At 31.9% G+C, this 112561-nt stretch overlaps 2 protein-coding genes across 2 annotated transcripts; both read right to left on the minus strand.

The window, feature by feature from the left end:
* Positions 1-13621: 13621 nt before the first annotated feature.
* Positions 13622-16653, minus strand: LOC132262735 (odorant receptor 45a-like). Its single transcript, XM_059762124.1, has 3 exons — positions 16158-16653; positions 14367-14950; positions 13622-13675 (listed from the first exon to the last, which is right to left on the minus strand). The coding sequence occupies exons 1-3, from the start codon at positions 16651-16653 to the stop codon at positions 13622-13624; spliced, it is 1134 nt and encodes a 377-aa protein (XP_059618107.1).
* A 28210-nt stretch (positions 16654-44863) lies between these two features.
* LOC132262734 (serine/threonine-protein phosphatase rdgC) lies at positions 44864-109868 on the minus strand. The gene is made up of 9 exons (XM_059762108.1): positions 109664-109868; positions 88224-88351; positions 81290-81706; positions 64266-64432; positions 62923-63190; positions 58219-58404; positions 55687-55939; positions 49582-49745; positions 44864-46047 (listed from the first exon to the last, which is right to left on the minus strand). Exons 1-9 carry the CDS (start codon positions 109866-109868, stop codon positions 45517-45519), a joined length of 2319 nt encoding a protein of 772 aa, XP_059618091.1. The 3' UTR covers positions 44864-45516.
* Positions 109869-112561: the final 2693 nt, after the last annotated feature.

Raw genomic sequence — 112561 nt, forward strand, 5'->3', positions numbered from 1 at the left:
GCATTAAATAAATAAAAAAAAATGAATACTTTCCCAAGTAAAATTAGAAAATAATCAAAAAATAAAAATCTAAATTTAATAATTGAAAAAAAGATTTTTTCCTGAAAAAAAAATCAAAAAATAATCAAAATTTTGTATGAAATAAACAATTTTTAATCAAATATTCAGAAAAAATCATAAAAGAATCAGAATTTGAGTAATAATCACTGATAATCATAGAAAAATGATTGAATAAGCTCAAATCTCGACTGAATTTCCCCCTTGGAAGGCATATTATCTCCTCCTCCTCCTCCTTGGAAAGACTGATTCGATGCACGTGATTATGAAATGCGCATCACACACTGGCAATTTTTCCACTCTTATCCATCGATTTTTCCTCCATCCGTCACACCACTGAAAATTCCCTGACAATTCCTCTTCTAACAGCGCCCAAAGACAGCTGCAGGTTTTGGTGTGTTGGAGAGCAAAAAAAGAAGAAGAAAAAAGGGGTTAATAATGCATGAATGAGGCTTGTCTCTTGCCAGTGTTCCATTTAGTCACAACACACCCGTTGATAATGCCGCAAGATTACACATCAAATTTGATGGAAATTAGTTCACAAAGTGTTTAATTAATTTTTCATTTGATGCCCCACAAGAATGGTGCTTTGAGCAATATCTCTGCATTATTCACCTCACTTTTCTCCACATGTAATGTGTGTGTGTGTGTTTTGGACTCTTGGAAAGGTGGTCAGACAGTGAAATATTCAACACAACAAATAACCGCGGCAATGTGGAAGAATTGCCCATGGAATTGGTGATTTTGCGGAACTTTTATGCATTTCAACATTGATTTTTAAACAACCCCAGACGATCAAGGGGGAGATAATATGTCTCAAAATCTGTACAACACTTCCACACACTTCTGAACGTCTTTAAAGGCATTTCTTACACTTTTTCAACTGTTTCCTCCGCGAATTTCTGACTTATCACAAATCTAATCCAGGTTTTTCGGTCTCAAGAAGTTTAAAATTCTCAAATACTTAGATTTTGGATTGTAAAAATTGATTTTACCCAGTAAAAACAGCCACGATGGAAAACCGCGGGATTCCCACCGGTCGCGGTCACTTGTTCCTCAGTGGATTTTTGACGGAAACTTCCCTCGGGATTCCCGCAGATTTTTCCATACACAAATTTGTATGGAATCTGTCCGCGGATATCCACTGGTTTTTCAATGGGGACTCCTGCAGGGAAGTCAATGGTTATTCCACACCTCTTAAGCCCGTCAAAGAAACCTCTTAGGCCTCTTTTCAATGGTTTTTCAGTGGACTTTCCTGCGGGATTCCTGCAGGAAAGTCAATTGAAAATCCTCCAAGGATTAAATTGGACCCAAAACGATGGATTTTCAGTAGATTTTTTTCAGGATTCCTGCAGGAAAGTCAATTAAAAATCCTCCAAGGATTAAAAGAACCCAAAACGATGGATTTTCAGTAGATTTTTTTCAGGATTCCTGCAGGAAAGTCAATTAAAAATCCTCCAAGGATTAAAAGAACCCAAAACGATGGATTTTCAGTAGATATTTGCGAGGAATCCCGCTGTAAAGTCAATTGAAAATCCTCCAAGGATTAAATTGGACCCAAAACGATGGATTTTCAGTAGATTTTTTTCAGAATTCCCGCAGAAAAGTCAATTAAAAATCCTCCAAGGATTAAAAGAACCCAAAACGATGGATTTTCAGTGGATATTTGCGAGGAATTCCGCAGGAAAGTCAATTGAAAATCCTTCAGGGATGAACAGGACCCAAAACGATGGATTTTCAATGGACTTTCCTCCGGGATTCCTGCAGGAAAGTCCATTGAAAATCCTTCAAAAAGTGAACCTGTAGTTTGAATATGGCGCGCTTCGGACCAATTTTTCGAGGTGGCGCTGTGTCCAGTGGATATCCACTGGATTTTTGATGGGTAAATCCACTGTTTGGCCGGTCTTAAGGATGAAGGATTAGGGATTCCCGCGGGAATCCTGTGGTACATCCGTTATACTCCATGGCAGCAGTATGGAAAAACGATGGATAATCGATGGACAGCGGATTGTGTTTTTACTGGGTGTAAATGTAAGAAATAAATATTATTTAAATCTAAAAATGCCTTCAGCGCAACAATTCTTCTGCTCACCGCTGTATTTTGTCCATATCGTCCCGTCAAATGCTCATCTTTCGATCATCTCGAGTGGAAAACGGTGGTTTTCGGTGTAAAATCCCATGCAGAGCGCGAAATGGGTTGTTGGGATGTCTTGTGATGCTGCATTAGTTGTGTAATATTGCACGGTCAAGTGGCGAAATTCCTAAAGGTGACTCCAAAGATCACATCATCGCCCTTGTCGCGCTCATGGTAAAATGAGTCCGCGCGATCGACAGGCTTTCGGGCGAAGGTGTTGAGAGAAATAATTCCATCAGCAAAAACGGGATGACAAGGGGAAAATCACTCTTGCAAATTAAGACCATTAATTTTGTTGTGATTTTTCAATCTTTTTTCCGATTATTTCGTGATTTTTATTCAAATTTTGGATTTTTTTATGAATATTTGATTATTTTTTTTTAATATTTCTTGATTATTAATTTGAAATTGAATTTTTTAATACAAAATTCTTATTGTTTTTGATTATTTTATAAAAATTTGATTATTTTTCAATTTTATTTAGGAAAATATTAATTTTTTAAAATTATTTTATTCTTAATTTAATTATTTTGATTATTTTTCAATTTAAAATTGAGAAAATAAACATTTTTTGAAACTATTTTATTCAGAATTTGATTTTCTTTGATTATTTTTTCAATTTTACTTGAAAAATATTCATTTTTAAAATTATTTTTCAATTTTATTTGTGAAAATATTAATTTCTAAAATTATTTTACTCAAAATTTGATTATTTTTTATTTTTAAACCGGGAAAATAATCATTTTTTGAGTTATTTTCCTCAAATAATTGTATTATTTAGACTAGAAAAGTCGCCTTGTAATTTGCCCCTTGGGATGCTGATGGTGCTGAGAGAGAGAGAGAGAGATAAGGAGAGTCAAATCAATTGACACCATTTAACGAGGCATGAAGAACATCGTGAAACACCGGAAACAAATGATGAGCCATAAATCAAAAGTTCTCTTCTTGGGATGAAATTTTTCTTGTGCCGCGCCGAAAAAGCCAAGGGTGTGTGATTTATGTGAAGGCGAGAAGATGCCACTTAATGATCATTGTATGGAGTTTGGATTTCACATCGACAAACGTCTCAATTAATTACGCCATCGTCACAGAGCCAAGGGGGAGATATTGTGGTTGGAAGTGCTGAAATATTTCCAATTTCAGATATTTTTTCTTAAAAATCTCTTAAAATCATCTAATTTGTGTTTAAGCTAAGAATATTTCTCTGTTTCTCTCTTATTCAATTATATTAAAAAATTTGATAAAATATATATAAATATTTTTTATTTTATAATAATGAAAAAAAAATCAGAATTTTCTTGAAATAATTTTAAATCAAATATTCAGAAAACAAATCAAAAAATCATCAGAATTCTGTATAAAATAATCAAAAAGAAAAGATTCAGAAATAATCAAAATATTGTATAAAAATTCAATTTCACATTAAATAATCAGAAAATATTCAAGAAATATTTTTTAAAAAAATCAAATTTTAATCAAATATCCGAAAATAATAAAAAAAATCTAATTTAGTATAAAAAATTCAATATGATGTTTTTTCGATCCGAAATGCTGAAACCTACAGAGAAAAAGAGAAATATTTGCAGTTTAAACAGAAATTTGATGATTTTGAGGGTTATTTTATAACATAACCTAAAAATAAAGCGATCAAATTGATTTTTTAAGGAAAAGTTATTATTTTTAATGTCTTAATTTGTTGAAAAAGAAGCTTTTGCATTGCAAATATTCTTGTACAGTAAAAATCACGAAAATAACCAAAGCAAAGAGACATTTTTCTGCATTTAAGATGATATTTTTGAGGTTATGTTTGACTTTTAAGCTGTTTTCTAACCTAATCTTAAGTTTTTTTCGAACAAAAATGCTTAATTTTGCCAAGAAATGAGAAAAATTCTCAGTTTAAACACAAATTTGATTATTTTGAAGGTTAGTTTGTCACATAACCTATAAAAAAACAATCAAAATTAAATTTTCTAGGCTAAGTAATATCAAAAAAAATTCTTTAATTTGTTGAAATTGAAGCTTTTGCATTGCAAATATTCTTGTACAATAAAAAGAGACATTTTTTGTGCATTTTAGTGATATTTTTGAGGTTATGTTTGATTTTTAGGCTTTTGCTCAATCAATATGACGTTTTTTCTGCACAAAAATGCTTAAATCTGCCAAGAAACAGAGAAATTTGATAATTTAATATATTTTTAATTAACATAACCTTAAAAAAGGCGATAAAATTGATTCAAAGTCAATTCTTATGGAATTATCGAAGGGAAACTTAAGAGATTCATTATCATTTGGGGATATGTTGTGCAAAAAGACTCCAAATTTCTCATGTTATCTCATGTCTTCTGTGACTGAAGACATCTTATCTCCCCCTTGGTCATCTTGCTGGCGTGCGCAGAGTTTCGGGATGAGCAGCCAGTCAGGTGACAGAGGTACATTTGTTACAGCTCAACAGGTCATTTGTCTCCATCCGAAGGTGTGCGGAGTCACATCATCTGCTCCTATTAATTGGCCTCTTGGACGGCACTTTAGTGTGCCGTTTGACGAAGACGAAGAGGCGGAGGACGGACGGGTGAGGCAATCGATTGATCCGGAGTAGCGTATTTATGGCTTTTTAAATCAATCCCAGAGGCAAAATCTCATTTTATTCACTCTCTCGTGGACTTTATCAAGTCAATTGATCGCCGATTGGAGCTTCTTCGACAGGGCATTTTCTTCCCAGCGTCACCTACAAGGGGCTTATCACTCGCGCAAGTTGAGACCACTGACTTTGTGATTATTCAATCACTTTTTGTTCGGTTATTTCGTGATTTTTACTCAAATTTTGTTTATTTCGTACAAAATTATGATTATTTTTTGATTATTTTCTCAATATTTCATTAAAATTTTTATTTTTTTTTATATTTTTTTTATTATTTTTTGAATATTTCATTAAAATTTGATTATCTTTTGAATATTTTTTGAATATGTCATGAAAATTTGATTTTTTTTTAAATATCCTTTGAATATTTCATGAAAATTCGATTATTTTTGATTATTTTTTGAATATGTCATTAAAATTTGATTATTTTTTGATTATTTCAATAAAATTTGATTATTTTTCGAATATTTCCTGATTATTTCATTAAAAATTTAATTATTTTATAAAAACTTTGAATTTTTTCTGAATATTTAATTAAAATTAGATTTTTTTAATATATTTTTTTATTATTTTCTGGATAGTTCATTAAAAATTTAATTATATTTTGTATATATTTTTTTATTATATTCTGAATATTTCTCTAAAAATTTATTATTTTATACAAATTTTGATTATATTTTGAATATTTTTTGATTTAATTATTTTTTTTTTATATTTTACTCGGAAAAATAATCTTTTTTTTAATTATTTTTTTCAAAATTTGATTGTTTTTCTATTTTTCTTGGGCAAAAATCATTTTTTGATCATTTTTTAAAATTATTTTGTTCAAATTTTGATTGTTTTTAAATTTTTTGCTTGGGAAAAAAATCATTTTTTGATCATTTTACTCAAATAATTAGATTATTTGATTAGAAAACATTAAGTTTCCTCAAAAATCGCCTTATGATTTGCCCCTTGGTCTCCTCACTCTCCCGCCGGTTAATCTCCGAGGAGGAGGAGGAGGAGGAGGAGGAGGAGAGGGACAACAGGACGAGGCAATTCCTGGCCGAAGAAGGTGTGATATATTCACTATAATTGTGCACTATTTTGGCAGGTGTAATCAATTCCCACACCTTTCGCCCTTCAGCCGCCAAACAATTTGCGGAGCGCGCGCGATTTACCGAATGCAGTTCAATGACCGCAAATTGGGCTTAACTCTTCAAGGATAACATCAAGGATGACATGGACAAAGATGGCTCGTGGAGGATTTTTTTTTTAATTCACTACTAATTTGAAAATCGACTCAAAATCAATCAACACGATTGCTCAATGTCTCAATTTTTAAGATTTTACTGCAATTAGAGTATCAAATGACCATCGAAATTGCACACGGAAATGGATAATAGAATAATTATTTTAATGGTTTTTAATATTAGGTATTCTGGAATATTCTGAATTCATTAATTGAAAATAATCTTATTTTTTTATGTGATTCAGAATTTGATTATTTTATTTTTTTTTTGTAACTTCACTTGGGAAAAAAAATAAAAAAAAAATTTTTTTTGAATTCTTTTTTCAGAATTTGATTTTTTTTTCAATTTTACCTAAAAAAAATTCATTTTTAAAATTATTTTAATCAAAATTTGATTATTTTTTAATCTTATTTGTGAAAATATTTATTTTTTTTTAATTCTTTATTCAGAATTTGATTATTTTGATTATTTTTCAATTTTACCCAAGAAAATATTCATTTTTAAAATAATTTTTCAATTTTATTTGTGAAAATATTATTTTTTCAAAATTATTTTACTCAAAATTTTATTATTTTTCAATCTTATTTGTGAAAATATTAATTTTTTAAAATTATTTTATTTAGAATTTGATAATTTTTTAATGTAAAACTAAGAAAATAAACTTTTTTTTAAATTTTTTATTCAGAATTTGATTATTTTGATTATTTTTTCAATTTTACCTAAGAAAATAGGGGTAAGTGGGGCAGCTTCAGATTTAAAATGCTGTTCCAACTTGAGGATTTTTTCTTGAAAAATCGGCTGAATATATTGAAATGATCACAACGCTCAAATAAACTCTCGTCTATTGAGCTTCAGAAAATGCCTTTCATTGGGCATTAAAACTGATCCTTTTTCCTCTAAAGGAGAATCAAAATAATATTGTAATTAATCTGAAACTGCCCCGCACGGGGATGTTTCGGATTGCTCTGGGGCAGCTTCAGATTTTCACTGATATTTACCATAAATTCCATTGTGGAATTGTAGAATCGCGGGCAAATGATCACTTTGATATCTATTCTACGCACTGACACTGTTTAATTCGCTAAAAATCGCCTTTAAATTACTATTTTCGCGACTTTTCTGGACCCTTGCACGGACTGTCAAAATGTCTGAGCGAAAAGCAAGTTGCCCGTCATTTTTCCTGTGTCGCAACGCCACCATGCGTGAGTGGTGGCAACTTCAGTGCCACCACAAATCAAATCAGTGCAAATCAGTGATTTTCGCGTGTATTTTCTCACTTTTCCACTAAGAAGTCGTTTAACGTGATGAAGCAATGCAGCACAGAACGGCACTTTGTGAAAAATCTTCAATATTTGCCACAAGAAAATTTCGACCGTGATGTTGCGTCAGACTGTCAGAGCGCGCTGTTGTCAGTCCGTGGCGATCCGAAGCTGCCCCGTGTGCAGTGTTTGTGCATTTTCCACCACCCACTGAAAAGGCCGTGCCAAGGAGGAAAAGTTCGTCCTTATTTAAGATCTCTACTTAATTCTCAATAACCTTTGATTGTGTTTCACGCGAATTGTGGCTTTTTTAATGGAGAAAACACGCAATCAATTCGGCAGCAAAATTCTAGTTTGTGAGTGATTTTCCATTTTCACTTATTTTATCTAAACAGTCAAGGCAATCCTGTGCAAATTTTCGTCAATTGTAGTCCTTAAGGACTACAAACATTGTGTGAAGACCAGGAATTTATTCATGTAAAAATCTCTGAGAAAATTAAGAAATCTGAAACTGCCCCAATCTGAAGCTGCCCCATTTACCCCTATTCATTTTTAAAATTATTTTTCAATCTTATTTGTGAAAATATTTATTTTTCAATTATTTTACTCAGAATTGAATTATTTTTTTTTTTTTTCAATTTTAAATTGGAAAAAAGAAACATTTTTTGAATTATTAAATTCAGAATTTGATTTTTTTTTTCAATCTTATTTGTGAAAATATTTATTTTTTAAAATTATTTTATTCAGAATTTAATTATTTTATTTTTCAATTTTAAATTGGAAAAAGAAACATTTGTTGAATTACTTAATTCGGAATTTGATTATTTTGCAATTTTACTTTTGGAAAAAATTCATTTTCTGATTATTTATAATTCAAAATTTTGTTTATTTTGAATATGATTTCACAATTTATTTGAGAAAATTTTCATTTTTTCATTATTTTTTTTTCAAATAATTGGATTATTTGATAAAAGAGAATATTAAGTTTCCTCGAAAATCACCCCTTGTGATTTTCACCCCTTGGAAATTTAAGGCATCTTATCTTCGCCTTGCAAATTTCTTTCCCACTCGTTTTAAGATTGTTGGTCAGTGCCTAGACAAGTGCACGCGAAATCTCAGTTGAGGCGCACACAACACTCCAAGAAGGGCGGACAGGACTCGTCTCTGTTTTTCTCTCTTTTCTTTTCTTTTGAAATCGCGCTATATAGACAAACATCCAAGCCATGTGAAATGTCATTAATCACCGCGGCATAACCAATATTTAGCCTCGTGAGCGACTTCCAACCCTGAGACACGATTAATTGCTCTCCGTCGTGCAATTGCTGGGCAATTTTCGGTTCTTGATGAATTGCCAGTGTACGTGGTTTATCGTAATCGGGGCGCCTAGGATTTTCGCCAAATATTGATCTTAAGTCGCGTTTGGTGGAATAAATCACTCCACGCGATTGAGATGTTTTGTGTGGTGTTTTTCTGCCATGTCTTTACCTGTGAGCCAACAAAAGTCATCCCACCACATAAATCAGGCAATGCGATGAAATTTCCCGCCGTGTGGAATTTCATCTGGGAGACTCTCGTCACCAAGGGGGAGATAATATGCCCAAAACACTGCCACAATTCCTCTGCCAGAATCTTCAAACACTTCCAAACACTTCTTAAAGCCCTTAAAAATGCATTTTCCAATGTTTAATCTTCAGAAAATGCTTGAAAAACAATTCTGACCAAATTGTGAGGTTATGAATTGTGCCTAAAAATATGTTTTTAGCCTGGAAATGACTTAAAAATGGCGAATTTCACAATGTTTCCACTAAATTTTGATGTTAAATTTGCCACTTTAGAGCACAAATTGCAAAAATAACTAAACAAAGAGATTTCTCAGACAAATTTTTGAGGTTATGATTGACTTTTAAGCTGTTTTCTAACCTAATCTTGAAGTTTTTCGAACTTAAATGCTTAATTTTGTCAAGAAAAGTGAAGAATTCTCAGTTTAAACAAAAATTTGATAATTTTAAGAGATATTTTAACACATAACCTAAAAACAAAGCGATCCAAATTGATTTTTCAAGGCAAAATTATTTTTAAAAATGTCTTAATTTGTTGAAATTGAAGTTTTTGCAGTGCAAATATTCTTAGTACAGTAGAAAACGCGAAAAATAACCTAAAGAAACACTTTTCTAGTCTGAAATTCGATATTTTTTGAGGTTATGAAATCATTTCAATACTTTTAAGCTTTTTCTCAATTCAATATGACGTTTTTTCGATCCGAAATGCTGAAATCTACAGAGAAAAAGATAAATATTTGCAGTTTAAATAGAAATTTGATGATTTTTAAGGTTATTTTATCACATAACCTACAAAAAAACAATCAAAATTAAATTTTCTAAGCAAAGTAATTGATTTTTAATCCTTTTGAATCTGAAAATTAGTGAAAAAAGCCAAAATCAAAAAGTTTCTACAAGAAATTGTGGTTGAATTTGTCACTTTTCAAGCACAAATTGCGGAAAAAACATTATTTTTAAGGTTATGATTGAACTTCAAAGCATTTTCTCAACCAATATTGAGTTATTTTGAACACAAATCATGGGAAAAAGAGAAAAATTCCTCAGCGTTAGTATAATTTTGACAATTTTGAGGGTTTTTTAAGCGCTAGAAAGTGTTTTAAATCAATAACATAACCTCAAAAAAGCAAAATAATTGATTTTTAAGCAAAATTTAGTGGGAAAATGTGTGAATTTGGGTGAAACGGAAGCTTTTCAGTGCAAATATTCTAATATATTTTGCCACATTCACTTCTTAATACTTCCAACCGTAATATTTCCCCCTTACTTGTCACCTTTCTTGGATACAAAACTGATCTGAATGGCCTCCAGAAGCATCAATAGACGAGGGCAATTTGTTCGTGTCAGATGTGAGTTTTTCTTCTTCTTTCTTTTCTTTCTTGTTGTTCTTTTGGTGGCACAGAAGCCGCGCGCAGAGGATGACGATTGTCTATTTTGAGGAATCTCCTCGCACTCAATCATCGTTAGTTAATAATTCATGGTTCGCGGACAGAAAAAGGGTCGCGATGGACGAGTGAATGTGTGTGGCCGCCGAAGGGTGGACAGGTGAGTGTTCAAAGAAAATTCACCCCGTCTAGGCCTAGAAGGATGTTTCAAATGTGCAAGTCGCGAGCGAATCCAGATGATCTTTTTAACCCTATCAGGGACGCAACAGTCCAACAATGATTCTTGCTTTTCGGATGGATTCTTGGACACTCAGTTGAACACATCATTTGGAATAGAGTAAAATTAACTAGAAGATCATCAAGAAATGCTTAATCAGAGTCTAAATTGTCGGAAAAAAGTCTTCTAATTGACAGTTTTTGAGGTTATGTTTGATCTTAACACAATTTGCAGTGTTTCTTGACAGCAAAAGAGTCCAATTCAAGGTAAGATCACGTTTGTATTCGATTTTCATCCGATATTTCTGTGAGAATTCACTAAAAACTGCTTTTTTCTGTGTCTTTTCCCAACATAACCTCAAAATATAACCAAGTGATCTTTGAAAACTCAGTTTCGAAGCATTCTAGATCTGCTAATGAACTTAAAACTTCTGTTTCAGAGTCAAAATTGTCCAAAAAAGCTTTCTAAATTAACATTTTTCAAGTCAAAATGACCATTTTTGAGGTTATGTTGAATCTTAACACAATTTGCAGTGTTTCTTATATTTTTCGTGAAAACATAAGAAACATCTCTTAGTTGTGAGAAACATACGTAAAAAGTTAATATTATTGACTTTCTTCAGTTTATTCGTGGCTTTTTTGCAGTTATTTCAAGTGTTTACAGCTTAAACCACGCCCATTCGCAAGCTCCGCCCATTTATCTATGAATTGTCTCTTAATACTCGTGAAAATCTAATTCTTAATTCAATGAATTCTTGAAATAAACCTATTAAAAACGATTTAAGAGTAATTTTGAGGAATTTTTATCTTTTATCGTTCGACAATGAGTTGAAATTTGTGATTTTAGAGTAAGAAATACAATAAAAATCTCTTAAAATAAACTATTTAGAATCCAGAAACTGTATTTTAGGGATTATTGTGAGTCTTAGCCTAATTAACAGACTTTAACATTGATATTAGTTTAGACGCAAGACTAAATGAATGATTTTGGAGGTTTTTTTGTGGCAAAGTTTCTTCTTAAAATAATCATCATAACGTCAAATGATCTCAAGAATCCTTATTTTTCCTGAATTAAGCTTTTTACATGTGTAAAAAGTTAATATTGTTGACTTTCTTCAGTTTATTCGCGACCTTTTTGCTGTTCTTTCAAGTGTTTACAGCTTAAACCACGCCCATTCGGAAGCTCCGCCCATTTATCTATGAATTGTCTCTTAATACTTGTGAAAATGGATTCTTTTCTATTATTTGGTGACAATATCAGACTGAAAACATTTCTTTGCATAAATGAAATTCATTTGATGATCAATTTTTCCTAATTCTTCCTATTTTATTCCTCATTTCCTCAACAAAAAATGTGTCATAAATCACAGTATAATTTGTAAAGCAACACCGGGAGAAAACCCCACACATAATATATGTGTGGTGATGATGTCTCCTTTGACCAGCGACATCCCGAGAGAGAGACAGAGAGTAGACAGCTTAAAGATGCCGATTCGATGGGTTTCTTCACGGCTGATGATCACACAATTAATTGAATTAAATGACGCGCTGCTTGTGTCATAATAACAAATGTCCGTCGATTAATCATGCGCGGGGCAGAATTGAGACTCTTCGGCCAAACCATAAATCAGCGCGCGCCCAAGAGAGTCTCTCTTCGCAAGGGGGCGAAGAGCATCTGAGAGATGCGGATAATAGTGATTGATGTGTGGCATTTAGTGGGGTGGCGGGTGAATCTTTAAAAATCATGTCTCGCCCATGATAAATTGACTCTGTGATCGACATTCACACGATTATCTGCCACTCACGGGCAATTTTCGCGCACGCAGAACGCAACAAGGCGGAAGGAATAATGTGGTTTGGAAGTGGTGTACATTCTTGTGGAAGTTTTTTCCATGGTTTTCAGTGTCTTAGAGGACAAAAAAACACACGAAAATATTCATTTTTCACCTCTAAATGCTATTAAAATACAAAAATCTTGAATTTCTTTGCACAAAATGTGTCAAATTTGAGTGAAATAATCAAAATTTTTATTATTTTCCCATGAAAAATTGAAAAATAATAAAAAAAAATATTTTTCCAAAGTAAAATTGCAAAATTATCAAATTATGAATGAAAATAATCAAAAAATTATTTTCCTAAATAAATTAAAAAAAATTATACAATTTTGAATAAAGAAACTAAAAAAAGATTATTTTCCCAAATAAAATTGAAAAATAATCAAAATAATCAAATTCCGAAATAAATAATCAAAGAAATAATTATATTATCAAGTAAAATTGAAGAAAAAAAATCTAATTTTGAGTAAGAATAATAATAAAAAAAATTTTTGCAAGAAAAATTACAAAACAAATCAAAAGAAACAAATATTGAATTAAATTTAAAAAAATTGATGAGAAATTAATTTCCAAAATTTATTTTTTGATTATTTAATGCAACATTTGAATTTTATGTTCAGAATTTGATGAAAAATTGATTTCCAAAATTTATTTTTTGATTATTTAAGTCAAAATTTGAATTTTATATTCAGAATTTGATGAAAAATTAATTTCCAAAATTTATTTTTTGATTATTTAAGTCAAAATTTGAATTTTTTATTCTAATTTTGATGAAAATTAATTTCCAAAATTCATTTTTTTTATTTTTTCAATCAAAATTTGAATTTTTTATTCAGAATTTGATCAATTTTGATGAAAAATTAATTTCCAAAATTCATTTTTTTATTAATTAATTCAAAATTTGATTATTTTTCAACTTTTCTGTGGAAAATAATTATTTTTTTGCTTATTTTACTCAAATAATTGAATATTTTCTGATTTCTTTCCCTCAAAGAAATTGTTTGGACGTGGTGTACACATTTCGGACCATTTATCTCCCCCCCTTGGGATGCAAGAGAGTGAAAAAAAACAGACTTGGTGAGGTGAAGCAGTTTATTGAGGTGTCTTTGCGTGTCTTTGTGTGCTTTTCTTCTGGGCTTTTTCCCTGGAAATGCGTGTGAAGTGACCTGAAAAGCCTGTAAATTGGATTAGATCTCACTTCCCATGAACATATCCATTGTTTCCATCATGTCTCCGCGCTATTTTGCTTCTCTCGCTCCAAATAAGATGAATTTCTGTGGAGTTATGAAAGTGCCTTCGAGAGTCCAAATCAGTTGATGACGGTGTAGAGAATGGCGGCATAAGTTCCCGCTGCTTTGCAGATCTTCAAGACGTGTAAGAGAGAAAAGTGTGAATTAGAAATCTTACAAAACCCCATAAGAAAAGATTCCGCAGGAAATCTTTCACAATTTTTTGTTTTTCTCTTTTTTCCAGAATGACCACCAAAAGTATCGAAAAATTCTTCAGATGTTGAATATATGAATTTTGATAAGAAATTTAGGAGAATTTTCACAATAAATTAATATAAAGATAGAATTCCAATGGATTTTCCGACGGACTATCCTATGGAATTCGTAAGAAATGTCAGTAGAAAATTGTATTCTTGATTTTTATATCACAAACAGAAATCCAATGGATTTTCCGACGGACAGTCTTATGAAAATCGTGAGAAATGTCAGTAGAAAATTGTATTCTTGATTTTTATATCACAAACAGAATTCCAATGGATTTTCTGATGGACTGTCTTATGAAAATCGTGAGAAATGTCAGTCGTGAGAAAAATAATCAATTTTTATTATTTTATTCAAAATTTGATTATTTTTTAATTTTACTTTGAAAAATAATTTTTTTTAATTATTTTATTCAAAATTTGATTATTTTTCAATTTATTTAAGTGAAATAATAATTTTTTCTTTATTATTTCACTCAAATAATTGAATTATTTGATTTTGAAAACAATTAATAAATAAATTAATAAAAATCACGTGTAATTCTTGAATCTGTGGAATTCTTACTTGGACAAAGGTGTAGATGGAAATGTTGCCGAAGCCAAAGGTCTCAATTCTGACTGGTTTCTGTATGCTGATCAGCAGCATCAAGAAGTCCTTCTGATCCTTCAACTTCATCTCATACCAATTTGTCATGCAGAAGTTCTTGTACAGCAATTCTGAGCTGTTCTCAATGACCTGGCCGAAGAAGCAGAGGATGAAGATCTGTGACGTCATGGCGCCCACAATGAGGACGGCGATGAAGATGGAGGCGCTGAGGGATTGAAAGATGTAGAGAGTGCAGCAGAGGTAGATCATGATGGCGAAGAGTTTGTGAAAGTACAAATGCCAGAAGGACTTTGTGAGCTCCTTCACCTTCTGCAGGGCGATCTTGTGAGTCTCATGAGTGATTCTCAGGACACTCGAAGCCTTGTTGGGATCATTGAGTTGCGTGACAAACTCAGCAAGTGTGTAGAATTCAGATCTGAAGTAGAGAATTGTTATCATGACCACAGCATCGGCAATCATGATGTACTCCAGAATGGAGAAGTAGAGCACAGTGCCATAAACCACGTTGACAGGATAGTAGAAGATGCTCTCTTGCGGTAATCCTGGAATTAGTGATTACTGAGTAAAGTGTGCGCGCATTTACACGCAAAGCGCGCACTCCAATTTTCCCGCATTTGCACAAAAACTACCCAGTAAAAACAGCCACGATGGAAAACCGCGGGATTCCCACCGGTCGCGGTCACTTGTTCCCCAGTGGATTTTTGACGGAAACTTCCCTCGGGATTCCCGCAGATTTTTCCATACACAAATTTGTATGGAGCCTGTCCGCGGATATCCACTGGTTTTTCAATGGGGACTCCTGCAGGGAAGTCAATGGTTATTCCACACCTCTTAAGCCCGTCAAAGAAACCTCTTAGGCCTCTTTTCAATGGTTTTTTAGTGGATATTTGTGAGGAATCCCGCAGGAAAGTCAATTGAAAATCCTTCAGGGATAAAAAGAACCCAAAATGATGGATTTTCAGTAGATTTTTTTCAGGATTCCCGCAGGAAAGTCAATTGAAAATCCTTCAAGGATAAAAAGGACCCAAAACGATGGATTTTCAATGGACTTTCCTGCGGGATTCCTGCAGGAAAGTCCACTGAAGATCCTTCAAAAAATGAACCTGTAGTTTGAATATGGCGCGCTTCTACCAAAGACGTTACAGACCGAAAACTGCGGATTTTTATGGATTTTTCTGCAAGAATCCTGCTGGAAATTCCAATTCCGTTGGCGGAATTGCGGTAGAATTCTCCCACAAGATTCCAGCAATAATCTGTCATGGCAAATCTTTCGTCCCGACGCTTCCGGCGTCTCAGCCACTCAGAAAGAGGGATTTTGCCTGCAGGATTCCTGGTGGAATCTTGCGTGAGGCTTCAAGTGCTTTCTCGGCCTTCTAAATGAGAGATTCTGCCTTGAAGAATCGTGGTGGAATCTTGCAGGAAGCCTCCGGCATTTGTACGACCTTTAAAATGAAGGAATTTGAATTCGGGATTCCTGAAGGAAGCTTGCAAGATTCGTTCACTGTGAAAATGACTCCGTCATTTTCAGATGGCGGATTTTCCTGCAGGAATCCTGCAGAACTCTGGAGCAAAACATGATGGAAAAATCGGTGGAAAAACGTCGGATAGCGGATTGATTTTTACTGGGCGGAAAATTCGATTACACGCTGTGCCTATTAAAGCGCGCTTTGCGGGAAAATTATGTTGCTTACTTTCCGCGCTTATGTGCAAAAATTAGTTTGCATCTTTCAATTACTCAGATCAGACTACCTGGAATGGTGAAGAGCATCGGCGCCGAATACTTGGAGATGTAGAGATGGAAGGAATTCACGCTGATGCCGACAAAAGTGATGAAGATGAGGAAAATCCGGGTCCAAGTGATGCCAAGTTTCGTATTGATCAGCAAATACTTTCTCCTCACATCACCAATCACAGGCTCACAGGACTTGAGCCATGTTTCAAAGAATTCCAACATGGCAAAGATCTTCTTGCGATGAATCACCATAATTTCCGAATACACCATGAAACACTGATAAATGGCGAAGAAGTACACAATTGTGAGTGCCAAATCATAGCCATAATCTGTCATCTGCACAGCAAAATGCCAAACCACGCAGAACATCCCGAAGGCCAGATTTACAGGATAAACGGCCGTCCTGATCCTCTTAATGGTGTCAAATCCAAAGTCTGGAATGAATTCACAACGCCAGATTCGATAGTAGATGAAGATGATTCTCTTCAGACGCTCGTGTTGTTCGGTCAACATTGTTGGACGAAATTCACACAAGATTTGCTCGCTGATGACCTGTTGGATTGCCTTTTAAAGGACTTCTCATTCTCACTCCTCCTCAACGCAGTGGCATAGTTATTTCCAAGAGATACAAAGGGGGAGATATTACAGTCAGAAGTGGTGTACAGCTTGAAAGGAAGTGTTAAGAAGTGGAAAAAGCTTCCATTTCAACCAAATTCACGCATTTTCCCACTAAATTTTGCTTAAAAATCAATTTTATCACCTTTTTGAGGTTATGTTTAATTGAAAAACAGATTAAATGGTCAAATTTCTCTGTTTCTTGGCAGATTTGAGCATTTTTGTGCGAAAAAAAACGTCATTTTGATTGAGAAAAAGCCTAAAAGTCAAACATAACCTCAAAAATATCTCTCAAATTGCAGGAAAATGTCTCTTTTCTTAGGTTATTTTCATGGTTTTCACTTTACACGAATATTTGCACAATAAAAGCTTCCGTTTCAACAAATTGAGGATTTTTTTAAATTTTTTCTTTGACTAGAAAATTGAATTTTATCGCTTTTTTATAGGTTATGTGATAAAATATCCCTTAAAAATCATCTAATTTGTTTTTAAACTGTGAATTTCATCTTTTTTTTGTTTAAATTAAGCATTTGTGTTCGAAAAAGACTCCAAATTAGGTTAGAAAACAGCTTAAACGTCCATAACCTCAAAAATGTCTCAGAAAATTCTCTTTGTTTAGTTATTTTTGCAATTTGTGCTCTAAAATGGCACTAAAATTCACTTGAAAACCAATGGAAATACACAATAATTATAATTTTCAATCTACTAGATTGAGGTTATGTCTTTCCGGACATTCTTAGAGTCTTTCCTGAGCCAAAAAGTCAATCCTGAAACAGTATTTTTGAGGTTATGAAGCAATTTTAGGCGGAATTAACATCAGTTTTAAACTGAAAGTTTGTGATTTTTAACAAGATTTCATCATTATTGTGTCAGTAAATTGAAAATTTGTATTAATTCAAGGTCATTTAGATGGCAAAGTTTGTCTTAAATTCCATAACATAACCTAGAAATATTTGAAAAAACAATATTTTTCTTTAATTATTGGGTAAATTCCTTGTTGCGAGTGTCTTTTGAATGAACCACAATGAAATTTTTGACGCAATTCCACTTCTTAAGTACTTCTGTTGAATTGTACATCACTTCTGGACTGTATTATCTCCCCCTTGATACGGACGAAATACGAAATCAGTAAAGTTTCAACGAGAAAAATGGCAATTTTCACTTTCTATAGTTTTCTAGTCACTCGTTTAGTATTGTTTAATCTCTTGTCTTGAGATATTTCTTGTTCTTCACATAATGTTAACTACGCCACTGTTTCACTGCACCACATGTGAATATTGTGGGTGGATTAATTGCTCCTTCTTCTTACCTAATATTATCCACTGTTCAGCTTCTTGAGAGGCGTTTATTAGTGGGGAGTTGGCATCTAATTAACTGCGGGTTATTTTTCGACTTGTGGATCAGAAGGAGGTTCTTCTCAAATGCCGTCTTCTCAATTCCACACCAGAGAAAGGAGTGACAATTGAACTGATCTATTGATTGGATAGGATTTCTCTTGCCACCAATTAAACTGACATTAAGGTCAAAGCTGTTGGAATGAAAAATTCAGCAATTTCCTTTGGCAATTTGCAAGAAATTACACCCAAAAGTACAGGATGTGGCATTCCAAGTGTCGTTCAGGGGTGTGGTCTGGGTTTTGCGCCGAATAATGCACCGGAAAAATTGGTAATTATCACAAAATTGACGATTCGTGCTCTGCTGATCTGCAAAATGGTGTTTTCTTGGAATTATTTGCAAAACTCTCTCTCTTCATTCCCAATTGGTCCATTCAATTACAACCCCAGAAAAGTGCGAAGTGTGCAACCACATGTGTCACTTATGACATGCCAAAAGGAAGAGATGCGCCCGAAGACGAAGTGTTTATATTCAGCCAAGGGACAGATATTATGGCTGGAAGTGGTGTACAACTTCACAGAAGTGTTTAAGAATTGATAATGGTAAAATATATCGAATATTTGCACTGAAAAACCTTCAATTTCAACAAATTGAGGCATTTTCTACACAATTCTGTTGAGAAAAATCAATTTCGTGCTTTTTCTAGGTTATGTGATTAATTTAAGACAGATTCAGGTAATTAAAAAAGCCTCTGAATCATGAAATAAAGTTTAATCTGGGTTTCTTTGTCTTTTTCATGGCACAATTGAGCTTTTTCAGTTCAAAATAACTTCTTATTAGGTAAGAAAAGGCTCCAAAGGAACTCATAACCTCAAAAATTGTGTTTCAGTCTAGAAAATTATCTTTTTCGGCAAATTTATTATCATTTTCTTATAAAAACATTCTTTTTTTGGCAAATTTGAGCTTTTTCTGCTTAAGGTAACTTCAAATTAGGTAAGAAAACAACTTAAAAGTCAATCATAACCTCAAAAATTGTGTTTCAGTCTAGAAAAATGTCTTTTTCCTTGGTTATTTCGGCAATTTGTGATTGAAAGTGAGAAATTTAACGTTGAAGAAGTGCAAGAAATGCCTTCAAAGACGTTGAGAAGTGTGTTGAAAGTGATGTACAAGATGTCAGGCATATTATCTCCCCCTTGTATTCCATCAACTTGACCACTTTGGCGCCAATGGTGCCACGATATCGCACAGAAGTCAGTGCAGAATCCATGCAATGATGGATTCGTGACTTGATGGTGAATTTGTGTTCCGCGTGTTGGTAATTTCGTCTTCTGCGAATGTGGCCAATTATTGGCGGATGCTCTTGTGGTCACACCAATTCCACACACACACACACACAAAGGATTGAGTGAAATGAGGCGTGCAGATTTCCCATGAAATTTCCCTCAAAACGGGAGCCACGATCACGATGGCGTTCTTTCTCTAATGACCGCCAACAAAGTTGCAAGATTTTCACGGTGCGAGCAAAGCCGAAAGAGATTTCTTTCATTGGTAAAAAAAAGGCCAACTAATTACCCTCTCAAACCACATTACGGCCGAGTCAAGGGGGAGATAATACAGTCCAGAAGTGGTGAACAGATCAGCAGCAGTTCTTAAGAAGTGGAAGTGTTGAAAAATCTGCAATATTTCTTTCCAAATCATCTGAATTCTTTGAATTTCCTTCGATTTTCACGCAGAAACAAACGAAATAATCATTTTTCTAGGTTATGTAGACGAATTAAGGACAGATTTAGTTAATAATTCGAATTCTAGCACATCAATTCTGCTAGTTTTTGACAGAATTTAGCATTTTCAAGCATTAAACAATGCTTTTTTATCCTTTAATGTCAAGAAACACGCCAAATTGTGTTAAAATTCAACATAACCTCAAAAAAACAGTCATTTCAACTTGAAAAGTGTTCATTTAAGAAACATTTCTGCATGATTTTGACTCTGAATCAGCACTAATCCAATGATTTAGTTATCTATAAACCTTCTTAAAGGGAATTTTTGAAGATTTCTGGGTGTTATTTTGAGGTTATGATCAAAAAAGATGTCTAAAAGAGAGTGTTTTAAAATTGAATTCTTGCAAATGAACAGAATGAAGCATTTGCAAGCAATTAACAGTGATTTTTCCGATCTTTTGATGCCAAGAAACACTGCAAATTGTGTTAAGACTCAACATAACCTCAAAAATAGTCATTAAGACATGAAAAATGACAATATAGACAACTTTCGAGACAATTTTGACTGAGAATCAGCAATTTTAAGATCATTTTGAGCTTTCGAACAAACTTTTTGAAGATATTTTAGTGATATTTTTGAGGTTATGATCAGAAAAGATAACAAAAACAGCGTTTTTAAGTCGATTTCTTACATTTATTGCAGAAATATCAAATGGTAACGTAAGAGAGAATTTCTTTGATGCCAAGAAACACTGCAAATTGTACTAAGATCAAACATAACCTCAAAAATTTGTCATTTAGAAGGTTTTTTGGAAAGATTTTGTCTCTAAATCAGCAATTCTTAGTTCATTTGCAGACTTTAACAGTTGATTTTGTGATCTAGAAAGCTTCAAAATGGAGTTTCTGAAGATATTTTGAGGTTATGTTGGAAAAAATACCCAAAATAGTGATTGAAAGTCCGATTCTTGCAGAAATATCGAATGGAAACTTAAGAGATTCGATATTATTTGGTAAATTTCATGTTCTTGAAGTGTGATTTGAGGCTTATTATCTCCCCCTTGGCGCAGAGTAATTATCCTTGGTGGTCTGAAGGACCAACCCAGCATAATTTCCACTCATTAGCGTGGCATTTAAGACGCCCGGCGGCGGGCGCGCGTCACCCAAAAACGGGAGGAGGTGTCTTGTGGGGTGGAATTCCTAAGTGCATTCTTGACCCTTTCGACGTCTTTGCTCTGCAATTAACTCTGCATATTATTTTCACGCGATGCCACAACAGTCCCAGGTGTTCGCCACACTTTCTCTCTGTCGCCACCAAAAAGTCCCCCCCCAAGAAAGAGAGCGCATTTTCCCCCCATTCGGAATGATTAACATAAATTATCCAATGCTGAAAGAAAAGAGCTGAGAATGTCATCGGACTTGAGGACTAATTGAATTAACTTCTCAAACTTCTCATGGAAGTCGGTGTTAAAGCCCTCCAGATCACAATTCACCTAATTGACCATGATTAATTGTATCTGACAGATCATCATTGAGGTGTATTCTTAAGCATACACTCAGTGAAAAAATACAGAAGCGAAAAGAGTTTTAAGACATCAAATATTTCTTTCCACAAAAAAATCCCTTTTTCTGTGAAAAATTCGATATTTCCTTCAATTTCTCGAACATTTTCCTTAAGACAAAAAACATTAAGAATTTAATGATCTTTCAAATGGCGTTAAGATCATGACGATATCTCAACTTGTGGTCGAGATATTGCAAAATGCGCAAAAAGACAACGAAAATGTTCTTAAGACGCTGCAGATTTTGCTCTAAATCCATGGTTTAACCACAAAACTAACCCGCATAATCACATTAAATCATGAGTTTGGAATGTCTAGAAGACATCTACATAATAGTCCGCCTTGTCTTGGACTCGACAATTTGCTTTTTCTATGCTTAAACAGAAGTGAAAAAAGCTTAAAGACAAAAAATTTCTTTCCACAAAAAAAATCCTTTCTTTTGTGGAAATTCGATATTTCCTTCAATTCTCGAACATTTACCTTAAGACAAAAAATGTTCAGAATTTAATTCTCTTTCAAATGGCGTTAAAATCATGACGATATCTCAATTTGGGGCTGAGATACTGCAAAATTTTGCAATTTAACTTCAGAAATTAAACAGATTTAAAAAAAGATTATTTTGAATATTCTTCAATTTTACTTTAGAAAATAATCAATTTTTTCTATTATTTTATTTAAAATTCAATTATTTTGCAAATTTTACTAATATAAAAATAAAAATAATCATTTTTTTCAATTTTTTAATTCAAAATTTGATTATTTTTCAATTTTACTTGGACAAATAAAAATCTTTTTTTTTATATAATTTAATACAGAATTTGATTATGTTGATTTTTTTTAAGAAATATAAATTTTTTTTATTAGTTGATTTTTTTTTTTATTTTTTTTTATTATTAGGTTAATCGCTTTGTTTCTAGGTTATGTTTTAAAATAACCTTCAAAATCATCAAATTTCTGTTTAAACTGCAAATATTTCTCTTTTTCTCTGTAGATTTCAGCATTTCGGATCGAAAAAACGTCATATTGAATTGAGAAAAAGCTTAAAAGTATTGAAATGATTTCATAACCTCACAAAATATCGAATTTCAGACTAGAAAAGTGTTTCTTTAGGTTATTTTTCGCGGTTTTTTCGTAGAAATATTGACATATTTCACAATATTTACTCATTTTCAAGGTTTGAAGGGATTTTAATTAGTCATAGAAGAATTTTCTAAGCAGATTTCATAACCTCACCATTCGATTATATTGTGAAAAAGTCAGAATCGAGTGTGAGAAAGAGTTGAAGGAGTGGAAAAAGTGATGGAAAATGCATTTTTAAGGGCGCTAAGAAGTGTTTGGAAGTGTTGAAGATTCTGCAGAGGAATTGCGGAAGTGTTTGGAAGTGTTTAGAAGTGTTTTGTACACTGTTTAGGCATATTATCTTCCCATTGATTGAACCCTTTTCGTCTCTACAAAGAATATGCTGTGGAATTGTGCAGAAACAGCACTTGTCCGCCCCTGTTCGCACCCTCTGTCGCCCTAATGAATTAGCCCGGTGAATTTGGAGTAAAGTCGAACATTCGCCGCCACCCTTGGCAATGTTTTATTGGACGCGGATATGGACTGAACCACGGCGGAGTAGCTCAATTTCCTTCCTCGGCCCAGCCAATGGTCGACAACTGGCTTTCGCGCTTTCCTTCCGTTGCCGGAGGGAAGCAATTTTTTCCCCCAATTTCACCCCGAACAACACTCGAGTTGAACTCCATTTTTGTGCTCGCCTCATTTCCATCACCAGCGCCACTCGCAGAATTGCGGATGGAGGGAAATTCAAAGCGTCCGCCGTGGACTTTCGCTGCTGCTGCGATGTTTGATGTGACAATTCCAAGAGGGAGATTTTATCAAGGAACAAGTAAAAAGGGGCGATTTTTTAGGAAACTTCATGTTCTCTAATCAAATAATCGAATTATGAATAAAATAATTTTAAAAAATGTTTATTTTTCCATTTAAAATTGAAAAATAATCAAATTTGGAATGAAAAATAATTAAAAAAAATTATTTTTCCCCAAGAAAAATTTTAAAATAATCAAATTTTGAATTCAATAAACAAAAAAATTAATCTTTTCCAAGTAAAATTCAAATAATAATAAAATTTGGAATAAAAAATAATTTAAAAAATTATTTTATCCAAGTAAAAATCGATTTTCTTGCTTTTTTGAGGTTATGTTTAATTAAAAAACAGATTAAATTGTCACATTTCACTGTTTTTTGGCAGATTTGAGCATTTTTGCGCGAAAAAAACTTCATATTGATTGAGAAAAAGGCTAAAAGTCAAACATAACCTCAAAAATATCACTTTAATTGCACAAAAAATGTCTCTTTGCATTGGGTTTTTACGCGGTTTCTACTATAAATAAATATTTGCACTGAAAAAGCTTGATTTTCAACAAATTAAGGCTTTTTTTTGATAATCTGGCCTAGAAAATTGAATTTTATCGCTTTTTTATTAGGTTATGTGATAAAATATCCCTAAAACTCATCTAATTATTGTTTAAACTGAGAATTTTTCTTCTTTTTTGTCAAAATTAGGCATTTGCGCTCGAGAAAACTTAAGATTAGGTTAGAAAACAGCCTGAAAGTCAATCATAACCTCAAAAATGTTGAGAGAATTCTCTTTTTTTTGTTATTTTCACGATTTATGCTTTAAAGTGGCAAATTTAACATCAAAATTTAGTTGTAGAATTTAAAAATTCGTCATTTTTTTGTCATTTCCAGGCTTTAAACATATTTTTAGGCAAAATTCATAACCTCACAATTTATCCAGAATTGTTTTTCAAGCATTTTCTGCAGATTTAATTAGGAAAATCAAGCAATCATGCATTTTTAAGGGCGCTAAGAAGTGTCAGGAAGTGCCTTGGAGAATTCTCACCCATGAAATGGTGTTTAAGAAGATTGCTGACGAGCGCAGCGACTCGCAGCATTGAATAATTTCCCTCTAAAAAAATGAGTTGGGAAGCGGTTGAGTGTATTTACGTCTAATAGTTGTGGTCAATCACAGGTTTTATGCGGTGGTAAATAATCCACATATAGAAAATATCGTGCGGCATGACAAGATGTAAAAAATCACAATTTTCTCTCTTTCTCTCCGTGCGTTTATTCATGGCGCTCATAGCAATTACTATTGAATAATTTAGCAGGGAGAGAAGAGAAAACTATACACGAATTGTGAGCACCGCCTTTCCCTCATTCGCCCCCCGTCCAAGGGGTGAAAATCACAAGGGGTGATTTTAGAGGAAACTTAATGTTCTCCTAATCAAATAATCCAAATATTTGACTAAAATAATTCAAAAAATGAATATTTTCCCAAGTAAAATTGAAAAATAATCAAATTCAACAAAAAAAATTATCCAAAACGGATTCTTTTCCAAAGTGAAGTTGAAGAAAAAACACACAAATTTTGAATAAAATAATCAGAAAAAATGTGTTCCTAAAATAAAATTGCAAAATAATCAAATTCGCTAATAAAATATTTAAAAAAAAATTTTATTTTCAAAAGTAAAACACAAAAAAATCAAAATAATCAAATTCTGAACTAAATAATTAAAAAAAAAAAATGAATTTTTTCTCAAGTAAAATTGAAAAATATTTAAAATTTGAATTAAAATCACAAATAATTTAAAAATAATCAGAATTTGTATAAAATAAACAATATTTATTAAAATATTCAAAAAAATAATCAAATTTTCATCAAATATTCAGAAAATAATTTAAAAATATCAAAATTTGTATAAAATAATTAACTTTTAATGAATTAAAATTCAGGAAATAATAAGGAAATATTCAAAAAATAATCAAATTTTAATGAAATATTGAGAAAATAATCAAAATTTGAGTAAAAATCACGAAATAATCGAGAAAAAAGATGGAATAATCACAAAGTTAATGGTCTCAACTTGGGTTTTTTGTTTAAGAAAAATCGTATTTCTTTATTTTTTGCCGATCTGAATCCAATGGAATATTTTTAAGATCAATCCAAAAATACATAAAACGTCAACTATCAAAAAAACGACTTTCGATAGTCTTCGATTCACCCGTCGAAATATTTATCGCATTTATTCACCGCGTGTATTTCGCCTGAAAGCCAAAAACTTTTGTTCAAAAATTGGGCAATTTGTGATGAGGAAGCGACGAGAAATCAATTAAATCTCTTCATGTGATTCCCAAACATTGAATAATGAGTTGTTTTGCCGCTGGAGACTTTCATGTCTGTATGGTTTAATATATATATATATATAGGAAATTGCTCATGGGAAATGTTATGTTGAGAAATGCGCGTTGAGATACAAAAGGATAACTGATTTTCTCAGTAATTTGGGCACGCAATAACTTTGGAGGTAAATTCACCTCGCATGATCTGCGAGCCGCGCCATCCTGAAAAACACTCTGCCTTTGCTTCTCGCGCTCTCTGTTTTTTTCTTTGTTGGCTTCTGACCCAAGGGGGAGATATTACAGTTCAGCAGCAGTTCTTAAGAAGTGGAAGTGTTGAAAAATCTGCAATATTTCTTTCCAAATCATCCGAATTCTTTGAATGTTCTTAGATTTTCACGCAGAAACAAACGAAATAATCATTTTTCTAGGTTATGTAGACGAATTAAGAACAGATTTAGTGGATAATTAGCATTCTAGCACATCAATTCTGCTAATTCTTGGCAGAATTAAGCATTTGCAACCAATAAACAGTGCTTTTTTGATCTTTTGATGTCAAGAAAGCCCTCAAATTGTGTTAAGATTGAACATAACCTCAAAAATAGTTATTTGAACACTTGAAAAATGTCAATTTAGACAACTTTCTGGTCAATTTTGACTGTGAATCAGCAATTTTGAGATGATTTGTGATCCAGAAAGCTTTCGAACAGTTGTTTTTGAAGATCTCTTGGTCATATTTTTGAGGTTATGGTTGGAAAAGTTGTCCAAAAACAGCAGTTCTCAGTTGATTTTTATAGAAATATCGAATGGAAACTCAGTACAACAAAATCTTTCCCTTGAATTGGACTCTTTTGATGCAAAAAAAACATTTTAAATTGTACTAAAATTTAACATAACCTTAAAAATAGTCATTTAGAAGAGCTTTTTGGACATTTTTGACTCTAAATAAGCAATTTTTAGATGATTTCGTGATGTGAAAAGCTTGAAAATTGTGGTTTTGATAATTTATTAGTGGTATTTTTGAGGTTATGTTGGAAAAAGATGGTGAAAAACAGCGTTTTTAAGGTCATTTCTTACGATTCTTGTAGAAATATCAGATGGAAACTTAAGAGACTTCGACAATTGTGTACAGATTGAGGGCATATTATCTCCCCCTTGTTCTCTGAGCCACGAGAGAGAGAGAGAGAACTTTCTCAACATCAACCAAAGAGCGAGAGAACCGCCAAAGAAACTAAGGTATCAATTATATTTTGACAGGCGGCGGCAACGGAATTGCGGCGGCGGGACAATTGTGGACAGAGAGTTTCACTCACGAAGGCTATAATTTGATAATTGATCCAATTTCACTGTGTCTATTTGCCAGGTGAAATGCGCCATCCAATTGTGAACTTCTTTGGCTGTGGAATAATGTTAACGTTTTGCGCCCCGAAAAAACACCAAAAACAGCCCAAAAAACGGCTGATGGCTTATTAATTAAATATGTGCTAATGTGGCTTGGCTTATCGGACCCTTGCAATCTCCCGCGATCGCTCCCGGTCACCGTCCAGATGGCGCATCGCGCATCAATATTCATCGCGCGATCTTTTCGCGACCTCGCAAATCTCTTCCGGCCGCCAATGTGTTTCCCGCACACACCAAGGGGGGGAGAATTTGCCTGAAAATCTGTACACAACTTCTGCAGAATCTTCAACACTTCTTAGCGCCACCTTAAATGCATTTTCCAATGTTTATTCTTCAGAAAATGCTTGAAAAACAATTCTGACTAAATTGTGAGGTTATGAATTTTGCTTAAAAATATGTTTGAAGCCTGAAAATGACTTGAAAATGGCAAATTTTACAATGTTTCCAATAAATTTTGATGTTAAAAAAAAGAAAAAGAATTTTCGTTGACATTTTTGAGGTTATGATTGATTTTTAAGCTCTTTTCTAAACCTAAAGGGAAAAATTGTTCTGTTAAACACAAATTAGATGATTTTTTAGAGTTATTTTATGATTTTCATGTCCCAGAATTTGTTTATGGACAATTTCTATCTTGATTTTCATAGTTTAATCTTCAGGAAATGCTTGAAAAAATATCTTGATAAAATTGTGAGGTTATGAAAGTCGACTTTAGAACCTTTTTTCAACTAATTTAAATCCTTTTCAACCCTTTTTACAATTTTTCTACTGGATTGAATCGATACTAAACCGAGAAAAGAGGCTAAAATGACATTTTTGAGGTTATGTTTGTTTTTTTAAGCTTTTCTATAACCTAATCTTAAGTTCTTTCGAACGCAAATGCTAAAAATTCACAGAGAAAATAAGAAATATTTGCAGTTTCATCAGAAATTTGATGATTTTGAAGGTTATTTTATCACATAACCTAAAAACAAAGAGAATTAATTGATTTTTCAACGTAAAATAATTTAGAAAATGTTTCAATTTTGTTGAAATGGAAGCTTTTGCAGTGAAAATATTCTTTTGCAGTGAAAACTGCGAAAATAACCAAGGCAAAGAGACATTTTTCCTGCAATTTAAGTGATATTTTTGAGGTTATGTTTGACTTTAAGGCTTTTTCTCAGTCAATTTGAAGTTTTTTGCGCACAAAAATGCTCAAATCTGCCAAGAAACAGAGAAATGTGATAATTTTATCTGTTTTAAGTTAAACATAACCTCAAAAAAGCAATAAAATCGATTTTTAAGCGTTGCAAGAAGCTTATTTTGCATGGGAATCGATAAGATATCTTAGAGATTATGTTCGGAAAGGTTGTTTAAATGAAATTCTGTGAAATTGTTAGACAAAGCAGCCAATGAAGTAGAGCTTTTCTGTCGTTTTTTTCCTGCTGAGGCTGTTGAATAAGATGGCGGCAGTCGCCACTCGATAATTTAACTGAAGTAATATTGTAAAAAGGACTGAATTTGAGCTTAAATTCAATTCAATTCAATAATTTGAATTTATTCTGCGTGAAAACCAAAGGAAATCCAAAGAATTGGCACATTTTTTATCAGTAAAATGAGCACTCATAAGAGGAATATTGCAGATTATTATTATTATTATTATCTCTCCCTTGATCTTCATCGCGCGATCTTTTTGTGGCCTCGCAAATCTCTTCCGGCCGCCAACGTGTTTCCGGTGCACAAACACAAGCGCCATAAATCATCGCTCCGCGAGCGAAGAGATCACTCTGGCCAATGGAGATTTGCTCCCTGGAGACGCTCTCATGTGAGGTCAACAATTAAAAGATAATTTATTAGGCTGTGAACACATAGCCGTGGAAGGCCGTGCAAGAGGCAGAAAGGTCTGCCGAAAGAAAAAGATGATAAACTGACCTTTGGTGTCCAGGAAGCGATTGGCAAACGCTCAACAATTTGGCTTGATTGTTAAAGAAAATGTTGTAGTTTTTATTTCGCCAAAAGGATTAAGAGATTTTCACTAAGGAAGAAGAATAATAATAATTTCCATTTCATCTATTCTACAAACGAGTATATTTCTCAATATTTCATGAAAATTTGATTATTATTTAAATATTTCTTTATTATTTCCTGATTATTTCATTAAAAATTAATTATTTTATACAAATTTTTATTTTTTGTACATTTCACCAAATTTCACCAAGAACGTAAAGAATCGAAAACGGTGGATTTTTATAGATTTTCCTGCAGGAATCCTGCAGGAAATTCTACCAAAGACGTAAAAGACCTTAAACTGCGGAAACTTTTTGATTTTCCTGCAAGAATGCTGCTGGAAATTCCAATTCCATTGGCGGAATTGCGGTAGAATTCTCTCGTAAAATTCCAGCAGTAATCCGCCATGGCAAATCTCTCATCCCGGCGCTTCCAGCGCCTCAGCCACTCAGAAAGAGAGATTTTGCCTGCAGGATTCCTGGTAGAATCTTGCAAAAGGCTTCCAGGGTTTTTCGGCTTTCTAAATGAGAGATTCTGCCTTGAAGATTCCTGGTGAAATTTCGCAGGAGGATTCCAGTGCTTTTCCGGCCTTCGGGAAGAGGAATTTTGCCTACAGGATTCGTGATGGAATCCTACAGGAAGCCTCCGGCATTTGTACGGCCTTTAAAGTGAATTTGAATTCGGGATTCCTGAAGGAATCTTGCAAGATTCGTCCACCGTTTGTCTCCCCGTTTAGTGAAAAGGGATTTGGCTTTAAGGATTCTTCAGAGGAATCCCGCAGTTCATTTTCAGATGGTGGATTTGACGGTGGATTTTCCTGCAGGAATCCAGCAAAGCATAATTTGGACTCTGGAGCCAACATGATGGAAAAATCGGTGGAAAAACGTCGGATAGTGGATTGGTTTTTACTGGGTATCCTTTATCATCCTTAAGCTAAATGCCTTCCTTGGTAATATTTTCACCATATTGACTTGAGTCTCGAGGTGAGCAGAAATAATTTTGTGAAGCTATACAATGTATAAAAAGGGCAGCCAATTCTTATGCATTGAATAAGCTTAAAGTTAAGCAATTTTCCACCACAAAATTACAACCTTTTCACCCTTTACTGATTCTTGAAAAGAGAAAAGAAAGGAAACAAATTTTTTTGAAAGCATCCGCTGATCTTTCATTGAAGATGTTTGCGTCGTACTTTCAATCTTACAAACAATAAACGAGATTTTCAAGGGGCAAATCACAACGAAAATTTAATGTTTTCTAATCAAATAATCCAATTATTTGAGGAAAATAATTAAAAAAAAAAGTTTATTTTCTCAATTCAAATTGAAAAATAATTCAAAATAATCAAAATCACAAATTAATAATTTAAAAAAAGTTTATTTTTTCAATTTTAATTGAAAAAATTATTAAATTCTGAATAAAATAATTAAAAAAAAATGTTTATTTTCTCAATTCAAATTCAAAAAGAAACCAATTCTGAATTATATATTTTTAAAAAAGATAATTTTCCAAAGTAAAATTGAAAAATAATCAGAAAAATCAAATTTTACATTAAATAATAAAATTAATTGAATATTATATTAAGTAAAATTGCAAAATAAACAAATTTTGAATAAAAAAATCAAAAAATTGATTATTTTCTGAAATAAAATTGAGAAATAATCAAATTTTGAATAAAATAATAGGAAAAAATGATTTTTTATTATTAGTAAAATTGCAAAATATTCAAATTTTGAATTTGAAAATTAAAAAAAGTTTTTTCTTCATTTTTATTATTAGTAAAAGTGCAAAATAATCAAATTCAGGAAATAATCAAAAAGATAATCCGAATTTGTATAAAAAAAATCAATTTTAAATGAAATATTCAGAAAATTGTCAAATTTTAATGAAATATTCAGAAAATAATCCAGAAATATTCAGAAATTTGTCAAATTTTAATAAAATATTCAGAAAATAATCAGAATTTTGTATGAAATAATCAAAATTTCAAATAAATTCACAAAAAATATTCAAAAAGATTGAATTAATGCTCTCAACTGGCGATTGATTGACCCCTTTGCTGATTTTTTGACATGTCTTCTCATGAGAAAATAACCTTTGTTAAGCAATTGTCCTTTCACTTTTCCCTCTGTTTCTTTTTATTTCTCACTGCTGCTCGATGAATTAATTGTCTTGACACCTCCGGAGAGTGGTGCGTCAATCTCATCCATCTGCACACAAGTGATGGATGAGATTGTGATGGGGTAAAAGTGGCTTCTTCAGTTGGAATTTTTGGCGGGAAAACAAGTGACTTCCTGAGATTAGCACAACAGCGAAGAGACGCCACGGAGTGTGACAAAATGGTGACAATTTAAACGTAGGCATCAATTTCTGTGCGAAAACGTGTCACTCTTTGTCATGCAACGCCGCCAAACAGACCATCCATTAATTATCCAGCGAGACGAGCTTCTGTTGGCACGCCATCTTGGCCGCGGTGCCGCGGGGCGCGCGAAAGGGCGCTCCATTGGCGCACAATTGACATGGGCATGCAGAAGTGGGTCAGGGAGAGTTCTGCTTGAAGCCAAGGGGGAGATAATATGTACATAGATTTATGACATGAAATCTGTGCACTTTCACCACATCTTTTCAAATCAATCAGACAAAAAGTCGTTCTTGGACTTCTTTGAGAGAGATTTCTACATAAGATTTCCATGGAAAATCGTGGTATTATGAATGAGAGAAGAGAGAGAAAATGGCTGATATGTTTGGAAACTTTTTCTTTAAGATTTAGTTAGATTTTCAACAGATATTTTTATCCAAGGGAGAGATAATATGCCTCAAATATGTACACCACTTCCTGGACACTTTCAGCAATTTGTATGAAAAATCCTTAACACTTTCAGAACATCAGCAGTGATTTTAACACACATTTTCCTTATTTTCTTCACAATTTTCGGAAGTTTTTATGCTTTTCCAATGGCCTAAAAGTATCATAACCTCAAATTTAGGAGTCTTCATTCCAAAAAGACGCCTTTTTTCCACCTTTATTGCCCTCAAAACTTAGAGAGAAAGAGTATTTGAAAAATATTTGATGTTTTCAGAGGATATTTTGATGTATTTTGTCAACATAACCTAGAAATTATCTTGAAATATCGAAAAGAATCTTTGAAAAAACATCCTTTCGAAACATTTCAAAGCCAAGACAAATCGACAATAGAAAATTAATCAAACTGCTCTTAAAAAAAGACAATTTTCTATCATGAAACAGTATTTTTGTGGTTATGAAGCAATTTTTGGCGGAATTAACATCAGTTTTAAACTGAAAGTTTGTGATTTTTAACAAGATTTCATCATTATTGTGTCAGTAAATTGAAAATTTGTATTAATTCAAGGTTATTTAGATGGCAAAGTTTGTCTTAAATTCCATAACATAACCTAGAAATATTTGAAAAACAATATTTTTCTTTAATTATTGGGTAAAATTCCTTGTTGAAAGTGACTTTTCAACAAGTGTGAATTAGAAAAGCTCCTTCAAAACTCCTTTCGTGATCAATTTCGAGGTGGTGAAGTCCTGATAAGCCGTGATTCTGACTGACTGACTGAGATTTCCTGCGCGAACATCACATCTTAAAGAGAAAAAGGACGCCACAGATCTTCCGCGAGCCGGATAAGGACTCTGAACAGGCTTCTTGGTCTCATTATAGGTAAATCAAAGACAGTTGCACAACCTCTGAGACGCTGGTGGAGAAGAAACTCACATGGCATTTGTGCTCAAATAGATAATTCACATACAACTGGTCCTTCGAGCCGGATTAGGGCTCTGGACAGGCTTCTAATAGTTGGTCTCCATTATAGATAATCCACAGAATCTATTTCAAGTTGCTCTTCTAAATAGTTTTTTTTTTCTTAATACAACCCTTAAATTATTCAAAAATCTTTTAAAACCCCTTTCAGACTCCCTTTAGAAAAGACCAAAAATATATATAACAATATAATTATAACAAATTTTTAAGCATTTCATATCTTCTTAAAGTGTTTGGTGTGATTAATCAATAGATTTCCAAATACTTCAACTTCCTAACACTTCTTTACATCAACTCCTGTGCAGAATCTGCAGATTATATCTCCTCCTTGGCCGCGGCAAGTCCAGTAGCCCTTGAGAGACGCTTCGTGATGAAAACCACCGCATAATTGGGCCCCTTTTGCGGATCCTTCCGAGAAGAATTTGCCCACAAGATTGAATTTATTAGTCGTGGCGCCATATCGTCAAGGTAAAACCCATCATTTCGCGGGGCGCAGCGTTTGACAAAAGTCCAACACCGCGAAGCCATATTTCATTTAATTAGGAGTCCATTGTGTTTTTGTCCACGCACGCACGCACGCAATAGACGGATTTCGGGTGGGTTTTTGTTCGTCAATTGCGCCAGAGAAAGTGCGCGCGCTCAGCAATTGACATTTTTGCCTTCTTATGGGAAAGTTTTCTCTTCTTCCTATTTCCCAAGGGAGAGTTAATACGGCAAAACAGTGTACAAAACACTTTCAAAACACTTCAACAATTGCCTCGGCAGAATCTTCAAACACTTCCACAGACACTTCTTGGCACTCTTAACAATTCATTTTCCGAGAAATCACCGAGAAAAGAGGTTAAAATGACATTTTTGAGGTTATGTTTGACTTTTAGGCTTTTTCTCAATCAATATGAAGTTTTTTGCGCACAAAAATGCTCAAATCTGCCAAGAAATAGAGAAATTTTGACAATTTAATCTGTTTTTCAATTAAACATAACTTCAAAAAAGCAATTAAATTGATTTTTAAGCAAAATTTAGTTGGAAAATGACTCAATTTGGTTGAAATTGAAGCTTTTTCAGTGCAAATTTTATAAAATATTTTGTCACTTTCACTTCTTAACACTTCCTTTCAAGCTGTACACCACTTTCGACCATAATATCTCCCCCTTGCTTATTTTTCCCTTCGTGTGTGAGATTTGAAAAGGCATAAATTAGATGAAAGTTTTGGTGGAAATGTTGAGGAATTTTAATGATATTCAAGTGCTGTGGAAGTTATGCTTGGCATAAATTCACTGTTCTTTTTCTTTTTTCTCTCTCGCAAGATTACGTTAAGAAAAAAAGATAAAGTATTGCTGCTTTTATTGCAAAACTGTAAATAAATTTACTCAGTGAATTCATTGATCTTTATGACCTGCAATCAACCTTTCTTGATTTGCTCAGACAATTCTCTTCTTTCTCCCTCTTCAAAATCACCGAATTGACCTGTGCGAAACACGCAGCAAAAATCAAATGTCGCAGAATCGAATAAAATGACACGAGGGAGGCTAAATATGACGAAATCTAACGAAAAAAGGGGGGTCGTTTTTTTATTTCCATCTGTTTGTCGGTCGGTCCCTCGTAAATGAACTTCTGTAGCGCTTAAATGGTAATCGGACCTTTCCGTCCGCCATTTTGAAAATCCCAAAAAAACATTTTACTCGATTGTTCAGCCTCTATGTCATGGATCGGCTTCAAATTTTAATATGTTATAGCTAGCCTCAAGATCTTTCCAACGAACCACCACCTAAGAACCTAGGACCTTCCAGACCCCAGATATTCAGGATCAAAATTTGAAACTTTAAACAGCTACAGCTCCGCTTCTAATCATCCGATCTGAATAATTCAAAGCTCATTAGAAAGATCTCATAAAATGCAATCTTTTATCCAAACATCATAACTTGATATAGCTACCGCTAGAGGCGCTAAAGACAAAAAAGCCGTTTTTGAAATCTCGAAATCAAATAACTCAAAAACCAGACTGTGAATTTTCTTGAAATCTTAGTATGTTATAGCTGAGATTGAGACCTTTCCAACGATACCTTACTTGTAAGGCTTGATGTTTTGAGAGCGGAGATATAAAAGGTCAAAGTTCACACTTTTACCAGTCAATATCTCTGGCTGTTTATCAACCGATTTTGATCAAATCTTCACCAAAAGACGTGTCTCGACGTCCTTTAGTAGGCTTATAGACCACAGAACATTAATCTCCTGACGTCAAACCGACTGACGCCATATTAAAAAAAAAACTTTGAACGCCTGTATCTCGGCAAATCTGTTATGCATTTTGATGGGAATTTAGTATGTTGTAGTCCAGGTTAGGACGTCTCTAAAAACAGGTTATAGTTTTTTGTGGATGCATTAGAACCGGAGTTATGACGGTTTAAAGTTTTTAATCTTAAATACGCTCTAACTTCGGTTCTTTTTACCCGATCATTACGATTTTGGGCTCGTTGGAAAGCTCTTGCAGAACTCTACAACAATTTAGAACAATAGAAGTTCATTTGACTACCGCCAGAGGCGATAATGTCAGTGATGGTATTTTTTAAGTTTTTAGGTTGATAATTTAACCGTAAGTTTGTTTGAAAAATTATTTTTTATTTATCTATTTGATAGTTCAGTTTGAAAGACTTCCAAAATGGGGTTAAACTGTCTTGTCACTGCCATAGAACCGGAGTTTTGGCGGTTTGAAATTGTTCTATTAAAACAGAGTTTGCGCCCAGCTGATCGTAAGTCTTTTCTTACAACATGTTATTGATTTGTTGTATTTTGGCCAATTGCAGCCTGTAAATTTGACTTTGCATGTAAAGTGCAACTTTTGGCATATGTTTAATTAATTCAGGAATGCACAGAGAGAGAGAGAGTGTCGTAAAAGATGCTCACGATGATGAAGGTTCACGTTCAAAAATAAACTGCCTTATTTATGGTCAGTTAAAAATTGCCCCCAAATGACTCTTGATCACTTGGCGAATCGTCCAGATTTGCGAACCCCGTGAAGAATCGTAAAAGTTGTGTCTTGGACGATGAGATTGCCAGAGAGAGAGAAGACGAAACACTGTTGCCCAACGACGTCTAATCAAAGCACAACTTATGGCAACATTGTTCGTCCGCCTTTAATTTACGATTAGTCCACGCGATGATGTACAATAAACTGCACTTTGTGATTGGAATTGTGCAGAAATTGCATTGACGAGGGCAATTAAAAAATTTTTGTCGTAACTTCCAAACAGTTCTTCAGCCATCCAAAGGGGACAATCAATTGCGCAAGTTGAGACCATTAACACAAATAAATTGTGATTTTAATGCAATGTTTTATTATTTCATACAAATTCTGATTGTTTTTTGATTATTTTCTGAATATTCGATTGAAATTTTATTATTTTAATGCAATGTTTTATTATTTCATACAAATTCTGATTGTTTTTCGATTATTTTCTGAATATTCGATTGAAATTTTATTATTTTAATGCAATGTTTTATTATTTCATACAAATTCTGATTGTTTTTTGATTATTTTCTGAATATTTGATTAAAATTAGACAATTTTTTGAATAATTTTTGATTATTTCTTTAATATTTGATTTAAAATTGATTATTTCATACAAATTCTGATTGTTTTTTTTTATTATTTTCTGAATATTTGATTGAAATTTTATTATTTTTGAATTTTTTTTAAATTATTTTCTTAATATTTGATTTAAACTTGATTATTTCATACAAAACTCTGATTTTCTTAATTATTTTCTGAATATTTCATTGAAATTTGATTATTTTTTGAATACTTTTCAATTGTTCTTGGAAAAAAAATAATTTTTTTGAATATTTTATTCAAATTTAATTTTTTTTTCAATTTTACTTGGAAAAATAATCATTTATTGATTGTTTTATTCAATTTTTTATTATATTTTTTAATTTAAGTTTTATAAATTAATTTTTTTTTCAAACTTAATTTTTTTTCAATTTTACTTTTAAAAATAATTTTTTTTTTAATTTTTTATTCAAAATTTTATTATATTTTTCAATTTTACTTCAGAAAAAAACATTTTATTTTATTATTCTATTCAAAAATTGAAGATTTTTCAATTTTTAATGGAAAAATAAATTTTTTTTTTAATTATTCAATTCAAAATTTGATTTTTTTGCAATTCTACTAATGATAAAAATTTTAAAAATCATTTTTTCATTATTTTTATTCAAAATTTGATTATTTTGCAATTTTACTTCAGAAAATAATCAATATTTTTAAATTTGATTATTTTGCAATTTTACTAAAAATAAAAAATCATTTTTTTCCTATTCTTTATTTCAGAATTTGATTATTTTTAATTTTCACTGCAGAAAATAATCATTTTTTTTTCCTTTTTTCACTCAAAAAATTGATTGTTTGATTAGAGAAAAGATTAAGTTTCTTCAGAAGTCGTCTTGTGATTTGCCCCTTGGCGAGCATTGAATCTGCGGCATTGGAGATTTGGTGTGTTTGTGTGTCTTTTTCGCGTCAACAATGTTGTTGGCGAGGCGATTGCGCCCATAAATCACTGAGCAGAGCCTAACAAAATTGATTATGCACATAAAATATCCCATAAATGCTAACTATTAAAATGCACATCCAACTCTGCAAGACACGCAGACTTTTTACCTCCGCGGACAGTCAATTCGGCCGCTGATCCTCCGCAGTCACTTCGCCATGGCAAATTGATTTCCAACACTCTCACGCGGAGAAATACTGCCCGGCAGAAGATTTCTCTGAAGAACACCAAGGGAAAGACAGTGCGAAGATGGACATCGAGTAGACCATCGGAGAGGAATTCTAAGAGAGTGTTAGAATTGAACAATGGATGCATGAGGATTACAGGAAGACTGACCAAGGGAAGAGAGACGTTGATATACAAGAACTGATTTAAAAAATATAACATTGAAAATATTAATAATACAAATCAAAAAAATCCATTTTTTTCAGTAAAATTAGAAGAAAAAATTGAAAAATATTCAAATTCCTAAATGAAATAATAAAAAAAGATTAGTTTCCCAAGTAAAATTAAAAAATAATCAAATTCTGAATAAAATAATCAAGGAAATATTTATTTTCTCAAGTAAAATTGAAGAAAAAAATCTAATTTTGAATAAGAATACCTAAATTGATTTTTCTAGGCAAAATTATTTTTTTAAATGTCTTAATTTGTTCACATTGAAGTTTTTGCAGTGCAAATATTTATTTATTATCTCCCCCTTGGGAAGACACTCGTTCTGGTCCACTTGTCCATCAGCACCGAAGGAGCTGCTGAAGAGGCTGAAGAACAGAAATGATGGACAGAGTGACATTGGCACGCCATCAAGGCGTACAAAACCAACGAATTTGGATAATCGGAAATTCGATATGGGTTTTGCTCAGGAACAACGCGAGGCTTGTCAGTCGCGTCCGCGGGGGAGCTTCTCAGTGTGTCCATCGCGAGACTCCCGCGCCACCCAGCACTCGCCAACCCGGTGGTCGTTTGGGCATAAGTCTATGACATGTACCAGTCTCAGTCCTTTAGACATGGCATCGGACTGTCTACAAGTCTTCAATACATGCATATTTTCGAGGTGCGTTTTTTGAAGGATTTTCAATGGACTTTAATTAGGGGTAAATGGGGCAGCTTCAGATTCAAAATGCTGTTCCAACTTTAGGATTTTTTCTTGAAAAATCGACTAAATATATTGAAATAATCACAACGCTCAAATAAACTCTCGTCTATTGAGCTTCAGAAAATGCCTTTCATTGGGCATTAAAACTGATCCTTTTTCCTCTAAAGGAGATTGAAAATAATATTGTAAATTATCTGAAACTGCCCCGCACGGGGATGTTTCGGATTGCTCTGGGGCAGTTTCAGATTTTCACTTATATTTACCTTAAATTCCATTGTGGAATTGTTGAATCGCAGGTAAATAATCACTTTGATATCTCTTCTACGCACTGATACTGTTTGATTCCCTAAAAATCGCCTTTAAAGTAATATTTTCGCGACTTTTCTGGACCCTTGCACGCACTGTCAAAATTTCTGAGCGAAAAGCAAGTTGCCCGTCATTTTTCCTGCATCGCAACGCCACCATGCGTGAGTGGTGGCAACTTCAGTGCCACCACAAATCAAATCAGTGCAAATCAGTGATTTTCGCGTGTATTTTCTCACTTTTCCACTAAGAAGTCGTTTAACGTGATGAAGCAATGCAGCACAGAACGGCACTTTGTGAAAAATCTTCAATATTTGCCACAAGAAAATTTCGACCGTGATGTTGCGTCAGACTGTCAGAGCGCGCTGTTGTCAGTCCGTGGCGATCCGAAGCTGCCCCGTGTGCAGTGTTTGTGCATTTTCCACCACCCACTGAAAAGGCCGTGATCAGGAGGAAAAGTTCGGGCATATTTAGAATCTCTACTTAACTCTCAATAACCTTTGATTGTGTTTCACGCGAATTGTGGCTTTTTTAATGGAGAAAACACGCAATCAATTCGGCAGCAAAATTCTAGTTTGTGAGTGATTTTCAATTTTCACTTATTTTTTCTAAACAGTCAAGGCTATCCTGTGCAAATTTTCGTCAATTGTAGTCCTTAAGGACTACAAACATTGTGTGAAGACTAGAAATTGATTCATGTGAAAATCTCTGAGAAAATTAAGAAATCTGAAGCTGCCCCAATCTGAAGTTGCCCCATTTACCCCTATTTGTGATTGTAATTCAAATTTTGATTATTTTTCAATTTTTCTTGAGAAAAAATTCATTTTTTTTATTATTTAGTTCAGAATTTGATTATTTTGATTTTTTTTTATTATTTTACTTTGGAAATTTTTTTTTGATACTTTATTTAGAACTTGATTTTTTTTAATGTTTTACTTTGGGAAATACTAATTTTTTATTAATTATTTTATTCAATATTTGATTCTTTTGTAATTTTATTTGAGAAAATATTTATTTTTTTATTTTTAATTCAAAATTTGGTTATTTTGATTTTTTTTGTAATTTTTTTGGGAAATAATAATTTTTGTCCATTTATTCTTCAATTTGTGTTTGAGAAAATATTAATTCTTTTACTATTTTATTCAGAATTTGATTATTTTGTTGTTTTTTTGTGATTTTACTCAAGAAAAAAAATCTTTTTTTGGTTTTTTATTTAAAATTAGATTTTTTTTGCAATTTCAGTTGAGAAAATAATCTTTTTTTTTATTATTTAAACCATAATTTGATTATTTTTCAATTTTTTCGTGGGAAAATAATCATTTTTTGATTATTTTACTCAAATAATTGATGGACGAGAAAGTGCCGCCCCAGAAGAGCAGACCATATCCTGAGTCTGGACACACCCAGGGCGAAGTAGAAGGCTCTTAACAAGCGCAGGAGTACAGGAAACGCGGTTTAGCGTCGGCCCAGGAGTGGAGAAGAGTCTCACTCGCGACTCCCGCGGTGTCCGGACAGCTAATTGTCAAACGTGGCCTCTTATTTACATTGCGTTGACAGCTTCACTGTCACCTTCCGTGTCACAACTGCCCGCTCGAAGCGCCATCTAACGTTGGATAGCTGAAATGTGCATCATTCATTTATTTCCGAAATACATTCATCCCTCACAGTGCATTCCCTCGGCCAATGGCAACAATACCAAAGTTCTGAGACATTCTCCTAGGACAAGTCTCTATGAAGTGGCACTGAATTGTCCGCGGACTCCCATAAGACAGAGAGTATAAGATCGACATCCTCAGGCCCAGGTGTTTTCATCCTACAATATGTGCAATGGTAAGTCTGTAACCTTTTAATACCCGAAGTCATCAGAGACACTGTGACAAGTCAATGGACATTCACGAATATGTCATATGCCAACGACTATCGGGATATAAAGACACGCTCGCGCATTTTGTTTCTTTGCAGCACGTTTATTTTTATCCATTTATCTGTCATCGAAGAATTTCCATGTTTTCAAACATTGAAAAAAGGTGTTTCGACTTTACAACACATTATGACGTTTCTCTTTTCACTTGGTTAATTGACAAAAATTAATTTGGTCGTGAAGAATTTGTTAACAAGAAGTGGTTTTTATTTTTTTTTCTTTCTTTCTTTCTAAATTCAAAATGACGTGCTAAACTGGCGTTTTTTTTTTCATCTTCTTCTTTTTCTATATCATCGTATTTTTTTGTTGTTGTTAAAGCTCTCGAAGGAGTCTTGTTTTTGTCATATATATAGTTTTTTTTTAATTTAACATTATCTGCACGTGAGAAATTAAAGCTTCTTAGAATCAAGGGGGAGATAATATGGTTAATCAGTGTACAATATTTCCTGACATTTCTACAAATTCCGAGAAAGAATCACTCTAACAGTGCTTAAAACATCCCAGTAAAAACAACCACGATGGAAAACCGCGGGATTCCCACCGGTTGCGGTCTCTTGTTCCCCAGTGGATTTTTGACGGAAACTTCCCTCGGGATTCCCGCAGATTTTTCCATACACAAATTTGTATGGAGTCTGTCTGCGGATATCCACTGGTTTTTCAATGGGGACTCCTGCAGGGAAGTCAATGGTTTTTCCACACCTCTTAAGCCCGTCAAAGAAACCTCTTTGACCTCTTTTCAATGGTTTTTCAGTGGATTTTCCTGCAGGAATCCCACAGGAAAGTCAATTGAAAATCCTTCAGGGATAAAAAGGACCCAAAACGATGGATAATCGATGGACAGTGGATTGTGTTTTTACTGGGATCCGTTATCCGCCGTTTTTCCACCGATTTTTCCGTCATGTTGCCTCCAGAGCCCAAATTATGATTTTCTGGATTCCTGCAGGAAAATCCACCGTCAAATCCACCATGTGAAAATGACGGAGTTCACACTGCGGGATTCCACTTAAGAATCCTTAAAGCCAAATCCCTTTTCACTAAACTGAAGGACAAACGGTGGAGGGATCTTGCAAGATTCCTTCAGGAATCTCGAATTAAAATTCCTTTACTTTAAAGACCGTACAAATGCCGGAGACATCCTGCAAGATTTCACCAGGAATCCTGCAGGCAAAATCCCTCTTTCTGAGTGGCTGAGACGCTGGAAGCGCCGGAACGAATGATTTGCCATGACGGATTATTGCTGGAATCTTGCGAGAGAATTCCACCGCAATTCCGGTATCTTCTTTCTCAAATACCGGAATCGCGGTGGAATTCTCCCGCAAGATTCCTCCACTTTTCCGCTATTTGAGATGAGAACGGCGGAAACGCGGCATTCCTGCAGGATTCCTGCAGGCAAATCCGACACAAATCCGACATTTACGGTCCTTTTGGCAATTGCTGGAATTTCAACGGATCATCTTGCGTGATTCCGGCAAGGAAATCCGGTAAAATTCCGCCATTGTCCTTGCTGGAGTGTCAACGCGATTTTCCCCTAAAATTCATAAATAATAATAAATAGCGGAATCATCCGGTGAAAATATTGTGGAATTCCGCGTATTTTTTCCGCGAACAGCGGATTTTTGGTGGAAGATTCCGCTGCGGAAAACAGGGTCTTTTCAATGCTCCATAACATTGTCACAACTAAATTTTCAAATCTTTCCCAACGGTTATATGACCGTCATAGGACAGTTTGGTGTCGCTTGGGTTGTAAACCACTTCTGGACCATAATATCTCCCCCTTTTTGCTTAGGACAAATGTAATAAACCATGACTTATAATATCGATTCCATTTCATGCGTAACTCTTTCATTTCTTTCCTTTTTTTTGCATTTATCAGTGAACTTTTCAGCATTCCGATAAAATATCAAATGATGAAAAAATATATTCGAGTATCACATATTTTTGCAATTAATTGAAAAGTCTAAAATACTCCACTAAATATGTATATATTTCTTCTCTAGAGAGACTTTTTTTTTTCTTTCTTCTTCTTCATATAGAAAAATTATATATGCTGGTGTTTCAAATGTATGAAACCATACAGGTTTTCGAGGAAATATATCTCTTTTCTTTTGGCCCATTTACATTTAACACTGAGTATTTTTAATATGTTTTATTTTTTCTCTCTTTCTCTCCTATTTTCCAAACACGAAAGAAGAGTTCTTGAGATGATTGTGGGAAAAGACAAGGGGCAAATCACAAGGCGACTGTTGAGGAAATTTAATGTTAACTAATTAAAGAAATAATTTAAAAATGAATTTTTTTCAAAGCAAAATTAAAAAAATAATCAAATTTTGAATAAATTTTTTTTTAATGTTTATTTTCTCAATTAAAATTGAGAAACCTAATCAAAATAATCAAATTCTGAATAAAATAACTTTTAAAAATGTTTATTTTCCCATTTGAAATTTAAAAAAATCAAATTCTGAATAAAATAATCAAAAAAATATTTATTTTCTCAAGTAAAATTGGAAAAAACATCTAATTTTGAATTAGAATAATAAAAAAAAATATTATTTCATCAAAATAAATCAGAATTATTAAGTTCCGAATAAAATAATTTAAAAAATGTTTATTTTTCCAATTAATATTGAAAAAAATACACATATTGAATAAAAAATAATTTAAATAGGATTTTTTCCCAAGTAAAATTAAGAAATAATCGATTTCTGAATAAAATAATTTAATAAAATGTTAATTTTCCCAATTAAAATTGAAAAATAATCCAAAAAATCAAATTCTGAAAAAAATAATTTTTTAAAATCTTTTTTTTCCCAATTAAAATTGATAAATAATCAGAATTTGCATAAAATAATAAATTTGAATAATAAATATTCAGAAAATAAACAGAATATTGTATGAAATATTCCAAATTTGACTAAAAATCACAAATAATCACAAAGTCAATGATCTCAAATCGCCATTGATTGCCCCCTCGGGGAAAAGAAGGGAGTTTTTTCTTCTCTCATTTGCTTTTTATCTTCGAGGCAAAGTGACATGAATAAATGCTCAACATCTATAGGATTGATTTAACATCTTTTTTTTTTGTCCAATAAATATCTTATCAATATATTTTTTAATATTATTATCAATATAGTATAAGTGAAAGTTAACAATAAAGTATTTCCACAGGTTTCTTTTTCTTTTTTTCATTCGAATCTTAACAATGAGTCCATTAAATATATATTTAGAGTTACCATGCGACAGCATTTCATTATGATTTTGATCCCAAATTTGTTTCTTTTCATCAATTATTTCTTATTATTATTATTTGAACAATTATAACATCAATAAATAGATTTTGAGAGCAAAAATTGTCTTTTGCGCTCAATTGCGGATTCACGTCTCGGCTGTACTAAAAGAAACAGAAACACTTCAACGCACACTGTGATGTGGTGTGTGTCTCGACTTTGAGGACGGTAAGGAAGATTCGTGCGAATCAAGAGGGAAATAATATGACAAAATCACACCTTTTACACTTCAATTATGACAATCTTATCAAATATTCTTGGTTCGTTTTTCACCCTGAAAACTATTTAGCGATTTTTTTCATAGATTTTTAGACGTTTTCTAGCAATATTTGTTATATGAATCAGTTTTAAGTCCATTTTCCATGGTTTTCAAGTCTAAAAAAAATCCTAAACTAATTTCTCTTGATAGAATTCAGTAAAGAGAGTTAAAAGGACGTAATAAGTGAACGCTTAAGAAATTCAAACCGCCATAACTCAGGTTCTATGGCAGTAACAAGACAGTTTAACCCCATTTTAGAAACGTCTCGATCTGGACTATCGAAATACGTAAGAAATGATCTCAAATTAGTGTGACTTTGGAACAAAATTTTTCACTTAAAAATTTTAAAAATTTTGTCATTACCATTAGCGCCTTTGGTGGTGATCTGATGAACTTCTGTTGTTCTAAATAGTTTTAGAGTTCTGCAAGAGCTTTCTAATGAGCCTTAAATCGTAACGATCGGGCAAATAGAATCGAAGTTATAGCGTATTTAAAATTAAAACTTTAAACCGTCATAACTCCGGTTCTATTGCATTCACAAAAAACTATAACCTATTTTTAGAGACGTCTTAACCTGGACTACAACATACTAAATTTTTATCAAAATGCATAACAGATTTGCCGAGATACAGGCGTTTAAAGTTTTTTTTAATATGGCGTCAGTTGTTATGACGTCAGGAGACTAATGTTCTGTGGTCTATAAGCCTACTAAAGGACGTCGAGGCACGTCTTTTGGTGAAGGTTTGATCAAAATCGGTTAATAAACCACAGAGATATTGACTGGTAAAAGTGTGAACTTTGACCTTCCATATCTCCGCTCCCAAAACATCAAGCCTTACAAGTAAGGTATCGTTGGAAAGGTCTCAATCTCAGCTATAACATACTAAGATTTCAAGAAAATTCACAGTCTAGTTTTCGAGATATTCGATTTCGAGATTTCAAAAATGGCTTTTTTGTCTTTAGCGCCTCTAGCGGTAGCTATAGCAAGTTATGATGCTCGGATAAAAGATTGCATTTTATGAGATCTTTCTAATGAGCTTTGAATTATTCAGATCGGATGATTAGAAGCGGAGCTGTAGCTGTTTAAAATTTCAAATTTTGATCCTTAATATCTGGGGTCTGGAAGGTCCTAGGTTCTTAGGTGGTGGTTCGTTGGAAAGATCTTGAGGCTAGCTATAACATACTAGAATTTGGGCCAGATTCGTAACATAGGACCTGAATTAATGACGAAAAAGTGTTTTGATGGTGTTCAAAATGGCGGATAAAGGGTTTGTGTGTTGGATTTGACATCATCAAAAACCGGAAATAAGCAAAAAAATTTGAAGTGTAAGTTGGATTGACTTTTAGCCATAATATCTCCCCTTTGATGGAAGTGAAAGGATGCAAAATGCCTACAAATCCTCATCTTTGGGCGCTTCAGGAGCTGTTTTGTCCTGAATCTGATCCGTGTAGTCACTCTCGTCCTCCGACTCCACATCCTCTTCATCCGCCTTCGTCACTGACGTCTTCACCTTGTACTCCGGCTCATCGTCAGATTTCTCTGGATAGTTCTGGATGCCGAAGCCGTTGTCCTGGACACTCTTCCTTCGGCGTCGCTCCTGCTCCTCGTCCACCGACAGGATCTCATGCAGTGGCTTCCTGAGGCCACGTCGCGCCTGATCGCACAGCCGAAATGCCTCCAGGAACTCATTCAAGTCCACCGCGCCGTCCTTGTTGATGTCCATCATCTTGCACATCTCAAGCAGTTCCTCCTCCGTGCCATGCTCGGGCAGGTGCTTGTGCAGAATGTGACACGCCTCGGCGAACTCCTCCAGTGAGATCTGGCCGGAATTGTCCTTGTCCAGGATCCGGAAGATCGCCTCCAGGCTTGTCTTGTTGCGATACAGCGATTCAGCCACAGAAGCCGAATCCGGATTGGTTTTCTGTGTTGCAGACAAAAACGCGAGAGAAAGAGCATTGATTAAAGGCTAATAACCTTGGATTATGGTTGGAAATTAAGTGTTGGGAAGTGTCATTGAGAAATTCATTTCAGTTTTTCATGGTTTTCAGTCTCATAGAAGACTTAATTGGGACAATTCGTGATTATTCAATCAGTTTTTTGATATTTTTATGAATATTTAATAAAAAATTTGATTATTTCATACAAATTCTGACTATTTTTTTTATTATTTTATTCAAAATTTAATTTTTTAATTATTTTATTCCAAATTTTATTATATTTTTCAATTTTTCTTTGGAAAATGAATTTGTTTGATTATTTTATTCAAAATTTTCTTATATTTTTCAATTTTACTTGGAAAAGTTAATTTTTCTTTGTTTTTTGTATTCAAAATAAGTTATTTTTCAATTTTACTTGGGAAAATAATAATTTTTTGATTATTTTTCAATTTTAATTAGGAAAAAAATATTTTTTTTAATTATTTAATTCAGAATTTGATAATTTTTCAATTTTACTTGAAAAAATAATAATTTTTTGATTATTTTTTCAATTTCTTTTGGGAAAAAAATCTTTTTCTTGAATATTTTTTTCAAAATTTTATTATATTTTTCAATTTTACCTGTGAAAAAATTCATTTTTTTTTATTATTTAGTTTAGAATTTGATTATTTATTTTTTTTTTACTTGGGAAAATAATAATTTTTTGATTATTTTTCAATTTTACTTGGCAAAATAACCAGTTTTTAAATTATTTTACTCAAATAATTGGATTATTTGATTAGAAAAGATTAAGTTTCCTCAAAAGTCGCCCCTTGTTTATTTGCCCCTTGGATTCAATTGAAAAGTTATACTTTCATATGCGGATGCATAAGTTTTCCAACCCTTAAATCACCCTCAATTTGTGGAAAAAGTTTTCCAAAAATAAATACCATCTGCTTTCCCGGAAAAACCAAATTGGATTTGGTTGTTTGGCTAAATGCAGAAAAATACCTCTTCGACACACGGATATGAAACAATTCCATTTCGAGGAGGAGTTTAATAGCAAACGTGTGTTGAATATCATTTGCATAAAAGCTCAACTACTGAAAGTATTGTTTTAACACCACGAAAACACTGTCAACAGAGCGAGAGAATTGAGAGATTTGCAGTGTTTTGTAGCTTGAATTTAAGTAATTCAGGATCAATTTCTCTAGATTTTCCCTTTCCTTTGTGTGTCTAATTGGTGGTTTTCGTAATTGGCTCCGCCCATTAATTAGCCCCGCCCAGTTTAACTCTTCATTTGACCATTTCTTACAGTGCCTTCAATTAGAAATATCCTCTTCTCCTTCCACTCAATTGTGAAAAAGGATAATAAATGAGCGCTCCAAACAAGGGGCAAGTCATAAGGTAATTTTTTTTAGGAAACTTGAAAAATAATCAAATTATGATTTTAATAACCAAAAAAAAAGATTATTTTCTCAACTAAAATTGAAGAAAAAAATCTAATTTTGAATTAATAATCACAAAAAAGATTATTTTTCTAAAGTAAATTTCCAAAAAAATCAAAATAACCAAATTCTGAATTAAAAAAATCAAAAAAAGAATATTTTCTCAAGTAAATTTTGAAAAAAAAACCTATTTTGAAAAAAATAAACAAAAAAAATTTTTTCAAGTAAAATTACATAAGATCTCAAAAATCAAATAAAAATATTATCAAAAAATTATTATTTCCCAAAATAAAGTTGAAAAAAAAAACAATTTTTGAATTAAATAATCAAAAAATGATTGTTTTTCAAATTAAAATTGCAAAATAATCAAATTTTGAATAAAATAATAATAAAAAAAATAAAAAGTTTCCAAAGTAAGATTGAAAAAAAATATCAAATCCTAAATAGAATTAAAAAAAAATCCAAAAATAATCGAATTTTAATGAAAAATTCAGGAAATAATCAAAATTAATAAAATAATCAGAAAATAATAAAAAAAAAAATATTTCAAAAATAATCGAGTTTTAATGAAATATTCAGAAAATTATATAATAAAAAATTTTAAAATAAAATCAGAATTAATTTATAAATCAACAGAATTTGTCTGAAATAATCCATTTTTTAATAAAATATTAAGAAAATAATCAAAAAATATTTTAAAAATAATCAAATTTAAATCAAATATTCAAAAAATAATCAGAATTTTGTACGAAAAAATAAAAATTTGTACTAAAATCACAAAATAATCGAAAAACATTGAATAATCACAAAGCTAATGATATAAATCTTGCGCGACTGATTAGCCCCTTGGCTCCAAAATGTGCAGAAAGGATGAAAGAAGAACTTCTGAGCTCACGATAAATCAGTTGTTCTCCGGATCGTATTGAAGCCACTCTTATTGTCTTCAATTACGGGTAAGTGGGGCAGCTTCAGATTCAAATGCTGTTCCACTTTAGGATTTTTTCTTGAAAAATCGGCTGAATATATTGAAATGATCACAACGCTCAAATAAACTCTCGTCTATTGAGCTTCAGAAAATGCCTTTCATTGGGCATTAAAACTGATCCTTTTTCCTCTAAAGGAGAATGAAAATAATATTGTAAATAATCTGAAACTGCCCCGCACGGGGATGTTTCGGATTGCTCTGGGGCAGCTTCAGATTTTCACTGATATTTACCTTAAATTCCATTGTGGAATTGTAGAATCGCGGACAAATGATCACTTGGTTTCTTCTACGCACTGAAACTGTTTATTTCGCTAAAAATCGCCTTTAAAGTAATATTTTCGCGACTTTTCTGGACCCTTGCACGCACTGTCAAAATTCTGAGCGAAAAGCAAGTTGCCCGTCATTTTTCCTGTGTCGCAACGCCACCATGCGTGAGTGGTGGCAACTTCAGTGCCACCAAAATCAAATCAGTGCAAATCAGTGATTTTCGCGTGTATTTTCTCACTTTTCCACTAAGAAGTCGTTTAACGTGATGAAGCAATGCAGCACAGAACGGCACTTTGTGAAAAATCTTCAATATTTGCCACAAGAAAATTTCGACCGTGATGTTGCGTCAGACTGTCAGAGCGCGCTGTTGTCAGTCCGTGGCGATCCGAAGCTGCCCCGTGTGCAGTGTTTGTGCATTTTCCACCACCCACTGAAAAGGCCGTGCCAAGGAGGAAAAGTTCGGGCACATTTAGAATCTCTACTTAACTCTCAAGAACCTTTGATTGTGTTTCACGCGAATTGTGGCTTTTTAATGGAGAAAACACGCAATCAATTCGGCAGCAAAATTCTAGTTTGTGAGTGATTTTCAATTTTCACTTATTTTATCTAAACAGTAAAGGCTATCCTGTGCAAATTTTCGTCAATTGTAGTCCTTAAGGACTACAAACATTGTGTGAAGACCAGGAATTTATTCATGCAAAAATCTCTGAGAAAATTAAGAAATCTGAAGCTGCCCCAATCTGAAGCTGCCCCATTTACCCCTACACGCCTGTCTTCATTAAAACTCTCTCCTTCTCAATTAAGGCTCAAATTGATTTTCACTGAAATTGTAAACTCACCATCGAGTCCGAGTCGAGGAGCTCGAGTGTCTTGGCGTACTTGACGGTCGTGGGTGGCTGATTGGGGTCAAGAGGAGCCAGGCGGTCGCGCAGCAGTCGCCACGGAAGGCCCAGGAAGGTCGCAGCCTCCATGGCTTCACACCATTTGGCCAGCGTGAGAAGGCCTGCAACGGAACAGACAGTGTTGTGCCTTTACATGGTAAAAAATACCTCTTTACATTTTACACGTAAAGAATGTGTAAAAAATGTAAAATGTAAAGTAAAATGTAAAATGTCAAGTAAAATGTAAAAATTCTTTTCTGAAGTTTAAAAAAACTACTGAAATTCTCGTGGAATTCCCGTGGAATTCCCGTGGAATTGCAGAAAATACTTTTTGTCACATACGCGAGAAGACACAAAATTGTAAAGAAACAGTGAAAACTCAGGAAAATCTGCAAATTGTTGGCATAATTGAGTAAGGTAAGTTAATAATTCAACAACTGATGTTCCAATACATTTGTTTGATGGAATATCGAAGTTTTACTCTTATTTTACAAGAAAATTTGCTAATTGAACGTATATTTTTTTGTATTCTTTCCGAGGTGCTTCTGCTGCCGATTAACCATCGGGGAAAATACCAAGCAAGGAAGAAGAAAGTTCATTCAGCAATGGACAGGTCTATGGAATGTCGGATCGCATTTTATAAACTTAATTCTTTGGATTTTGGGCAAGAGAAGACGATTTCATGCCGATTGCTTCATTTCGTTGTTTTTTGGCGAATAAAAACCACTTTAAGCACACTTGAGTCTTCTGACAAGCGCTTCGGACATCCCAGGAACCCCATAGACGCCCGCAGGATATGCTTCGATGGCCAATTCCGAACTAAACGGCTCTTCAGAGATCATCTTCACATCCCTGGACAGAAAAGGACAATGTGACAGTTGCTTATTATGCTCATCCAGAATGCACAGCGGGAAAAACCAATGTTTAGCAAATATCTTGGCATGAACTTCAAGGATTGCACGAGATTCAATTTTTGCCTAAGAATCATAAAACCGAGAAATCTGTCTGCACATTTTGGTCTTAATTGCCTAAACGAGGGTAAAATTCACAAAACTCTTCTAATGATTTTGGCTTCATGGAAAAACGCCTGAAGTAAATTCCCGATATTAACAAATGTTCGATTCGAAAAATTGAACCCAATTTTCATATTTTACATTTTTTCTTTACATGTAAAAAAAATTGTGTGTAAAGAAAACATATTTTACCATGTAAAGAATTGTGTAAAAGTAAAAATGTAAAAATTTCGCCCAACACTGGGAACAGTGATAAATCAGCAACTCGCCGCGAATTGCACTGCTGCCTTTCGTCCTTTTGCCTCCCTTTTTGCCTCCCTTTCTTCGGCTCCCTTTTTGGCACGGCGACTCTGTGTGACAAACTAACTTATATATCCTGCGGCGCTTTCACTTCCGCCTCCGATCCGTCACTGTCTGGCAAATGGCGGTTTGAGGAACACTTCATTTCCCATTTATTCCGCCAGTCACTTTTGTCTATTGTTGAGAAAATATTCTTTTTTTAAAATTATTTAATTCAATATATGGTTTTTTTGTTTTTTTTTGTAATTCTATTTGGGAAAATAAACTTTTTTTTCAATTACTTAATTCAGAATTCGGTTATTTTGATTATTTTTCAATTTTAATTAGGAAAATAATCATTTTTTATAATTATTTTATTCAAAATTTGATTATTTTGCAATTTTATTGCAGAAAATAATCATTTCTTTTATTGTTTTACTCAATAATTGATTATTTTTCAAAAGTTACCTGAGAAAATGTTCTATTTTTTAAATTATTGAATTCAAAATTTTAATATTTTGATTTTTTTGTCATTTTATTTGGGAAAAGAAATTTTTTTTCAATTATTTTTCCATTATTGTTTGAGAAAATATTAATTTTTTGACTATTTTATTCAGAATTTTGTTATTTTGTGTTTTTTTGTGATTTTACTTGGGAAAATAATAATTTTTTAAATTATTTCTGTCAAAATTTAATTATTTTGCAATTTTACTTTGAAAAAAATTCATTTTTTGATTATTTAATTCAAAATTTGTTTTATTTTTCATTTTTATTTTGAAAAATCACCATTTTTTAAAATTCTTTATTCAGAATTTGATTTTTTTCAATTTTTTTTAAATTTTAATTGGTAAAATAATAATTTTTTTATTTTACTCAAATAATTGGATTATTTAGAATAGAAAAACAACGAAGAATTCACCGTCGATAATTTCAACTCTTTCCAACTTTTCGCATGAATTTCAATCCCTCGTGAATTTGGAGTGAAATTGTGTGAGGAAAAAAACACATTTCCGTATTATGTTTCTTTCTCTCATTCACCCTTCGCGCTCCCTTTCTTTTCCGTACCCCATTAATTTCGCTCCACTCTCACCATTCCCTTCCCCCCACCCACCCACCCACTTTCCCACCCACTTTCCCTTCGAGGCGCCCCAAACCGTTGTGAAATTCAACAAAACTATAATGCGAAATGGTTCCATTTAATTGGAATTACAATATGACGTGCTGCGAAGCACCTGGTGAGTTTTCACCCCATTTTCCCATCCCCCACCCCCGCCCCAAAGGCATTCGCCACACAGCTAATCGACATCTTTTCCCTCGGCGCACAAAGGATGAGACAAAAATGCACCAACGGATAATTTCAAGGGGGAGATAATAAGATAAGCAGTGTTTAGAAGTGGAAAAAGCTTCAATTTCAACCAAATTGAGACATTTTCCTAATTAATTTTGCCTTAAAATCAATTTTATCGCCTTTTTTGAGGTTATGTTAATGATTTAAAACACTTTCTGGCGCTTAAAAAACCCTCAAAATTGTCAAATTTGTATTTATCATAGGAAATTTTCTCTTTTACCTTGATTTGTGTTCAACAAAACTCAATATTCGTTGAGAAAATGCTTTGAAGTTCAATCATAACCTAAAAAATTATGTTATTTTCGCAGTTTGTGCTTAGAAAAGTGACAAATTCAACCAGAATTTCATGTAAAAACCTTTTGATTTTGGCTTTTTTCACTCATTTTCAGATTCAAAAGAATTAAAAATCAATTGAATCGCCTTTTTTGAGATTATGTTAAATTTAAAACAGATTAAATTGTCAAATTTCTCAGTTTCTTGACAGATTTCAGTATTTTTGTGCGAAAAAACTTCATATTGATTGAGAAAAAGCCTTAAAGTCAAACATAACCTCAAAAATATCACTTAAATTTGGTTATTTTTGCGGTTTTTTACTTTAAATAAATATTTGTGCTGCAAAAACTTCAATTCCAACACATTTAAGCATTTTTTTTAATAATAATTTGGCCTAGAAAATTAAATTTAATCGCCTTTTTTTAGGTTATGTGATAAAAAAACCTTCAAAATCGGCTTATTTGTGTTCAAACTGAGAATTTTTCTCCTTTTTTGGCAAAATTAAGCATTTTCATTCGAAAAAACTTAAGATTAGGTTAGAAACTAACTTAAAAGTCAATCATAACCTCAAAAATATCACTTTAATTGCAGAAAAATGTCTTTTTGCCTTGGTTTTTTTTTACTATTTTCACTGTACAAGAATATTTGCACTCCAAAAGCTTCTGTTTCAACCACATGAAGGCATTTTTCTTATTACTTTGTCTAGAAACATCAATTTAGTCGCTTTGTTTTTAGGTCATGTTATAAAATAACCTTAAAAATCATCAAATTTCTGTTTAAACTGCAAATATTTATTTTTTTCTCTGTAGATTTCAGCATTTCGGATCGAAAAAACGTCATATTGAATTGAGAAAAAGCTTAAAAGTATTGAAATGATTTCATAACCTCACAAAATATCGAATTTCAGACTAGAAAAGTGTTTCTTTGGGTTATTTTTCGTGGTTTTTTCGTAGAAACATTGACATATTTCACTATATTTACTCATTTTCAAAGAAAGAAATGCTTATTCAAAGTCAAAATTGTCCAAAAAGTTTTCTAAATGACAATTTTTGAGGTTATGTACGAACTTAGCACAATTTTCTGTGTTTCTTGGCATCAAAAGATCAAAAAAAAGCACTGTTAATTGTTCGCAAATGCTTAATTCTGTCAATTATTGGTAAAATTAACATTCTAGAATGTTAATTATTCACTAAATCTGTTCTTAATTCGTCTACATAACCTAAAAAAATGATTATTTTGTTTGTTTCTGCGTAAAAATCGATGGAAATTCAAAGAATCTGGATGATTTGTCAGTGGAAGAAGTATTTAAGAAATGAATATTGAAGGTTTTTCAACACTTTTCACTTCTTCAGTACTTCTGAATTGTATTATCTCCCCCTTGGATGATTCAATAGCAACTGACCGAAGCCCCACAGAGTCTTTCAGACGAGAGTCAAAGAGTCCAAATGAAATGAGAAGATGTAGAAGGATTTCCCTCAGGAGTCAGATTACCCAAGATAATGGACAGCAATAATGGCTTTATTTGGCGGGAAAAAGAGGGGAATTTCATCAGATCCACACCGTGAAGCACAGAGCTTCACCTTCTTGTACTCGCTTTGTGAAGCAATAAAAATACATCAGAGAAAATCCCCCGCAGGGGAAGATTGAGGAAAAAGGGTTTCCATATGAATTACACCCACGCCGCATCATAAAATCCTCCTCATCTTTTCCCTATTACGCGTCCAGGGGCCAAAATCCCACCCCCTCCCTTCCTCCCACAGATGGGATTCTCCTGGAGAGATAATGCCGAGGATTTATGAACCCAGTTTGCTGTCTTCCTCTGGGCCACGCATAAATTCAGTCACTAATACGTTGTCTTGACCACACACTGACGACACGCCAAATAATTGTGTGTACCTTCTTGAGCACATTGTCAAAGGTTCTTGCCAAGGGGACAATCAATCGCGCAAGTTGAAACCATTAACTTTGTGGTTATTCAATCATTTTTCTCGAATTTCTCGTGATTTTTATTCGAATTTTGATGATTTTTTGAATATTTTTTATTATTTCCTTATTATTTAATTAAAATTGAATGTTTTATACAAAATTAGTTTTTTTTTTTAATATTTTTGGATATTTGATTAAAATTCAGATTATTTTGCAAATTTTGATTATTTCAATGAAATTTTGATTATTTTCTGAATATTTATTATTAAAATTTGTTTATTTTATACAAATTCTGATTATTTTTTGATTATTTGATTTTTTTAAATTCAAATTATGATTATTTAATTAAAAAATCAGATTATTTTTTATTGAATTCAAAAAAAAAAAATCAAAATTTGATAAATAAATTGAATAAATAATTTTTCTTTTTATTCAAATTTTGATTATTTCATAGCAAAAATTGGATTATTTTTTGATTATTTTCTAAATATTTACCTATTCGGGAAATAATTTGAATTCATTGATTAAAAAAAATCTTTTTTTTATTTTTTATTTAGAATTTGTTTATTTTTGAAGTTTACTTTGAAAAATATTTATTTTTTTTATTATTATTTTATTGAAAATTTGATTATTTTGCAATTTTTATTTGGAAAACAATAATTTTTTAATTATGTTATTCTCAATATGATTATTTTTCAAAACCTTCTTGAGAAAATAATCATTTTTTTAATTATTCATTTCAGTATTTAATTATTTTAATTTTTTTTATAATAAAATTTGGGAAAAAAATAATTTTTTGTATAATTATTTTTCAATTTTTGTTTGAGAAAATATTAATTTTTTAACCATTTAATTCAGAATTTGTTTTTTTTTTTGTTTTTTTTGTGATTTTACTCAAGAAAAAAATCTTTTTTTGGTTTTTTATTTAAAATTAGATTTTTTTCAATTTTAGGTGAGAAAAAATCTCTTTTTTGATTATTTAAATCATAATTTGATTATTTTCATTGTTTTTCAATTTTACTTAGAAAAATAAACATTTTTTAATATTATTTTATTCAAAATTTGATTATTTTGCAATTTTTCCATGGGAAAATTGGAATTCAGCATGGAATCTTCCATGCTGAATTCCATAGGATTTTCCTTGTTGATCCACGGAGTTCCGAGGAATTTTCCATGGATTATCCATTGGACATTCCACGGATTTTCGCCATAGGATTCTCTTACCCGTCTTGTTGTCGTCGCGACTGATGAACTCCTGTTCCAGTTCGACACGGCGATTCCTCAGCTGTTCCGCCAGTTCGCGAATGGCCGAACTCTCCACCAGTCCGACGCGCTGTCTGAAGGTGAGCTTGCGCGTCTTGGACGCCGCGGCGGTGTACTGCACAAAGTGGATGTCCAGCTGAGGGTCGAGCTTCAGGTAAGCGCCCTTGTTGGAGCCAATTTCGTAGTAGTTGGAGGCGGAGAAGATGGTTATGACCTGAAGGAGAAGCATTAACCTTTGATGTTTATATACCTTCGCATCGGAATTAACAAGGGGCTAATCACTGGCGCAAGTCGAGACCATTAACTTTGTTGTGATTATTCAATCAGTTTTCTTTGATTTTTTCACACAATTTCTGATTTTTTTTTTTATTATTTTCTGAATATTTCATTAAAATTTGATTTTTAAAAAAATATTTTTTGGTTATTTTCTGATTATTTAATAAAAATTGAATTTTTAATACAAAATTCTGATTATTTTTTGATTATTTTTTGTAAATTTCATTAAAATTTGATTATTTTTTGAATATTTTTGGATTATTGAATTAAAATTGAATTTTTTATACGAAATTCTGATTATTTTTTATTATTTCATTGTAATTTGATTATTTTCTGAATATTTTTTATTATTTTCTGAATATTTCATTAAAATTTGATAATTTATTGAATATTTATAAATATTCTGATTCATTAGCTGAAATTTTTTTTTGATATTTTATTTATCAATTTTTCTTTTGGAAACATTTTTTTATTTTATTCAAATTTGATTATTTTGCACTTTTAACTTGGAAAAATAATCGTTTTTACATATTATATCAAATTTGTTTTTTCAATTTTACTTGGGAAAAATCATTTTATTAATCTTTTATTCAAAATTTGTTTTTTTCTTCAATTTTACTTGAAAAAACTTGTTTTTATATCCTTTTTATTCACAATTTTTATTATTTTCCAATATTTTAGCAAAAATCTTTTTTATATACTTTTTATTCAAAATTTGTTTATTTTTCAATTTTTCTTTGGAAAAATGATTTTTTTTTATTATTTTTTGATTCAAAATTTTATTATTTTTCAATTTTTCTTGGGAAAAAATAATTTTTTAATTCAAAATTTGATTATTTTTTCATTTTTTTGGCAAAAATCTTTTTTAATATTCTTTTTATTCAAAATTTGATTTTTTCTCATTTTTTTCTTTGGAAAAATATCTTTTATTATTATTTTTTATTCAGAATTAGATTATTTTTCAATTTTTTTGGGAAAAAATTTTTTTTAATTCAAAATTTGATGTTTTTTCAATTCTTTCTTTGGAATTTTTTTTTTATTATTATATTTGATTACAATTTTTCAATTTTACTTTGGAAAAGTAATCATTTTCTTTTTTAATTATTCTTGATTCAAAATTTGCTCAATTGATCGCCTTGTGATTCGCCCCTTGGGTGGAATTGAATAGATCTTTGAGCGGAGCTTTTTCCACTCTCTCGAGTGGAAATTTGTGGAGCAGCAAAAAGTATGAAAGCGAGAAAGGCGACTTCCAACGGGTTCTTCTGATTATGATAGTTCTGGACTCTCTCTCTAGTTAATTTCAGGGGTTTTGGGGTGCTGGGGAGGGGGTGGGAGTTATGTTGTTTGAATCCCAAAGCTCAAATATCGCCAACATAGTGTGCTAAAGCAAATAATAAGCGCACAACGCCATTTATGCTGTTAAACTGCAAATTTTCCGAAATGTTTTATGGCAAATTTTACGATTTTCTTCCACTCTCTTAATAGGGAAAAACCCTAGCAAAAATTCACCCTTTAACCCAAAGCCACATGTGAAAGAAGCTGGAGTTATTCGGAGAATGCCAAGGGGCAAATAAACAAGGGGCGATTTTTAAGGAAACTTTTAATGTTGTCTAATCAAATAATCAATTATTTGAGTAAAATAATAAAAAAATGATTATTTTCTGAAATCAAATTGAACAATAATCAAAATCATCAAATTCTGAATAAAATAATTTAAAAAAAAATTTATTTACGCAATTAAAATTGAAAAATAATCAAATTGTGAATTAAAGAATCAAAAAACGAATTTTTTCCAAAGTAAAATTGCAAAATAATCAAATTTTGAATAAAAATTAATAAAAAAGTAATTTTTTCCAAGTAAAATATAAAAAATAATCACATTTTAATCAAATATTCAGAAAATAATTAAAAATATTCAAAAAATAATCAAATTTTAATGAAATATTCAGAAGATAACCAAAAAATAATCAGAATTTTGCATAAAAAATCAATTTTTAATCAAATATTCACAGAAAAAATCAAAAATTAACCAGAATTTGTATAAAATAATAAATTTTAATAATAAATATTCAGAAAATAACCAAAAAATAACCAGAATTTGTATGAAATTGACCCCTTGGCGAATGCAAACACATTTATTGACTTGTTATCTCGTCCCATGGAAATGCCATGGAATTTCCCATGTTCTGCTCAATCTGCCGAGGATTTTCCACTCACCCGTCCCTCGTGAATCATCTCGTGTCCGTCCGGCTTGCACTCGTGCGATCGCACGATGTACGTGAGCTTGTGCTTCGCCAGGAAGGTCTTGGTGACGTCGGGTCCGAAGTAGGTTCCGGCGCCGCGCAGGGAATTCGGACGGCATCCGTCGTTGTGCTGCGGATCACTCCACAGGATGTCGAAGACCTGCAAAGAGCGTTTCTCCGTCCATCAATTTGTCCTTCTCAAGGACGAGAGATAATATTCACACAACTTCAGCAGTGCTTAAAATATGCATTTTCCTTTATTTTCTTCACCTTTTAATCGGAGAAATATTAAAAAAATAATCAAATTTTAATGAATTATTCTGAAAATAATAAAAAAAATATACAAAAATTGAATTAAATATTCAGAAAATATTCAAAATTTAATCACATATTAAAGAAAATTATCAAAAATATTCAAAAACTAAATATATTTTAATAAAATATACAGAAAATAATCAAAAAATTATCAGAATTTTGTGCGAAATTATCAAAATTTGAATTTAAAAAACAAATAAGTAAATAATTTAAAATTTTGAATGAAATATTAAAAAAAAATTATTATTCTTCCAAGTAAGATTGAATAAAAAATTAAAATAATCAAATTATGATTTAAATAATAAAAAAAGAGAATATTTTCTCAATTGAAATTTAAAAAAAATTTAATTTTTTATAAATAATCAAAGAAAAAATTATTTTCCCGAGTAAAATCACAAAAAAAAACACACAAAATAACCAAATTCTGAATAAAATAGTTGAAAAATGAATATTTTCTAAAACAAAAATTGAAAAAAATTATTGTTTTCCCAAATAAAATTACATAAAAAATCAAAATAACCAAATATTGAATAAAATAATCAATAAAATGAATATTTTCTCAAGAAAATATTGAAAAATAATTATATTTTGAATAAAATAATCAAAGAAAAAATTCAAAATTCAATAATCAAATTAAAAAAAAATTATCAATTGCAAGACTTTGAATTGATCAAAAATTGCCACTGAAATCCTGCGATATATTTTGAGGAGGAAAATCAACAGATGGAAATTGTGGGCGGAAAAGTGTGACTTCGATGGAATTCCCAAAGAGGATTTGAGCCAACTTCCTCCGTCATTGATGGCTTTGCCAGAAATCTGTCAATTAGGCGTGAAAGGCGGAAAATCTCTGTCTTCCTCTGTCGCTTAAAGGACTGCAGGAAGTTTTCAAGTCAATATTGATTCTATGAGAACTCGACTGTGTCTGTGCGACTCACAATTATTCCTCCCAAGGGGCGAATCACAAGGCGCGATTCTTGAGGAAACTTAAAATTTTCTCTAAGCAAATAATCAAATTATTTCAGTGAAATAGTTTTAAAAAATGTTTATTTTTCCAATCAAAATTGAAAAATTATCAAATTTTGAATAAAATAATTTAAAAAAATGAATTTTTTCCAATAATAAATAAAATTAGAATAAAAACTAATTTAAAAAATGATTATTTTCCAAAGAAAAAATTAAAAAATTAAAAAAATTTTTAAAACATGTTTTTTTTTCAATTAAAATTGAAAAATTATCAAATTTTAAATTAAATAATCAAAAAATGATTTTTTTGCACTGTAAAATTGCAAAAAATTGAAAAAAATAAATTCTGAATAAAAACTAATAAAAAAAATTATTATTTTCCAAGTACAATTAAAAAATTATCAAATTTTATATTAAGGAACTTAAAAAAAATTTTTCTCGAGATAAAATTGAAAAAAATCAAATTTTGAAAAAAAATAATTAAAAAATAATTTTTTTCCAAGAAAAATGGAAAAAATCAAAGTTTGAATTAAATATTTAAAAAAAAATTATTTTTCAAAGTACAATTTAAAAAATAATCAAAAAATAATCAAATTTTAATAAAATAATTTGAAAATATTAAGAAAATAATCAGAATTTGTATAGAATAATCAAATTCTGAACAAAATATTCAGAAAAATATCAAAAATTAATTAAATATTTTTGAAATATTCAGAAAATAAACAGAATTTGTATAAAATAAACATTTTGTAATAAATATTAAGAAAATAATTTCAAAATAATGAGAATTTGTGTGAAAAAAATCAAGTTTTTAAATCAAATATTCAGAAAAGTATCAAAAATAATCAAATTTTATTAAATAATCAAAATTTGTGTGAAAAAAATCAAATATTGAATAAAATATTCAGGAAAATATCAAAGAATAATCAAAATTTGCGTAATAATCACAAACTTAAAGGTGTCAATTGGCGAGTGATTGACCCCTTGATTTCTTCCTTAACGAGAGACTCCTATAAACTCTCTCTCTCTCCCCTTAAACTTCTCTCTCTCTGTGTGACATTTTCATGTTAATGGCACTTTCCTCGAGGGCGTTTGATCACTAAAACTTTGACACAGAGTTGCAAAAGAGTTTATTGCAACAGTTGCAAGTATAATATTTTAACGTACAGTAAACAAAGGACTTTTCTACACAATTTTCATCCTACGCGCAAAACTTTCCACAGTCAAACTTCGAAGTTTGATATAATTTTAATTGGGGCATTTTGTGAGCGAAGCCCATGAAAGCATTGATGAGCTGAATTGAGAATATTTGGCGCGTGAAATGCAATATTCCTCATGTAAGCTTCCGTGCCCAAGGGGGAGATATTCTGACCGGAAGTAGTGTACAGCTTGAAAGGAAGTGTTTTGAAATGAAAGTGGCAAAATATATTGGAATATTTGCACTGAAAAAGCTTCCATTTCAACCAAATTGAAGCATTTTCCCACTAAATTTTGCTTAAAATCAATTTTATCGCCTTTTTGAGGTTATGTTATTGATTTGAAACACTTTCTGGCGCTTAAAAAACCCTCAAAATTGTCAAATTTGTATGTAAACTTAGAATTTTTCTGTTTTCCCTTGATTTGTGTTCAAAATAATTTAATATTGGTTGAGAAAATGCTTTGAAGTTCAATTATAACCTCAAAAATAATGGTTTTTTCGCAATTTGTGCTTTAAAAGTGACAAATTTAACCACAATTTCTTGTTGAAATTTTTTTTATATTAGCTTTTTTCACTCATTTTCAGATTCAGAAGGGTTAAAAATCAATTTTATTTCTTTTTTGAGGTTATGTTTAATTAAAAAATATATTAAATTATCAAATTTCTCTGTTTCTTGGCAGATTTGAGCATTTTTGTGCGCAAAAAACTTCAAATTGACTGAGAAAAAGCCTAAAAGTCAAACATAACCTCAAAAATATCACTTAAATTGCAGAAAATGTCTCTTTTTATTTTACAGGTTTTTTACTGCAAAAGCTTCCTTTTCAACAAATTGAGTATTTTTTCTTTACTAATTTTGCCCAAAAATCAATTTAATCCCTTTTTTGAGGTTATGTGATAAAAAAAACCCCTCAAAATCATCTAATTTGTGTTTAAACTGCAAATATTTCTCTTTTTCTCTGTAGATTTCAGCATTTCGGATCGAAAAAACGTCATATTGAATTGAGAAAAAGCTTAAAAGTATTGAAATGATTTCATAACCTCAAAAAAATCGACTTTCAGACTAGAAAAGTGTTTCTTTGGGTTATTTTTCGCGGTTTTTTCGTAGAAACATTGACAAATTTCACAATATTTACTCATTTTCAAGGTTTGGAGGGATTTAAATTAGTCGTAGAAGAATTTTCTAAGCAGATTTCATAACCTCACAATTTGATTCAATTGTGAAAAAGTCCAGAATTGAGTGTGAAAAACAGTTGATGGAGTGGAAAAAGCGATGGAAAATGCATTTTTAAGGGCGCTAAGAAGTGCTTTGGAAGTGTTGAAGATTCTGCAGAGGAATTGTGGCAGTGTTTAGCCGTATTATCTCCCCCTTGATATATTGTGTCTCTCTGCTATATTATCTCCCAATCGCGTGTTAAATATCCGCCAACGCAGAGCTTCACTGGTGTGTGAGAATTCTCTGGAAATGTCAGTGTGGCTGAGCGTGGAAAATGCCGCAATTCGACGGGTGCCGTGAAGACTATCAAAAGTCAAAATTATTTTTTTCCCATGAAAATTGAAAAATAATCAAATTTTGTATAAAATAATTAGAAAAATTATTATTTTTCTAAGTAAAATTGAAAAATAATCGAATTTTGAGAAAATAATTAAAAAAAAAAAGATTTTCCAAAGTAAAATTGAAAAAAAATCAAAATTATCAAAATATGATTTAAATAATAAAGAAAAAATTATTATTTTCTCAACTAAGATTGAAAAAAAAATCTAATTTTTATTAAATAATCAAAGAAAAAAATATTTCCCCGTTTAAAATCACAAAAAAAAACACAAAATGACCAAATTCTGAATAAAATAGTCAAAAAATCAATATTTTCTCAAACAAAAATTGAAAAATTTTGAAAAAAAAAATTTATTTTCCCAAATAAAATGACAAAAAATCAAAAAACCCAATTATTGAATGAAAAAATAAAAAAATGAATATTTTCTCAAGAAAATTTTGAAAAATAATTATATTTTGAATAAAATAATCACAAAATAATCAAATTCTTATGAAATATTCAGAAAATAATCAAAAAATAATCAAATTTAAAAAAAAACGACTTTTAACAGTTTTCGATTCACCCGTCGAATTGTTGTAATTAAAATTCAACTCGCCGCGCGACCCAATAATGGGCTCACGAGAGTCACGAGGGAAAAGCATGAACTCACTTGCTTCCACTCCACGCGGTCGATCATGTCCGCGCCCGGCGCGCCGCCCTCCATGATGGGCGGCCGCAGGAGCGACGCGTACTTGCCGCGGTCCAGGCTCTTCACCAGATCCAGATCCGTGGAGTCGGAGATGCCGCCGTGCACCACCAGCACGCGATTGTTCACGATGGTGCCCAGCGGCAGCCATCTGTACACGCCCTCGATCATCTTCAGCAGCCGCTCGGCGTTGTGCTTGTACTTCTGGTGCACCTCGCGGATGAAACCGTATCTGAAGGCATTCAGTGGATTTCTTAACATCTTCAAATAATCTCAAATCAATCAATATTTGGAAGGAAGACAAATTTATGGGGCTAAAAGTCGATGGAAATCGACTCGATGGACTTTTGCAGAAAAACCCCTTGGGATTCCTGCAGGGAAGTCAGTGCCTCTTTTCAATGGTTTTCCAGTGGACTTTCCTGCAGGAATTCCACAGGAAAATCAATTGAAAATCCTCCAAGGATTGAAAGAACCCAAAACGATGGATTTTCAATGGATTTTTCTGTAGGAATCCCACAGAAAAGTCAATTGAAAGTCCTCCAAGGATTAATTGGACACAAAACGATGGATTTTCAGTGGATATTTGCCAGGAATCCCGCAGGAAAGTCAATTGAAAATAATTTTTTTTTCGGTTTTTTTTTATTTAAAATTAAATTATTTTTCAATTTTATTTAGAAAAATAATCTTTTTTTAATTATTTTATTGAGAATTAAATAATTTTTCAATTTTACTCGCAAAAATATTATTTTTTCAATTATTTTTTATTCAAAATTATAACTATTTTTTAAATTTTACTTAGGAAAATAATTTTTTTGGTTATTTTATTCAAAATTAAATTATTTTTCAATTTTATTTAGAAAAATAATCTTTTTTAAATTATTTTATTGAGAATTAAATAATTTTTCAATTTTACTCGCAAAAATATTATTTTTTCAATTATTTTTTATTCAAAATTATAACTATTTTTTAAATGTTACCTAGGAAAATAATTTTTTTTGATTATTTTATTCAAAATTAAATTATTTTTCAAATTTATTTGGGAAAATAATTTTTTTCCGGTTTTTTTATTCAAAATTAAATAATTTTTCAATTTTATTTAGAAAAATAATCATTTTTTATATTATTTTATTGAGAATTAAATTATTTTCCTATTTTACTCGCAAAAATATTCATTTTTAAATTACTTTTTATTCAAAATTTGATTATTTTTCAATTTGTCTTGGGAAAATAATCATTTTTTGATTATTTTCCTCAAATATTTGATTGATTTGCCCCTTGTGCAGAGTAAAGCACAAGCTCAGCCTTACCTGGCGTTCATCACGGAGTCCTCGTGATTGCCACGGTTGAGGAACACGCCGCCGGGATAGACGAGGAGGCAGGCGAGCAGGAGGAGAAACACTTCCAGACTCTTCTTCCCACGGTCCACAAAGTCTCCATTGAACACATAGGGATTTTCGGGCGATGGAAGTCCATTCTGCAGACGAACAAAAGAGAGACCATTTGGAATTATCCATCAGGTGATATGTATATATGTACATCTGTCACAGGACAATTGTTCTTCGTCGCCAAAGCGCCATGACGATGATAAATCGCGAAGGGTGAGAAAACTTCATGTCACACATAAATATTTATACAGCCAGAGGAAATATCACTGGAAGTTTTGCCCGGCAATAAAAATATCAATGGAATTGCTCCCAAAGCCCCAAACGGGGACTCAGCAAGCGAGAGATAGAGAGAGACAAGGGGGAGATAATACAGTCCAGAAGTGGTGTACAAGTTCAGCAGGAGTATTTAAGAAGTGGAAGTGTTGAAAAACCTTCAAAATTTCATTCCTAATCATCAAAATTCACTGAATTTCCTTCGATTTTCATGCAGAAACAAACGAAATAATCTTTTTTCTAGGTTATGTAGACGAATTAAGGACAGATTTAGCAAATAATTCGCATTCTAGAAAGTAAATTCTTCTTAAAATAATCTTTTGCAAGAAAATAACAGTGTTTTTTTTTATCTTTTGATGCCAAAATACACTGCAAATTGTGTTTAGATCGAACATAACCTCAAAAACAGTCAATTTTACTTGAAAAATGCTAATTTAGAAAGCTTTTTGTTACAATTATGACTCTGGAACAGCAGTTTTAAGTTCATTAGCAGATCTAGAATGTTTTCAATCTGAATTTTTAAAGATCTTTCAGTGACATTTTGAGGTTATGGTCGGAAAAGACACACAAAAAAGCGATTTTAAGTGAATTCTGACACAAATATCGAATGGAAACTTAATACAACATAATCTTTTCTTTGAATTGGACTCTTTTAATGCCAAGAATGCCCTAAATTGTGCTAAGATCGAACATAACCTTAAAATTATCATCTTTTTGGACAATTTTGTCATAAATTCACATAAATTCTGCTAGTCTTTGGCAGAATTAAGCATTTGCAAACGATTTACAGTGATTTTTTGATCTTTTGATGCCAAGAAACACAGAAAATTGTGCTAAGATCGAACATAACCTCAAAAATTGTCATTTACAAAGCTTTTTCGGGAAATTTTGACTCTGAATAAGTATTTCTTTCTTTGAAAATGAGTAAATATAGTGAAATATCTCAATGTTTCTACGAAAAAAACCGCGAAAAATAACCCAAAGAAATACTTTTCTAGTCTGAAATTCGATATTTTTTGAGGTTATGAAATCATTTCAATACTTTTAAGCTTTTTCTCAATTCAATATGACGTTTTTTCGATCCGAAATGCTGAAATCTACAGAGAAAAAGAGAAAAATTCTCTGTTTAAACAGAAATTTGATGATTTTGAAGGTTATTTTATAACATAACCTAAAAACAAAGCGATCAAATTCAATTTTCTAGACAAAGATATAAGAAAAATGCCACCATTTGGTTGAAACAGAAGCTTTTGCAGTGCAAATATTCTTGTACAGTGAAAACCGCGAACATAACCTAGAAAAAGAGACATTTTTCTTCAATTTAAGTGATATTTTTGAGGTTATGTTTGACTTTTAGGCTTTTTCTCAATCAATATGAAGTTTTTTCCGCACAAAAATGCTCAAATCTGTCAAGAAATAGTGAAATTTGATAATTTAATCTGTTTTGCAAGTTAAACATAACCTCAAAAAAGCGATAAAAGTGATTTTTAAGCTAAATTTAGTGGGAAAATGCCTGAATTTGGTTGAATTGGAAGCTTAAGACCACAAATTTCTCATTTTCAAGAAGTGTTCAGGCAAGTTTGGAAGTGTTGAAGGCATATTATCTCCCCCTTGGAGAGCGAAAGCGAGAGAGAGAGAGAGAGCTTTACCGCCACCCCACAAAAAGATGCGATCGAGGGACTTGAAATGTGGACGGAGGATTTTCGAGAGTCCAGCAAGCAAATCCTCCACTCAAGAAGTGGAAAATGGTGGATTTTATGGCTGTCACTTTGCTGAAACGATGTTGCTTTTTTTCTTTACAACGACACGACAAGACAAATGCACTCAGAAGAAGCGGTCTTTGAGTTTCACATGATACATATGTATGTACAGTTACTCCAAATTAAATAGAGCCACCCTGGGAATTAGGGAATTCCTGCCATTGATATTTGTTTTTTGGGGTTTTACCAAGATTTCAACGAAACCGAGGTTGCAACGATCAGCCGTAATTGTATTAATAACCTTATTAACGTAACAACCAATTATTAATACAGTGAAATTGAAAAATAATCAGATTTTAAATAAAATTAATAATCAAAAATTGAATATTTTCCCAAGTAAGATTGAAAAGAATTAAAAAAATCAAATTTTGAATAAAAAAAACCAAAATAAAAGAATTTTTTACCATGTAAAATTACATAATAATCAAATTCTGAATATAAAGATTAAAAAAAAATTATTATTTTCCCACGTAAAATTGAAAAAATGATCAAATTCTGTATTAAATAATAAAAAAATGTTTTTTTTTTAAATTAATCAATGATTTTTGAATTATGTTCAAAATGTGAATTAATATTCAGAAAGAAATTTAAAAAAAAACCGGAATTTGTATAAAATAATCAATTTTTTAATGAAATATTCAGAAAATATTCAAAAATTATCAGAATTTGAACAAAAAAAAAACAATTTTCAATTAAATATACAGAAAATAATCAAAACTTTGTATGAAATATTTAAAATTTCAATTAAAATCACAAATAATTCAAAAATAAACAGAATTTGTATGAAAAAAAAACAATTTTTAATCAAATATTCAGGAAAACAATAAAAAAAATCTAAATTTTCCATAAAATAATATAAATTTAAATTAAAATCGCTAATAATTAAAAAAAAATAGGGGTAAGTGGGGCAGCTTCAGATTCAAAATGCTGTTCCAACTTTAGGATTTTTTCTTGAAAAATCGGCTGAATATATTGAAATGATCACAACGCTCAAATAAACTCTCGTCTATTGAGCTTCAGAAAATGCCTTTCATTGAGCATTAAAACTGATCCTTTTTCCTCTAAAAGAGGAATGAAAATAATATTGTAATTTATCTGAAACTGCCCCGCACGGGGATGTTTCGGATTGCTCTGGGGCAGCTTCAGATTTTCACTTATATTTACCATAAATTCCATTGTGGAATTGTAGAATCGCGGACAAATGATCACTTTGATATCTCTTCTACGCACTGAAACTGTTTAATTCCCTAAAAATCGCCTTTAAAGTACTATTTTCGCGACTTTTCTGGACCCTTGCACGGACTGTCAAAATGTCTGAGCGAAAAGCAAGTTGCCCGTCATTTTTCCTGTATCGCAACGCCACCATGCGTGAGTGGTGGCAACTTCAGTGCCACCACAAATCAAATCAGTGCAAATCAGTGTTTTTCGCGTGTATTTTCTCACTTTTCCACTAAGAAGTCGTTTAACGTGATGAAGCAATGCAGCACAGAACGGCACTTTGTGAAAAATCTTCAATATTTGCCACAAGAAAATTTCGACCGTGATGTTGCGTCAGACTGTCAGAGCGCGCTGTTGTCAGTCCGTGGCGATCCGAAACTGCCCCGTGTGCAGTGTTTGTGCATTTTCCACCACCCACTGAAAAGGCCGTGCCAAGGAGGAAAAGTTCGGGCACATTTAGAATCTCTACTTAACTCTCAATAACCTTTGATTGTGTTTCACGCGAATTGTGGCTTTTTTAATGGAGAAAACACGCAATCAATTCGGCAGCAAAATTCTAGTTTGTGAGTGATTTTCAATTTTCACTTATTTTATCTAAACAGTAAATCAAATCCTGTGCAAATTTTCGTCAATTGTAGTCCTTAAGGACTACAAACATTGTGTGAAGACCAGGAATTTATTCATGTAAAAATCACTGAGAAAATTAAGAAATCTGAAGCTGCCCCAATCTGAAGCTGCCCCATTTACCCCTAATCAGAATCCTAATCAAAATTTGAATTAAAATCACAAATAATAAAACATAATAAAAATTTGTATGAAAAAAAACATTTCTTAATCAAATAAGGAAAACAATAAAAAATATTCAAAAATCATCAGAATTTGTTTGAAATAATCAAAATTTGAATTAAATATTCAGAAAATATTCAAAAAATTTAAAAAAAAAACAGAATTTGTATAAAATATTCAAAATTTGAATTAAAATCACAGATAATTAAAAAATAATCGGAATTTGTATGGAAAAAAAACTATTTTTATGAAATATTTAGAAAATATTAAAAAAAATAATTTTTAATTAAAAATTTTAGGAAAACAATGAAATAATAATGAAAAATAATCAAAAAATAATCAGAATTTGTATAAAATAAACAATTTAAATAATTTTTTACTTGAACTGTATTAAAATAATGAAAATATCCTGAACTTTGTGAAAATTGCTTTAAAGAATTCAGTGCTAAAAATATATAGAAACAGAAAAAATTCCCGCTCATCAAAAATGCTGTTCCAACTTTAGGATTTTTTCTTGAAAAATCGACTAAATATATTGAAATGATCACAACGCTCAAATAAACTCTCGTCTATTGAGCTTCAGAAAATGCCTTTCATTGGGCATTAAAACTGATCCTTTTTCCTCTAAAGGAGAATGAAAATAATATTGTAATTAATCTGAAACTGCCCCGCACGGGGATGTTTCGGATTGCTCTGGGGCAGTTTCAGATTTTCACTTATATTTACCATAAATTCCATTGTGGAATTGTAGAATCGCGGACAAATGATCACTTTGGTTTCTAATCTACACACTGAAACTGTTTATTTCGCTAAAAATCGCCTTTAAATTAATATTTTCGCGACTTTTCTGGACCCTTGCACGCACTGTCAAAATGTCTGAGCGAAAAGCAAGTTGCCCGTCATTTTTCCTGTGTCGCAACGCCACCATGCGTGAGTGGTGGCAACTTCAGTGCCACCACAAATCAAATCAGTGCAAATCAGTGTTTTTCGCGTGTATTTTCTCACTTTTCCACTAAGAAGTCGTTTAACGTGATGAAGCAATGCAGCACAGAACGGCACTTTGTGAAAAATCTTCAATATTTGCCACAAGAAAATTTCGACCGTGATGTTGCGTCATTCTGTCAGAGCGCGCTGTTGTCAGTCCGTGGCGATCCGAAACTGCCCCGTGTGCAGTGTTTGTGCATTTTCCACCACCCACTGAAAAGGCCGTGCCAAGGAGGAAAAGTTCGGGCACATTTAGAATCTCTACTTAACTCTCAAAAACCTTTGATTGTGTTTCACGCGAATTGTGGCTTTTTTAATGGAGAAAACACGCAATCAATTCGGCAGCAAAATTCTAGTTTGTGAGTGATTTTCAATTTTCACTTATTTTATCTAAACAGTAAAGGAAAATCCTGTGCAAATTTTCGTCAATTGTAGTCCTTAAGGACTACAAACATTGTGTGAAGACCAGGAATTTATTCATGTAAAAATCTCTGAGAAAATTAAGAAATCTGAAGCTGCCCCAATCTGAAGCTGCCCCATTTACCCCTTATATAGAAACAGAAAAAATTCCCGAAATTTTTGCTATTAAAGCACAAAATACAACAATATTCGACAGCGGGAAATATTCAACCCTCAAAACTAAGTAAATATATATATATAGCTTGAAGTAGAAAATGTGGAAGTGTGTGAAGTGAAGTGGAAACATTTGAGCGCCTCTTGAGTGTGTAAATTCTCGGATTACACTTTCAAGCATTTACTTTGAGTGGATTTCTTTCAGCCAACTTTCAATGGCGAATGTTTGCATTTGTGTGTCCCTTCGAAGCTCCTTTTCCTCCTTCTTCTTCTTCTTCTTCTTCTTCTTTGCCTCTTGTGCGACCCTCTGTTTGCAGACTGCACACAGTTTGTGTGCTCTGGCGCTTCTGAGCCGCATGAAGAGGAGCTTAATTGTGTCATTTCATAGCAAAAGAAATGCGCAACTTTTCCTCTGCTGCGGCGCCCAAGGGGCAAATCACAAGGCGACTGTTGAGGACATTTAATTAAATAATCAATTAATTGAGTAAAATGATTTTTTTTAATTGATTCTCCCAAGTAAAAATTACAAAAAAATCCAAATAATAAAAATCTGAATTAAATAATAAAAAAATTATTATTTTTCAAAGTAAAATTGAAAAATAATAATAAAAACCGCTTTTAAATTAGATAATAAAAAAATTGAATATTTTTCCAAGTAAAATTGAAAAATAATCAAATTTTCAATTTAATAATTAGCAAAAAAATATTTTTAAAGGAAAATTGAAAAAATAATTAAATTTTGAATAGAAAATAATAAAAATTGATTATTTTCCCAAATGAAATTGAAAAATAATTTTAAAAAATGATTTTTCCAAAGTAAAATTGAAAAATAATAAAAAAAAGCGCTTTTAAATTAGATAATAAAAAAATTGAATATTTTTCCAAGTAAAATTGAAAAATAATCAAATTTTCAATTTAATAATTAGCAAAAAAATATTTTTAAAGGAAAATTGAAAAAATAATTAAATTTTGAATAGAAAATAATAAAAATTGATTATTTTCCCAAATGAAATTGAAAAATAATTTTAAAAAATGATTTTTCCAAAGTAAAATTGAAAAATAATAAAAAAAAGCGCTTTTAAATTAGATAATAAAAAAATTGAATATTTTTCCAAGTAAAATTGAAAAATAATCAAATTTTCAATTTAATAATTAGCAAAAAAATATTTTTAAAGGAAAATTGAAAAAATAATTAAATTTTGAATAGAAAATAATAAAAATTGATTATTTTCCCAAATGAAATTGAAAAATAATTTTAAAAAATGATTTTTCCAAAGTAAAATTGAAAAATAATAAAAAAAAAACCCAACTTTTCAATGAAAAAAAATTGAACATTTTCCCAAGTAAAATTGAGGAAAAACACAAATTCTAAAATAAATAATTGAAAAAAAAAATTTATTTTCTCAAGGAAAATTGAAAAATAATTTTAAAAAAATGAATATTTTTCCCAGTAAAATTTGAGAAATAATCAAAATTATAAGATTCAAAATTAAATAATTAAAAAATTATTATTTTCACAAGAAAAGAAATACAAAAAATTCAAATTCTGAATTAAAAATTAAAAAAATCTTTTTTTTTTTCAATCAATCTTTTAGAATATTCCAAATATTCACAATTATCCAATTATATTCAATATTTGATTAAATATTCAGAAAATAATCAAAAATCATCAGAATTTTGTTTAAAATAATCAATTTTGATTGAATATTTAGAAAAGAATTTAAAAATAATCAAAATTTCTATAAAATAATCAATTTTGATTGAATATTCGGGAAAAAATCAAAAAATAATCAGAATTTGAATAAAATAATCAATTTTTAATTAAATATTCAGAAAATAATCAAAAAATAATCAGAATTTCTATAAATTAATCATTTTTTAATGAAATATCCAGGAAAAAATCAAAAATAAACAGAATTTTGTATAATTTAATCTTTTTTTAAACAAATATTCAAAAAATAAATAGAATTTGCATAGAAAAATAGAAATTTGAATTAAAAACTCCAATTAATAATAATCACAAAGTTAATGGTCTCAACTTGCGCGAGTGATTAGCCCCTTGGCTGTGCCATAATTTATCAAATGACTTCTTTTTACTGCACAGCATCAAGATAAGGAAATGTGTGTGTGTTTGTCCTTTAAGTTCATCGTCTCAGCAATGAGTTTTGCAATTTATATCGATTTCGCGTTTGTCTCCAATTTCACAACGGATATTAAAAGCTCCAACTCCAAGGCGTTCGCCAATCGTCTGACTCTAAACAGTGCCACCCAATTGAAGTGAAACACACAAACATATTCTTCATGAATAGCTAATGGCGAAGCATTCAGCTGAGAGAGAATAAAGTACAATTTCACCCAAGAATTCCTCATGCATTTGTGCTTTTTTTGGTGTGCCGCCAAGACAAAATCCAACATTTGCCCGCGAGGATCGAAACGTTATTCAATATTTACGCACGAGAAGACGATTTCCGTCCATTTAGTGGTTTTTCTCTTTGCCACCCACGAAAACGAGGGCGTTTATGGGGCAGAATGTGAGACGAATGCGGCATATTTTCAGTCGGTTGGGAATTTATGAATTGTGCGGCTTTTTTGGGGGGCGGCGGGCGGCGGCGGCGGCGGCAGTGAAATTACATTAATTTCACCCCAAACCATTTTTCACAAATTCAATATCAATTCAAATACGCTTCGCAGCTTAGTACAACATTATTTACACTCATCGTGAAAGTTAAACACGCGCATCGCACGACACATCTGACAATGTGAGGCAATTGTACTCGCGTGATGTTCGCCTGAGGGTGGAGAAGTTCATAAATTCTCCAGTGGAGAACAGAAATTATGGTATCCAAATGGAATTTTGCTGCTGAAACACTAGAATTACCAGAACTGATCAATTATGGAGGGGAAACTCTATGAAGTTTCATAGTTAATAATTTAATCAAGGGGGAGATAATATGGTTCAGAAGTGTTTAGAAGTGGAAGTGGCAAAATTTATTAGAATATTTGCACTGAAAAACCTTCCATTTCAACTAAATTGAGACTTTTTCCTAATAATTTTGCTTAAAAATCAATTTTATCGCTTTTTTGAGGTTATGTTTAACTTGCAAAACAGATTAAATTGTCAAATTTCTCTGTTTCTTGACAGATTTGAGCATTTTTGTGCGCAAAAAACTTCATATTGATTGAGAAAAAGCCTAAAAATCAAACATAACCTCAAAAATATCACTTAAATTGCAATAAAATGTCTCTTTTCCTTGGTTATTTTTGCGGTTTTCACCGCAAAAGCTTCCGTTTCTACAAATTAAAGCTTTTTATTTAATTATTTTGCCTAGAAAAATCAATTTGATTGCTTTTTTGAGGTTATGTGATAAAATTACCTTCAAAATCATCAAATTTCTGTTTAAACAGAGAACTTTTCTCTTTTTCTCTGTAGATTTCACCATTTCGGATCGAAAAAACGTCATATTGAATTGAGAAAAAGCCTAAAAGTATTGAAATGATTTCATAACCTCACAAAATATCGAATTTCAGACCAGAAAAGTGTTTCTTCAGGTTATTTTTCGCGGTTTTTTCGTAGAAACATTGAGATATTTCGCTATATTTACTCATTTTCAAGGTTTGGAGGGATTTAAATTAGTCGTAGAAGAATTTTCTAAGTAGATTTCATAACCTCACAATTTGATTCTATTGTGAAAAAGTCCAGAATTGAGTGTGAGAAACAGTTGATTTGTGTTTAAACTGAGAATTCTTCTCTTTTCTTGTCAAAATTAGGCATTTGCGTTCGAAAAAACTTAAGATTATGTTAGAAAACAGCTTAAAAGTCAATCATAACCTCAAAAATGTCTCAGAGAATTCTCTTTTCTTCATTATTTTCACGATTTGTGCTCTAAAATGGCAAATTCAACTTCATTATTTAGTGGAAACATTGTGATATGCGCCATTTTTAGTCATTTCCAAGTCTAAAACATATTTTTAGGCAAAATTCATAACCTCACAATTTATTCTGAACTTTTTTTCCAAGCATTTCAGCTCAATTTTGATTTATAATAGATTATTATTTGCCATATTTGACTTAAAAATATTACTGAATTAGTTTCTTTTACGGATTCTTTTTTGATATCTCAATGTAATTTATAGGTTATGTTTCAATCAACATGAAAAAGTGCGATTGAACATTAAATAACATCAAAATATCTGCTGGAAATGTCAAATATTTCTTAAAAATCTTGTTTCTCTGTAAGTTTTCAAGACGCATTAAAGTAAAAATGGCGTCTTTTCTAAGTCAAAAACTCCTAAATTTGAGGTTATAATATTTTAGGCGAGTGGAAAAAGTGTAAAGAGTTCGGAAAACGTGTAGAAAATAAGGAAAATATATGTTTAAATCACTGCTGATGTTCTGAAAGTGTCAAGAAGGTATGTAGAGATTTCAGTCATATTATCTCCCCCTTTGAATTTACCACAAATGTCATGACAGAAAGAATAAAGTTAATTAAAACATAATTGACATTCCTCAAGGCATGTTATTGTTGAATGTATAGTAGTTAACAATTTTCTGAGATTATTCTAAGAAATTAGATTGTATCTATATGGCTTCAAGATGCTGTCCTCTGACATTCCCATGGAAAATTGTAGGAAATTCGTGCAGAATTCCACAGACATTTCTTAAGACACGAGAATTCTTGTTGCAAATCACGCAAAAAATCATGTTTCCCTACAATTAAAGAAATTTGAAAGTGTTTTTCTAGTTTACTTTAGAGCAAAGACTTAAATTTTAAAAATGACTTTAATATTTCAGTAAAAATTCTCAGATATCAAATAAAAATTTACAGAAAATCATATAGATTACACTAAAATTAAACTGAGAGCTTTATTTTCAGCCACAAAACCACCACAGTTGTGGTTTGTTATATACAAATATTTTCGCATTTCCACCAATTTTGTTCTCATTTCCGTCATATAGGGGTAAGTGGGGCAGCTTCAGATTCAAAATGCTGTTCCAACTTTAGGATTTTTTCTTGAAAAATCGGCTGAATATATTGAAATGATCACAACGCTCAAATAAACTCTCGTCTATTGAGCTTCAGAAAATGCCTTTCATTGGGCATTAAAACTGATCCTTTTTCCTCTAAAGGAGAATGAAAATAATATTGTAATTTATCTGAAACTGCCCCGCACGGGGATGTTTCGGATTGCTCTGGGGCAGTTTCAGATTTTCACTGATATTTACCATAAATTCCATTGTGGAATTGTAGAATCGCGGACAAATGATCACTTTGATATCTATTCTACGCACTGAAACTGTTTATTTCGCTAAAAATCGCCTTTAAAGTAATATTTTCGCGACTTTTCTGGACCCTTGCACGCACTGTCAAAATGTCTGAGCGAAAAGCAAGTTGCCCGTCATTTTTCCTGTGTCGCAACGCCACCATGCGTGAGTGGTGGCAACTTCAGTGCCGCCAAAGTTCAAATGTGCAATTATGATTGATTTTCGCGTGTATTTTCTCACTTTTCCACTAAGAAGTCGTTTAACGTGATGAAGCAATGCAGCACAGAACGGCACTTTGTGAAAAATCTTCAATATTTGCCACAAGAAAATTTCGACCGTGATGTTGCGTCAGACTGTCAGAGCGCGCTGTTGTCAGTCCGTGGCGATCCGAAACTGCCCCGTGTGCAGTGTTTGTGCATTTTCCACCACCCACTGAAAAGGCCGTGCCAAGGAGGAAAAGTTCGGGCATATTTAGAATCTCTACTTAATTCTCAATAACCTTTGATTGTGTTTCACGCGAATTGTGGCTTTTTTAATGGAGAAAACACGCAATCAATTCGGCAGCAAAATTCTAGTTTGTGAGTGATTTTCAATTTTCACTTATTTTATCTAAACAGTAAAGGAAATCCTGTGCAAATTTTCGTCAATTGTAGTCCTTAAGGACTACAAACATTGTGTGAAAACCAGGAATTTATTCATGTGAAAATCTCCGAGAAAATTAAGAAATCTGAAGCTGCCCCAATCTGAAGCTGCCCCATTTACCCCTAAATAATCAATAAATTGACTGTGATAAGCACAATGAGCAATGCATTACAAAATGAAGCTCTAAAAAGCTCTCTAAATACCATATATTGGTTGGTGCATTAAAATTGATTAGCTGCATTTGTGTGGGGTTGTGCATTTTGGGGGTGAATTACATTTTTCCGCTTTCCTCGCGCCACCAAATTAGCACCATTTGCTGAATTTTTTGAAATTATTTTATTCAAAAATTGATTATTTTTCAATTTTAATTGGGAAAATAAAAAATTTTTAAATTATTTTAATCATAATTTTATTTATTTTTTATTTCTCAATTTTTTATTCAGAAAAAAACATTTTTAAAAGAATTTCATTCAAAATTTGATGTTTTTTTTCAATTTTTCTTGAGAAAATAATCGTTTTTTAAATTATTTAATTCAGAATTTTATTATTTTGTTTATTTTTCAATTTTACTGGGGAAAATAAACATTTTTTTGAAAATATTTTATTCAAAATTTGATTTTTTTTTCAATTTCAATTGGGAAAATATTAATTTTCAAGATTATTTTATTCGGAATTTGATTATTTTGATTATTTTTCATTTTTTTATTCTGAAAATAAACATTTTTGAAATAATTTTATTCAGAATTTGATAATTTTGATAATTTTTTCAATTTTAATTGGGAAAATTAACATTTTTAAAAGAATTTTTTCAAAATTAAATTATTTTTCAATTTTTCTTGAGAAAACAATAATTTTTAAATCATTTTCTTCAAATAATTGGATTATTTGATTAGAAAACATGAAGTTTTTTTTTGAAAAATCACCCTGTTTATTTGCCCCTTGGCGCCAGCACAACATGGTCATATCTTGTGCATCTATTTATTAAGAATCTCTTTGACGTTGAAATGCTTGTGCAAAATTTCTCTGCGTATTTTCATTCACTGACTTTCAACAAGGAGGGTTGAAATTTATTTGTCAGCAAGTTCTTTTCACCGTGCCGTGGAGGGTGTCTTCCCTCTCTCTCTCTCTCTCCCTCTCTGAATGGCTTGAGACTCTCAAGCTCGCAAGCGATGAGGTCACTTGAGCTGACAAACTATCAATTGAGAAAAAGAGTGGAGGAAAAAATCGAAACATGCGCTGAGAAAGAATCACGACTATAAATTTCTTCACGTTTCCTCAATCAAATGTCTTTGGACAAGAGAAGAAGAGGGTTTGAGAAGTCGTCAGAGGGTTGATAATATAGATTTTCAGTGCCACATTTTCATTCAAGATCAAGAGATATCTTGGAAAATAGAGAAAATAGACTTGAAAATGACGGACTCGAGAATTCTGTGCAGAGTTTTTAGAGGAAAAAATAAGATAAGGAAACAGAAAAATGTATTTTAAGTGTCAAATTGTTAGTTAAAAAAATTATTATAAAAAATTATTATTTTTCCAAAGTACAATTGAAAAATAATCGAATTATGAATAAAATAATTTAAAAAATGTTTATTTTCCGAATAAAAAATTGAAAAAAAAATCAAAATAATAAAATTATGAATAAAATTATTTCAAAAACTAAAATTTTTCCAAATAAAATTAAAAAATAATCAAATTCTGAATAAAATAATTTTAAAAATTTTTATTTTCTGAATAAAAAATTGAAAAATAATCAAATTCTGAACAAAAAAAAATTAAAAAAAAAATGTTTTTTCTCAATTAAAATTGAAAAATAATCAAAATATGAATTTAAAAAATTTTTAAAATGTTTTTTCCCAATAAAAATTGAAAAAAATCAAATTCCTCAATTAAAAACTTAAAAAAATTATTTTCCCAAAAAAATTTAAAAATAATCAAGTTCTAAATAAAAAAAAAACCAAAAAATGATTAATTTCCCAATTGAAATTGAAAACTAATTAAAATAATCAAATTCTAAATTAAATAATCACAAAAAATAATAATTTTCAATCAATTAATTCACAATTACCTATCTAGGTATATTGATTATTTTTCAATTTTAATTGGAAAAATAAAAATTTTTAAAAAATTTTTCAAAATTTGGTTTTTTTTCAATTCGACTTGGAAAAATAATAATTTTTTATTATTTTTCAATGAAAATTTGATTATTTTTCAATCTTACTTGGGAAAAATATTTTTTTTTTATTATTTTGAAGTAAAAATTTGTTTTATTTTCTAATTTTTCTTGAAAAATAATTATTTTTTTAATAAAAATTTGAATATTTTTTAATTTTTACTTGGGAAAAAATCTTTTTTTTAATCTTTTTTTAAATCTTTTTTTGGGGGATTCTGAATAATTTGATTTTTCAAAAACTTTTTCTAATTTTAGTTTGGAAAAAATTTATATTTTGATTATTTGATTGAAAATTTCATTATTTTTCAATTTTTCTAGAAAACTATTTGTTTTTAAATTATTTTATTTAATTATATATATTTATATATATATATATATATATATATTATGTTTGAGTCAAAATTTGTTTATTTTCTAATTTTTCCTGAAAAATAATCATTTTTTATTAATTTTTATTAAAAATTTGATTATCTTTCAATTTTACTTGGGAAAATAAACTTTTTAAATTTTTTTCTGAAGAATTCTGAAGAATTCGATTTTTTAAAATTTATTTATTTTTAATTTCACTTCGAAAAAAATCATTTTTTGATTATTTGTTTCAAAATTTTATTGTTTTTAATAATTTTACTTGGTAAAATAATCTTTTTTCTTGAATATTTCATTTGAGAATGTTAAATTTCCTCAGCAATCGCCCCTTGAGATTTGCTTCTTTCTATTTTTCCCTTCTCATGTAGGGGTAAGTGGGGCAGCTTCAGATTCAAAATGCTGTTCCAACTTTAGGATTTTTTCTTGAAAAATCGGCTGAATATATTGAAATGATCACAACGCTCAAATAAACTCTCGTCTATTGAGCTTCAGAAAATGCCTTTCATTGGGCATTAAAACTGATCCTTTTTCCTCTAAAGGAGAATGAAAATAATATTGTAAATAATCTGAAACTGCCCCGCACGGGGATGTTTCGGATTGCTCTGGGGCAGCTTCAGATTTTCACTGATATTTACCATAAATTCCATTGTGGAATTGTAGAATCGCGAACAAATGATCACTTTGGTTTCTAATCTACGCACTGAAACTGTTTATTTCGCTAAAAATCGCCTTTAAAGTAATATTTTCGCGACTTTTCTGGACCCTTGCACGCACTGTCAAAATTTCTGAGCGAAAAGCAAGTTGCCCGTCATTTTTCCTGTGTCGCAACGCCACCATGCGTGAGTGGTGGCAACTTCAGTGCCACCACAAATCAAATCAGTGCAAATCAGAGATTTTCGCGTGTATTTTCTCACTTTTCCACTAAGAAGTCGTTTAACGTGATGAAGCAATGCAGCACAGAACGGCACTTTGTGAAAAACTTCAATATTTGCCACAAGAAAATTTCGACCGTGATGTTGCGTCATTCTGTCAGAGCGCGCTGTTGTCAGTCCGTGGCGATCCGAAACTGCCCCGTGTGCAGTGTTTGTGCATTTTCCACCACCCACTGAAAAGGCCGTGCCAAGGAGGAAAAGTTCGGGCATATTTAGAATCTCTACTTAATTCTCAATAACCTTTGATTGTGTTTCACGCGAATTGTGGCTTTTTTAATGGAGAAAACACGCAATCAATTCGGCAGCAAAATTCTAGTTTGTGAGTGATTTTCAATTTTCACTTATTTTATCTAAACAGTAAAGGAAATCCTGTGCAAATTTTCGTCAATTGTAGTCCTTAAGGACTACAAACATTGTGTGAAAACCAGGAATTTATTCATGTGAAAATCTCCGAGAAAATTAAGAAATCTGAAGCTGCCCCAATCTGAAGCTGCCCCATTTACCCCTACACAAATTTCTCCACATGTCAGAACAACTCTTTCACGGCACACACGAACAGCCATAAATAATGCTGATGATGGAAAATTTTATAGGTTTTCAATTAAAATCCGTGGAAATTTCACCCCTTCTTTCGTGGTTGATTCTCGATAGCGTCAAATGAGAAAAGGGGCGATAAATGTTTCACCGCATCCATTCTGGTGGAAAATGCTCGCGCTGCAACAAAAAAAAAAACCCGTCGAGAAGAGCAAAAATCAATTTTCTCCTCCCTTCTGACTGACCTCTTCTTCGCCACTTTTCCTCCTCAGCCACACACACACAGCCACAGTTTCGTGTCTGCAAATGAGATGTTTGGACAGGCAGAGAAATTCCCTGTGAAATTGAGCCGCTGCACAAATGCACATGACAACCCAAGGGGGAGATATTATGGGCAAAAGTTATGTACAATTCACTAGAAGTATTTCTGAATTTTATTCAAATTTTATTATTCATTCATAACAAAAATTTGGATTATTTTTTTGATTATTTTCTCTGAATATTTTATCACATTTTCAATATAAATTGAATAATTGTGAATATTCTGAAATTCATTGATTGAAAAATATCTTTTTTTTAATATTTGATTCAAAATTTGAATTTTTTAAATTTTAGTTTGGAAAAATTCTTTTTTTGTTATTTGACTCAAAATTTCATTATTTTTCAATTTTACTTGGGAAACATAATTTTTTTTTAATTTCTTATTCGAAATTAACTTATTTATATTTTTTCTTGAGAAATAATTATTTTTAATTAATCTTTATTGAAAATTAGATTATTTTTCAGTCAAAATTTGTTTTTTTTTCAAATTTTTCTTGAAAAATAATTATTTTTTAATAATTTTTATTAAAAATTAGATTATTTTTCCATTTTACTTGGGAAAAAGTCTTTTTTTTTATTTTTTTCTTGAGAATTCTGAAGAATTTGATTTTTTAAAAATTTTTTTTTGTAATTTTAGTTTGGAAAAAATTTATTTATTTTTATTATTTGATTAAAAATTTCATTATTTTTCAATTTTTCTTGGGAAAAAAATCATTTTTTTATAATTTTTTGCTCAAATTTCAATTTTTTTCAATTTTTCTAGAAAACTATTTGTTTTTAAATTATTTTATATTCAAAATTAAATTATTTTCTCAATTTTACTTGGGAAAAATATATATTTTTTTTTTATAATTTTTGAGTCAAAATTTGTTTATTTTTTAATTTTACTTGGGATAAAAATCTTTTTTTTAAATCTTTTCTTAAGAAGTCTGAAGAGTTTGATTTAAAAAAAATTTTTTTGTTATTTTAGTTTGGAAAAAATTCATTTTTTGATTATTTTTCAATTTCACTTGGGAAAACAATAATTTTTCCTGTTATTTCACTCAAATAATTGGATTATTAAGTCTCCTCAATGCATTAATGAATAAGAGGAGGGGGGGGTTGGGGTGGGGGGTTGTGCTCACCTTATGGAAAATGACGAGGAGATCATCGAGCTTGCCGTGCAGGTCGCCGCAGATGGTGACTTGCTTGGAGATGGCCGTGGAGGCCTGATTGAGATTTGGCAGGCGTTTGAGGCGCGCCTTGGCGTCGCGCAGAATTCCCGCCACGTACTTTGGGTGGAGGCGGTTGTACTTCTTCTTCCGGAACAGATCTATCATCGCATCCAAGTCCCTCTTCGTCAGCGGAAAGGCGATGTGCGGGCCGCGGTAGGTCATCTTCTCCGGTCCACTGATTCCCTCCTCCGCCAACTCATCCGACTCATCGGAGAACTTCATGTCGATCGCCTCCGTGGACGACGACCTGGACGTGTCGCACGAATCCAACTGTTTCGACATCGTGTCCGGGATGTGCGTCAGCAGGGCATTGAAGAAGTTGTACAACTGCGAAGAAGGAGTTGCAAGAAAACAGATTTCTCTCAGCACAAATACATATTATGCCGGCAAAAGTCACATAATTCCAAGGGGCTGTTAATGTGGGTTTTGAGTGCCACAATATCTCGCATCGCGACTGCATTTCGGCTGTGATTTTGACTGTATTTTTTACTGCATTTTGACTGCAATTTTGGCTACATTTTGAGTGCAATTTTTAGTTAAATTTGACTGTAATTTTGACTGCAATTTTTACTGCATTTTGATTGCAATTTTGACTGGAATTTTATCTGCATTTTGACTGTAATTTTGATCTATTTCGACTGGAATTTTGACTGAAATATTGATTGCTTTTTGACTGTAATTTTTACCCTATTTTGACTATAATTTCGACCTTATTTTGACTGTATTTTTTACTGCATTTTGACTGCAATTTTGGCTACATTTTGACTGCAATTTTGACTTAAATTTGACTGTAATTTTGACTGCAATTTTGACTACAGTTTTGACCCTTTTTTGACTGTAATTTCCAATGCATTTCGACTGGAATTTTGACTGAAATATTGATTGCTTTTTGACTGTAATTTTAACCTTATTTTGACTATAATTTCGACCTTATTTTGACTGTATTTTTTACTGCATTTTGACTGCAATTTTGGCTACATTTTGACTGCAATTTTGACTTAAATTTGACTGTAATTTTGACTGCAATTTTGGCTACAGTTTTGACCCTTTTTTGACTGTAATTTCCAATGCATTTCGACTGTAATTTTGATCTATTTCGACTGGAATTTTGACTGAAATATTGATTGCTTTTTGACTGTAATTTTAACCTTATTTTGACTATAATTTCGACCTTATTTTGACTGTATTTTTTACTGCATTTTGACTGCAATTTTGGCTACATTTTGACTGCAATTTTGACTTAAATTTGACTGTAATTTTGACTGCAATTTTGGCTACAGTTTTGCCTTTTTTGACTGTAATTCCAATGCATTTCGACTGTAATTTTGATCTATTTCGACTGAATTTGAGAAATTTGATTGCTTTTGAGTAATTTTAACCTTATTTTGACTATAATTTCGACCTATTTTGACTGTATTTTTTACTGCATTTGACTGAATTTTGGCTACATTTGACTGCAATTTTGACTTAAATTTGACTGTAATTTTGACTGCAATTTTGGCTACAGTTTTGACCCTTTTTTGACTGTAATTTCCAATGCATTTCGACTGTAATTTTGATCTATTTCGACTGGAATTTTGACTGAAATATTGATTGCTTTTTGACTGTAATTTTAACCTTATTTTGACTATAATTTCGACCTTATTTTGACTGTATTTTTTACTGCATTTTGACTGCAATTTTGGCTACATTTTGACTGCAATTTTGACTTAAATTTGACTGTAATTTTGACTGCAATTTTGACTACAGTTTTGACCCTTTTTTGACTGTAATTTCCAATGCATTTCGACTGTAATTTTGATCTATTTCGACTGGAATTTTGACTGAAATATTGATTGCTTTTTGACTGTAATTTTAACCTTATTTTGACTATAATTTCGACCTTATTTTGACTGTATTTTTTACTGCATTTTGACTGCAATTTTGGCTACATTTTGACTGCAATTTTGACTTAAATTTGACTGTAATTTTGACTGCAATTTTGACTACAGTTTTGACCCTTTTTTGACTGTAATTTCCAATGCATTTCGACTGTAATTTTGATCTATTTCGACTGGAATTTTGACTGAAATATTGATTGCTTTTTGACTGTAATTTTTACCCTATTTTGACTATAATTTCGACCTTATTTTGACTGTATTTTTTACTGCATTTTGACTGCAATTTTGGCTACATTTTGACTGCAATTTTGACTTAAATTTGACTGTAATTTTGACTGCAATTTTGACTACAGTTTTGACCCTTTTTTGACTGTAATTTCCAATGCATTTCGACTGTAATTTTGATCTATTTCGACTGGAATTTTGACTGAAATATTGATTGCTTTTTGACTGTAATTTTAACCTTATTTTGACTATAATTTCGACCTTATTTTGACTGTATTTTTTACTGCATTTTGACTGCAATTTTGGCTACATTTTGACTGCAATTTTGACTTAAATTTGACTGTAATTTTGACTGCAATTTTGACTTAAATTTGACTGTAATTTTGACTGCAATTTTGGCTACAGTTTTGACCCTTTTTTGACTGTAATTTCCAATGCATTTCGACTGTAATTTTGACTGAAATGTTGACTGTAATTTTTACTACATTTTGACTGCAATTTCGACTGTATTTCGACTTATATTTGACTGCATTTGGACTGCATTTTGACTGTAATTTTGACTGAATTTTGGCTACATTTTGAGTGCAATTTTGATTTAAATTTGAACTGCAATTTTTACTGCATTTCGACTGCAATTTAGATTGAATTTTTACTGGAATTTTGACTGGAATTTTGACTGGAATTTTATCTGCATTTTGACTTAAATTTTGTTTGCATTTCGACTGCATCAGATGCAATTTATTCTGGAATTCCCTCTTGAAAAAATATATAAATTGCAATTAAATCCGATCATTTGCGAATATTGACAAATTGTGTTAAACATTTTTATAGCTGCATCGCTGGCATTAGCAGTTCTTTGTATAATTCAAAATGTCCAGCGGCACATAATTAAATTAATTAATGAAATAAAATACAAATTTGACGCATTTGATAATTATTATTCGGAACACAATTTGGTCTTCGGCAGGAAATTCAGTCGGAAACTAAATATTTCAGTAACCTCTGCAATTTCCAGAAACACCTTTGAAAGGAAATTCAATCTTTCCCGTGTGTAAAATGACGAAGTGTTTTCCTTTCCACTCATCCATAGTCGTAGTCAGATACAGAGACTTTCAGTCGAGATTTTGGAAAAAAAAATCTTTTTTTGATATTTTATTTAGAGTTTGATTATTTTTCAATTTTACTTTGGAAAATATTTATTTTTTGATTATTATTTTATTCAAAATTTGCTTATTTTGCAATTTTAATTTGGAAAACAATTTTTTTTTATTCTTTTTATTCCAATTTTTCTGTCAACTCTCTTTTGGAAAAATATTAATTTTCTTGTTAATTTAATTCAGATTTTTATTATTTTGTATTTTCTTTTGAAAAAATAATTTTTTTTTTGATTATTTTATTCAAAATATGATTATTTTTTTTTAAATTCACTCGAGAAAATATTCTTTTTTATTGTTATTTAATTCAATATTTGGTTTTTTATGTAATTTTATTTGGGAAAATAAATTTTTTTTCAATTCTTTTTTCAGAAAATATTCATTTTTTGTCTCTTTTATTCAGAATTTGGTTATTTTGATTTTTTTTTGTAATTTTAGTTGAGAAAATAATCAAATTTTTTTATTATTTAATTCAGAATTTGTTTTTCTTTGATTTTTATTCAGAGAATAATCTTTTTTTTTTGATTATTTAAATCATAATTTGATTATTTTTCTTAAATTTTACTTGGGAAAATAAATATTTTTAATAATTATTTTATTCTGAATTTGATTATTTTTAAATTTTATTTGGAAAAATAAATATTTTTTAGAATTTTTTTATTCCGGTTTTGATTATTTTTCAATTTTATGTGGGAAAATAAATTTTTTTTAATTGTTTTATTTAAAATTTTATTATTTTTCAATTTTACATGGGAAAATAATCATTTTTTCATTAGTTTTTATTCAAAATTTATTTATTTTTCAATTTTACTTGGGAAAATAATCATTTTTTTTACTATCTTCCTCAAACAAAAAGGATTATTTGATTAGACAACATTATAAGTTTCCTCAAAAGTCGCCCCTTGTGATTTGCCCCTTGCTCGTGGCTGTTATTCTTCTTGACAGAGCGCAAGAAGGAGACGGAGGATTGGGGGTGGGGGAGGAAAACGGGTCTCAGCAGATAAGCGGATTGGAGGGTTGGATTTGGAGTCGCACTCGTTGCGAGACGATTACAAAATACCGAAATCATGAAACTCGAATTAAGGCGCAAAAAAAGAGATTGCAGGGTGTGTTTTTCCACCCCCTCCACTCCACTCCAATCCAACACTAAAATGCCTTTCATTGACTGTGCGGTGTATTTCGGGGGTTGAATTCCATCCGGCGGAAGTGAATTAGATTTTTCTTCTTTTTTTTCTTGGACAAGCAAAGCAAGAGAGAGAAAAAAACAAGGGGCAAATCACAAGGGGCGACTTTTGAGGAAACTTATAATGTTGTCTAATCAAATAAGCATTTTATTTGAGAAAGATTGTAAAAAAAATGATTATTTTCCCAAGTTAAATTGAAAAAATAATCATATTTTGAATGAAAAATAAAAAAAAAATGTTGATTTTCCCAAGAAAAAATTGAAAAATAATCAAAATAATCAAATTTAGAATAAACTAATTCTAAAATAATGTCTATTTTCTCAATTAAAATTGAAAAAATAAACATTTTCAAATAAAAAATAATTCAAAAATTATTTTTTCCCAAGTAAAATTGAAAAATAAATAAATTTTGAATAAAAACTAATAAAAAAAAATGATTATTTTCCCAAGAAAAAATTGAAAAATAATCAAAAAATTGAATTTTGAATAAAATATTTAAAAAATGATTTTTTTCACAACAAAAATTGAAAAAAAAATCAAATTCTGAATGAAATAAACAGCTCTTAATTAAATATACAGAAAATAATCAAAATTCAAATAAAAATCACGAAATAATCGAAAAAAAAGATTGAATCACACAAAGTTAATGGTCTCAACTTGCGCTAGTGATTAGCCCCTTGGAGAAAAAGTTCGCCAAGTCACGTTGTGGGCTGAATGGACACAAACACACACCATCGATTAGCACTTTGTTGGCAAACGCGCACAGACTTGGATGAGTTGGGGCGAAAGAAAATCGTGTCATGGCAGCACATTTGTATGTTTTCCTATCGGTCACTCTGTGATCCCCCGAAGGCAAGGGCGTAGGCAAGATTTCGTATTGTAGATATTAAATTATGTATGGTATCAAAGGGGCAGACATTATGGTCAAAAGTGGTGTACAGCTTGAGAGGAAGTGTTTAGAAGTGGAAGTGACATTTCCTGCAGGAATCCTGCAGGAAATTCCACAGAAATTCCTGCATGGACGAAGAGAACCGTAACGAAGAAGCAGACCGCCTCGCTGTTGCTGGGGCTAGGTCTGACTTCATTGGTCCCGAGCCTGCTGTGGGCGTCTCTTTATCACTGAAGAGACAGATCTTACACGGGCACTTTTCTAAAGAACACCAAGCAGATTGGACCGCGTCAGACAACTGTCGCGTGTCTAAACTGTTTATGGTCGGCCATGATAAGAATAGGACGGAGTTCATAGTCGGTGGCAGCAGATGGAGATCCCGGACGCTCGCCAACCTGCTAACTGGGCACTGTCTCAACAAACATCTCAGTAGATTAGGCGTTAATTGCACCACATCCTGCAGAGGCTGTGATGAAGCGGAGGAGACGGTCAAACACCTTGTGTGCGACTGCCCTCGATTTGTGAATGTCAGAAGAATCCTTTTAGGAAAACCATTACTCTTGGAAAGTGACCTATCGAGGCTAAAGCTAGCTAGTCTGCTGAACTTCGTTCGGAAGACTGGCTGGCTTAATCATCCTTGCCTTGTATAGAAGATGTTATTTTGTATCGGGGATGCATAAAGGGCCCGTCAGATGGCCTGGATGCCGTGGAGCAAGACTTCTTGCACCACCCCTATCTTTAATCTAATCTAATCTAAAAGAACCGTAAATGGCGGATTTATACCGGATTTTCCTGCAGGAATCCTGCAGAAATGCCGCGTTTTCACCGTTCTTTTCCCAAATTGTGAAAAAGTGGAGGAATCTTGCGGGAGAATTCCACCGCAATTCCGGTATTTGAGAAAGAAGAAACCGGAACTGCGGTGGAATTTTCCTGCAAGATTCCAGCAATAATCCGTCATGGCAAATCATTCGTTCCGGCGCTTCCAGTGTCTCAGCCACTCAGGATGAGGGAATTTGCATGGAGGATTCCCGGCGGAATCCTGCGGGACGCCTCCTTTGTACGACCTTTAAAGTGAAGGAATTTGAATTCGGGATTCCTGAAGGAATCTTGCAAGATTCGTCCACCGTTTGTCTCCCCGTTTAGTGAAAAGGGATTTGGCTTTAAGGATTCTTCAGAGGAATCCCGCAGTGTGAACTCCGTCATTTTCAGATGGTCGATTTGACGGTGGATTTTCCTGCAGGAATCCAGCAGAGCATAATTTGGACTCTGGAGCCAACATGATGGAAAAATCGGTGGAAAAACGTCGGATAGCGGATTGATTTTTACTGGGTACAAGGATCAGAGCTGAAGGTCTCCTCGCGCGGTGCGTGCGCGTGAGAAGAGTGTGCGTGTGCGTGTGAAAAGGGTCAGAAACGGTGCAATTCGCGTCTGAATTATTCCATCACAGGCACTTTGTAACTCAATTAACCCACAACGCCCACACAGTGGCGTCGGAAATAGCTTCACACTCACCCTCAGCTGATCCTGCTCGCCGGCATACTCCAGATTCTGGAAGATTGTCCAGGAGAAGCGCCTCCGCACCTCCATGCGTGCCAGATAGCGACGATACCAGCGCTGAATCAGAATCGCCGCCTTCATGGCTGCAAGAAAAGGTCACAGAGAGTTCATTGAGTAAATTCATTATTTATTTTGTATATTTTTTGATTATTGTCTGAATATTTCATTAAAATTTGATTAAATTTGTACATTTTTTTTTATTATTTTCTGTATGTTGAAATATTTGACTAAAAAATTGTGGATTTCTTCCCTTTTTCACACATAATAAATTGTGGACAAGTGAATTGTGGAAATGGTGAAGTTTTCAAGCCTTTGAAGAATCTCTCATTCCGCTGTTTTTTTTCACCCCCTTCGGATTACCTACAATCGGCGTGCTTTCGCACCCCAAAAGCAAGTGACACTGAAGAAGATCTCTTCGTCTTCCGCACTTTCACTTTGTTGTGGGCGCCCTCTTTCCCCTCCCCCTGAAATGAAGTTCCTCCAGGCGAGAAAAATTGGAAAGGCGAACGTGGCGCAATTGAATTCCATAATATAGGCGAAAAAAAGAAGAGAGAAATCGATGGGAGTACCTTTGAGGAGCTTTTCAATATAGCAAGGGGCAGATATTACAGTCAGAAGTGGTGTACAGCTTGAGAGGAAGTGATAAGAAGTGGAAAAAGCTTCAATTTCAACCAAATTGAGACATTTTCCCACTAAATTTTGCTTAAAAATCCATTTAATTGCTTTTTTGAGGTTATGTTTAATTGAAAAACAGATTAAATTGTCAAATTTCACTGTTTCTTGGCAGATTTGAGCATTTTTGTGCGGAAAAACTTCATTTTGATTGAGAAAAAAGCCTAAAAGTCAAACATAACCTCAAAAATATCATTTTAATTGAAGAAAAATGTCATTTTTTCTAGGTTATTTTCGCGGTTTTTTACTTCACAAGAATATTTGCAGTGAAAAAGCTTCCGTTTCCACAAATTTAAGTATTTTTTTTCATTATTTTGACTAGAAAATTGAATTTTATTGCTTTTTTATAGGTTATGTGATAGAAAAACTCTTAAAATCATCTAATTTATGTTTAAATTAAGAATATTTCTTTTTTCTTGTCAAAATTAAGCACTTGCGTTCGAAAAAACTCAAGATTAGGTTAGAAAATTCCTTGAAAGTCAAACATAACCTCAAAAATATCATCTTAAATTGCAGAAAAATGTGTTTTTGCTTTGGTTATTTTCGCGGTTTTTTACTTTTAATAACTATTTGCGCTTCAAAAACTTCAATCTAAACAAATTAAGACATTTTCAAAAAAAATTTTGCCTTTAAAAATCAATTTGATCGCTTTGTTTTTAGGTTATGTTATAAAATAACCCTTCAAAATCATCAATTTTCTGTTTAAGGATGTGTTTAGAAGAGAAAAAAGCTTCAATTTCAACCAAATTAAGGCATTTTCCCACTAAATTTTGCTTAAAATCAATTTTATAGCCTTATTTGAGGTTATGTTAACGATTTAAAACACTTTCTGGCGCTTAAAAACCCTCAAAATTGTCAAATTTGTTCTAAAGCTTAGGAATTTTTCTATTTTCCTCTTTTTGTGTTCAAAATAACTCAATATTCGTTGAGAAAATGCTTTGAAGTTCAATCATAACCTCAAAAATAATGTTATTTCCACAGTTTGTGCTTTAAAAGTGATAAATTCAACCAGAATTTCTTGTAGAAACTTTTTGATTTTGGCTTTTTTCACTCATTTTCAGATTCAAAAAGATTAAAAATCAATTTTATCGCTTTTTGAATTGAAAAACAGATTAAATTGTCAAATTTCTCTGTTTCTTGACAGATTTCAGCATTTCGGATCGGAAAAAACGTCATATTGAATTGAGAAAAAGCTTAAAAGTATTGAAATGATTTCATAACCTCAAAAAATATCGAATTTCAGACTAGAAAAGTGTTTCTTTGGGTTATTTTTCGCGGTTTTTTCGTAGAAACATTGACATATTTCACAATATTTACTCATTTTCAAGGTTTGGAGGGATTTAAATTAGTCGTAAAAGAATTTTCTAAGCAGATTTCATAACCTCACAATTTGATTCTACTGTGAAAAAGTCAGAATTGAGTGAGAAAAACAGTTGATGGAGTGGAAAAAGCAATGGAAAATGCATTTTTAAGGGCGCTAAGAAGTGTCTAAAAGTGTTGTACATTGTTTAGCCGTATTATCTCTCCCTTGAGTATTGCTTTTACCATCTCACACCATTCTTCTGGATGGCTCCAGTCACGCATTTCCAGGTCTCACACTCTCTGCACGCTCAAAAGCAAAGGGGTTTCTTAATGTTGGACATGCAGTTGTAAATATTTACAAAAATTCGTCGAATTGCAGTTATTCCAGGAATAACTGAATCAAAGGGGGAGATAAAACAGTCCAGAAGTGGTGTACAAGTTCAGCAGAAGTACTTAAGAAGCGGAAGTGTTGAAAAACCTACATTATTCCTCTTCTGAGTGCTTCTTTTAGCGATAAATCATTCAGATTCTTTGAATGTTCTTAGATTTTCACGCAGGAACAAACGTAAAAATCATTTTTCTAGGTTATGTAAACGAATTAAGAACAGATTTAGTGAATAATTAGCATTTTAGAACGTAAATTCTGCTAGTTTTTGACAAAATTAAGCATTTGCAAGCATTAAACAATGCTTTTTTATCCTTTAATGTCAAGAAACACGCCAAATTGTGTTAAAATTCAACATAACCTCAAAAAACAGTCATTTGAACTTGAAAAGTGTTCATTTAAGAAACATTTCTGCATGATTTTGACTCAGAATCAGCACTAATCCAATGATTTAGTCTCTGATTTAGATCTGAAAACCTTCTTTAAGGGAATTTTTAAAGATTTCTGGGTTTTATTTTGAGGTTATGATCGAAAAAGATGTCTAAAAGAGAGTGTTTTAAAATTGAATTCTTGCAAATGAACAGAATTTAGCATTTGCAAGCATTAAACAATGCTTTTTTATCCTTTAATGTCAAGAAACACGCCAAATTGTGTTAAAATTCAACATAACCTCAAAAAATGACATTTGAACAAATTTCAGGACTATTTTGGTGAATCAGCAGATTTGAGTTCATCTGTAAATCAAAAGAGATAATTTTGTGCTTCAGAAAGCTTCCAGACTGAGTTTTTGAAGATTTCTTAGTGATATTTTGAGGTTATAATTGAAAAAAATACTCAAAAAAGTGCTTCAAAGTCGATTCTTATAGAAAATATCATAATATAAAATTCATAATATTATTCAAAACCATTTAAGGTTAGAAACTGAAACATAGTCTGTGGTTAGAATTTGGTAATAATCAGGTAACTCGACAACTTCTTGTGGATAAAGTAATTGAAAAGCTCTTAAAGTAAAGCAGCTTTTTTCAATTAAATTGAAATATGATTTATTTATTACAATAAAAATTTTGATTTTGAAAAATTTCGCATTTTTTAACACTCAAAACTCCAGCTGAGCAGCCCCTTGTCCAAAAGACATCTTCACTTCCGGGCCTCGTGTCGGTTCGATGGGGAAAATATGGTGATTTTCCGTCGCTCTCGCCTGGGAAAAGCACTGCTGACCACTGAATGAAATGCGTATTCAGGGGGAGAATTTATATTTCCAACCCCCAATTTGTGCTGGGAGATTTTCAGAGGGAGTCTCTCGCTTGTAATCCACTTAGAGAGGTCCAGCCCTCGATTGCCAGTCAATATTCCGACCTACTTTTTCCCAAGGATTCTTCATCGTTAACAATTTAGTGGCCATTGAATGATGAGTTCAACTTTAAATTAGGAATATTATTCACCTTTTTCCACTCTTTCTCCCTTTCTCTCTCTCTCTCTGTCGTCATTCATCCCTCGGGGGAGAACAAGGGGCTAATCACTGGCGCAAGTTGAGACCATTAACTTTGTTGTGGTTATTCAATCTTTTTTCTTTGATTATTTCGTGATTTTAATGCAAATTTTGATTATTTTTTGTAATTTTTTTGACTTTTTTTCTGAATATTTGATTAAAAATTGATTATTTTTTTATTGTTTGTGATTTTTATTCAATTTTTGATTCTTTTATAGAAAATTTTGATTTTTAAAAAATTATTTTCTGGATATTTAATTGAAAATTGATTATTTTTTGAATATTTTTTGATTATTTCTTCTGAATACCTAATTTGATTAAAAATTGTTTATTTCATTCAGAATTCTGATTATTTCTTAATTATTTATTTTTTTTTTATTGAAATTCAAATTTTGATTATTTTATACAAAATTCTGTTTTTTTTCTTGATATTCTTCAATTTTACTTTGGAAATTTTTTTTGTTAATATTTTATTCAAAATATGATTATTTTGCAGTTTTTATTTGAGAAACAATAATTTTTTGATTACTTGAGAAAATATTCTTTTTTTATTATTATTTTTTAATTCAGAATTTGAATTTTTTTGTAATATCCTTTTAGGAAAATAATTTTTTTTGATTATTAACTCAAAATAAGTTTTTTTTTTCAATTCTAGTTGAGAAAAAAATCATTTTTTCAAAATTTGGGTTTTTTTCTCAATTTTACTTGAAAAAATAATAATTTCTTTCTGATATTTTAATTTAAAATTTGAATATTTTTCAATATTATTTGGAAAAATAATAATTTTTTGATTATTTTTCAATTTTAATTGGGAAAATAATCATTTTTTTGTGATTATTTTCCTCAAATAATTGGACTATTTGATAAAATATGAAGTGTTCGCAAAAGTCGCCCCTTGTTTATTTGCCCCTTTGGGGGTGAAACTCTCCCCCGAGGTTGATTTATGGAATGTGTAAAATGGAATATTTTCCGAGTGAAAGAAACTTAAAATTTAATGCAATTTTCCTTCAAATGGTCGTTCTTTCAAGGGGCAAATTGCATTTTACACTATATGCAAATATTTATTTTATTGGCCTTTCTCTGCCGCATTATTCTGCGCTCTCTGCAAATGTGACTGTAAATCATGTGCGCCGGTGAAAATTCATTTCACTGCAGAAAAGTGATGAAATTTAGTAAAATTATTTCAGATATATTTTCACCTTTTGAATGTTTTTTTTAGCACTGAAAAAGGTATAGGTATTTTCCGTAAAAAAATGAAAAAAATAATCAAATTATTAATAAGATAGGAAAAAAATGATTATTTTTCCAAGTAAAATTGAAAAATAATAAAAAAATCAAATTCTGTAATTGAAAAAAAATGTTAATTTTCTCAAATAAAATTGAAAAATAATCAAATTCTAAATAAAAAATTTTAGATGATGATTTTTTTCTCAAATAAAACTGAAAAATAATCAGAATTTGTATAAAATAAACATTTTGTAAGACATATTTAGAAAATAATTCAAAAATATTCAGAATTTGTGTGAAATAATCCAAATTTTGAATAAAATATTCAGGAAAATATCAAAAAATAAACAATTTCTTAATGAAATAATCAAAAAAATATCCAAATAAAATCAAATTTTAATAAAACAATGAAAAAAAATCAGAATTTGTGTGAAATAATCAAATTTGAATGAAATATTCAGAAAAATATCAAAAAATAATCAAATTTTAATGAAATAAACAGAAAATAATGAAAAATAATCAGAATTTGTGTGAAAAAAATCAGAATTTAATGAAATATTCAGAAAAATATGAAAAAATAATCAAAATTTGCGTAATAATCACAAAGTTAATGGTCTCAACTTGCGCCAGTGATTATCCCCTTGGTTGACACGGAACTTCTTGTGAGATTTTCTCCCAGAGCAAAAACAGACAAATGTATTTGATGGATATCATTGTGCCGCCAGACATTGATCTCTCCAGGAAAGTGAGTTTCGTCTCTTCGGTCGCTTTCAGGACACGAAGTGGGCGAATTGGCCAAGAGTGGGTCAATTGAATAATTTGATTTGTGTCCCACCCAAAAAAATCATCCATTAGTTTCTGCACAAAATTCCCCGAAATTGTGTTGGATGGAATAGAGTACATATCGATGGGTGCTTCGAAAACTGTTTAAAGTCAAAATGGCCATTTTTCAGCAATCTGAGTTCAAAATCGCTGCGAAATTTGCCAAATTTACATCAAAACGCCTTCAAATCGTCCGTTCAAGTGCAAATATTGCAAAGTATTTTTTATTTTGTAAATATTTTAGTTGATTTTATCTGTATTTATTGAAATTTTTCACTAAAATATGACAAAATTAATAGAAAATCTAAAAATATTACTTTCTAAAGTCAATTTTTAATAATCTTAGAGACGATTTTATCCAAATAAGTTTGAAAAAATCTAATTTTTACACTTTTTTGGGTTTTTCGTTTGAGTTTTCAAGTGATAAAAATTTTAAAAGATATGAGAAATATTCATTTAAAGTCTTGAAAAACAATTTTAGAATAATTCTGAAAATTTACAAATATTTTCTAAAAAGACGTTTTATGTGTTTGTCTTCAATTTTTGAGACATTTTTCTTATGAAAAAATTCTTCAGCGTAAACAATGAATATCCCAGTAAAAACAGTCCTTATAGGAATCGTGCGGGATTCTGCTGTTCTCCGCAGCGGAATCTTCCACCAAAAATCCGCTGAAAATACGCGGAATTCCGCAATATTTTCACCGGATGATTCCGCTATTTATTATTATGTCCCGGAGATTTTGGGTCTCGGGATTTCTCGGCGAAATTATAGAGGAAAATCGCGTTTAAATTCCAGCAGGGACAATGGCGGAATTTTCCCGGATTTCCTTGCCGGAATCACGCAAGATGATCCGTTGAAATTCCTGCATGGACGAAAAGGACCGAAAACGGTGGATTTTCATAGATTTTCCTGCAGGAATCCTGCAGGAAATTCCACCAAGGAAGTAAAGAAGCGTAAACGGTGGATTTTTTTATGGATTTTCCTGTAGGAATCCTGCTGGAAATTGTTGCAAGGACGAAAAGGACCGAAAACGGTGGATTTTCATAGATTTTCCTGCAGGAATCCTGCATGAAATCCCACCAAGGACGAAAAGGACCGAAAACGGTGGATTTGTGCCAGATTTTCCTGTAGGAATCCTGCAGGAATGCCGCGTTTTCACCGTTCTCATCTCAAATAGCGGAAAAGCGGAGGAATCTTGCGGGAGAATTCCACCGCAATTCCGGTATTTGAGAAAGAAGAAACCGGAATTGCGGTGGAATTCTCCCGCAAGATTCCAGCAATAATCCGTCATGGCAAATCTTTCGTCCCGGCGCTTCCAGCGTCTCAGCCACTCAGGATGAGGGAATTTGCCTGCAGGATTCTTAGTGGAATCTTGCAGGAAGACTCCGGCATTTGTACGGCCTTTAAATCAAACTGAAAAATGGCCTACTCCCTGCGATCAGCGGCCTGTACCACATTCGCCGTCTAGTTCCGCCAAACATTGCGCGCACCTTCTACAATGCTTGCATTGACTCGCGCCTGCGCTATGGCTTATTGGTGTGGGGAGGGGGCCGCGCATCGATGGACCGGCCAGAACAGCTCAAAGGAGCGCCTTGAGGGCGATGTTGCGCAAACCAAAGCGCGAATCCTTGTTTGCAGACTTTTTCAAGCTCAATATCCTTCCACTGTCTTATATTTTCAAGTACAGAACGCTACGGGTCTTTTTTGTAAGAGGTGGATATCTGAACTCCGCCAGAACAAGACCGTATAGGGATGGAATCCCTGCTCTTGTTCCCAGGCCCAGACTTGAGCTGCTAAAAAGGTCTTATCCCTACATCGCCCCAATGTTGTATAATGCCCTACCTATAGACTTGAGACGGCCTGATCTGAGTGAGCACAGTTTCTCGCGAAAACTCGTGGACCATCTTTGGTCAGAGTATCTGTCTACGCGGATTGACCACGGACTGGTTCCGGAGGATCGTGGGTCTCTGATTGGTTGATGAAGCCACCTGCATCCCCCCCTTCATATTGGTGCTCTCTTGTTCTTTGTTTTTCGCGTTGCTCATGAAGTTTTCACCTCGTACTCGCATCTCTCTTCCATTACATTGCTGATATTCGTCCCTCTCCCTCCATGTATCCCGATCCCACTGAACCCGTGGGCAGCGCTTCAACTCTTAGAGTTTTGCTGTCCCACTACTCCTTCCTTTTTCTTTTAATATGTGACACGCTGGCCTCAAAACAGAAATGTTAGTTATTAAATTATTAAATTGTAAGGCTGTGAACCTGTATATGTAACTAACACTTTTCCCCCAAGTGGCATACACGACCGAAGAACCGAGCTTTCTGCCGTTTGCTCGGGGAGGTCGGCAATGAAGTCGGCGGCAGCCGCACACAAAAGAAAAAGAAGGAAGAATAAATTTATTATTATTATTAAAGTGAAGGAATTTGAATTCGGAATTCTTAAAGGAATCTGTTTAGTCAAAAGGGATTTGGCTTTAAGGATTCTCCAGAGGAATCCCGCAGTGTGGAATCCGTCATTTTCAGATGGTGGATTTGACGGTGGATTTTCCTGCAGGAATCCAGCAAAGCATAATTTGGACTCTGGAGCCAACATGATGGAAAAATCGGTGGAAAAACGTCAGATAGCGGATTGGTTTTTACTGGGATTCGACTTTTAATTCGTAAAACATGACAATTTTTTCCCATTTGTGCGTTTTTAGATGAAAAGGATTTTTGCTATTTTCTCATAAGATAAAAATCTCAAGATTCTTGTACAGGAAGAACAAATAAAAAGCTTTTCAAAAAATACACAAGACGAAAACTATGAAAAATCAACTTTTCATAGTTTTCCATTCACCCGTCGATATATATATAAAAAATGGAATGTATGGCAACCATTTCCGTCTTCACGTGCTGTTTTTGCTGCTGAGCTCTTTTTGGGGTGGAGGAAATATGTGTGGGGAAAGGGAAATATGAGAGAGATTTTCTCTGGATGCTTCACCGGCATATAAATTCGTGTATTCGTGAAGTTTTGCGCACAAATCGAATAAAATGATTTGCGAGTTGAGACAGAGATTAAGAGGAATGAAGATATATAAATGCCAACATTCTTGAGCGGATTAACCTTTTCCCCCAATCATCATGACCACCTTCAGCGCTGCTTGTGTGTGGTTTACGTGGTCGCGCACGAAGGTCTGGAAAACTGTCACAATTGCAATTGATGGACATCGCAATTCTTATCTAAACACACGCACACAGTTCAATTCTCGCGGGTGAAAAGGAGCCATTAAAAGCTGCCAAGGGGGAGATATCTGGTCAGGAGAGAACTGTACGTCTTTGAAAAAAAAAAAGATTTTTTTCAAAGAAAAATAAAAAAAATTCAAATTTTAAATTAAATAATTTAAAAAATTAATCTTTTTCCAAGAAAAATTGAAAAAATAATCAAAATTTAAATAAAAAAATGATTTTTTTCAAAGAAAAATTGAAAAAAATAAACAAAATAATCAAACTTTTTATTGAATAATAAAAATAGATTTTTTTTTAAAAAAAAACTGAAAAAAACCAAAATTTGAATAAAAAAAATTTTAAAAATGATTTTTTTCCAAGAAAAACTGAAAAAAATCAAAATTTGAATTATAGGGGTAAATGGGGCAGCTTCAGATTGGGGCAGTTTCAGATTTCTTAATTTTCTCAGAGATTTTTACATGAATAAATTCCTGGTCTTCACACAATGTTTGAGTCCTTAAGGACTACAATTGACGGAAATTTGCACAGGATTTGCCTTGACTGTTTAGATAAAATAAGTGAAAATTGAAAATCACTCACAAACTAGAATTTTGCTGCCGAATTGATTGCGTGTTTTCTCCATTAAAAAAGCCACAATTCGCGTGAAACACAATCAAAGGTTTTTGAGAGTTAAGTAGAGATTCTAAATGTGCCCGAACTTTTCCTCCTGATCACGGCCTTTTCAGTGGGTGGTGGAAAATTCACAAACACTGCCACGGGGCAGTTTCGGATCGCCACGGACTGACAACAGCGCGCTCTGACAGTCTGACGCAACATCACGGTCGAAATTTTCTTGTGGCAAATATTGAAGATTTTTCACAAAGTGCCGTTCTGTGCTGCTTGCTTCATCCGTTAAACGACTTCTTGTGAAAAGTGAGAAAATACACGCGAAAATCACTGATTGGCGAATTTGGAGCACTAGTTGCCACCACTACGCATGGTGGCGTTGCGACAGGAAAAATGACGGGCAACTTGCTTTTCGCTCAGACATTTTGACAGTGTGCAAGGGTCCAGAAAAGTCGCGAAAATATTATTTAAGGCGATTTTTAGGGAATTAAACAGTTTAGTGGTAGATAGAACAAAGTGATCATTTGCCGCGATTCACAATTCCACAATGGAATTTATGGTAAATATCAGTGAAAATCTGAACTGCCCCAGAGCAATCCGAAACATCCCCGTGCGGGGCAGTTTCAGATTATTACAATATTATTTTCATTCTCCTTTAGAGGAAAAGATCAGTTTTAATGTGGGTTTTTGGTGGGGTTTTTTGGGTTGTGTTTTTTTTTGGTTTTTGTTGTTGGGTTTTGTTGGTGTTTATAATTTTAAAAATGATTTTTTTCCAAGAAAAATTGAAAAAATAATCAAAATTTGTATAAAAAATTATTTTTTCCAGAGAAAAATTGAAAAAATAATAAAATATTGAATTAAATAATTTTAAAAATGATTTTTTTCCAAGAAAAATTGAAAAAATAATCAAATTCTGAATTAAATGATCAAAAAATTTAATCTTTTCAAAAATAAAATTGAAAAAAAAACAATTTTTGAATAAAATAAACAAAAAATGATTGATTTCCAAAGTAAAATTGAAAAATAATCAAATTCTAAAAAGAATACCAAAAAAAAGGATTTTTTTCAATTAATGAATACAGAATATTCCCGAATATTTATAATTATTCAATTTATATTCAAAAATTTGTGATAAATATTTTTAAAAAAAAAATCAAAAAAATAATCAGAATTTTTAATGGAAAAAATCAAAATTTGAATTTAAAAAACAAAAAATCAAGAAATAATCAGAATTATGTATTAAAATAATAAATTTTAATCAAATATTCAGCGAAAAAATCAAAAAATAACCAAAATTTGAATAAAAATCACGAAATAATCGGAAAAAAGATTAAATAATCACAAAGTTAATAGTCTCAACTTGCGCTAATGATATAATATATGATATAATATCTCCCCCCTGGAATTCCCCCTCTCGGGGGTGTTTTTTTTCCCAACGGGGGGCGCCTCGAATGATATTGTAATTGAACGTGTCACGGTATTTCGCGTTCAATATGCAAATGAGTGGTTCGTCAAACACTCATCAACTCACGTGTGGTGCGACACACTCGCGGGGGAGAAAAAAGAGTCATCAGTGTCTGGCGATTGCTGTCAATCGATATATCGCGCGACAGATAAATAAATTATTTGCACTTCCGCACTCTGGAGAGCTCTGATCTGACCCACGATGATGGGATTTTAGTGGTGTGGCTTCAGTGGCCCGTGTGAGTCAGCCATGCAGACAACATTTTGATACACACAACATGACGAAAAAGAGGGGGGTCACTTTTTTTTAGGTGCTGTCTGTCTGTCTGTTCCTCGTAAATGGACTTCTAGCGGCTAAATAAGGCAAAAGTCTCACTCCCGCTAGACTTTGATGATGTCAAATCCAATCCGCCACCTTTCTGTCCGCCATTTTGAACACTAATAAAACACGCTTTCCTCATTTGTTCAGCCTCTATGGTATGGATCAGGTCCAAATTTTAGTATATTATAGCTGACTTCAAGACCTTTCCAACGAGACCCTACTTGTAGGGCTTGATGTATCAGGAGCAAAGATATGGAAGGTCAAAGTTCACACCTTTACCGGCCTATATCTTCGCTGTTTATCAACCGATTTTGATCATTTCTTCACCAAAAGTTGTGTCTCGACACCCTTTAGCATACTGCATTTACCATTAGTCTGTGACGTTATAACAAATGCGGCCATACTGAAATAACTTTAAACGCCTGTATCTCGGCAACTAGATCATAAATTTCCTTTTAATTTTAGTATGTTGTAGTCCAGGTCAAGACGTTTCTAAAAATATGTTATAGTTTTTTGTGGATGCAATAGAACCGGAGTTATGACGGTTTAAGTTTTTAACTTTAAATCGCCATAATTTTGGTTCTTTTCGCCCAATCATTACGATTTTGGGCTTGTTGGAAAGCTCTCGCAGAACTCTATGACTATTTGGAACAACTAAAGTTCATCAGACGGTTGTTTTTTTTTTTTTTGTTTTTTTTTTTTTTTTGTTTTTTTTTTTTTTTAATAAAATTGAAAAATAATCAAAGTTTGAATGAAAAAAATCAAAAAATTAATATTTTTCCAAATAAAATTGAAAAACAATCAAAGTGAGTAAAAAATAAAAAAATAATTGAACTCGCTCTACTGAAAAATGGCGATTGTGGCTTTTCTTAGTCTTCGATTCACTCGTCGATGTTGGAAAATTGAAGCACCTTTTGTGAATTTGTCGCCTATTTAAAGCGTCCATCGACTGTCCAGCTCGGCGCCGAGATGTGGATATTTTTGGGGTGTTTGCTGTCGTGTCATTAATATCGATTATATCGATTGTGTCGTCCCTCCCCCTCCCCCTCCACCCCCTGGAAACCTTCGAGGGGAATGAACGATTGGACAATTTTGCTGACAGCTTGTTTGGCGCCCAGCCCACGGACAGCTCTTGCAGATCACCTTCCAGCTGAGTCGTTGGGGTGGAAAATCATCGCCCCACTCTCCCCTATCCGCGTTCTATTTCTGGCAAATTTAGCCACTCCAACATGCACCGAATCCCCCATTAAATCCTCTGCGGAACTCCACCTGAGCTCATGACAAAAGGGCGCGCATTGCACTTCCGCCGCCTGCTTTTCCATTCGACACAGGAACCATGGATTTCCCCAAGGGGGAGATATTGCAGTCGGAAGTGGTGTACAGTTTGAAAGGAAGTGTTTAGAAGTGGAAAAAGCTTCAATTTCAACCAAATTGAAGCATTTTCCTACTAAATTTTGCTTAAAAATCACTTTTATCGCCTTATTTGAGGTTATGTTATTGATTTAAAACATTTTCTGACGCTTAAAAAACCCTCAAAATTGTCAAATTTGTATTAAAGCTTAGGAATTTTTTTATTTTCCTCTTTTTGTGTTCAAAATAACTCAATATTTGTTGAGAAAATGCTTTGAAGTTCAATCATAACCTCAAAAATTATGTTATTTTCGCAATTTTTGCTTTAAAAGTGACAAATTCAACCACAATTTCTTATTAAAATTTTTTGATTTTGGCTTTTTTCACTCATTTTCAGATACAGAAGGATTAAAAATCAATTTTATTTCTTTTTTGAGGTTATGTTTAATTAAAAAAAACAGAATAATTATCAAATTTCTCTGTTTCTTGGCAGATTTGAGCATTTTTGTGCGGAAAAACTTCATATTGAATTGAGAAAAAGCCTAAAAGTCAAACATAACCTCAAAAATATCACTTAAATTCCAAAAAAATGTCTCTTTGCCTTGGTTATTTTACCGGTTTTTACCGCAAAAACTTCCTTTTCAACAAATTGAAGTATTTTTTTTACTAATTTTGCTTAGAAAAATCAATTTAATCGCTTTTTTTAGGTTATGTGATAAAAAAACCCCTCAAAATCATGAAATTTCTGTTTAAACTGCACATTTTTCTCTTTTTCTCTGTAGATTTCAGCATTTCGGATCGGAAAAAACGTCATATTGAATTGAGAAAAAGCTTAAAAGTATTGAAATGATTTCATAACCTCAAAAAATATCGAATTTCAGACTAGAAAAGTGTTTCTTTGGGTTATTTTTCGCGGTTTTTCCGTAGAAACATTGACATATTTCACTATATTTACTCATTTTCAAGGTTTGGAGGGATTTAAATTAGTCGTAGAAGAATTTTCTAAGTAGATTTCATAACCTCACAATTTGATTCTATTGTGAAAAAGTCCAGAATTGAGTGTGATAAACAGTTGATGGAGTGGAAAAGTGATGGAAAATGCATTTTTAAGGGCGCTAAGAAGTGTTTGGAAGTGTTGAAGATTCTGCAGAGGAATTGTGGCAGTGTTTAGCCGAATTATCTCCTCCTTGACAATTTCCTTTTATTAATTTCTCTGGTGGTTAAAAGTGCGTTCTTTTTTCCTCTCTCTTTTGCGTCCAGTGCAAAAGCACTTGAGGAAGAATTTCAATTTACTCCTCGAAGGATATTTTTCCGCCCTTTTTTTTGCTCTCACCCATCAAAGTGGATGAACTTTTAACACACTTGTGTGACTCGATTATCGGACAAAGTGTGTGTCTGTGATGAACTTTTAATGGGAATATTTGCATTTCTGGCCCTCATTCACCACTCCAGAACAGGTGAATTTCGCGGAAATTCACTCTAAAATTGGGATAATTGATTCATTTGAATAAATACACGCCATGTTTTGACATGTGACATTTTTATTATTGCATGAGTTTAATTAAAATCACATTAATAGTTTTGCCGGTGATGTCATCGAAACGGAAATGGTTAATTAGCGCAGTCAGATAATAATGGCATAATATTCAATGGGAACTGCCAATCAAGGGGCAGATATTGTGGTCTGAGATGGTGTACAGCTTTTGTGGAAGTGTTTAAGAATGGGAAGTATTGAAATATTTACAGTATTTGCACTGCAAAAGCTTCCATTTCAACCAAATTGAGGCATTTTCTTAATTAATTTTGCTTAAAAATCACTTTTATCGCCTTTTTGAGGTTATGTTTAACTTGCAAAACAGATGAAATCATCAAATTTCTCTGTTTCTTGGCAGATTTGAACATTTTTGTTCGGAAAAAACTTCATATTGATTGAGAAAAAGCCTTAAAGTTAAACATAACCTCAAAAAATCACTTAAATGCAGAAAAATGTCTCTTTGCTTTGGTTATTTTCGCGGTTTTTTACTTTAAATAAATATTTGCACCGCAAAAGCTTCAATTTCAACAAATTGATGCAATATTTTTATATAATTCTGCTTAGAAAAATCAATATGATCACTTTGTTTTTAGGTTATGTGATAAAAAACCCTTCAAAACCATCCAATTTCTGTTTAAACTGCAAATATTTCTCTTTTCTTGGCAAAATTAAGCATTTGAGTTCGAAAAAACTTCAAGATTAGATTAGAAAACAGCTTAAAAGTCAACCATAACCTCAAAAATGTCTCAGAGAATTCTCTTTTCTTGGTTGTTTTTGCAATTTGTGCTCTAAAGTGGCAAATTTAACCTCAGAATTTAGTGGAAACATTGTAATATTCGCCATTTTTAGTCATTTCCAGGTTAAAAACATATTTTTAGGCAAAATTCATAACCTTACAATTTGATTAGGATGTTTTGGAAGCATTTTCTTCCATTTTCTTGACACAGTTGAGCATTTATGATCAAGAAAGCTTCAAATTTGTTTCATTTCGTAAGTAAAAAAGCAGCTTTAAAGTCAAAAATAACCTCAAAATGTAATTTTAACCTCTTTTCTCGGTCATTTATGCGATTTATACTTTATTATTCAGTAGAAACATTGTAAAAAGGGGTTGAAAAGGGTTGAAATTAGTTCAAAAAGCTTCTTAAGTCGGCTTTCATAACCTCACAATTTATTCAGAATTGTTTTTCCAGTATTTTCTGAAGATTAAACATTGCAAAATGCATTTTTAAGTGGCGTTAAGAAGTGTATGGAAGTGTTGTACACTGTTTAGCCGTATTATCTCCCCCTTGATCTTCGTTTTCAGTCATGTTCGAGCTAAGAATCCTCCTAAATATTCATTCTTCATTATGCCGAAGCGATGGATCTCTTAGCCGTGCATGGAGAATGACAGTGCATAAGATGCTTGCTTTCTCATCGTCCATTATATTTCTTCTTGTTAATGGGATTCCCATTGAGTCCCTGCTGAAGTGGACAGCCAACTTCTCTTGGCTGTTATTCAATTTTCCAGCAATTTCCTCATATTTCACTCCCACTAATCCACTCTCTGTTCGCATCGCAAATGACCACAATTGCTGCGCCATTGTGGAAAAATCCAAGGGGGAGATATTATGTCCTGAAAGCTGTACAACAGGAAGGGGAAAGTCACTAGCGCAAGTTGAAACCATTAACTTTGTGATTTTGACTGTTTTTTGATATTTTTCAATTTTTTTCCATAGAAACTTGCATTCTCTTAAGTTTCCATTTGATATTTTCGCAAAACTCTTAAGAAATGACCTGAAAATGCTGTTTTTGATCATTTTTTTCCGATCCTAACCTCAAAAATATAATAAAGAATAATCAAAAACTTTATTACAAAACACTGTTATAACAAATTTCTTAAGTTTTCATGCGATATTCCTGTAAAAATCCACTTCAACAACATTTTTCAGCGTCTTTTCCAAACATAACCTCAAAAATACAACTAAATCTTCAATTGAAAGCTTTCTAGATCACAAAATCATCTCTTATGACTTGTCAATGATCTTAAAATGGCTGATTCTTAGTCAAAATTGCCGAAAAAGTTGTCTAAATGGACATTTTCGAAGTTTTAATGACAATTTTTGAGGTTATGTTCAATTTTAGTACTAATTTCAGTGTTTCTTGGCATCAGAAGTTCAAAAAAAGCACTGTCAAAAGCACTAACTAGTGATTTTTCTGACTAGAACATAAGAATTGATGTGCTAGAATGCGATTTATTCACTAAATATGTCCTTGACAAAGGGGGAAATAATATGGCTAAACAGTTGTACAACTTTTCTTGGCACCTTAACAATTTCTGCAGTATTGAAAACACACATTTTCCTTATTTTCTTCTCCCTTTTTTGTGAAATTTTACAAATTTTTTCCACCATCAAAACAATCATAACCTCAAATTTAAGACTTTTTCTCCTAAAAAAAAGACGCCATTTTTTACTTGTATGACTTTAGAAAACTTACGAAGAAACAGTATTTTAGAAGTATTTGATGTTTCTAGTTGATAATTTGATGATTTTCACTTTTAAATCGCTCTTTTGGGTGCAATTTGAAACATAACCTAGAAATTATCTTAAGATATTTAGAAGAATCTTAAAAAAAAAAGCTTATTTGGAATGTTAAATTTGCTATTTAAGAGTAGAAAATCAATCAAATAGCTCTTGATATTTTGAAACTGTATTTTAGAGGTTATGATCAATTTTTGGCATAATTAACACCAGTTTAACATTGAAAACTTGTAATTTTCAACAGATTTCATTGCTATTGTGCCATAAAATGAAGAATTTATCAACTTTCGTCCAATAATTAATGATTTTTAAGGTTATTTAGTGGTAAAGTTTGTCTTGAATTCACAACATAACCTAGAAGAAATACAAAGAATAATTCTTTTTCTCAAATCATTACATTATTTTGATGCAAAAGTCACTTTTAAACGCACTCATCTTGATGATATTGAAACACTTTGACTTCTTAAGTACTTCTGCTGAACTTATACACCACTTCTGGACTGTATTATCTCCCCCTTGGGGAAAAGCCCATCATCCTTCTTGGGGTCATCATGAGATAGTGGCTGAAAGGTCAGTGAAATCAGCTTCACTCATCTCTCATAATTCAATTCTTTTTCGCCTCAAAGCTCTCGCTTTCTCCGCATCAATTCCACAAGCGATGGTTTGTGGGAGTGTTAGAAAAGAAGAAAGGTAATTAAGACCTTTTACTCAATATTTCACGTGCACTCAACGCAATCCCCAAAAGTGTTCAATTGCGTGTGAATGACCAATAGAATTTTGTCATAGAATTTAAGGGAGGATTCAGTATCGTGAATTATCCGGGAAAATTCATTTGCTCTCACAGGTAAATATCATTAAATGTTCCATTGATTAGCTTTTTCCAAGGGGGGATAATATAGTCCAGAAGTTTGCACTGAAAAAGCTCCATTCAACCAAATTGAGGCATTTTTCCACTAATTTTGCTTAAAAATCAATTTTAACGCTTTTTTGAGGTTATGTTTAATGAAAAACAGATTAAATTATCAAATTTCTCCGTTTTCTTGACAGATTCAAGTATTTTCATGTGATTTTCATTGATATTCTGAACTTTTGATGCTAAAGAAACACTAAAAATTGTACTAAGATCGAACATAACCTCAAAAATAGTCATTTGTGCTTGGAAAATGTTTCTTTCAAATACATTTTCGATGATTTTGACTTCTGAATCAGCAATTTTGAGTTCATTTCCAAATCATAAAAGATAAATTTATTATCTAAAAGCCTTTCAATTGATGATTTAATGGTATTTTTGAGGTTATGTTTGGAAAAGACGCTGAAAAAAGTTGTTTAAGTGGATTTTTTACAGAAATATCACATAAAAACTTAACTGATTTGTTTCAATTTCAAAATTTGATAATTTAATCTGTTTTTAATCAATAACATAACCTAAAAAAAAAGCGCTGAAATTGATTTTTCTAGTTAAAATAATTAAGAAAATGTTTCATTTTGGTTTAAACGGAAGCTTTTACATTAAAAAAAATTTTGTATAGGGAAAACCGTGAAAATAACCTAAGCAAAAACACATTTTTCTACAATTTATATGATATTTTTGAGGTTATGTTTGACTTTTAGGCTTTTTCTCAATCAATATAAAGTTTTTTTGCACAAAAATGCTCAAATCTGCCAAGAAACAGAAAATTTTGACAATTTAATCTGTTTTTCAATAAACATAACCTCAAAAAAACGATAAAATTGATTTTTAATCCTTTTTAATCTGAAAATGAGTGAAAAAAGCCAAAATCAAAAAGTTTCTACAAGAAATTCTGGTTGAATTTGTCACTTTTAAAGCAAAAACTGCGGAAAAAACATAATTTTTGAGGTTATGATTGAACTTCAAAGCATTTTCTCAACGAATATTGAATTATTTTGAACACAAATCAAGGGAAAAGAGAAAAATTCCTAAGCTTTAGTACAAATTTGACAATTTTGAGGGTTTTTTAAGCGCCAGAAAGTGTTTTAAATCAATAATATAACCTCAAATAAGGCGATAAAATTGGTTTTTAAGCGAAATTTAGTGGGAAAATGCCTCAATTTGGTTGAAATTGAAGCTTTTTCACTTCTTAACACTTCCTCTCAATCTGTACACCACTTTCGGCCATAATATCTCCCCTTGGGGAAATCCATGGCCAACTGCGAGACGCGTGTTAATTAGAGTGCGGACTTGCAGACTAATCGATCCCTTCTCGCTCTCCAGGTGGCTCAGCAAATATTTAATGGTGTTTTGATTTATTGAGACAGCGCCATAATTGGCGACAGCTGCCCATCTTAAGAGCCATCATAGAGTTCCACCACCGCGGGCGGTCTCCACCCCCACCCCATCCCCAATTCTGGCGTCGCCAAGGGGACAATTACTCGCGATTTGAGACCATTAACTCAGTAATTATTCAATCTTTTCTTCGATTATTTCGAGATTTTTATTCAAATTCTGAATATTTTCTAGATATTTAATACAAAATGTTTATTTTATACAAATTCTGATTTTTTAAAAAATTATTCTCTTATTATTTAATTAAAATTTGATGATTTTAAAAATATTTTTCTGAATATTTTATTCAAAATTTGATTTTTTCACATAAATTCTGAATATTTTTGGATTATTTTCTAAATATTTAACCAAAATTTGAATATAATTAAATAATTGTGAATTAATTGATTAAAAATAATTTTGTTTTTGTTTATCTAAATTCAGAATTTGAATATTTTCAAATTTTCTTTGAAAAATAACCTTTTTTTTAATATTTCATTCAGAATTTGATTATTTTGATTATTTTTCAATTTTATTTTGTGAAAATATTAATTTTTTGACTATTTCATTCAGAATTTGATTATTTTGATTTTTTGTAATTTCATTTGGGAAAATAATCTTTTTTTGATTATTTATTCAAAATTAGATTTTTTTTTTCAATTCTAGTTGAGAAAATAATCTTTTATCTAATTATTAAATTCAGAATTTGATTATTTTGATTATTTTTCAATTTTAATTAGGAAAAAAAAAACATTTTTTTCAAAATTAAATAATTTTTCAATTTTACTTGGAAAATAATCATATTTTTTTATATTTTTCAATTTTAATTAGGAAAAAAATAATTTTGTTAAATTTTTTTAAATTATTTTTTTCAAAATTAAATATTTTTTCAATTTTACTTGGGAAAATAATCATATTTTTTTTATTATTTCACTCAAATAATATTGATTATTTGATTAGACAACATTAAAAGTTTCCTCAAAAGTCACCCTGTTTATTCGCCCCTTGGGCGTCGCACGGCGAAGTTATCTGGCGATTATCATAAATAAATAATGTGGAATCGTGCAAAATTCAAGGAAGGAACTTTGCACACGAGAAAAACGTGCCGTAAATGTGAAAGTCTGTGGAAATTACGACGTTCTTCGACATGTTTTTCACGTGTAAAATATGTTTTATATTCAATATTCATATTAGAGAGAATTTTCTTCCGCCCTTCAACGTCACACTTCTTGGTGAGCCTCGAGACTGATCCGAGGTTTACTCAAGTTGATTTCCATTCTTTCGATTTCCTTACACATTCCAATCTATTCCATCTATTCCATGGAATATTCTTCGAAACAATTACAAAATATTCCCTCAATTCCTTATTCGAACGTGAAGTTTAAATGGCAAAATAATCAAACTTTGAATAAAAATAAACAGAAAATAAAAGTAAAATTGCAAAATAATAAAATTTTGAGTAAATATTCAGAAAATAATTAAGAAATTAATGAAATTCGTTTGGAATATTCAAAATTTGTACAAAAAACCACGAAATAATCAATGATTTTCAAAAAAAATTTCGTACAAAATAAACAAATTTCGATTGAATATTCAGGAAATATTCAAAAATTATTGAAATTTGCATGAAATATTAGAAATTTGAATGAAAAACCACGAAAAAATCAAAAAATTTGTATAAAATAATCAAAATTTGATTTTGTGTTCAGAAAATAATGAAAAATTATTGAAATTTACATCAAAAATTAAAAAATTTGCATAAAAACCAAAAAATTATCAAAATTTTTGTATAAAATAATCAAAAATTATTAAAAAAAATTCTATTAAATACTTTAAATTTTAATAAAAATTAGGAAAAAATCGAAAAACTTTGAAAATTTTAGTATAAAATTACCAAAATTTAATTTATTATTCAGAAAATAATCAAAAATTATTGAAATTTGCATCAAAAATTAAAATTTTTTAATAAAAATAGAAAAAAATTACAAAATTTTGTATAAAATAATCAAATTTCAATTAAATATTCAGAAAATAATGAAAAATGATTGAAATTTGCATGAAATAATAAAAATTTTGAATAAAAATCAAGAAAAGATTGAAAATTTTCCTGGATATTCTCCAAAAAAATTCCGTCTGAGGAATGATTCGTCCATTCCAGGACGGATTGTGAGAACAGGACGAAAGGACACTCACTTCGTTCAATCTTCGACATGCTCATGCCGCGGCTGGGCTTCCGCCACTGGCCGCACCATCCTTTCGACGTGAAGATCTTCAGCAGGCTGCCGTTGGTGGGCGTGAGCTGGCCGGCGCGTTCGATTTCCGAGGAGCGACAGGAAGACGAGTCCTCGAAGCTCAAGCTGCGGCGCGTCCGCCGGAAGCAGCCGCAATTGCGAAGCATCTTCACTCACTTCCTTCACTTCATTCCCGAGTGCACTGCGGAGAAAGACGCTTTTCTTCAGCACAATCTCTGCAAAAATTCACTGTATCGAGAATTCCAAGGGGCAGATAGGGGTAAATGGGGCAGCTTCAGATTGGGGCAGCTTCAGATTTCTTAATTTTCTCAGAGATTTTTGCATGAATAAATTCCTGGTCTTCACACAATGTTTGTAGTCCTTAAGGACTACAATTGACGAAAATTTGCACAGGATAGCCTTGACTGTTTAGATAAAATAAGTGAAAATTGAAAATCACTCACAAACTAGAATTTTGCTGCCGAATTGATTGCGTGTTTTCTCCATTAAAAAAGCCACAATTCGCGTGAAACACAATCAAAGGTTATTGAGAGTTAAGTAGAGATTCTAAATATGCCCGAACTTTTCCTCCTTGGCACGGCCTTTTCAGTGGGTGGTGGAAAATGCACAAACACTGCCCACGGGGCAGTTTCGGATCGCCACGGACTGACAACAGCGCGCTCTGACAGAATGACGCAACATCACGGTCGAAATTTTCTTGTGGCAAATATTGAAGATTTTTCACAAAGTGCCGTTCTGTGCTGCATTGCTTCATCACGTTAAACGACTTCTTAGTGGAAAAGTGAGAAAATACACGCGAAAAACACTGATTTGCACTGATTTGATTTGTGGTGGCACTGAAGTTGCCACCACTCACGCATGGTGGCGTTGCGATACAGGAAAAATGACGGGCAACTTGCTTTTCGCTCAGACATTTTGACAGTCCGTGCAAGGGTCCAGAAAAGTCGCGAAAATATTACTTTAAAGGCGATTTTTAGCGAAATAAACAGTTTCAGTGCGTAGATTAGAAACCAAAGTGATCATTTGCCCGCGATTCTACAATTCCACAATGGAATTTATGGTAAATATCAGTGAAAATCTGAAACTGCCCCAGAGCAATCCGAAACATCCCCGTGCGGGGCAGTTTCAGATAAATTACAATATTATTTTCATTCTCCTTTAGAGGAAAAAGGATCAGTTTTAATGCCCAATGAAAGGCATTTTCTGAAGCTCAATAGACGAGAGTTTATTTGAGCGTTGTGATTATTTCAATATATTCAGCCGATTTTTCAAGAAAAAATCCTAAAGTTGGAACAGCATTTTTGAATTGAAGCTGCTCAATAGCAGATATTATGGTGGGAGGTTTTACAGTAGAAAAAGCTTCAATTTCAACCAAATTGAAGCATTTTCATAAATATTTTGCTTAAAAATCAATTTTATCGCCTTTTTTGAGGTTATGTTAAATTTTAAAACAGTCTAATTATCAAATTTCTCTTTCTTGGCAGATTTGAGCATTTTTGTGCGAAAAAACTTCATTTTGATTGATAAAAAGCCTAAAGTCAAACATAACCTAAAAAATATCACTTGAATTGCAAAAAAATGTCTCTTTTTATTGTACAAGAATATTTGCACTTGCAAAAACTTCCTTTTCAACAAATTAGGCTTTTTTTTAATAATTTGGCCTAGAAAATTGAATATTTTACGCTTTTTTATAGGTTATGTGATAAAATAACCTTTAAAATCATCTAATTTGTGTTTAAACTGAGAATTTTTCTCTTTTCTTGGCAAAATTAAGCATTTGCGTTCGAAAAAACTTAAGATTAGGTTAGAAAACAGCTTAAAAGTCAATCATAACCTCAAAAATGTCTCAGAAAATTCTCTTTTCTTGTTTTTTTTTTGCAATTCGTGCTTTAAAATGGCAAATTGAACCTCAGAATTTAGTGGAAACATTGTGAAATTCGCCATTTTTAGTCATTTCCAGGCTTAAAACATATTTTTAGGCAAAATTCATAACCTCACAATTTGATTAGGATGTTTTGGAAGCATTTTCAGCCATTTTCTTGACACAGTTGAGCATTTATGATGAAAAAAGCTTCAAATTTGTTCAATTTCGTGAGTAAAAAAGCAGCTTTAAAGTCAAACATAACCTCAAAAATGTTATTTTAACCTCTTTTCTCGGTCATTTATGCGATTTATACATTATTATTCAGTAGAAACATTGTAAAAAGGTTTGAAAAGGGTTGAAATTAGTTCAAAAAGGTTCTTTTCAAGCATTTTCCAAAGATTAAACATTGGAAAATGCATTTTTAAGTGGCGCTAAGAAGTGTCTGGAAGTGTTGTGGAAGTGTTTAGCCGTCTTATTTCCCCCTTGATAAATACAAAATTTATCATCCAATAGAAATCTTCTCCTTTTGCCCTTTGGAATGCTGGAAAATCTTACCATTTCCATCAATAGGCGGCAGACAAAGTCAACACTAGTTCTTATAGGTCACGGATCGCGCGCGCGCCAAGAAAAAAAACTGGCGACTTTCCAAGAAAGTGCCACAAAATTGTGGGTTCATTATTTGTTTTCACTCTGTGTGCCTGATCAAAAATACACGCAGGAGAAAGAATGTAACGCTGCTGGGAATTTGGGAGATATTCTCCAATTGTCAAATATGTATTGTTCTAGAGGGACAAAGAGAGAGAGAAAGGGAGAGAGAGAGAGAGAGATGGAGAATGTACAACTTTCAGGGCATCCCATCGAGATTTCCCTCAGATATTCATCATTTCTCCTCCCTGTGGAGTTTCATCCATTTCGCTTTCCATTTGCTTCTTTTCACTTTACACTGCTGGAAAATTTGCTCGTGTGCGCGGATTT

Source organism: Phlebotomus argentipes, unplaced genomic scaffold (genome assembly GCF_947086385.1).
Source record: "Phlebotomus argentipes unplaced genomic scaffold, Phlebotomus argentipes genome assembly contig_24, whole genome shotgun sequence".
NCBI lineage: Eukaryota > Metazoa > Arthropoda > Insecta > Diptera > Psychodidae > Phlebotomus > Phlebotomus argentipes.

Bases quoted from the DNA above. Each gene is read 5' to 3' on its own strand.
- LOC132262734 (XM_059762108.1), bottom strand. From the start codon at position 109,868: ATGCTTCGCAATTGCGGCTGCTTCCGGCGGACGCGCCGCAGCTTGAGC. The intron at 63,191-64,265 runs GTAAGGCTGAGC...GAATGCCTTCAG, and splicing joins GACTCCGTGATGAACGCCAG to ATACGGTTTCATCCGCGAGG. The intron at 55,940-58,218 runs GTGAGTGGAAAA...CTTCTCCTTCAG, and splicing joins AGATGATTCACGAGGGACGG to GTCATAACCATCTTCTCCGC.
- LOC132262735 (XM_059762124.1), bottom strand. From the start codon at position 16,653: ATGTTGACCGAACAACACGAGCGTCTGAAGAGAATCATCTTCATCTAC. The intron at 14,951-16,157 runs GTAGTCTGATCT...CACTAATTCCAG, and splicing joins GATGCTCTTCACCATTCCAG to GATTACCGCAAGAGAGCATC. The intron at 13,676-14,366 runs GTAAGAATTCCA...CACGTCTTGAAG, and splicing joins CCATCTACACCTTTGTCCAA to ATCTGCAAAGCAGCGGGAAC.